Source organism: Triticum urartu, chromosome 3A (genome assembly GCF_056163025.1).
Source record: "Triticum urartu cultivar PI428250 chromosome 3A, HENAU_Tu73, whole genome shotgun sequence".
In the NCBI taxonomy this organism is placed as follows: domain Eukaryota; kingdom Viridiplantae; phylum Streptophyta; class Magnoliopsida; order Poales; family Poaceae; genus Triticum; species Triticum urartu.
The window spans coordinates 407,538,937-407,683,115 of NC_141875.1; positions in this window are offsets into that span (position 1 = coordinate 407,538,937).

A 144,179-nucleotide genomic window follows, 5' to 3' on the forward strand; every position below is an offset into this window, starting at 1 on the left:
GCTTGGCCATCTGGAGCAGATCAAGAGCTACGCCCCTGGCCATCAGGTCAGGTTCGGAAACGTAAACTACACTGCCGACATCCGCAGAGACTTGATCTTCGACGGATTTGAGCTCATGACAGGTGCGCCGCACAATCACGACGAGCATGACGTAACTCTGTCGTTGGACAATGTTCGGGAGATCGCATCTGCAACTAATCCGGCCCTCAATTCGGAGCAGATTGCGCCATCCAAGGACGGGGGAATAGACCCCGCCATGGAGGCAGCACTCTCAGTGGCGATAGAGCCGGATACTGACTTCACCCCCTACGAAAGCCGTGTTGCCGAACCGTTGGGTTCGTCCTCGGCCACAGGCTCCGAACCGCCTGCATCCGCGCCCATCGAATCCGATTGGGCACCGATCATGGAGTTTACCTCCGCGGATATCTTCCAGCACTCGCCTTTCGGTGATGTGCTAAATTCATTAAGATCTCTCTCCTTGTTAGGAGAACCTTGGCCGGATTATGTCCGGCTAGAACGGGATGCGGACGACGAAAAAATTCGCTCCCCACCCACCACCCACTTAGTAGCCACTGTCGACGATTTAACCGACATGCTCGACTTCGACTCCGAAGACATCGACGGTATGGACGACGATGCAGGAGACGAACAGGAACCAGTGCCCACAGGGCGCTGGACAGCCACTTCATCACATGACATATACATGGTGGATACACCTAAAGAAGGCAATGGCGACGAGACAGCAGAGGATGACCCCTCCAAGAAGCAAACCAAGCGCCGACGTCAGCGGCGCCGCTCTAAGTCCTGCCATAACAAAAACAGCGATAACATCGCAAGAGAAAATAACACTCCAGTCGACTCTAGAGGAAACGATGACCACATGGATCCGATGTCCGAACACGGCGACGCCACGGATAAACCTCACCAATCCCCCTCTGGGGAGAAAAATAGTCCGGACGAAGATGCACACATCATCCCGGAAAGGCACTTGGAAAAAGAGAACCTCCGCATAAGGCTTATTGCCACATCGAGGAGTCTGAAGAAGCAGAAGCAAAGGCTTAAGGCCGCACAAAATACGCTCAACAGCAGGTGGAACAAAGTGCTCGACAACGAAGAAAAGTATAGTGGAAGTTACCACACAAAGAGCTATCCAAAGCACAAGGTATTACCTGAATTCGACGATGAGGCCTTAGAGCCCACACAGCCGGAAAATAAAACGGCCAACCGGCCGGATCAACCACCTTGTGACCGCGATAGAGCGGCTAACAAGGCCACACATAAGTCCACACACGATCTACGTGAGGACTTGCGCCAAAAATCTAGTATGACCAGATCCATCTATGGATCTAAGAAGCACGCTCCGGAACAAAACCAAAACCAAATACTACAACCGTCTGAACGCCATGATACATCCAAATACAGGGGTGCCGCGCACCCCCTATGTTTCACCGATGAGGTGCTGGACCATGAATTCCCAGAAGGATTCAAACCAGTGAACATAGAGGCATACGACGGGACCACAGACCCTGGGGTCTGGATTGAGGACTTTATCCTCCATATCCATATGGCTCGCGGAGATGATCTCCACACCATCAAGTACTTGCCCCTCAAGCTCAAAGGACCAGCTCGGCACTGGCTGAAAAGCCTCCCTGAAAACTCAATTGGAAGTTGGGAGGAGCTCGAGGATGCTTTTCGGGCTAATTTTCAAGGGACCTATGTCCGACCTCCGGATGCAGACGATTTAAGTCATATAATTCAACAACCCGGAGAGTCAGCCCGAAAGCTTTGGAACAAGTTTCTCACTAAGAAGAACCAAATCGTCGACTGTCCGGACACCGAAGCCTTAGCAGCTTTCAAGGACAGCGTCCGAGACGAATGGCTCGCCAGACACCTCGGCCAAGAAAAACCGAGAACAATGGCAGCCCTGACAAGCCTCATGACCCGCTTTGGTGCGGGTGAAGATGGCTGGTTAGCCCGCAGTAGCACCAGCGACCCAAGCACATCCGAAGTCAGGGATGGCAATGGAAAACCACGACGCAGTAAAAGCAAGCGTCAAAATAAAGAAGATAGCCCAGATAATACGGCGGTAAACGCCGGATTCAGGGGCTCTCGACCAGGTCAGCGGAAAAAGCCTTTCAAAGGCAGCAGAGATGGACCATCCAGCCTAAACAAGATTCTAGACAAACTATGTCAGATTCATGGCACCCCTGATAAACCTGCAAATCACACCCACAGAGAGTGCTGGGTCTTTAAGCAGGACGGTAAGCTAAACGCCAAACACAAGGGAAGGGAGACACCAAGTGAAGACGAGGACGAACCTCGCCAGCAAAAGCACTGGAGGACAGAAAAAATTCCTACTAGAGGTTAAAACAGTAAACATGATCCATGTGACAAAGAGGAGAAGCAAACACGCACTCCGAGACATACGCGCCGTAGAGCCCGTCACTCCTAAGTTCAACCCCTGGTTGGCCTGCCCGATCACTTTTGATCGCAGGGATCACCTGACAAGCATCTGGCATGAAGGATTGGCCGCCTTGGTGTTAGACCCAATAATAAATGGATACCATCTCACACAAGTCCTTATGGACGGCGACAGTGGTCTAAATCTGATATATCAGGACACAGTCCGCAAAATGGGGATAGACCTGACAAAAATCAGCCACAACAATACTACCTTCAAGGGAGTAATACCAGGCCCAGAGGCCCGCTGCACGGGCTCTCTATTACTAGAGGTTGTATTCGGTTCTTCCGACATCTTCCGAAGCGAAAAGTTAACTTTCTACATCGCTCCATTCCGAAGTGGCTATCAAGCACTACTCGGAAGAACAACTTTCGCTCGTTTTAATGCGATACCACATTACGCTTCTCTTAAGCTTAAGATGCCCGGTCCACGTGGCACTATCACAGTTAGTGGAAATATTGAGCGTTCCCTATGCACGGAAGAATGCGCGGCGGCTTTAACAGCCGAGCACTAGACGGCCTCACCAACCAGAATAAATGACAGGTCGTCAAGACCACGGACACAGTTAGACGAGTCCGGCGCATCAGTAGATATACCTGAGATTGGTGTGATGGTTAAACCCTCACAGACGGTACCAGGGGCTTCCCGCGTGTAATCAGGGCTAGTTCGGCTCAACTTGACTTATCTTGAATTTTAATTGTTTATTGAGAATAACCAATTTTTTGGCACGACAACTTTCACCTAAGTTCTTCTCTTTTACAGATGAAAATTGTGCTACACCCATCCAGGACATGGCACAACGGAGACACAGGCACAGACGTGCAACAGGGACCCGCTCAAAGGTTTCTTTTCAGATTAAGACCCTGCGTAAACCTTTTTTTACTGTCTCTTGTTGCTCACATCCTCCGGATACTTAATACAACCGAGAAGGATGCTGACGTTATTGGCATGTGGCCACGTCAGGATATTTCACGTACCTGGACACTCGGGGTTTATTATTAAGGGCATTGTTCAGCCCGACATATGTTATAAAGACCGAATACCTTAGGGAGTGTTCAGCGTCGTGAGTTTGGCCTTATATGCATCAGCTCCGAATCATGTCTTTGGTCAAATGTTGGGTTTGCCCGGCTCCCGTGTTTTGCTACCTTACGTTCCGCTCTATCGGCTAAGGCGGCACCGGGAGAACTACTGCGATTGTGCCCTGGTTAATCCAGATGAGCACCTCAGTAGAGAAAGCCGAAAACTGACTGTCATGATAAAGCGGGAGACTGGTCAACCACTTGATGACTTAGCGGAATCTTCGGGATTGCTCCGCATTAACGAAGGGCCGTTTCCCGGTCATGTATGTATGCGCCCCGTATTCGGACGAGCGCGGAAGTACCAGGGGCTATATAGTAGTCCCACCGTCAAACTCCTATGGCTAAGTGAAAGTGTTAAAGCAATATAGTACGATTGCCTCGTTCGCTGCGCTACCACCTTCTTCATGGACCAAGATGTTGGATCAAGTGTGAATACGCGTTTTTTGCGAACACCCCCGCATTATATGCGTGGGGGCTGAAGCCGATGACTGCAAACTTTCAGCTTATATACATATATACATAAACGGCCGCACAGGAGGCATCATAATACTTTCAGGCAAAAGTATAAACACAGCCTTTATAATCCAATAAAACATTGTTTTTACAATGGAATACATGTCACTAGAACATAATATTCTTCGAGCACTGAGCCTCTATCGAACGAGCGCCTTCAAGGACTTCTTCAAAGTAGTGCTCGGCAGCAACTCGGCCCACGGCCGAACCCTGTGTTGCAATAGTGGTGGTCTCCATCTCTGCCCAGTATGTCTTGACACGGGCAAGTGCCATCCGGGCACCCTTTATGCACGCCGACCTCTTCATAGCGTTGATGTGCGGCACAGCACCAAGGAACTGTTGCACTAAACTAAAATAACTATTCGGCCTTGGCCCTTCCGGCCACAGATGATCCATAACAGACCTCATGGCAAGCCCGGACAACCTATGGAGCTCGGCCCATTCGGCCATTCGCTCATTCAACAGCAGCGGACGCACGGGAAGATGGAACTGTGACCAGAATAGCTTTTCCGCTTCACGATCTTTTTGATCCTTGAAGTACTCGGCCGCATCAGCAACACTTGCCGCCAAATCCACGTATGCGTCTGCAGAACTCCATAGTTGATCAAGAGGGGCATACATCGGATCTCCGAACTTCATCCGCAACAAAAAGGGCTTCCCAGCCACGATATCCCCAGCTTGACGCAGCTCCTCCTTCGCCGCTCTGATTTTGAAGCGGGCTTCCTTGGCTGCTACCATGGCCTTCTCCAAGTCCGCCGCCTTCATCCGGCTTTCTTTTTCAATAAGCTGGTAACGGTCGGTGGCATATTTCAACTCAACGGCCATTTCGGCTATTTTTTCCTTGCTTTGGCAATGCGCAACCTGTTCGGCCCTCTGCTCTTCGATCGCCTTTAGAGCGACCGCATCACTATTCCTGGCTTGTTCCTTGGTTCGGGCAAGTTCTGCCCAAAGGGTCTCCACAGCGGCAGCTCCATCTGCAGTCACAACATATTAAGATACTGGCATCATGCTCCTCTTACTATGTGTTGATCACCGGAGAAATCACATACCCTGTGCCTCATCGAGCCGCTTGTTGACAAGCACGATGTCGGCATCTACCGCATCAAATTGCCACTTCAGCTTGGCAAACTCATCAGTTTGGCTAGCCACCGAACCTTCAACCACCTGCACATGAAGGCGGCCTAATTATTTCCTGGGACTATGATCCTCTGTTCGCCACCGTTCTCGACGACAACCAGAGTCTCAGAGGTTACTATCTGCATAGGGCACACCTAACGTGTGCGGCACTGTCAAAAACATACACTATTTCACGTACCTCAAAGCCTTTTAGCAAACTCATAAAAGCTTCATGCAACCCGCTTTCGGCGGATGAAATCCTTTCAATCACCATACCCATTAGCGTATGATGCGCTTCTGAGATGGCCGCTCGCTCCAGAAGATCCTTCAGTGCGTCTGACCGCACACTGTATGGTTCCACGCTCTTTCTGTTGCTCTCTTTAGGAGCCGAATACTGAGGACTTTAGGTGGCCAAAGGATTACCCTCTGGCCTTGGCAGATCAGGAGAAACCCTCCGTGATGACACTTCAGGGTCGCCCGCCTCATGAGGCGGGGTGGCAGGGGGAGGTGTTTCGCTCTCCATCATCTCCGGAAGAAGATCCCCTGAAGACGAACTCTGTCGAGAAGGGCTACGACCCGAACTACAAGACATGCTTTGGTTATTGTCTTCAGAAGTAATGTAGGATATTTTTACTATTAAGTACTTTTTGTGTACTTACAGCTCGGTAGAGGGCTGATCCCCTTGCGGGCACTGTGCGACAAGAGTACCCTCCGAGGCAGGACCCTCTGGCGAAGATTTCTTCCCCCGTTTGGAAACCTTTGTTTCCGGGTCTTCAGAGGTGGTCCTCTTCCTTCCTTGGGGAGAGGGAATTTCAGATTCTTCTCCCTGGTTATCCTCCTTCGCGGAGGCGCTAATTCCCTTGGTTTTGATGAATAACGAGTGAGGCCTGCTTTCAACCTCTTTATTCCTCCCTTTATCTTCCCCTGAGGGCGCCTGATAAGGCGCCGGCTCGAGCATTCTGGCTAGTACTAGATTTGCCGAGCCTTCGGGAAGGGGGGCCGAACACCTGATCATCTTCGCCTTTGTTACCCAGTCCTAGTCAAGGAGCGAATTTTTAGAATAATGTTATGACAAATAAAAAGACAGCGTGTGCGGCCACGAGATTACTTACTTGGGTATCTGGGTGATTACAGCTTAGACCCGCATCCTCGGTGGTGTCCGGACACTTTATTTGTGGTCCAAAGAACAATTTGTACATCTCTTCAAGCGTCATGCCAAGGAAGTGCTAAATAGTTCACGGTCCTTCCGGGTTGAATTCCCACATACGGAGGGGTCGACATTTGCAAGGCGGGACTCGACGAACTAGCATGACTTGCATTACCGTGACCAGGCTTACATCTCTCTCGAGGAGATCTCGGATGCGACTCTACAATATCGGCACATCATTTACTGGCCCCCAGTTCAGCCCCTTGTTGATCCATGACGTCAGTTGTGGTGGGGGGCCCGAGCGAAAGGCAGGGCGGCTACCCACTTGGCACTTCAGGGAGCTGTGATATAAAACCACTCCCGTTGCCATAAACCGAACACCTCTGGGAAGGAACCCTCTGGCTATGGAACGTCAGCACTTTTGCTTATCACGGCACCTCCGCACTCTGCGTGTCGCCCCTTCATCATCTTCGGCTTCACATTGAAAGCCTTGATCCACAGGCCAAAGTGTGGGGTAATGCGGAGAAAGGCCTCAGACATGACGATGAACGATGAGATGTGAAGGACGAAATCCAGGGCCAGGTCATGGAAATCCAGCCCATAATAGAACATGAGCCCCCTAACAAAGGGATCCATAGCGAGGCCTAGCCCTCGGAGGAAGTGATAGATGAATACAATGCTCTCGCCGGGTTCGGGAGTGGGAATGACCTGCCCTCGAGCAGGCAGCCTGTGCGAGATTTCGAGGGTCAAATGCCTAGCCTCTCTCATCTTCTTGATGTCTTCCTCTATGACAGAGGAAGGCATCCACCGACCTTCAAGGTTGGATCCAGACATCGTTGAAGGTCCGAAGCGCCTGACCTGAGCCTTGGGTGTTGGAACTCGAGGCGGGGGAAGGATTCGATTGAGTATGACCTCTTTATAAAGAGGGTGAATATCAAGCGTCCTCCTCGTGGCCGTTTGGGACTTGCCTAAAATCGAGGAGTCATACCAATGGGCACGATTGGGTTACCCATGTCCGTATTGATGAGAATCCCGTAATAAGGGGGACACGATCTCTGCTTCGACAAGACGTGTCAAGAAAACCGCCTCGCAATATGTGCAGCGCTGATTGAGAAAAACGGTTCGAATAATGACCGGGCCATGACGTGATGTCATGTTGCTAAACGTGTCAGCAGATTAGATTTGTGGAAATATTATTATCTCCGCGGTGGTATGTGGAACTTGTTTTGCAGAGCCGGACACTATCCTTGTGTTCAAAATCTTCTATGGAGTATTCGGAGGAAGAACCCGCCTTGCAATGCCGAAGACAAATCTGCGCGACGGGCTCATCGTCATTAAAGCCTGGTTCAAGGGCTACTAAGGGAGTCCTGGATTAGGGGGTCTCCGGACAGCCGGACTATATCCTTTGGCTGGACTGTTGGACTATGAAAATACCAGATTGAACACTTCGTCCCGTGTCCGGATGGGACTTTCCTTGGCATGGAAGGCAAGCTTGGCAATACGGATATGTAGATCTCCTCCCTCGTAACCGACTATGTGTAACCCTAGCCCCCTCCGGTGTTGATACGTCTCCAACATATCTAATTTTTCAAACACTTTTGCCCTTGTTTTGGACTCTAACTTGCATGATTTGAATGGAACTAACTTGGACTAACGCTGTTTTTAGCAGAACTACCATGGTGTTATTTATGTGCAGGAGCAAACGTTCTCGGAATGACCTGAAACTTCACGGAGACACTTTTCAGAAAATAAGAAAAATACCTGCCAAAGATGAAGGCCAGGGGCCCATCGTCTCTCCACGAGGGTGGGGGGCGCGCCCCCAACCTCGTGGGCCCCCTGTTGCCTCTCCGACTCCAACTCCACCTCCATATATTGAGTTTCGGGGAGAAAAAAATCAGAGAGAAGAAATCATCGTGTTTTACGATACGAAGACGCCGCCAAGCCCTAAAACCTCTCGGGAGGGCTGATCTAGAGTCCGTTCGGGGCTCCGGAGAGGGGAATCCGTCTCCATCATCATCACCAACCATCCTCCATCACCAATTTCATGATGCTCACCGCCGTGCGTGAGTAATTCCATCATAGGCTTGCTGGACAGTGATGGGTTGGATGGGATCTATCATGTAATCGAGTTAGTTTTGTTAGGGTTTGATCCCTAGTGTCCACTATGTTCTGAGATTGATGTTGCTATGACTTTGCTATGCTTAATGCTTGTCACTAGGGCCCGAGTGCCATGATTCAGATCTGAACCTATTATGTTTTCATCAATATATGAGTGTTCTTGATCCTATCTTGCAAGTCTATAGTCACCTATTATGTGTTGTGATCCGTTAACCCCGAAGTGACAATAATCGGGATACTTACCGGTGATGACCATAGTTTGAGGAGTTCATGTATTCACCATGTGTTAATGCTTTGTTCTGGTTCTCTATTAAAAGGAGGCCTTAATATCCCTTAGTTTCCGTAAGGACCCCGCTGCCACGGGAGGGTAGGACAAAAGATGTCATGCAAGTTCTTTTCCATAAGCACGTATGACTATATTCGAAATACATGCCTACATTATATCAATGAACTGGAGCTAGTTCTGTGTCACCCTAGGTTATGACTGTTACATGATGAACCGCATCCGGCATAATTCTCCATCACCGATCCATTGCCTACGAGCTTTCCATATATTGTGCTTCGCTTATTTACTTTTTCGTTGCTATTGCTATCATCACTACAAAATACCAAAAACATTGGTTTTACTACTGTTACCTTTTGCTACCGTTATCACTACTATCATATTACTTTGCTACTGAACACTTTGCTGCAGATATTAAGTTTCCAGGTGTGGTTGAATTGACAACTCAGCTGCTAATACTTGATAATATTCTTTGGTTCCTCTTGTGTCGAATCAATAAATTTGGGTTGAATACTCTACCCTCGAAAACTGTTGCGATCCCCTATACTTGTGGGTTATCAAGACCATTTTCTGGCGCCGTTGCCGGGGAGCATTGCTCTATTCTTTGAGTCACTTGGGATATATATCTGCTTATCATTATGAAGAACTTGAGAGATCCAAAAACCAAGATCTATCCCTCAACTACGAGGGGAGGTAAGGAACTGCCATCTAGCTCTGCACTTGATTCACGTTCTATTATGAGTAAGTTTGCGACACCTACACCTGCTTCTGCTATTCGTTCTGATATGTCGCATGTCATTGATGATGCCACTTCTGCTATGCATGATACTTATGATGAAACTACCTCTATGCCTGATACTACTATGCCACTTAGTGATTTTCTTGATGAACAACTTGCTAGGGCTAGAGAAATTAAAAATATTGAATCTGATGATATTGATGAAAGTGATGATGAAGAACCACTTGCTATTCCTAAGGGTTATGTATTTGATCAAGATGCTTCTTTAGCCATTTTAGCTTGCAGAAATAGAACTGAACTTAAAAGATTATTAGCTAAATGGAGTAAGCAATCTCTAAATGATAGAATGAAACCTGACCCTGCTTTTGCTACTTCACCTATCTTTGTTACTGATAAGGATTATGAATTCTCTGTTGATCCTGATATAATTACTTTGGTTGAATCTGATCCTTTTCATGGTTATGAATCTGAAACTGTTGTGGCACATCTTACTAAATTGAATGATATAGCCACCCTATTCACTAAAGATGAGAGAACTCGCTACTTTTACATCCTTAAAATATTTCCGTTCTCATTAAAAGGTGATGCTAAGATATGGTTTAATTCTCTTGATCCTGGTTGTGTGCGTAGTCCCCAGGATATGATTTATTAGTTCTCTACTAAATATTTACCTGATCATAAGAAACAAGCTGCTTTTAAGGGATATATATATAATTTTGTGCAAATTGAAGAAGAGAGTCTCCCACAAGCTTGGGGGTGGCTTCTCCAATTACTTAATGCTTTGCCTGATCATCCTCTTAAGAAAAATGAAATACTTGATATCTTTTATAATGGACTAACCGATGCCTCCAGAGATTACCTGGATAGTTGTGCTGGTTCTGTTTTCAGGGAAAGAACACCAGATGAAGCTGAAATTCTATTGCATAATATGTTGACAAATGAAAATAATTGGACACCTCCGGAGCCAATTCCTGAGCATATTCCTAAACCATCTCCGAAGAAGAGGGGTATTCTATTTCTCAGTCCTAAAGATATGCAAGAGGCAAAGAAATCTATGAAAGAAAAGGGTATTAAAGCTGAAAATGTTAAGAATTTACCTCCTATTGAAGAAATACATGGTCTTAATTTACCTCCTGTTGAAGAAACATATAATCTTAATCCTTTACCTATTGAAGGAACTCATGGTCTTGATAACCCGACACAGGTAGTAAAGGTAAATTCTCTCTATAGATATGATAAAGCTGTAATCCCATTTACTAAAATTGCTAGCCCATGCTTAGATGAGTTTGATAAATTTATGGTTAAGCAAGAAGATTTTAATGCTTATTTTGGTAGAGAATTGAAATACAATTCAAATATGCTTGGACACTTGGGTAATTATAGGGCTAATGTCAAAGGTGAACTTAAACTTATTAGTAAACATGCTTCTATGGTTACCACTCAAGTAGAACAAGTACTTAAAGCTCAGAATGATTTGCTCAATGAATTGAACAGTAAGAATAATGATAATGCTGTTAGAGTTATGACTAGAGGTGGTAGAATGACTCAAGAACCTTTGTATCCTGAAGGCCATCCTAAAAGAATTGAGCAAGATTCTCAGAGAAATAATATAGATGCACCTAGCTCTTCTAAAAAGAAGAAAAAGAAAAATGATAGGACTTTGCATGCTTCTAGTGATACTATTGTTGAAACACCTGAGAATCCAAATGATATTTCTATTTCTGACGCTGAAACACAATATGGTAATGAACCTGAAACTAGTGATAATGTTAATAATAATGTTCATAATGATGCTCAACCTAGTAATGATAATGATATAGAAATTGAACCTGCTATTGATCTTGATAACCCACAATCAAAGAATCAACGTTATGATAAGAAAGATTTTTTTGCTAGGAAACACGGTAAAGAAAGAGAGCCATGGGTTCAGAAACCCATGCCATTTCCTCCTAAACCATCCAAGGAAAAGGATGACGAGGATTTTGAGTGCTTTGCTGAAATGATTAGACCTATCTTTTTACGTATGCGATTAACTGATATGCTCAAAACCAATCCTTATGCTAAGTATATGAAAGATATTATTACAAATAAGAGAAAGATACTGGAAGCTGAAATTTCCACCATGCTTGCTAATTATACTTTTAAGGGTGGAATACCAAAGAAACTTGGAGATCCAGGAGTACCCACTATACCATGCTCCATTAAAAGAAACTATGTTAAAACTGCTTTATGTGATCTTGGAGCCGGTGTTAGTGTTATGCCTCTCTCTTTATATCGTAGACTTGATTTGAATAAGTTGACACCTACTGAAATATCTTTGCAAATGGCCGATAAATCAACTGCTATACCTGTCGGTATTTGTGAGGATGTGCCTGTTGTAGTTGCAAACGTTACTATTTTAATGGACTTTGTTATTCTTGATATTCCTTAGGATGATAGTATGTCTATTATTCTTGGAAGACCCTTTTTGAATACTGTAGGGGCTGTTATTGATTGCACTAAAGGCAATGTCACTTTTCATGTTAATGGTAATGAGCATACGGTACACTTTTCGAGGAAACAACCTCAAGTTCATAGTATCAACTCTATTGGAAAAATTCCATCGATTATATTTGGAGGTTTTGAATTTCCTCTTCCTAATGTCAAGAAGAAATATCATATTCTTATTATTGGGGATGTGCATATCCCCGTTGACGTAACATAGTGTTATTCAAAATTTCTCCGGTTCCATGTTATTCGGAATGAGTTCGTTAACAAGACTTGATCAACCTTGTTAGTGAATTCCTTTTGATGATCATGCGATGGATGAAACTAGAAGGCACAACCTTCTGTATCCCACTTTTACTTTTTGTTATTTAGATTAAATAAAATAGAAATAAATATTTTTTGTCTGTTATCTGATTATCCGTGCAATATAAAAATACCTCGAAAATAAAATTTCTCCAAATGCCCTGAAAATTAAATATGATTTTTTCTAGAATATTTGAGGATTTATGGAACTGAGAACACACCAGGGGGGTCAACCACCTGCCCACGAGGGGGGAGGGCACGCATACCCCTCTAGGGCGCGCCCCCTGCCTCGTGAGCCCACGGTGGCCCTCCTTCACTTATCCTTTCACCCATACACTCCTTCCTCCCCCAAACACGAATAACCAGCTCAAACCCGAGTCCAAGCTTGTTTTGCTGCCATTTTCGATCTCCTTGCTCAAAGCACCTCTCACAAAACTGCTTGGGGAGATTGTTCCTTGGTATGTGACTCCTCCATTGGTCCAATTAGTTTTTGTTCTAGTGCTTTATTCATTGCAAATTTTTTCTGCTTAGGTGACCCTGTTCTTGAGCTTGCATGTCAAATTTATATGGTCAAAAGTAGTTTTGATGCATGATACAGGCCCTAGGCACTTGTAGGAGTAGTTACTATCAATATTATTGAGTTTGGTTTACTTTTATTTTGAAGTTACTAAAAATTCCAGAATTTTTCAAAAAATGATGAGGAGACTTTTGAGGGGCTCATCGAGCCAAAGCTCGAAGGAGAAGGCACCGAAGCCTAAGTATAATTTGCCTTGCACCGCGGAGGTTCGGGCATGTGAATGGCCTTCCGAGGAATTCTTTAGAGCAGCCGTGATTTATGAAGATTTTCATGAGTTGGCTCAGACTGCAGGCCTTACCGCTTTCCTCCACGACCAATGCGATCAGTATCTCTTGCTCACAAATACCTTTGTGCAAAACTTTCATTTTCATTCTAGGAACTCACCACCTACGGTGGAATTTCATTTATATGATGAGCATAAGGAGATGTCACTTTATGATTTCTGTCGGATTTTTTTAGTCCCTTTTGGGGGCAAGACACAAGAACCACATCATGATGATGTGGAGGGATTTATTGACACTGTCACTGTAGGGGAAACAAGGAAGGTTTCCGATGCACGAATCACTAGCATGCATTTCCCTGTTTTATGCTACTTTGCATTATTTGCTAGTCGTTGCTTAATTGGTCGCGAAAACTGTGGAAACCTGAGTATCCCTGATATTATTATTTTTCACCATGGTTTATACGGTGATAACTCTTTTAGTATGGGCAGCATTATTGCCAAACGGTTAAGTCTAAACCGTACCAAGGGCCCCATCTTTGGAGGCATCTATGCTACACGCCTAGCTGCACATTTTAACATACCTATTAGGCATGCTGAGAAGGAAGAAAAAGTGCTGCCCCGTGTTTATCTAGATTATAAAAGTATGGTGGCACATGATTTTATTGTTAAGAATAGGGAAGGAGAGCTTAAATATCAATTTTTCTTTAATAAACATCATCCTGAGACTATTACCTTGCCTGCTCCTTCTTTGTTTGATTTGACTGTAGGCACGTACCTTGTTCCGTTGACGGCTATCCATGCCTACCGGAACCCTGCACCAGCCGAGGAGCCAGAGCCGGAATCACAATTTGATCCTTCACGACAGTCTAATTACCAGTGGGATCCAGAGATGATTGTCAGCCAATGGCAATCTGAGCCTTCTTCTTCCTCATCACAGTATGACCCCAACAACTATTATTATGGATATCCGCCAGGCCAGCCGTGGCCATAGACCAACCTAGGCCAAAAGCCTAAGCTTGGGGGAGTACGTATTTCCCACCGACACTATATTCATGTTCACACACTCATTGCTAAATGTCGATGCTCATACTTTTTCTGTATCATCCATGCTAGTTTAATTTCCTTTTTATTCTTTCTTCTTGTGTGTTTAATAAACCTTAGGAAAAACCAAAAAAATTAGTTGTAACTTTTAATTAGTCTATTTTCCATGCTTGTAGTAATAATTAAAAAGAAAACCCAAAAAGATTTCATGTTCTTCTTTTGCTTGTTGGGAGCTTTCCCGTGTAAATAGTTTTATTTCTTTTCTTTTCTTTGGGGGTCAATAGGAGAAGACCATGATTAAATTGTTGAAGTGGCTCTTATATGCATTATTGTTGATCTGACAAAAGAGCCCATATTGCCTTGTCTTCTCCTGTTTATTGAATGCTTGCAGATTCCAGCTTAGTCCAATGCACATGCACTATTATTATTATTCACATCGTTCGGTCGTGCAAGTGAAGGGCAATTATGATGATATATGATGGACTGGCTGAGATGAGAAAAGCTGGTATGAACTCAACCTCTTTTGTTTTTGTAAATATGATTAGTTCATCGTTCTTGATTCGGCCTATTATGAATAAACATGTTTGCAATGACAACTAGAGATCATAGTTTCTTGTGCCATGCTTGATTAGCTATGAGTTATAATGGTTTACCTTGCATGCCAACATGCTATTGAGATGGTTATGATGTGGTATGATAGGGTGGTATGCTCCTCTGAATGATTTAAGTGACTTGACTTGGCACATGTTCACGCATGTAGTTGAAACAAAATCAACATAGCCTTCACGATATTTATGTTCATGGTGGATTATATCCTACTCATGCTTGCTTTCGATGTTGATTAATTTTAATGCATGTTCATGACTGTTGTCGCTCTCTAGCTGGTCGCTTCCCAGTCTTTTGCTAGCCTTCACCTGTACTAAGCGGGAATACTGCTTGTGCATCCAATCCCTTAAACCCCAAAGTTATTCCACATGAGTCCACTATACCTACCTATATACGGTATCTACCTGCCATTCCAAGTAAATTTGTATGTGCCAAACTCTAAACCTTCAAATAAATATCCTGTTTTGTATGCTCGAATAGCTCATGTATCAACTAGGGATGTCTGTATCTTCCATGTTAGGCGGGTTATTCTCAAGAGGAGTGGACTCCGCTCCTCACTCACGAGATAAATGGCTAGTCGCTGGGATGCCCAGTCCCATGCTTTATGCAAACTAAATCAAAATAATTGCAAACAAAACTCCCCCTGGGACTCTTGTTAGTTGGAGGCACTCGTTGTTTCGAGCAAGTCATGGATTGATGCTTGTGGTGGAAGAGGGAGCATAAACTTTACCATTCTGTTTGGGAACCGCCTATAATGTGTGTAGCATGGAAGATATCGCCATCTCTTGGTTGTTATGTTGACAATGAAAGTATACCACTCAAAATATTATTCACCTCTATTTCAAAACCGAGCTCTGGCACCTCTACAAATCCTTGCTCCCCTCTGCGAAGGCCCTATCTATTTACTTTTATGCCGAGTCATCATCCTCTTATTAAAAAGCACCAGTTGGAGAGCACTGCTGTCATTTACATTCATTATTGTTAGTTTACATTGAGTATGACTTGACTGGATCTCTTTTACCATGAATTACAATGTCTAGTCAGTCCTTGGTCTTTAAAGGTGCTCTGCATTTATGTTTTGCGGTCTCAAAAAGGGCTAGCGAGATACCACCTTGTTATATCATATTATGATTGTTTTGAGAAAGTGTTGTCATCCGAGTTTTATTATTATGGCTCGCTAGTTGATTATGCTATTGATATGAGTAACTTGAGACCTATGCGTTATTGCGAATGTGGTTAGTTATAATCCTTGGTGAAAACTTGAATGCTGGCTTTACATATTTACAACAACAAGAGCAAACAGAGTTTGTAAAAGTTTTTCTTTATCACTTTCAGTTTGTCAACTGAATTGCTTGAGGACAAGCAAAGGTTTAAGCTTGGGGGAGTTGATACGTCTCCAACTTATCTACTTTTCCAAACACTTTTGCCCTTGTTTTGGACTCTAACTTGCATGATTTGAATTGAACTAAGCCGGACTGACGCTGTTTTCAGCAGAACTACCATGGTGTTATTTATGTGCAGGAGCAAACGTTCTCGGAATGACCTGAAACTTCACGGAGACACTTTTCAGAAAATAAGAAAAATACCTGCTAAAGATGAAGGCCAGGGGGCCCACTGTCTCTCCACGAGGGTGGGGGCACGCCCCCTACCTCGTGGGCCCCCTGTTGCCTCTCTGACTCCAAATCCACCTCCATATATTGAGTTTCAGGGAGAAAAAAATCAGAGAGAAGAAATCATCGCGTTTTACGATATGGAGCCGCCGCCAAGCCCGAAAACCTCTTCGGAGGGCTGATCTGGAGTCCGTTCGGGGCTCCGGAGAGGGGAATCCATCGCCATCGTCATCACCAACCATCCTCCATCACCAATTTCATGATGCTCACCGCCGTGCGTGAGTAATTCCATCGTAGGCTTGCTGGACGGTGATGGGTTGGATGGGATCTATCATGTAATCGAGTTAGTTTTGTTAGGGTTTGATCCCTAGTGTCCACTATGTTCTGAGATTGATGTTGCTATGACTTTGCTATGCTTAATGCTTGTCACTAGGGCCCGACTTCCATGATTTCAGATCTGAACCTATTATGTTTTCATCAATATATGAGTGTTCTTGATCCTATCTTGCAAGTCTATAGTCACCTATTATGTGTTATGATCCGTTAACCCCGAAGTGACAATAACCGGGATACTTACCAGTGATGACTGTAGTTTGAGGAGTTCATGTATTCACCATGTGTTAATGCTTTGTTCCGGTTCTCTATTAAAAGGAGGCCTTAATATCCCTTAGTTTCCGTAAGGACCCCGCTGCCACGGGAGGGTAGGACAAAAGATGTCATGCAAGTTCTTTTCCATAAGCATGTATGACTATATTCCGAATACATGCCTACATTATATCAATGAACTGGAGCTAGTTCTGTGTCACCCTAGGTTATGACTGTTACATGATGAACCGCATCCAGCATAATTCTCCATCACCGATCCATTGCCTACGAGCTTTCCATATATTGTGCTTCGCTTATTTACTTTTCCGTTGCTATTGCTATCATCACTACAAAATACCAAAAACATTGGTTTTACTACTGTTACCTTTTGCTAACGTTATCACTACTACTTTGCTACTGAACACTTTGCTGCAGATATTAAGTTTCCAGGTGTGGTTGAATTGACAACTCAGCTGCTAATACTTGAGAATATTCGTTGGCTCCCCTTGTGTTGAATCAATAAATTTGGGTTGAATACTGTACCCTCGAAAACTATTGCGATCCCCTATACTTGTGGGTTGTCAGGTGTCTATATAAACTGGAGGGTTTAGTCTGTAGGACAACAACAATCATACCATAGGCTAGCTTCTAGGGTTTAGCCTCTATGATCTCGTGGTAGATCAACTCTTGTAATACTCATATCATCAAGATCAATCAAGCAGGACATAGGGTATTTCCTCCATCAAGAGGGCCCGAACCTGGGTAAAGATCGTGTCCCCTGCCTCCTGTTACCATCCGCCTTAGATGCACAGTTCGGGACCCCCTACCCGAGATCTGCCGGTTTTGACACCGACACCCAAGTTTTCAACTAACCATGCAAATGATAACACTTAGAGTTCACATTTACTCATATCAATGGCATAATCAACTAGCAGGCAATAATAACATATCTCATATGCCAACAATTTGTCAAAACAATCATGATATAATATGATAACATGGTATCTCGCTATCCCTTTCTGACACCGCAAAACATAAATGCAGAGCACCTATGAAGTTCAAGCATCAACTACTCAATGCATAAGAATAACAATAGCACTATTAGGATTGAGGCTTTAAATAAGAAGGTGATGATTCAACAATAAAAGTAAATAACATGAAAGTAAATAGATAAGTCCTTCACAGAGGAAAGCAGAGATTTGCATAGGTGCCAGAGCTTGAAGCTTAAATCAAAGATGAATACATTTTGAGTGTTGTTATTTTCCTGTCAGTGTACGACAAATCAATTTTCAATATATTCCATGCTAAACACATTATCGGTGGTTCCCAGGTGGAAACGTAAAGTTTATTCCCCCTCAACCATACAAACACAATCCATGGCTAGTTGAATCCTCGGGTGCCCCCCCAAACAATCAAATTTCTGGGGGAGTTTATTTATTATATTTTTTCTTTATTTTGATTATAGGACTAGGCATCCTAATTACCAGCCTCTCTCGTGCAATGCCAAGTGAATAAACACCCATTGTGAGAATAACCCGCTTACTATGGAAGATATTGACAGCCCCCCGTCGCTCCATGAGCGATACAGGCAGACAAAACAGATGATTATTTGAATGGTTAGAGATGGCACATGCGAATTTACTTGGAACGACAGAGTAATACCGCATATAGGTAGATACGGTGGACTCATCAGGAACAACTTTGAGTTTAAGGATTTGGATGCACAAGCAACATTCCCGCTTAGTACGGGCGAAGGCTAGCAAATAGATTGAGAAGCGCCCAACTAGTGACAATAGTCATAATCATGCATTGCAAATAATTAACATCAAGTACTAGCATGAGTTGGATATAAACACCCTAAACATAAATATCATGAAGGTTGTGTTGGTTTTCAATCAACTACATGTGTGAACATGTGCCAAGTCATGCCACTCGAATCATTCAGAGGAGGATACCATACTAACCTACTACATCATAACCACTTTAATGCATGTTGACATTCAAGATAAATCATTATCCACTCCTAGCTACTTAAGCATGGCATGATCAATTATAATCTCTAATTTTCATCACAAACATGTTTACTCATAATATGTTGAATCATCGATACCGAGTTAAACATATTTACAAAAACAAAAACAAGAAGAGTTCATACCAACTTTTCCTTGCCACAGTCACTTCATCAAATCATCATCATTATTGCCTTTCACTTGCACGACCGAATGACGATGTGAAAATAATAATAGTACAAGAGTGTCGTGGACTAAGCTGGGATCTGCAAACATTTCATTCGAAGGAGAAGACAAGGTAATATTGGCACTTCGTTAGATCGACAACAAAGCATATAAGAGCCATTCAACAATTTCATCGTGGTCTTCCCCTTACAACGACTCAACGGAAAGAAAAGAAATTCAAAGGAACACACTGAAATGTTTTTGGAGTTTTTAGTTTTTCTGAAGAAAGCAAACTAAAGAAGAAAAACAAAAAGTGAGAAAAACAATTTACACGGAGAACTCCCAACAAACAAAAGAAGAAATGAGAACTTTTTTGATTTTCTTTTACTACTATAAACTAATTAAACAAGAAAGAAAAACCAAAAAGAAGCGACAAATATTTTTGGATTTTCAAAGTTTTTCAAACACATAAAAGAAAAGTAAAATAAAACTACGCACAGATATACAATGAAAGCGATGAGCACCGACAGCTGGAAAGAATGTGTGATACATGAATGTAATGTCGGTGAGTAAACGTACTCCCCCAAGCTCAGGCTTTTGGCCTAGCTTGGTAATCACCACCGCTGGTCAGGATACTAGTCAAAATGATAGCTCATGAAGGCATTTTGTGCTGCCTCCTAAGCAGGACTAGCAACCTCAACTGTTGCATTATACTCTCATGCCTCATTCTCATGGCCAAAATATGTCTGTTTGCTCTAAAATTCAAAAAGAATGGGTGAAGGCAAAATAACAGAGACATCACGGTATTTATCAAATATCAGGTTGTAATCGTATATGTGAGTATCAGGCTTAATAAACTCATGGCGCGACATCACCTCAAAATCTAAGTATTTATTGGGTAATATGGGGTCATTGGGTCTAGGAGAGACCCCAAGCTTCGCCGCTAAGCAAGAGGCATAAATTCCTCCATATAAGTCACTGTTGCCCGAGTTTTGGTGCAACCAACGTGCAACAATTGCCCCAAGATTATAATGTCTACTACCATTTAATGCGGCATGAATGATGCTCAAATCAGGAGCACAAAGTGCACTACAATCATGCTTACCTACAATACACTTCCCATTAAAAAGTGCAAAGTATCGAATAGAGGAGAAATGAATGCTTTTATTTCTAGCTTGCGTAACACCCCGATCCTCGCCATTGCAAAGATTACAAAGAAACATCTCATAATCAGATTTCTGCGGTTCGACGAGCGAACCCCAATACGGAATTTTGCATGCATCACAGAATTGTTCTAGAGACATACCAAAGGATCTATCATAAAGGTGGAAAAAACTCTAGAATTGTTGGAATGACACTCAAACCTTTGAGTGAACTAATGGGTGAGGTTGTAGTGTTGCGTGCACTTATCTGCAATGAAGGCAGTGAGCTTGCTGTTCTGAATGTATTGGTAAAATTCTTCCTTAATTCCAGCACCTATCATGAACTCGTTGCAAGGCCATTGATATGATTTCGCTTGAGCAACGTGCACCGAACTCGCCCTTGGTTCAATATACGCTTGGCATGTCGAGCTTTCGCTCGACGATCCTTCTGAGGACATTCTCCTTGAAGAACTCTCCTAAAGAAGTTCATTTTCCTAAGAGCAAATTACTGAAATTTTTGGACCACAAAATGATGTCAACAAAACTTCATAAGATTGATAGCAACTACTCATATGAATGTCTAGAGGCTATATCAAGCATGCAAACTATTTAGAACCAACTAAATTTAACATGCAAGCTCATTTTCAGTGGCACCAATAGAAGCAAAATAAGAAAAATATACTCCACAAAAACAAAAACTAATTGGAGCATTGGAGGATTCACATACCAAGGAGCACTTCCCCAAAACAGTTTTGGAAACGGAGCCCCGAGCACAGAGATTGAAAATCTCAGGTTTGGGCGCAAGAACACGAGAGAGAGAGCTACCATGATTTGTTTCTGGAGGTAAGATATGAAATGGGATGAAGCACTAAGTGAGTAGGGTCTTGTGGGCCCCACAAGGCATCCAGGCGCGCCTAGGGGGTGGACACGCCCAGTTGCCTTATGAGCAACATGGGCACCCCCTGGAGTATATTCAGTGCCAAAAATTCATAAATATTCCAGAAAAAATCATGTTAAATTTTTACGACATTCCGAACACTTTTATTTTTGGGTTATTTTTCATTGCATGTGTAATTTAGAAAACAAGATAAACATGGCATTTTACTTTATTAAACTATAAATAACTGCTACTTGTGAATTGCGTTGGGATTTCCTCGAAGAGGAGAGGATGATGCAGTATAGTAGAGATAAGTATTTCCCTCAGTTAAGAACCAAGGTTATCAATCCAGTAGGAGAACCACACAACACCTCGTTAGCAGTACCTACACACAAAATAACAAATACTTGCACCCAACGCAAACAAGGGGTTGTCAATCCCTTGGCGATTAATTGCAAGATCAAATCTCATAGTGATAGATAGATAAACAAGAACGCAAAATAAAATAAAAGTAAATAAATTGCAGCAACATATTTTGAATTTTACTATATAATTAAAATAGACTCGGGGGCCATAGGTTTCACTAGAGGCTTCTCCCTTGAACATAGCGCGCGGTGGGTAAACAAATTACTGTTTGGCAATTGATAGAAAAGCAAATATTATGACGATATCCAAGGCAATGATCATGTATATAGGCATCACATCCGAGACAAGTAGATCGACTCCTACCTGCATCTACTACTATTACTCCACACATCGACAGCTATCCAGCATGCATCTAGAGTATTAAGTTCATAAAGAACAGAGTTACGCCTTAAGCAAGATGACATGTGATGACCCACAAGTATAGGGGATCTATCGTAGTCCTTTCGATAAGTAAGAGTGTCGAACCCAACGAGGAGCAGAAGGAAATGACAAGTGGTTTTCAGCAAGGTATTCTCTGCAAGCATTGAAATTATCGGTAACAGATAGTTTTGTGATAAAATAATTCATAACGGGTAACCAGTAAATAAAGTAACTAAGGTGCAGCAAGGTGGCCCAATCATTTTTGTAGCAAAGGACAAGCCTGGACGTACTCTTATATAAAGCAAAGCGCTCCCGAGGACACATGGGAATTGTTGTCAAGTTAGTTTTCATCATGCTCATATGATTCACGTTTGTTACTTTGATAATTTGATATGTGGGTGGACCGGTGCTTGGGTGCTGCCCTTCCTTGGACAAGCCTCCCACTTATGCTTAACCCCTCTCGCAAGCATCCGCAACTACGAAAGAAGAATTAAGGCAACCTAACCATAGCATGAAACATATGGATCCAAATCAGCCCCTTACAAAGCAACGCATAAACTAGGGTTTAAGCTTCTGTCACTCTAGCAACCCATCATCTACTTATTACTTCTCAATGTCTTCTCCTAGGCCCAAATAATGGTGAAGTGTCATGTAGTCGACGTTCACATAACACCACTACAGGAGAGACAACATACATCTCATCAAAATATCGAACGAATACCAAATTCACATGTTTACTTATAACAAGACTTCTCCCATGTCCTCAGGAACAAACGTAACTACTCACAAAACATATTTATGATCAAGATCAGAGGAGTATTAATTATCATTAAGGATCTTAAAATATAATCTTCCACTGGATAAACCAACTAGCATCAACTACAAGGAGTAATCAACACTACTAGCAACCCACAGGTACCAATCTGAGGTTTTGGGACCAAGATCGAATACAAGAGATGAACTAGGGTTTGAGAGGAGATGGTGTTGGTGAAGATGTTGATGGAGATTGGGACCCTCTCGATGAGAGGATCAATGGTGATGACGATGGCAACGATTTCCCCCTCTCAGAGGGATGTTTCCCCGGCAGAACAGCTCCCCGGAGCCCTAGATTGGTTCTGCCCAGGTTCCGCCTCGAGATGGCGGCGCTTCATCCCGAAAGCTTCTTCTTGATTTTTTCCAGGGTGAAAGACACCATATGGCCAAAGATGGGCACCGGAGGCCTGCCAGGGGGCCCACAAGGTCGAGGGCGCACCCTCCACCCTTGTGGCTGGCTGGTGGCCCCCTCTGGTACTTTCTTCACCCAATATTTTTTATATATTCCAAAAACATGCTCCGTGAAGTTTCAAGACTTTTGGAGTTGTGCAGAATAGGTCTCTAATATTTGCTCCTTTTCCAGTCTAGAATTCCAGCTGCTGGCATTCTCCCTCTTCATGTAAACCTTATAAAATAAGAGAGAATATGCATAAGTACTGTGATATAATGTGTAATAACAGCCCATAATGCAATAAATATCAATATAAAAGCATGATGTAAAATGGACGTATCAAAATGCTGTAAATAAAGTAAACCCAATTAATATGAATAAATCCCATCTTTTTATCCTTAATGGCAACATACAAATACGTGTCATGTCCCTTTCTGTCACTGGGATTGAGAAATGCAAGATCGAACCCATCACAAAGCACCTCTCCCATTGCAAGATAAATCAATCTAGTTGGCCAAACCAAACCAATAGATTTGAAAGAAATACAAAGCTACAATAATCATGCATAAAAGAGTTCAGAGAGGACTCAAATAATATTCATGGATAATTTGATCATAAACCCACAATTCATCGGATCCAAACAAACACATCACAAAAAGGATTACATCGAATAGATATCCAAGAACATCGAGGAGAACATTGTATTGAAGATCAAAGAGCGAGAAGGAGCCATCTAGCTACTAGCTAAGGACCATGGTAAACTACTCACACATCATCGGAGGGGCAACAAGGTTGATGTAGAGGCCCTCCATGAACGATTCACCCTCCGGCAAAGTGCCGAAAATGGTCTCCAGATGGGATCTCTGAAGAACAGAAACTTGCGGCAATGAAGAAAGTATTTGGGGGTGGCTCTCTGATGTACGGGGAATATTTTGGATTTTATAGAGCTGGAATTAGGTCAGGAGGTTCCACGAGGGGCCCACAAGCCTGGGGGGCGCCCCCTGGGGCGCGCCTACCAGGCTTGTCGCTGTCTTGTGGCACTTTAGGTCTTCTCCTAAAGCTTCTAGGGTCCCTTCTGGTCCAGAAAAATCATCAAAAAATTTCGTAGCGTTTGGACTCCGTTTGGTACTGATTGTCTGAAAAGCCAAAAACAAGCAAAAAACAACAACTAGCACTTGGGACTAGGATGATATATAATTGCATAATAAACATCCAAGATTGATACTATAATAGCATGGAACAATAAAAAATTATAGATACATTGGAGACGTATCAGGCATCCCCAAGCTTAATTCCTGCTCTTCCTCGAGTAGGTAGATGATAAAAATAGAATTTTTGATATGGAATGCTACCTATCATATTCATCATGTACTCTCTTTTGTGGCATGAATATTAAGATCCAAATGATTCAAAGCAATAGTCTATAATTTGATATAAAAACATCAATACTCGGGCATACCAACAAACAATCATGCCTTTCAAAATATCAATGCTAAAGAACATTATCCCTACAAAATCATATAGCCTTGTCATTCTCCATCTTCTTAATACAAAGTATTTATCATGCATAACCTCGATGACAAGCCGAGCAATTGGTTCATACTTTTTAATGCGCTTTAGCTTTTTCAACCCCCATGCAGTACATGAGCGCAAGCCATGGATATAGCACTATGGGTGGAATAGAGGTGATAGAGATAATATGGAGCAGACAAAAAAAGGAGAAAGTCTCACATTCATGAGGCTAATCAACGGGCTATGGAGATGCCCATCAATTGATGTCAATGCAAGGAGTAGGGATTGCCATGCAATGGATGCACTAGGAGCTATAAGTGTATGTAAGCTCAGAAAGAAAACTAAGTGGGCGTGCATCCAACTTGCCTGCTCATGAAGACCTCAGACATTTGAGGAAGCCCATCACTGGAATATACATGGCAAGTTATATAATGAAAAATTCCCACTAGCTATATGAAAATGAAAGAATAGGAGACTCTCTATATGAAAAACATAGTGCTACTTTGAAGCACAAGTGCGGAAATGATAGTAACATTGCCCCTTCTCTCTTTTTCTCTCATTTTTTATTTCTCTTTTTTTGTTGGGCTCTTTTGGCCTTCTTTTTATGGGCTCCTTTTGTCCTTTTTTAATTTCCTCACTTGGGACATTGATCTAATAATGAATAATGATGATCATCACACTTCTATTTACTTACAACTCAAAAATTACAACTCGATACTAGAACAAAATATGACTCTATATGAATCCCTCTGGTGGTGTACCAGGACGTGCATTGATCTAGCGTAACATGTATAAAAATGATGGATGGTGGCTGAGCCACAAATACTATGTGAGGTATATGATCATGCAAAGAAATATGACAATGATGATGTGTTTCATAAGAACGGAGCGGTGAAAGTTGCATGGCAATATTCTCGGAATGACTTTGGAAATGCCATAATAGGTAGGTATGTGCTACTTGTGAGCTGCGTTGGGATTTCCTCGAACATGAGAGTATGATGCAGTACAATAGAGATAAGTATTTCCCTCAGTTAAGAACCAAGGTTATCAATCCAGTAGGAGAACCACACAGCACCTCGACGCAGTACCTACACACAAGATAACAAATTCTTGCACCCGACGCGAATAAGGGGTTGCCAATCCCTCGGCGGTTACTTGCAAGATTAAATTGTATGGTGATAGATAGAGAGATCGAACAAAAATACAAAATAAAATAAAGAAAGAAAAGGTGCAGCAAGATATTTTTTGGTTTTAATATATGATAAAAAGTAGACTCGGGGGCCATAGTTTTCACTAGAGGCTTCTCTCCTGAAAAGAGAGAGCATATGGTGGGTAAACAAATTACTGTTTGGCAATTGATAGAAAAGCAAATAATTATGACCATATCCAAGGAAATGATCATGTATATAGGCATCACGTCCGAGACAAGTAGACCGACCCCTGCCTGCATCTACTACTATTACTCCACACATCGCCCGTAATCCAACATGCATCTAGACTATTAAGTTCATAATGAACTGAGTAACGCCTTAAGCAAGATGACATGATGTAGACAAAGTAAACTCATGCATGAATAAACCCCATCTTTTTACCCTTAATAGAAATGATACAATATGTGTCATGTCCCTTTCTATCACTAGGATTGAGCACCACAAGATCAAACCCATTATGAAGCACCTCTCCCACTACAAGATAAATCAATCTAGTTGGCCAAACCAAATCAATAGATTGGAGAGAAATACGAAGCTATAAGCATCATGCATAAAAGAGTTCAGAGAAAACTCAAATAATATTCATGTATAGATCTGATCATCAACTCACAATTCATCGGATCCCAACAAACACACCACAAAAAGTCATTACATCAAATAGATCTCCAAGAACATCAAGGAGAACATTGTATTGAAGATCAAAGAGAGAGAAGAAGCCATCTAGCTACTAGCTATGGACCCATAGGTCTATGGTAAACTACTCACGCATCATCGGAAGGGCAGCAAGGTAGATGTAGAGCCCCTCCATGATCGATTCCCCCTCCGGCAGAGTACGGGAGAAGGCCTCTGATTGCGGCTTGAAGCTACGTCGGTATTTCCCCAAAGAGGAAGGGATGATGCAGCACAGTGACGGTAGGCATTTCCCTCAGTGATGAAACCAAGGTTATCAAACCAGTAGGAGAACCAAGCAACAACATGTAAATGACACCTACACACAAATAACAAATACTCGCAACCCGACGTATTGAAGGGGTTGTCAATCCCTTTCGGGTAACGACGCCATAAATTGGCAAACGGACGTGAATAAATTGTAGTAGATTGATAGATCGAATGCCAAATAAAATAAATAAGAATAAATTGCAGCAAGGTATTTTTGGTTTAATAGATCTGAAAATAAAAGGCAAATAAAATAGATCACAAAGGAAAATAATATGAGAAAGAGACCAGGGGGCCGTAGGTTTCACTAGTGGCTTCTCTCGAGAAAAATAGCAAACAGTGGGTGAGAAAATTACTATTGGGAAATTCATAGAACTTCAAATAATCATGACGATATCCAGGAAATGATCATTAATAGGCATCACGTCCAAGATTAGTAGACCGACTCCTGCCTGCATCTACTACTATTACTCCACACATCGACCGCTATCCAGCATGCTTCTAGTGTATTAAGTTCATGGAGAAATGGAGTAATGCAATAAGAACGATGACATGATGTAGACAAGATCTATTTATGTAGAAATAGACCCCATCGTTTTATCCTTAGTAGCAATGATACATACGTGTCGGTTCCCCTTCTGTCACTGGGATCAAGCACCGTAAGATCGAACCCACTACAAAGCACCTCTTCCCATTGCAAGATAAATAGATCAAGTTGGCCAAAGAAAACCAAAACATCGGAGAAGAAATACAAGGCTAGAAGCAATCATGCATATAAGAGATCAAAGAAACTCAAATAACTTTCATGGATAAAAAGAGATAGATCTGATCATAAACTCAAAGTTCATCGGATCCCAACAAACACACCGCAAAAGAGTTACATCATATGGATCTCCAAGAGGCCATTGTATTGAGAATCAAACGAGAGAGAGGAAGCCATCTAGCTACTAACTATGGACCCGAAGATCTACAAAGAACTACTCACGCATCATCGGAGAGGCACCAATGGAAGTGGTGAACCCCTCCATGATGGTGTCTAGATTGGATCTGGTGGTTCTGGAGTCTGCAGCGTCTGGAATTGATTTTCGTCGACTCCCTAGGGTTTCTGGAATATTGGGGTATTTATAGAGCAAAGAGGCGTTGCGGGAGGTCACTGAGGTGGGCACAACCCACCTGGGCGCGCCTGGGGGCCCAGGCGCGCCCTGGTGGGCTGTGCCCCCCTCGGGGAACCCCCAGTTGCTTCTCTAGCCCATTGGATGTCTTCTGGTCCATCAAAATTCCACAAAAAGTTTCACTGCATTTGGACTCTATTTGGTCTTGATTATCCGCCATGTAAAAAACATGCAAAAAACAACAACTGGCACTATGTCAATAGGTTAGTACCAAAAAATGATATAAAATGATTATTAAACATCCAAGTTTGATAATATAAGAACATGGAACAATCAAAAATTATAGATACGTTGGAGATGTATCAGCCTCCTGATGGGATCTCGTGGTTCTGGAACTTGCGGTGGCGGAAAAAGTATTTCATGTGGCTCATTGATGTCAGGGGAATATTTGAGAATTTATAGAGGTGGAATTTGGGTTGGAGGTGCCACGTGGGGCCCACAAGCCTGCCCCCCTAGGGCGCGCCTTCCGAGCTTGTCGCTCCCTCGTGGCTCGCTAGCCTTCTCCCGAACCTTCTAGGGTCTCTTTGGTCCAGAAAGAATAATCAAGTTTTTTCTCTGTTTGGACTTCGTTTGATATTGATTTCCCGAAAAGCCAAAAACAGGCAAAAACAACAACTGGCACTGGGCACTAAGTTAATAGGTTAGTCCCAAAAAATGATATATATAATTGCATATAATGACATATAAAACATTCAAGATTGATACTATAATAGCATGGAACAATAAAAAATTATAGATAAGTTGGAGACGTATGAGTATGGTGGCTGTTTTTAGGAAGATATAAGGAGGCTTATGTGTGATAGAGTGTATCATATCACGGGGTTTGGATGCATTGGCGAAGTTTGCACCACATCTCGAGGTGAGAAAGGGCAATGCACAGTACCGAAGAGGCTAGCAAATTGCGGAAAGGTGGGAGTGCGTATAATCCATGGACTCACATTAGTCATAAAGAACTCACATACTTATTGCAAAAGTTTATTAGCCCTCGAAGCAAAGTACTACTATGCATGCCCCTAGGGGGATATATTGGTAGGAAAAGACCATCACTCGTCCTCGACCGCCACTCATAAAAAAGACAATCAATAATAAATCATGCTCCAACTTCATAGCATAATGAGAGACTATACGTGCATGCTTCGGGAATCACAAACCTTAACGCCAATATTCTTACTAAAAAACAATAATTCACTAGTACCTCCCACATATTACAATCTTTATATCGCAAAACTATTGCAAGGAATCAAACTTATCATATTTAATGATCTACATGAATTTTTTTATTATATCCCTCTTGAATACCTATCATATTAGGACCAAATTCATAACCCGTGCTAATTGCCATTACTATTTATCAAATTCTCAAAAATAATATAAGTGAAGCATGAGAGTACAAATATTTCTTTAGAATATAACCACCGATGTGTTCTAAAAGATATAAGTGAAGTACTAGAGCAACTGCCTAGCTCAAAAGATATAAGTGAAGCACATATAATATTCTAACAAATCACGAATAATGTGTGTCCCTCTCAAAAAGATGTGTCCAGCAAAGATGATTGTGGGAAACTAAAAAGAAAACAAAGCAAAGACCCATATAATACATGACACTCCAAGCAAAACTCATATCATGTGATGAATAAAAATATAGCTCCAAGTAATTTACCGGTAGTTGTAAGAAAGAGGGGATGCCTTCTGGGGCATCCCCAAGCTTAGAGTCTTGGGTGTCCTTGAATATTACGTTGGTGTGCCTCAGGCATCCCCAAGCTTAGGCTCTTGCCACTCCTTATTCCTTCATCCATCATGATCTCACTCAAAACTTGAAAACTTCATCACACAAAACTCAACAGAAAACTCGTGAGATCTGTTAGTATAACAAGCAAATTATAAACTTTAGGTACTTTTGTAAACCCATTCATATTTTATTATTGCATAATACCTACTGTATTCTAACTTCAACATGGCTTATACCCCCCAATACAATCCATAGATTCATCAAAACAAGCAAACAATGCAACAAAAACAGAATCTGTCAAAAACAGAACAATCTGTAATAATTTGAATAGTGACCATACTTATGTAACTCCAAAATTCTGAAAAATTAGGACAATGTGAGAAATTTTTATATCAACCATGTGTAAAAAAGTCAGAAATTTATCACGTTCCAGTGAATCTCAACAATTCTTCTACTGGGCGCAAAAGTTTCTGTTTTCTCACAGAATCAAAGCAACTATCATCCAAATCATCCCAAAGGCCTTACTTGGCACAAACACTAATTTAAACACAAAAACACAACCATAAAAGTAGCATAATTGTGTGCACACCAAAAACAGGAAATAAACAAGAAAAATAAAGATAGCTATTGGGTTGCCTCCCAACAAGCGTTATTGCTTTACGCCCTAGCTAGGCGTAATGCATAGTTTCAAGTGTTGTCATCCTTAGTTTCCAACTCCTCAATCACACATCCATAATTCCTAGGAGTTTCAACACACAATTTTTTAACGATCACACTCCTAGGGATAAACTTGAGGAATTTATTCTCGTAGATGGGTTCCTTTATTAAATTAGCGAAGTCAGGGTGAACACTTATCATTTTAAGATCTTCACTTCCATTACTAGATGTGGCACCCTTATTCTTAGGAATGTACATAAACTTACAACTCTTTCTAGGAGGAGTCTTTTCAATAGACTTGACGGAAGAAAAAGCGGAACCCAAATTATTAATAATTTCTTCCAACTTATCAATCCTAGCGGGTGTCGGTGGGAAACGACACCTATGGGGTCACTGGGATCCCTTCTACGGTTGGCGGGCGCGGGGTTGTGTGAAGAGCGGGTCTGGCGGTCAGCACACAAATCGTTTACCCAGGTTCTGGCCGCGGAGACGCATAAAACCCTAGTCCTTCTTGTATGTGTATTGAGGTGTTGTTGTATTCTTGAACTAGCCGCGGTGGCTTTCTAGTCCAAAAGATCCGAATCCCCCTCCAGTACGCCTCGGGCCTCCTTTTATAGACAAAAGGGGTTGCCACAGTGGCACACATGAGGTGGAAAGGTGTACAGGTGCTGAGTCTATCCCCTGGCACCGTCGGACAAACGCATTTAATGCACTACCAACGTTCCCCTCTCACTTTATTGGGGACGACAAGGAAGCTTGTCCCAGCTGTCGTTGCCTCACCTAGCTCTGACGCGCGTCCAAGCTGACGAGGCGTTGTAGCGCCACGTTGGCCGATTGCTGGGCTGGTGCGGTGGTGGAGCCTTCACGAAGATCTGCATGCCACCACTCAGGTGCTTGCTGAGTTGGTGTAGAGGCCGCGCGCTGCCACGCAGATGCCTATTCAGTTGGTCGAGATGTCAGCTGTATGGGAGCGACGGTGGAGTCTTTGGTAGACGTGGGCCTGGCTGCGGCCCCGTAGGCGTCCTCGGCAAGGGTCTTGCCGAGGGCCCGACAAGGGTCTCGCTGCGGCACCGCGGTCGTCCCCGACAAGGACCTTGCCGGGGGTCTCGTGGATTTCCATGGCAAGGATCTCGCCAAGGATCGTCATCTTCTGGTTTCCATCTGATCTTGTGTGTCTATGATATCTACAAAGATCTGCATGCCGCCACGGAGGCGCCTCCCGCGCCTTGGTTCCAATATGGTGTAGGAACCCCTTAGGCTCAAGGGTGGCGTGCTTTGCTGGTGTCAAGCAAGTTGCCTCGGCAAGGATCTTGCCGAGGCTGCGGAAGCCACCCCGGCAAGAGTCTTGCCAGGGGAGTCCACCTCGCCCTCTTGCTCTCTTTGCATTTCTGGTCTTGGCGTTGCTCCGGCATCCCTCCCCTGCCCTGCTTAGTGTGGCCGTGGGCGTGGCTCTGACTGCCCGTGCACAAGTTAAGGGGTGCAAAAGGAGAGCCCCTACTTTTGTACATCGATAGGACCCCCCGGGCTCGGGCCACACATAAGCGCGACGCATTGTTGAGCTAGGCCCAGAATGGTGCGCGGGCAGGTGGGGCGGATTTTTACCGCAGTAATTTCCCGTCCGCTGCGCTTCCCCACGATCCGCGTTGAACGCGCGACATGGAGGGTCATGCGCGATGTGGGGGTCGTGTGTGGGGCGGTTCCCGCACGGATGCGTCACATCGTGGTAAAGAGGCGTCTCGCGCCTTCGCCGTAAAAAGGAACGACCATGGGCGTGCTGCTCATTTACCCCCTATGTCTTCTCCAATCTCTGAACCACCGTCCCCTCCTTCTTCCTCCTAATGCCTCTGCTCTTGTTCGCCGCCGCCGCGTTTTCGCTGCCCTTCCTCCTCCACTTCTCGCAGCCGCCATGGCGGCCAAGACCAGCAAGAGCAAAGGAGTGGCCAGGGACGCCGGGGGTCCGGAGCCGCCGGAGAGTGAACCGGCGATGCGACGGACACAGCTCGCCTACTTCCCCTCAACGGTCGACGCGGTCCATCTCCGGGACAACTTCAGGCCCCTGTGGGGGTGCAAGACGGGGGGAGAGACGACGGGGCACCTGGCCACGCATGTCATCCCCGCCAATTGTGCCAAGGCCGCCCCGAATCGGTACCCATTCTTCATCGACTATTTCTCCTATGGCCTCTGCCCCCTTTCTCTGATTTCTTCAACGATATCATGCACATGTACGGCTTCCACCTTCTGGATTTCACTCCAAATGTCGTGGCGTGCACGGATCTTTTCGCCCATCTCTGCGAGGGCTTTGCCGGAGTGCTCCCTAGCACGATGCTCTTCCGCCACTACTTTTACCCTCGGATCCAGAAGGGAGGCGCCATCTCTAGTTGCGTCACTTGGATCCCAAGGGCCCTGGAGAGGGGGACGTATCCAGAGGGCACCCAGAAGGAGAGGTGGGAGGAATGGTGGAGCCGGTGGTGCTGGATCAAGGAGGAGGAGGACCCTCTGGAGTTTTGCCAAGTTCGCCAGACGCCGCCGGTCCGCAAAGATGACTGGGGCGACGTCGACACTCAGGATGGGAGGCTCACGGTCACCACCACCAGGATCCACCGCCTTGCCGCTGCCAGGCTCACCCTGGAGATGATTGGGGCGGATTTCATCCGCTGCTGCATCGCTCCTCTGCACAACAAGGGGAGGCCGGCCTGACTTTTCAGCAACGCGGCCGACATCATGCGGTCCGCCCTGGGTTGAACCACAACTTCACGGTGATGGTGCACACCCACTTCTGCCAGTGGCTTTTCCAGCTCGACGTGGGTCACGACGGCAGGGCTGAAAGGGCCGGCAAGGCCGCGAAGGCCGACAAGGTCGCCAAGGGGCCCTTGTTCGGGTTGTCGGCGGGGGTGGTCCCGCTGAACAACAACTCTCGCCGAAACGACATCATTGCCATGATGCCGGACTTCAACGCACACGACCTCGACACGAATTGGGCCGAGCCGGAGGAGGATCGGGTGCGGGAGTTCTTTGACACCTTGGTGGAGGGGTACGTTCGCGAGGAGCCGCGGCTCATCCAGGACACCACCCAGGAGGAGCTAGACTACATTGCCACCAGGGCGGTGGAGGCGGAGCTCACCAAGGAGGCCGGCAGCGCTGGTGGCGTGGAGGATGAGGCCGCGACGACAACAAAGGAGAAGGAGCTCGCCCAGTGGGCGGAATCCGCTGGGGAGGCTAGCGGTGCCAGCACCGGGGCCCCTCTCATTGAAGATAACGCCGACGAGTCTTCTGAGGAGGAGGCCGAGGCTGTCAAGCCCCCAGTCACGGGGAGAGGGCGTGTCCCGCGGCGGGCCGTCTCTGGTGAGCCGGTCCGGTCCGGCAGGGCCGCACAACCGCAACAATCCCCAGAGGCGCCCATGTGCCAGACGAGGGCCGCGGCGGCGGGGAAGGCAGTGAGGGTTGTGGTGGCGAAGAAGAAAGCAACTGACCCTTCTCCGTCCAAGCGCCCCCCAACTCCACCTACTTCCCCTCCTCCCGCAGGCGACGATTCAGAAGTCTTCTTCGACCTCGGGTCTCTTAGCCCGAGGAGGAAGAGGAAAGCCATGGAAGAAGAGGCGGAGGATATGTAAGTGTTTGGCCTTTCGTCATCTCCGTCCCTTCGGACCGCGCCACTTCTCCTGACTTGTCTTCATGCTTGAAGGGACAGGGAGATGCTAGCCTAGAGGGTGGCGAAGAGGGTTAAGGCGGGCGGCCAGCCCCCGGCGGGCACCTCGAGCATGCCCTGGTGGTGGTGAAGAGAAGCCCAAAGAGCAGCCCCCAGCGCAGCCCCCAGCGTGCGTTCATCACTCACTCCCCCTTGACGTGGGCTGGGGCATGGTTTCCCGGTGCTGACCTTGCCGTGGTTGCAGGAGGAGAACGGTAGCAGGAGGAGCCACTAAGGGCCACCCCCAATGCGCCGCCCCCATCGACCACGCCACCCCGAGGGGGTCCCCAGCAAGGGCGCCAAGCACCTAGCCCATGCACACGGAGGAGGAGGAGGTGAACTCGGGCCCCGGCGGCTCCGCCCCGGCACCGAATGCCGGTGGGGAGGGGGCCACTTCGTCCCAGCTTGGCGCAGGCAAGTTGTTTGCCTCCCGTTCCAGCTCATTTTCTTATTTCAAATTTTGATCTTGGCTTCGCCTCATTCTCCATCTTGGTATCTAGATCCTTCCTCGGCGGACCGGGAGGATGTGGACATCGTGATCGGTGATGTCGCCAGAGAGGCCGCGGCCGAGGCCGACAAGATCGCCGCTGAGGAGGCCGCCAAGGACGTTGCCGAGGACGCTGCTGAGGGGTCCGCCGGGGAGCCCAGTGCGGCCGCTGCCAAGGAGGCCGGCAAGAGGCCTGCCGGGGAGGCCAACAAGGCCTCTGCCGAGGAGGAGGTGGTCGACGACCAGCCTTCCTCCTCCGCCGCCCCCGGCTCGGGAAAGTATCTGAAGGTGGGCGACTTGTTCGTCCACCTCCCATGGACGGCGAGCACCAAGGCGCCCATCGCGGGGGAGATGTTCGACGACGAGGTGCTTGGCGCCGCTGGGCTCGAGGTCGTCGATGGACCAAGCATCGGCAGCGGTGGTTCTCAGGAAGAGCGGCTCCTCCAGAGCATGAGCGCCAGCTTCCACAAGCTCCAGGCACTTCACGGTGCCCGCCTGGACAAGGCCAAGTCCAGGATGGCAGCGATGGACAAGGCGGAGGCGAACCTTGAAGAGCGCGTCACCGAGGCGTAGGCTTGGTTCCACCAGGCTTGTGAGGAATTCAAGGTCGCCCAGGACCAGCTGGCCGAGCGCAAGCTGGAGCTCGTCATGAAGCAGGCCGACATCGAGAAGGCCCAGGAGACGGTGAGTCGACAGGCTGCCAAGGAGGAGGCCGCTCGGCTCCAGCACCAGGCCGAGCTGAACTCCCAGGAGGAGGACCTTGTCGCCCGCAAGGAGAAGCTCACCGCAACACTCCGCGGCAAGGATGAGGAGGTCCAGGAGCTCGTCATGCAGCGGACCCAGGAACTGGAACAGAGGCATGAGGAGGCCCTCAATGCTCAGGCCCAGGTCCACGCCGGCAAGGTGAACGAGCTGGAGGCAGAGCGTGACGGGCTGAAGCGGCAGGCCCAGGAGCCGATGGGGGAGAGGGACACGACCAAGGGCGGTTTGGCTGACGCGCAGGCCGGAATCCTCGAGAAGGCCGAGCTACTCTCCGTGGCCAACGAATCCATCAAGGACCTGAAACTGAAACTGAAGGGCCTCGAAGGGATGCTCTCGGAGGTCAGGGCCTGGGAGGGGGCCCTGACCAAGAGTCTGGAGGAGGAGAAGCAGCTGTGGAAGAACGACGCCGCCAGCCATGCAGAGTTCGTGGCGGGCGAGAAGCTCTAGATCAGCCGCCTCGCTGATGTCGCCGGCAGGATCACCACACAACTGGCTACCATGGGGATGCCAACCATGAGGTACGTCCCAGAGCCAAACGTGAGCCCTAACGCCAGGCTGAATCTGTTCTTCGAGGGTGTTCTCGGGGCCCTGGAGCGGTTCCACTCCAACAGGGCGGCCTCTCTGGCCGAAGAGGCCTGGAGGCTTTGCTGGGGGGCCATGGCCAAGGTCCTCACCAAGATGGCGTACTAGAACCCTGACCTCGACTTTGAAGCTTCGCTGGATAGCTTGTCGGATGACGTGGACCCTGCATCGCTGGAGGAGCGCATCGAGCCCATCATCGGCCGCATCGACGGAGTTCGGAGGGTACAAGGCCAGCGCCGGGACTAGGCACCCCGTTTCTTATCACTGCTGCAGGTTCAAGACCAATACAATTTTTATGTTTAGTTAGAACCGCAGCGACAAATGATGTAATATAACTCTGCAGTACTTTTGAAATGATGGATGTTATTATCCTGTTTGATTTCCCTTTGTATGTCCGCCCTACGGTATTCGTGTAGGTTTGCTGGCGCGGAAGCCTAGGTGGCGTCTTGAGGATAGATCCTCAATGGCCTGCCTGGCATGCTTGATGCCGGGTAAACCGCCTCGCTTCTCTTGACGCGGCAGCTCGAGCTGTCGAGCGGACTCGAGACAGAATGAGAGCGTTGCCAATCGCAGAAGGTCGCCCTGTCGTTCTTGACGCAGTCGCTTGAACTATTGAGCGGACTCGAAACAGAACGAGGGTGTTGCAGTGGTAGGGCCCCATTTCGTGCAGGTTTTCCACACACAAGGTAAGATCGTCGAGGATGATAACATATATATATATAAATGAATTACTCAAGGTTTTGTATGACTTAGCTTTTCCACTGCTGCATGAGCGTTTGCCGCGTCCACTGAGGACGCCATTTGTTCGGTCATCTCCTTGCTTGAAGTGACGACCGCGACGAAGCCATTGCTTCGTCCAGGCCGGATTCTCACAACTACGCATCCCCCTACCTGGCGTGCTAGAGATGTCGGTGGGAAACGACACCTATGGGGTCACTGGGATCCCTTCTATAGTTGGCGGGCGCGGGGTTGTGCGAAGAGCGGGTCTGGCGGTCAACACACAAATCGTTTACCCAGGTTCGGGCCGCGGAGATGCGTAAAACCCTAGTCCTGCTTGTATGTGTATTGAGGTGTTCTTGTGTTCTTGAACTAGCTGCGGTGGCTTTCTAGTCCAAAAGATCCGAATCCCCCCAGTACGCCTCGGGCCTCCTTTTATAGAAAAAAAGGGGTTGCCACAGTGGCACACAGGAGGTGTGTACAGGGGCTGAGTCTATCCCCTGGCACCGTTGAACAAACGCATTTAATGCGCTGCCGACGTGCCCCTCTCGCTTTATTGGGGACGACAAGGAAGCTCGTCCCAGCTGTCGTTGCCTCGCCTGGCTCTGACGCGCGTCCAAGCTGACGAGGCATTGTAGCGCCACGTTGGCCGATTGCTGGGCTGGTGCGGTGGTGGAGCCTTCACGAAGATCTGCATGCCACCACGCAGGTGCTTGTTGAGTTGGTGTAGAGGCCGCGCGCTGCCACGCAGATGACTGTTCAGTTGGTCGAGCTGGCAGCTGTATGGGAGCGGCGATGGAGTCTTTGGTAGACGCGTGCCTAGCTGCGGCCCCGTAGGCGTCCTCGGCAAGGGTCTTGTTGAGGGCCTGACAAAGGTCTTGCTGAGGGCCCTACAAGGGTCTCGCTGCGGCACCACGGTCGTCCCCGGCAAGGACCTTGCCGGGGGTCTCGTGGATTTCCATGGCAAGGATCTCGCCAAGGATCGTCGTCTTCTTGTTTCCATCTGATCTTGTCTGTCTATGATCTCTACAAAGATCTGCATGCCACCACGGAGGCGCCTCCCGAGCCTTGGTTCCAATATGGGGTAGGAACCCCTTAGGCTCAAGGGTGGCATGCTCTGCTGGCGTCAGGCAAGTTGCCTCGGCAAGGATCTTGCCGAGGCTGCAGAAGCCACCCCGGCAAGAGTCTTGCCGGGGGAGTCCACCTGGCCCTCTTGCTCTCTTTGCGTCTCTGGTCTTGGCGTTGCTCCTGCATCCCTCCCCTTCCCTGCTTAGTGTGGCCATGGGCGCGGCTTTAACTGCCCGTGCACAAGTTAAGGGGTGCAAAAGGAGATCCCCTACTTTTGTACACCGACAGCGGGACTTCCCTCTACACTCTCATTAATTATTGGTTCTTTTTATTTTATCATCTTAAAATTATTTCCTACCTTTGAACCAAATTGAGTAATGTGATTATGAACCTTCTTTATCCAAATTTTCAATATGCTTTACGGTAGCCTTTTTTATTTCCAATAGCGTCTAACTTTTGCATAACATGTTCCAAAGTGAATATGTTGTTTCATTAATAATAATAGGTGGTGATCCCACTAAATTTCCCATAGCATTTAAAGCATCCATAGGGTGACTACTCAAGAAATTCCCTCCGGTAATAGTGTCTAGCACAAATGAAAGGATCGATATGGTTGACTAGGGGGGGGGGTGAACAGACAACTACCAAAATTTAACCTTTCTTAACAAATTAGGGTTAGCAACAAAATAGGTTTTCTAGATGTGCAACTAGGTGAGCAACCTAGATGATGCTAGCAATGACCACAACAAGAGCAAGCAAAGGATACAACACAACAATAGCTTGCACAAAGTAAAGGTAAGAGATAACCACAAGTGGAGCCGGTGGAGACAAGCATGTGTTACCGAAGTTCCTTCCCTTTGAGGGGAAGTACGTCTCCGTTGGAGCAGTGTGGAGGCACAATGCTCCCCAAGAAGCCACTTGGGCCACCGTATTCTCCTCACGCCCTCACACAATGCGAGATGCCATGATTCCACTAGTGGTGCCCTTGAAGGCGGCGACCGAACCTTTACAAACAAGGTTGGGGCAATCTCCACAACTTGATTGGAGGCTCCCAACAACACCATAGAGCTTCACCACAATGGAATGTGGCTCCAAGGTGACCTCAACTGTCTAGGGTGCTCAAACACCCAAGAGTAACAAGATCTGCAATGGATTAGTGGGGGAAATCAAATTTCTCTTGGTGGAAGTGTAAATCTGGGCCTTCCCAACCAATCCCTAGAAAATCAAAAAGTTTGATTGGCTAGGGAGAGAGATTGGGCAAAAATGAGCTTTGGAGCAACAATGGAGTTAGGGTAGGAAGGGGTGAGTCTTCTTGGGGAAGAAGACCCCCTTTTAGAGTGGTGGGGGGGGGGACAAATCCAACCGTTCTGCATCTCACAGCCCGCAAACGAGCGGTACTACCGCTCCTACGAGCGGTAATACCACTCCTTACAGGCTACACACGAGAAGGAAGAACAGGGAAAAAAGCAGAGGAACGGGCGGTGGTAGCCACGGTAGTAGGAGCGGAACTACCGCCTATAGGCGGTACTACTGCCCCAACTACCGCTGATACAACCGCCCATTTTTTAGGGACAAACGAGTAGCACGGCAGTAACCCGACGGCACCACCGTAGAACCCAACACGAAAAATCGAGGTCCCAGCCACGAGCGGTAGTGCGAACAGTGGTTACAACGGTACTACCTCCTATAAGCGGTACTACCACTTGTGGCTTTTCTCCCTGTCGGTGTCAAAACCAGTAGATCTCAGGTAGGGGGTCCCGAACTGTGCGTCTAAGGCGGATGGTAACAGGAGGCAGGGGACACGATGTGTACCTAGGTTCGGGCCCTCTTGATGGAGGTAATACCCTACATCCTGCTTGATTGTTCTTGATGATATGTGTATTACAGGAGTTGGTCTACCACGAGATCGTAGAGGCTAAACCTTAGAAGCTAGCCTATGGTATGATTGTCTGTTGTCCTACGGACCAAACCCTCCAGTTTATATAGACACCGGAGGGGGCTAGGGTTACACAGAGTCAGTTACAAGGGAGGAGATCTACATATCCGTATTGCCAAGCTTGCCTTCTATGTTAAGGAAAGTACCATCCGTCCACGGGACGAAGTCTTCAATCTTGTATCTTTATAGTCCAACAGTCCGGCCAAAGGATATAGTCCGGCTGTCCGGAGACCCCCTAATCCAGGACTCCCTCAGTAGCCCCTGAACCAAGCTTCAATGACGATGAGTCTGGCGCGCAGTTTTGTCTTCGACATTGCAAGGCGGGTTCCTCCTCCGAATACTCCATAGAATATTTTGAACACAAGGATAGTGTCCGGCTCTGCAAAACAAGTTCCACATACCACCGTAGAGAGAGTAATATTTCCACAAATCTAATCTGCTGACATGTTTGACAGCACGACATCACGCCATGGCCCGGTCATTATTCGAACCATTTTTCTCAACCAGCTACTGCACACATCGCGAGGTGGTTTCCTTGGCACGTCTTGTCGAAGCAGAGATCGTGTCCCCTTATCATGGGATTCTCATCAATACGGATGCGGGTAACCCAACCGTGCCATCAATTATGTCGCTTGGGGAATAAGAGGTTTTACCAGACGAGTGGGGAGGCGCATCGCCTCTTCCGCCCTTATAAAGGGATTAGGATTCACTCTTTTCACCCACGCCCTCTTCCCGATTCATTCCATTCTGCTCAGGCTCCAGTGCCCAAGCGTTCACCTTCTCTACCCACAAAAGGTCTTCAAAAGATGCCCGGATCCGGAGCAGGAGGCAAATGGATGGCCTCTACTGTCCGAGAGAAGGATATCAAAAAGCTTCGGGAGGCTGGGTATCTGGTCAAGAAAATCATCCACCGTCTCCCGACGGCGGGACAGATCATCGCTACTCTGGAACCCCATGAGAGGGTTGTATTCCTCCCTCACTTTGTCCGCGGGCTAGGGTTTCCCCTCCACCCGTTCGTCTATGGCATCATGTATTATCATGGGATCGATCTTCACGATCTGTCCCCTAATTCCTTCCCCAACATATCGACATTCATTGTCGTGTGCGAGGCTTTTCTCCGTATTTTGCCGCACTTCGGTTTATGGCTGAAGGTTTTTAATGTGAAGCCCAAGGTGGTGGGCGGCGAGCACGCCGAGTGCGGGGGCGCTATGGTAGCAAGATGCCCAACGACGTATGCCAACGGGAACCTTTAATGATTCTATCAAGGAGTGGCAACAGCAGTGGTTTTACATCACTGAGCCGTGCGGCAAGGAATGGGCCGCCTCTCCCGAGTTGCGATCTGGTGCCCCTCTGCGGCTTACATCCTGGATCAAGAAAGGCCTGGACTGGTCCTCGTCCGACGAACTATCGGTGCTTCAGACGCGCGTTAAAGATATGGGAGATAAGAACATTGAACTTGTCAATGTAGTCCAGGTGATATTAGTCCGCCAGATACTACCTTGTCAACAACGGACTTGCAATCTATGGGATTTCGATCCGGCCAGGCACCAAACTTTGTGAAGGTTCTTCGGCTCCTCGCACGAGGACATTTGGAAGGTGCTTTTCAAGTCCAGCAAATCTTGGCCGGACTCCGCTGAAGACCGCGGGTACCAACTGTCCTGCCCTGCAAGTTCAGTGAGTTTATCAGACTTTTCTATCCGCATGACCCAAAGGAAGCGCTTAACGCATATTTATTCAACTCCCCCAGAGCTGGACGAAGAAGGCGGAGCGGATTCATTGTCCGGCCCCGTTGCCCGAAGACCCGGCCATCCCACTTCTAACAAAGATGCTGGTCCTGGCGCCCTACAAGGTGCCGAAGAAGACGGCCGAAAAGGAGGCCAAAAATACCCGGGGCGGCCTTCATCGTCGCGGCACTTTGGACACAATACCCGAAGGCTCTGATGCCCGTCCCGCCTCCGAAGAGGATAAAAAGGAGGAGGAAGATGAATCCCCTGCGGGGGGAAGGAGGAAGAGGATGGGCTCCACACCCTTGGAGGCCGAACTGCCCAAAAGGGGAATGGCTTCTCTTCCGGAGGAGTCCACTGCCGCCGCCGACAGCGGCCTGGCATGGGATCCCAGGGCCCAGCCCCTGGTCAACTCGTAAGTATATAAAATCTGGGTACGTTTAAGCGTCCGGACTCATCGTGGCTTAGTATTTTAACCTTAAGCCATATTTTTTGGAAGTCCGATGAGGTCCCGTACCAAACAATCCTCATCACAGGACCTGCTGAGCTCGAATGCTATGGAGAGTGGGACGCCCCAAAAGGCCCCTTCATCCAAACAAGTGCATGATACATCTCCAACGTATCTATAATTTTTGAATGCTCCGTGCTATATTATCTACTGTTTTGGACATTATTGGGCTTTATTATCCACTTTTATATTATTTTTGGACTAACCTATTAACCGGAGGCCTAGCCCAGAATTGCTGTTTTTTTCCTGTTTTAGGGTTTCGAAGAAAAGGAATATCAAACGGAGTCCAAACGGAATGAAACCATCGGGAACGTGATTTTGTCAACGAACAAGACCCAGGAGACTTGGACCCTACGTCAAGACACAAAAGAGGAGGCCACGAGGTAGGGGGCGCTTACCCCCCCAGGCACGCCCTCCACCCTCGTGGGCCCCCTATTGCTCCACCGACGTACTCCTTCCTCCTATATATACCTACGTACCCCCAAACGATCAGATACGGAGCCAAAACCCTAATTCCACCGCCGTAACTTTCTCTATCCACGAGATCCCATCTTGGGGCATGTTCCGGAGCTCCGCCGGAGGGGGCATCGATCACGGAGGGCTTCTACATCATCACCATAGCCCCTCCGATGAAGTGTGAGTAGTTTACCTCAGACCTACGGGTCCATAGATAGTAGCTAGATGGCTTCTTCTCTCTTTTTGGATCTCAATACAATGTTCTCCCCCTCTCTTGTGGAGAACTATTCGATGTAATCTTCTTTTTGCAGTGTGTTTGTTGAGAACGATGAATTGTGGGTTTATGATCAAGTCTATCTATGAACAATATTTGAATCTTCTCTGAATTCTTTTATGTATGATTGGTTATCTTTGCAAGTCTCTTCGAATTATCAGTTTGGTTTGGACTACTAGATTGATCTTTCTTGCAATGGGAGAAGTGCTTAGCTTTGGGTTCAATCTTGCGTTGTCCTTTCCCAGTGATAGTAGGGGCAGCAAGGCACGTATTGTATTGTTGCCATCCAGGATAACAAGATGGGGTTTTCATCATATTGCATGAGTTTATCCCTCTACATCATGTCATCTTGCTTAAGGCGTTACTCTGTTTTCATTAACTTAATACTCTAGATGCATGCTGGATAGCGGTCGATGAGTGGAGTAATAGTAGTAGATGCAGGCAGGAGTCGGTCTACTTGTCTCAGACGTGATGCCTATATACATGATCATACCTAGATATTCTCATAACTATGCTCAATTCTGTCAATTGCTCAACAGTAATTTGTTCACCCACCGTAGAATACTTATGCTCTCGAGAGAAGCCACTACTGAAACCTATGGCCCCCGGGACTATCTTCATCATATTAATCTCCCAATACTTATTTATTTCCTTTACTTTTACTTTGCTTTTATTTTACTTTGCATCTTTATCATAAAAATACCAAAAATATTATCTTATCATATCTATCAGATCTCACTCTCGTAATTGGCCGTGTAGGGATTGACAACCCCTTATCGCGTTGGTTGCGAGGATTTATTTGTTTTGTGCAGGTACGAGGGACTGGCGCGTAGCCTCCTACTGGATTGATACCTTGGTTCTAAAAAACCGAGGGAAATACTTACGCTACTTTGCTGCATCATCCCTTCCTCTTCGGGAAAACCAACGCAGTGCTCAAGAGGTAGCAAGAAGGATTTCTGGCGCCGTTGTCGGGGAGGTCTACGCAAAAGTCAATATACCAAGTACCCATCACATACCCTTATCTCCCGCATTACATTATTTGCCATTTGCCTCTCGTTTTCCTCTCCCCCACTTCACCCTTGCCGTTTTATTCGCCCTCTCTCTCTATCCTCCCTCTCTTTCTCTATTTGCCTCTTTTTGCCCTCCTGCTTTTTGTTTGCTTGTGTGTTAGTTTGCTTGCTTGTCACGATGGCTCAAGATAACACTAAATTGTGTGACTTCACCAATACCAACAATAATGATTTTATTAGCACTCCGATTGCTCCTCTTACCGATGCTGAATCTTTTGAAATTAATACTGTTTTGCTGAATCTTGTCATGAAAGATCCGTTTTTCGGCCTTCCTAGTGAAGATGCCGCTACCCATCTAAATAGCTTCGTTGATTTGTGTGATATTCAAAAGAAGAAAGATGTGGATAATGATATTGTTAAATTGAAGCTATTCCCTTTTTCGCTTAGAGATCGTGCTAAAGATTGGTTTTCGTCTTTGCCTAAAAATAGTATTGATTCATGGAACAAGTGCAAAGATGCTTTTATCTCTAAGTATTTTCCTCTCGCTAATATCATCTCTCTTAGAAACGATATTATGAATTTTAAACAACTTGATCATGAACATGTTGCACAAGCTTGGGAGAGAATGAAACTAATGATACGTAATTGCCCTACTCATGGTTTAAATTTGTGGATGATTAAACAAAATTTTTATGCCATATTGAATTTTGCTTCTAGAAATCTTTTAGATTCGGCCGCGGGAGGCACTTTTATGGAAATCACTTTAGGAGAAGCTATTAAACTCCTAGATAATATTACGGTTAATTATTCTCAATGGCATACTAAAAGATCTACTAATAAAAAGGTGCATGCGATAGAAGAAATTAATGTTTTGAGTGGAAAGATGGATGAACTTATGAAATTATTTACTAGCGAGAGTGTTTCTTCTGATCCTAATGATATGCCCTTGTCTACTTTGATTGAGAATAATAATGAATCTATGGATGTGAATTTTGTTGGTAGGAACAATTTTGGTAACAACGCGTATAGAGGAAATTTTAATCCTAGGCCTTATCCTAGTAATCCCTCTAATAATTATGGTAATTCCTACAACAATTCTTACGGAAATTATAATAAGATGCCCTCTGATTTTGAATCTAATATTAAAGAATTTATTACTTCGCAAAAGAATTTCAATGCTTTGATTGAAGAAAAATTACTTAAGATTGATGAGTTGGCTAGCAACGTTGATAGAATTTCTCTTGATGTTGATTCTTTGAAACTTAGATCTATTCCACCTAAGCATGATATCAATGAGTCTCTCAAAGCCATGAGAATTTCCATTGATGAGTGCAAAGAAAGAACCGCTAGGATGCGTGCTAAGAAAAATGCCTTTATAAGAGTGTGTTCTTCTAGTTCCTATCAAAATAAAGATGAAGATCTAAAAGTTATTGATGTGTCCCTTATTAAATCTTTGTTTTGCAATATGAATCTTGATAATGATGGGACTGAATATGATCCACCTTTACCTAGAAGGCGTTCCAAGAATTCAGAATTTTTTGATCTTGATGCTAAAATTGATAAAAGTTGGATTGAAGAAATTGAAACCCTAGATGTTGCTAAACCCACTATTATGGATTTCAAGGAATTTAACTATGAAAATTTCTCTTTGATTGATTGTATTTCCTTATTGCAATCTGTGCTAAATTCTCCTCACGCTTATAGTCAAAATAAAGCGTTTACTAAACATATCGTTGATGCCTTAATGCAATATTATGAGGAAAAACTTGAATTGGAAGTTTATATCCCTAGAAAACTCTATGATGAGTGGGAACCAACTATTAAAATAAAAATTAAAGATCATGAATTCTATGCTTTATGTGATTTGGGTACCAGTGTTTCCACGATTCCAAAGACTTTGTGTGATTTGTTAGGTTTCCGTGATTTTGATGATTGCTCTCTAAACTTGCACCTTGCGGATTCCACTATTAAGAAACCTATGGGAAGAATTAATGATGTTCTTATTGTTGCAAATAGGAATTATGTGCCCGTAGATTTTATTGTTCTTGACATAGATTGCAATCCTTCATGTCCCATTATTCTTGGTAGACCTTTCCTTAGAACGATTGGTGCAATTATTGATATGAAGGAAGGAAATATTAGATTCCAATTTCCATTAAGGAAATGCATGGAACACTTTCCTAGAAATTAAATTAAATTACCTTATGAATCTATTATGAGAGCCACTTATGGATTGCATACCAAAGATGGCAATACCTAGATCTATCCTTGTTTGTTATGCCTAGCTAGGGACGTTAAACGATAGCGCTTGTTGGGAGGCAACCCAATTTTATTTTTATTCCTTGATTTTTTATCCTGTTTAGTAATAAATAATTTATCTAGCCTCTGTTTTGGTTGTGTTTTTTTGTGTTTAATTAGTGTTTGTGCCAAGTAGAACCGTTGGGAAGACTTGGGGAAAGTCTTGTTAATCTTGCTGTAAAAAACAGAAACTTTAGGGCTCACGAGAACTGCTGCCATTTTTATTTGGAAACTTCTATTTAGTTAATTCTTTTTGAATATGATTAATATATAAATTCCTCACGTCCAGCAATTTATTTTAGAATTATTGTGGTTTCATATCTTGCGCTAGCTACATATTACTACAGACTGTTCTGTTTTTGACAGATTATGTTTTTCGTGTGTTGTTTGCTTATTTTGATGAATCTAAGGCTAGTAAAATAGTTTATAAAACATAGAGATGTTGGAATACATTAGGTTTAACACCAATATAAATAAAGAATGAGTTCATTACAGTACCTTGAAGTGGCCTTTTGTTTTCTTTCGCTAACGGAGCTCACAAGATTTTCTACTTTGAGTTTTGTGTTGTGAAGTTTTCAAGTTTTGGGTAAAGATTTGATGGATTATGGAACAAGGAGTGGCAAGAACCTAACCTTGGGGATGCCCATGGCACCCCCAAGATAATCTAAGGACACCTAAAAGCCAAAGCTTGGGTATACCCCGGAAGGCATCCCCTCTTTCGTCTACTTCTATCGGTAACTTTACTTGGAGCTATATTTTTATTCGCCACATGATATGTGTTTTGCTTGGAGCGTCTAGTATGATTTGAGTCTTTATTTTTTAGTTTACCACAATCATCCTTGATGTACACAACTTTTGAGAGAGCCATACATGATTTGGAATTTGTTAGAATACTCTATGTGCTTCACTTATATCATTTGAGTTATATAGTTTTGCTCTAGTACTTCACTTATATCTTTTAGAGCACGGTGGTGGATTTGTTTTATAGAAACTATTGGTCTCTCATGCTTCACTTAGATTATTTTGAGAGTCTTAAATAGCATGGTAATTTGCTTAAATAATCCTAATATTCTTGGAATTCAAGAATAGTAAAAGAACTTCCTTATGAGTGTGTTGAATGCTATGAGAAGTTTGATGCTTGATAATTGTTTTGAGATATGAAGATGGTGATATTAGAGTTATGCTAGTTGAGTAGTTGTGAAATTGAGAAATACTTATGTTAAAGTTTGTGATTCCCATAGCATGCACGTATGGTGAACCATTATGTGATGAAGTCGGAGCATGATTTATTTTTTGATTGTCTTCTTATGAGTGGCGGTCGGGGATGAGAGATGGTCTTTTCCTACCAATCTATCCCCCTAGGAGCATGCACGTAATACTTTACTTTGATAACTTGTAGATTTTTGCAATAAGTATATGATTTTTTTATGACTAATGTTGAGTCCATGGATTATATGCACTTTTCTCACCCTTCCACCTCTGCTAGCCTCTCTAATACCGCGCACCTTTTGCCGGTATCATACACCCACCATATACCTTCCTCAAAACAGCCACCATACCTACCTATTATGGCATTTCCATAGCCATTCCGAGATATATTTCCATGCAACTTTCCACTGTTCTGTTTATTATGACACACTCCATCATTGTCATATTACTTAGCATGATCATGTAGTTGACATCGTATTTGTGGCAAAGCCACCATTCATAATTCTTTCATACGTGTCACTCCTGATTCATTGCACATCCCGGTACACTGCCGGCGGCATTCATATAGAGTTATATTTTGTTCTAAGTATCGAGTTGTAATTGTTGAGTTGTAAGAAAAATAAAAGTGTGATGATCATCATTATTAGAGCATTGTCCCAGTGAGGAAAGGATGATGGAGACTACGATTCCCCCACAAGCCGGGATGAGACTCCGGACGAAAAAAAAGAGAAAGAAAAGAGGCCATAAAAAAGAGGAGAAAAGGCCCAAATAAAAAAAAGAGAAAAAAAAGAATTTGAGAGAAGAAGAGAGAAGGGACAATGTTAGTATCCTTTTACCACACTTGTGCTTCAAAGTAGCACCATGATATTCATGATATAGAGTCTCCTATGTTATCACTTTCATATACTAGTGGGAATTTTTCATTATAGAACTTGGCTTGTATATTCCAATGATGGGCTTCCTCAAAATGCCCTAGGTCTTCATGAGCAAGCAAGTTGGATGCACAACCACTTACTTTCTTTTGTTGAGCTTTCATATACCTATAGCTCTAGTGCATCCATTGCATGGCAATACCTACTCACTCACATTGATATCTATTGATGGGCATCTCCATAGCCTGTTGATGCGCCTAGTTGATGTGAGACTATCTTCTCCCTTTTTGTCTTCTCCACAACCACCATTCTATTCCACTTATAGTGCTATATCCATGGCTCACGCTCATGTATTGCGTGAAGATTGAAAAAGTTTTGAGAACACCAAAAGTATGAAACAATTTCTTGGCTTGTCATCGGGGTTGTGCATGATTTAAATATTTTGTGTGGTGAAGATGGAGCATAGCCAGACTATATGATTTTGTACGGATAACTTTCTTTGGCCATGTTATTTTGAGAAGACATGATTGCTTTGTTAGTATGCTTGAAGTATTATTATTTTTATGTCAATATTAAACTTTTATCTTGAATCTTTCGGATCTGAATATTCATACCACAATTCAGAAGAATTACACTTAAAATTATGCCAAGTAGCACTCCGCATCAAAAATTCTGTTTTTATCATTTACCTACTCGAGGACGAGCAGGAATTAAGCTTGGAGATGCTTGATACGTCTCCAACGTATCTATAATTTTCGATTTCTCCATGCTATATTATCTACTGTTTTGGACATTATTGGGATTTATTATCCACTTTTATATTATTTTTGGGACTAACCTATTAACCGGAGGCCCAGCCCAGAATTGCTATTTTTTGCCTGTTTTAGGGTTTCGAAGAAAAGGAATATCAAACGGAGTCCAAACGGAATGAAACCTTCGGGAACGTGATTTTCTCAACGAACAAGACCAAGGAGACTTGGACCCTATGTCAAGACACAAAAGAGGAGGCCATGAGGTAGGGGGCGCGCCTACCCCCCAGGCGCGCCCTCCACCCTCATGGGCCCTCTGTTGCTCCACTGACGTACTTCTTCCTCCTATATTTACCTACGTACCCCCAAACGACCAGATACGGAGCCAAAACTCTAATTCCACTGCCGTAACTTTCTGTATCCACGAGATCCCATCTTGGGGCCTATTCCGAAGCTCCGCCGGAGGGGGCATCGATCACGGAGGGCTTCTACATCATCACCATAGCCCCTCCGATGAAGTGTGAGTAGTTTACCTCAGACCTATGGGTCCATAGTTAGTAGCTAGATGGCTTCTTCTCTCTTTTTGGATCTCAATACAATGTTCTCCCCCTGTCTTGTGGAGAACTATTCGATGTAATCTTCTTTTTGCGGTGTGTTTGTTGAGACCGATGAATTGTGGGTTTATGATCAAGTCTATCTATGAACAATATTTGAATCATCTCTGAATTCTTTTATGTATGATTGGTTATCTTTGCAAGTCTCTTCGAATTATCAGTTTGGTTTGGCCTACTAGATTGATCTTTCTTGCAATGGGAGAAGTGCTTAGCTTTGGGTTCAATCTTGCGGTGTCCTTTCCCAGTGATAGTAGGGGCAGCAAGGCACGTATTGTATTGTTGCCATCGAGGATAACAAGATGGGGTTTTCATCATATTTCATGAGTTTATCCCTCTACATCATTTCATCTTGCTTAAGGCGTTACTCTGTTTTCATTAACTTAATACTCTAGATGCATGCTGGATAGCGGTCGATGAGTGGAGTAATAGTAGTAGATGCAGGTAGGAGTCGGTCTACTTGTCTCGGACGTGATGCCTATATACATGATCATACTTACATATTCTCATAACTATGCTCAATTCTGTCAATTGCTCAATAGTAATTTGTTCACCCACCGTAGAATACTTATGCTCTCGAGAGAAGCCACTAGTGAAACCTATGGCCCCCGGGTCTATCTTCATCATATTAATCTCCCAATACTTAGTTATTTCCTTTGCTTTTACTTTGCTTTTATTTTACTTTGCATCTTTATCATAAAAATACCAAAAATATTATCTTATCATATCTATCAGATCTCACTCTCGTAAGTGGCCGTGTAGGGATTGACAACCCCTTATCGCGTTGGTTGTGAGGATTTATTTGTTTTGTGCAGGTACGAGGGACTGGCACGTAGCCTCCTAATGGATTGATACCTTGGTTCTCAAAAACTGAGGGAAATACTTACGCTACTTTGCTGCATCATCCCTTCCTCTTCGGGGAAAACCAACATAGTGCTCAAGAGGTAGCAGTGCATAACACCGAGGCTTCGTCCCAGAAGGACCACGGCCAAGGAGGAATGGGAGAAACCATGAAGGCGGCGCCTGGAGGTCAAACCGCAGGGGCCGGACACGTGGGGGAAAAGATTCCCATAGGGTCTGACATCGGGGGCGACCCTGAGCTCGGCTCCTCACCGGATGTGATTCCAGAGGTTTATACGGCTCCAGAATCAAGAAGGCAACCTCCTTCGGCTGGAGGGGGCATGCCTGTTCCGCCGGCGACCTCTGTCCATCCAGAGGTGTCAGATGCTTTGTTGGTGGTGTTACGAGACGCCTCCATTGTTGACGAACACCGTGCCCTTATGGGTGCGGTGATTGAGAAGATTCAGTCAACCGAGAGTGGACTGAACGAAGCCTGTATCAGCCTTATAAGAGGCTTTGAGGTATGTTTTATAAGTTGCCGAAGAGTTTCATAGTATAGATAGTAGCCCCTTATACCCTGTTTGGTGAAAGAAGGAACCGGACAGGGGATCGCATTGATGATCACAGGAAGACTCATTGAGTGATATTGATTTCTCTTCTGTTCCAAGCAGATACCTATAGTGGCTGCTGCCTCTCATACTGCGGAGATCTCCGGACTGAATCAAAGTCTGGAGCGGGCCATAGGGGAAATTGGCCAATTAAAAATGCAGTTGAGGGATAAACAAGGTATGCACAAGCATTGCCCACATTTATTGTGAAATAAATGTTTAGTATGAAATAATCCGCATAACTTGTGCTAGGGGTTATGACCAAAGTTGAGGCCCTCAAAAGGGCCGTTGCCGAGGCCGAAAAAAGGCGGCCATGGAGCGGACTCTTCGTGAGAAACACGAAGCCAGAGTTATTAAAGCTGAGAAGGAGCTGCAAGAGGCCGTAAGTAAATGCGAGGCCTTGGAGCAGAATGTAACGGAGAAAGAGTCCGAACTCACCAAGGCGCATCAAGCCACGAGCAACGCCCGGGGGGAAACCCAAAGCGCCCTGCAGGGGATCCAAGAGGCGAGGAAGATCACGGTAGGTAAGGCTTTTCCCATGTAAAGCAAGTATTTGAAGGGAAAACTATGTTTCTGATTGTGAATCCGGACTTCTCAGGTGTATTTGCCGAGCTACCTCATAGTACATCAGATGCCGCTCACTTCTACCGAGCCGAAGGAAGGAACACCGCCGATAAGCTCTTTTTGTCGCAGTATGTGGCACCGAATTATCTGATGCCTTTTGCCGATCAACTGAAACAGTTGATCGAACTGCATAAGGCGGCAGAACTAGCCATGAAAGATATGGTTATCTGGCTATGGCCTGCCGAGCCGATTCCAAGCAGCTACTTCGGGCTCGTGAGGCGGCTTGTAAGCGCTTGCCCTCGGCTTGACGTCATCAAGCGGTCGGTCTGTATAGAAGGAGCGCGAATGGCCTTCGCCCTCGCAAAGGTGCATTGGGGGAAGATCGATGCCGAAAAGCTAGTGACCGAGGGATGATAACCCACAAGTATAGGGGATCGCAACAGTTTTCGAGGGTAGAGTATTCAACCCAAATTTATTGATTCGACACAAGGGGAGCCAAAGAACATTCTCAAGTGTTAGCAGCTGAGTTGTCAATTCAACGTCACCTGGGAACTTAATATCTGCAGCAAAGTGTTTAGTAGCAAAGTAATATGATATTAGTGGTAATGATAGTAAAAGGTAACGATAGCAAAAGTAATGTTTTTGGTATTTTGTAGTGATGATAGCAATAGCAACGGAAAAGTAAATAAGCGAAGAACAATATATGGAAAGCTCGTAGGCAATGGATCGGTGATGGAGAATTATGCCGGATGCGGTTCATCATGTAACAATCATAACCTAGGGTGACACAGAACTAGCTCCAGTTCATCAATGTAATGTAGGCATGTATTCCGAATATAGTCATACATGCTTATGGAAAAGAACTTGCATGCCATCTTTTGTCCTACCCTCCCGTGGCAACGGGGTCCTAACAGAAACTAAGGGATATTAAGGCCTCCTTTTAATAGAGAACGGAACAAAGCATTAACACATAGTGAATACATGAACTCCTCAAACTACGGTCATCACCGGTAAGTATCCCGATTATTGTCACTTCGGGGTTAACGGATCATAACACATAATAGGTGACTATAGACTTGCAAGATAGGATTAAGAACTCTCATATATTGATGAAAACATAATAGGTTCAGATATGAAATCATGGCACTCGGGCCCTAGTGACAAGCATTAAGCATAAAAAAGTCATAGCAACATCAATCTCAGAACATAGTGGATACTAGGGATCAAACCCTAACAAAACTAACTCGATTACAAGATAGATCCCATCCAACCCATCACTGTCCAGCAAGCATACGATGGAATTACTCACGCACGGCGGTGAGCATCATGAAATTGGTGATGGAGGATGGTTGATGATGACGATGGCGACGGATTCCCCTCTCCGAAGCCCCGAACGGACTCCAGATCAGCCCTCCCGAGAGGTTTTAGGGCTTGGCGGCAGCTCCGTATCGTAAAACACGATGAATTCTTCTCTCTGATTTTTTTCTCCCCGAAACCAAATATATAGAGTTGGAGTTGAGGTCGGAGGAGCTCTAGGGGGCCCACGAGGTAGGGGGCGCGCCCTAGCGGGGCAGGCGCGCGCCCCACCCTCGTGGACAGGTGGTCGCCCCCCTGGCCTTCATCTTTTGCAAGGATTTTTTATTATTTCCGAAAAGTTGTTCCGTGAAGTTTCAGGTCATTCCGAGAACTTTTGTTTCTGCACATAAATAACACCATGGTAATTCTGCTGAAAACAGCGTGAGTCCGGGTTAGTTCCATTCAAATCATGCAAGTTAGAGTCCAAAACAAGGGCAAAGTGTTTGGAAAAGTAGATACGACAGAGATGTATCACCTCCCCCAAGCTTAAACCCTTGCTTGTCCTCAAGCAATTCAGTTGATAAACTGAAAGTGACAAAGAAAAACTTTTACAAACTCTGTTTGCTCTTGTTGTTGTAAATATGTAAAGCCAGCATTCAAGTTTTCAGCAAATATTATGACTAACTACATTCACAATAACACTTAGGTCTCAAGTTTACTCATATCAGTGGCATAATCAACTAGCGAGCAATAATAATAAATCTCGGATGACAACACTTTCTCAAAACAACCATAATATGATATGACAAGATGGTATCTCGCTAGCCCTTTCTGAGACTGCAAAACATAAATGCAGAGCACCTTTAAAGATCAAGGACTGACTAGACATTGTAATTCATGGTAAAAGAGATCCAGTCAAGTCATACTCAATGTAAACTAACAGTAATGAATGCAAATGACAACGATGCTCTCCAACTGGTGCTTTTTAATAAGAGGATGATGACTCAGCATGAAAATAAATAGATAGGCCCTTCGCAGAGGGAAGCAGGGATTTGTAGAGGTGCCAGAGCTCGGTTTTGAAATAGAGGTGAATAGTATTTTGAGCGGTATACTTTCATGGTCAACATAACAACCAAGAGATGGCGATATCTTCCATGCTACACACATTATAGGCGGTTCCCAAACATAATGGTAAAGTTTATACTCCCCCTTCCACCAACAAGCATCAATTCGTGGCTTGCTAGAAACAACGAGTGCCTCCAACTAACAAGAGTCCCAGGGGAGTTTTGTTTGCAATTATTTTGATTTGATTTGCATAAAGCATGGGACTGGGCATCCCGGTGACCAGCCACTTTCTCGTGACTGAGGAGCGGAGTCCACTCCTCTTGAGAATAACCCGCCTAACATGGAAGATACGGACACCCCTAGTTGATACATGAGCTATTTGAGCATACAAAATAGGATATTAATTTGAAGGTTTAGAGTTTGGCACATACAAATTTACTTGGAACGGCAGGTAGGTACCTTATATAGGTAGGTATGGTGAACTCATATGGAATAACTTTGGGGTTTATGGAGTTGGATGCACAAGCAGTATTCCCGCTTAGTACAGGTGAAGGCTAGCAAAAGATTGGGAAGCGACCAGCTAGAGAACGACAACAGTCATGAACATGCATTAAAATTAATCAACACCGAATGCAAGCATGAGTAGGATATAATCCACCATGAACATAAATATCGTGAAGGCTATGTTGATTTTGTTTCAACTACATGCGTGAACATGCGCCAAGTCAAATCACTTAAATCATTCAGAGGAGGATACCACCCTATCATACCACATCATAACCATTTTAATAGCATGTTGGCACGCAAGGTAAACCATTATAAGCTCCTAGCTAATCAAGCATGGCACAAGAACTATGATCTCTAGTTGTCATTGCAAACATGTTTATTCATAATAGGCTGAATCAGGAACGATGAACTAATCATATTTACGAAAACAAGAGAGGTCGAGTTCATACCAGCTTTTCTCATCTCAATAAGTTCATCATATAATCATCATTATTGCCTTTCACATGCACGACCGAATGCTATCTCTTTTAGCACTGCGTTGGTTTTCCCCAAAGAGGAAGGGATGGTGCAGCAAAGTAGCGTAAGTATTTCCCTCAGTTTTTGAGAACCAAGGTATCAATCCAGTAGGAGGCTACGCGTGAGTCCCTCGCACCTGCACAAAACAAATAAATCCTCGCAACCAACGCAAATAGGGGTTGTCAATCCCTATAGGGACACTTACGAGAGTGAGATCTGATAGATATGATAAGATAATATTTTTGGTATTTTTATGATAAAGATGCAAAGTAAAATAAAGGCAAAGTAAATAGCAAATTAAATAACTAAGTAGTAGGAGATTGATATGATAAAGATAGACCCGGGGGCCATAGGTTTCACTAGTGGCTTCTCTCGAGAGCATAAGTATTCTATGGTGGGTAAACAAATTACTGTTGAGCAATTGACAGAATTGAGCATAGTTATGAGAATATCTAGTTATGATCATGTATATAGGCATCATGTCCGAGACAAGTAGACCGACTCCTGCCTGCATCTACTACTATTACTCCACTCATCGACCACTATCCAGCATGCATCTAGAGTATTAAGTTAAAAACAGAGTAACGCCTTAAGCAAAATGACATGATGTAGAGGGATAGACTCATGCAATATGAAGAAAACCCCATCTTGTTATCCTCGATGGCAACAATACAATACGTGCCTTGCTGCCCTTACTATCACCGGGAAAGGACACCGCAAGATTGAACCCAAAGCTAAGCACTTCTCCCATTGCAAGAAAGATCAATCTAGTAGGCCAAACCAAACTAATAATTCGAAGAGACTTGCAAAGATAACCAATCATACATAAAAGAATTCAGAGAAGATTCAAATATTATTCATAGATAGACTTGATCATAAACCCACAATTCATCGGTCTCAACAAACACACCACAAAAAGAAGATTACATCGAATAGATCTCCACAAGAGAGGGGGAGAACATTGTATTGAGATCCAAAAAGAGAGAAGAAGCCATCTAGCTACTAACTATGGATCCGTAGGTCTGAGGTAAACTACTCACACTTCATTGGAGGGGCTATGGTGTTGATGTAGAAGCCCTCCGTGATCGATGCCCCCTCCGGCGGAGCTCCGGAACAGGCCCCAAGATGGGATCTCGTGGATACAAAAAGTTACGGCGGTGGAATTAGGGTTTTGTCTCCATTTCTGATCGTTTGGGGGTACGTGGGTATATATAGGAGGAAGAACTACATCGGTGGAGCAACAGGGGGCCCACGAGGGTGGAGGGCGCACCTGGGGGGGGGGGGGTAGGCGCGCCCCCTACCTTGTGGCCTCCTGTTACGTGTCTTGACGTAGGTTCCAAGTCTCCTGAGTTGTATTCGATGAGAAAATCACGTTCCCGAAGGTTTGATTCCGTTTGGACTCCGTTTGATATTCCTTTTCTTCGAAACCCTAAAACAGGCAAAAAACAACAATTCTGGGCTGGGCCTCCGGTTAATAGGTTAGTCCCAAAAATAATATAAAAGTGGATAATAAAGCCCAATAATGTCCAAAACAGTAGATAATATAGCATGGAGCAATCAAAAATTATAGATACGTTGGAGACGTATCAAGCATCCCCAAGCTTAATTCCTGCTCGTCCTCGAGTAGGTAAATGATAAAAACAGAATTTTTGATGCGGAGTGCTACTTGGCATAATTTTAATGTAATTCTTCTTAATTGTGGTATGAATATTCAGATCCGAAAGATTCAAGACAAATGTTCATATTGACATAAGAATGATAATACTTTAAGCATACTAACTAAGCAATTATGTCTTCTCAAAAACATGGCCAAAGAAATTTCATCCCTACAAAATCATATGGTTTAGTCATGTTTCATTTTCGTCACACAAGAATGCTATCATCATGCACAACCCCGATGACAAGCCAAGCAATTGTTTCATACTTTAGTAATCTCAAACCTATAAACTTTCACGCAATATATGAGCGCGAGCCATGGACATAGCACTATAGGTGGAATAGAATATAATGAGGGGGGTTATGTGGAGAAGACAAAAAAAGTGGAAGTCTCACATCAACGAGGCTAATCAATGTGCTATGGGGATGTCCACCGATTGATGTTAATGTAAGGAGTAGGGATTGCCATGCAACAGATGCACTAGAGCTATAAATGTATGAAAGCTCAACAAAAGAAACTAGTGGGTGTGCATCCAACTTGCTTGCTCATGAACACCTAGGGCACTTGAGGAGGCCCATTGTTGGAATATACAAGCCAAGTTCTATAATGAAAAATTCCCACTAGTATATGAAAGTGATAACATGAGAGACTCTCTACTATGAAGATCATGGTGCTACTTTGAAGCACAAGTGTGGCAAAGGATAGCAACATTGTCCCTTCTCTCTTTTTCTCTCATTTTTTTCTTTTCTCCTTTTTTGGGCCTTTTCTCTATTTTTTATGGCCTTTCTCTTTTTTTATATTCCTCACTTGGGACGATGCTCTAGAAAATGATGATCATCACACTTCTATTTATTTACAACTCAATGATTACAACTTGATACTAGAACAAAGATGAATCTATATGAATGCCTCCGGTGGTGTACCGGGATATGCAATGGACCAAGAGTGACATGTATGAAAGAATTATGAACGGTGGCTTTGACACAAATACTATGTCAACTACATGACCATGCTCAGCAATATGACAATGATGAATGTGTCATGATGAACGGAATGATGGAAAGTTGCATGGCAATATATCTCAGAATGGCTATGGAAATGCCATAATAGGTAGGTATGGTGGCTGTTTTGAGGAAGATATAAGGAGGTTTATGTGTGAAAGAGCGTATCATATCACGGGGTTTGGATGCACCGACGAAGTTTGCGCCAACTCTCAATGTGAGAAAGGGCAATGCACGGTACCGAAGAGGCTAGCAAGGATGGAAGGGTGAGAGTGCGTATAATCCATGGACTCAACATTAGTCATAAAGAACTCACATACTTATTGCAAAAATCTACAAGTCATCAAAAACCTCGGTACTACACGCATGCTCCTAGGGGGATAGATTGGTAGGAAAAGACCATCGCTCGTCCCCGACCGCCACTCATAAGGAAGACAATCAAATAACACCTCATGTTTCAAATTTGTTGCATAACATTTACCATACGTGCATGCTACGGGACTTGCAAACCTCAACACAAGTATTTCTCAATTTCACAACTACTCAACTAGCACGACTTTGATATTATTACCTCCATGTCTCAAAACAATCATCAAGCATCAAACTTCTCTTAGTATTCAACACACTCATAAGAAATTTTTATTATTAATCTTGCATACCAAGCATATTAGGATTTTAAGCAAATTACCATGCTCTCAAGACTCTCAAAATAATCTAAGTGAAGCATGAGAGATCAACAGTTTCTATAAAACAAATCCACCACCGTGCTCTAAAAGATATAGGTGAAGCACTAAAGCAAAATTATATAACTCAAAAGATATAAGCGAAGCACATAGAGTATTCTAACAAATTCCAAATCATGTATGGCTATCTCAAAAGGTGTGTACAGCAAGGATGATTGTGGTAAACTAACAAGCAAAGACTCAAATAATACAAGACGCTCCAAGCAAAACACATATCATGTGGCGAATAAAAATATAGCTCCAAGTAAAGTTACCAATAGAAGTAGACGAAAGAGGGGATGCCTTCCGGGGCATCCCCAAGATTTGGCTTTTAGGTGTCCTTAGATTATCTTGGGGGTTCCATGGGCATCCGCAAGCTTAGGCTCTTGCCACTCCGTGTTCCATAATCCATCAAATCTTTACCCAAAACTTGAAAACTTCACAACACAAAACTTAAAGTAGAAAATCTCGTGAGCTCCGTTAGCGAAAGAAAACAAAAGACCACTTCAAGGTACTATAATGAACTCATTCTTTATTTATATGGGTGTTATACCTACTGTATTCCAACTTCTCTATGGTTTATAAACTATTTTACTTGCCATAGATTCATCAAAATAAGCAAACAACACACGAAAAACAGAATCTGTCAAAAACAGAACAGTCTGTAGTAATCTGTAGCTAGCGCAAGATCTGGAACCCAAAAATTCTAAAATAAATTTATGGACGTGAGTAATTTATCTATTAATCATCTGCAAAAAGAATTAACTAAATAACACTTTCCAAATAAAAATTACAGCAGTTCTCGTGAGCGCTAAAGTTTCTGTTTTTTACAGCAAGTTCAACAAGACTTTCCCCAAGTCTTCCCAACTGTTCTACTTGGCACAAACACTAATTAAACACAAAAAGCACAACCAAAACATAGGCTAGATAATTTATTTATTACTAAACAGGAGAAAAAAGCAAGAAATAAAAATAAAATTGGGTTGCCTCCCAACAAGCGTTATCGTTTAACGCCCCTAGCTATGCATAACAAGCAAGAATATATCTAGGTATTGCCATCTTTGGTAGGAAATTCTTCAATGAGGCATCTACCATCTTTAGGAATTTATTTCTTTTTATTAATTATCAACTTTTTAGGCACAAGATCGAAAAATTCATTTGTAACAAATGGTTCCTTAATGATAACAAAAAGATTGGGATGAACACTTATAGATTTGAGATCCGCATTTTCCTTACTAGATGATTCACCCTTATTTTTAGGAATGTACATAAGTTTGGCAACTTTAGTGGAGGGACTCGGAGTATTCTTTGTGGAAGAAAAAGCGGTTCCCAAGTTGATAATAATATTCTCAAGTTTATCGATCCTAACGGAATCGTGATTTATTTTCTCGTTAACTATGGGTTCCTTTTGTTTAATATCTTTCAAAGTAACTCCTACTTTAGATCCATATTGAGAGATTAGGCTGTGGATCTTTTTATCCAAATTTTCAATTAACTCTACGGTAGAAACCTTATTTTCAATAATCTCAAGCCTTTGCATTACATGCTCCAAAGTTAATATAGTTCCATTAACCAAGAGAGGGGGTGAGCCAAATAAATCTAACATAGCATTATAAGAATCAAAAGTATGGCTACCCAAAAAGTTCCCTCCACTAATAGTATCAAGAACATAACGGTGCCAAGGAGTAATGCCTACATAAAAATTGTGAAGGAGAATGGTAGTAGATTGCTTCCTAGTAGATTTATTTTGAGCATTGCAAATTCTATACCAAGCATCTTTTAGATTTTCACCCTCCCTTTGCTTAAAATTTAGAATTTCATTCTCGGGAGACAACGGAGAAGATAAGGGACTAGCCATAACAACAAGTAAGCAAACTAACACACAATCAAACAAAAAACAAGCGGGCAAAAAGAGGCAAATAGAGAAAGAGAGGGAGGATAGAGAGAGAGAGAGAGGGCAAATAAAACGGCAAGGGTGAAGTGGGGGAGAGGAAAACGAGAGGCAAATGGCAAATAATGTAATGCGGGAGATAAGGGTATGTGATGGGTACTTGGTATGTTGACTTTTGCGTAGACCTCCCCGGCAACGGCGCCAGAAATCCTTCTTGCTACCTCTTTTAGCACTGCGTTGGTTTTCCCCGAAGAGGAAGGGATGATGCAGCAAAGTTGCGTAAGTATTTCCCTCAGTTTTTGAGAACCAAGGTATCAATCCAGTAGGAGGCTACGCGCGAGTCTCTCGCACCCGCACAAAACAAATAAATCCTCGCAACCAACGCAAATAGGGGTTGTCAATCCCTATAGGGCCACTTACGAGAGTGAGATCTTATAGATATGATAAGATAATATTTTTGGTATTTTTATGATAAATATGCAAAGTAAAATAAAGGCAAAGTAAATAACTAATTAGTACGAGATTCATATGATAAAGATAGACCCAGGGGCCATATATTTCACTAGTGGCTTCTCTCGAGAGCATAAGTATTCTACGGTGGGTAAACAAATTACTATTGAGCAATTGACAGAATTGAGCATAATTATGAGAATATCTAGTTATGATCATGTATATAGGCATCACGTCCTAGACAAGTAGACCGACTCCTGCCTGCATCTACTACTATTACTCGACTCATCGACCGCTATCCAGCATGCATCTAGAGTATTAAGTTAAAAACAGAGTAACACCTTAAGCAAGATGACATGATGTAGAGGGATAGACTCATGCAATATGAAGAAAACCCCATCTTGTTATCCTCGATGGCAACAATACAATACGTGCCTTGCTGCCCTTACTATCACCGGGAAAGGACACCGCAAGATTGAACCCAAAGCTAAGCACTTCTCCCATTGCAAGAAAGATCAATCTAGTAGGCCAAACCAAACTGATAATTCGAAGAGACTTGCAAAGATAACCAATCATACATAAAAGAATTCAGAGAAGATTCAAATATTATTCATAGATAGACTTGATCATAAACCCACAATTCATCGATATCAACAAACACACCGCAAAAATAAGATTACATCGAATAGATCTCCACAAGAGAGGGGGAGAACATTGTATTGAGATCCAAAAAGAGAGAAGAAGCCATCTAGCTACTAACTATGGACCCATAGGTCTGAGGTAAACTACTCACACTTCATCGGAGGGGCTATGGTGTTGATGTAGAAGCCCTCCGTGATCGATGCCCCCTCCGGCGGAGCTCCGCAACAGGCCCCAAGATGGGATCTCATGGTTACAGAAAGTTACGGCGGTGGAATTAGGGTTTTGGCTCCGTTTCTGATCGTTTGGGGGTACGTGGGTACATATAGGAGGAAGAAGTACGTCGGTGGAGCAACAGGGGCCCCACGAGGGTGGAGGGCGCGCCTGGGGGGGGGGGGGGGGTAGGCGCGCCCCCTACCTCGTGGCCTCCTGTTACGTGTCTTGACGTAGGGTCCAAGTCTCCTGAGTTGTATTCGATAAGAAAATCACGTTCCCGAATGTTTCATTCCGTTTGATATTCCTTTTCTTCGAAACCCTAAAACAGGCAAAAAACAGCAATTCTGGGCGAGGCCTTCGGTTAATAGGTTAGTCCCAAAAATAATATAAAAGTGGATAATAAATCCCAATAATGTCCAAAATAGTAGATAATATAGCATGGAGCAATCAAAAATTATAGATACGTTGGAGACGTATCACCAAACGATGTGGATAATAATAATAGTGCACGTGCATTGGACTAAGCTGGAATCTGCAAGCATTCAATAAACAGGAGAAGACAAGGCAATATGGGCTCTTTTGTTAGATCAACAATAATACATATAAGAGCCACTTCAACAATTTAATTATGGTCTTCTCCTATCGACCCCCAAAGAAAATAAAAGAAATAAAACTATTTACACGGGAGAGCTCCCAACAAGTAAAAGAAGAACATGAAATCTTTTTGGGTTTTCTTTTTAATTACTACTACAAGCATGGAAAGTAAACTAATTAAAAGCTACAACTAATTTTTTTGGTTTTTCTTAAGGTTTACCAAACACACAAGAAGAAAGCATAAAAAGGGAAATAAACTAGCATGGATGATACAATGAAAAAGTATGAGCACCGACATCTAGCAATGAGTGTGTGAATATAAATGTAATGTCGGTGAGAAATACGTATTCCCCCAAGCTTGGGATTTTGGGCCTAAGTTGGTCTATGGGCACGATTGGCCTGGCGGATACCCATAGTAAAAGTTGGGGTCGTACTGAGATGCAGCGGCTATCCCTCCTGAGCTGCAGTGTGGCAACGAGTGGCCTCCGCCCTCCTCTCGTACTCATCTGCCTCCTCTCTGGTAATAACATATCTTCCTGTTGCCTCCTCACAAAGGAACTAGTGAGATAGTGATACTGGCTGCACTTTTCTTCCTCGAAGCTCACAAGATCAGCGTTACGCAAATATGCGTTAAATTCTTCCTTAATTCCCGCTCGATCCATAAAGTTTCCAGAAGGCCACTCACAAGGACGCACTGGAGCGTCTCTTGGTGGCTCTTCATCAGCATCACGCATTGCAAGCCTGGGACCTTGCTTCCTTGAAGAACCACCTTGGAACATTTTCCTAAGCATATTTCTTCCTCCGAAAAATTTCTGAAATTTTTAGTAACTTCAAAATAAAAGTAAACCACACTCAATAATATTGATAGCAACTACTCCTACAAGTGCCTAGGGCCTACATCATGCATCAAAACTACTTTTGACCATATAAATTTGACATGCAAGCTCAAGAACAGGGTCACCTAAGCATAAAAAATTTGCAATGAATAAAGCACTAGAACAAAAACTAATTGAACCAATGGAGGAGTCACATACCAAGGAACAATCTCCCCAAGTAGTTTTGTGAGAGGTGCTTTGAGCAAGGAGATCGAAAATGGCAGCAAAATGAGCTTGGACTCGGGTTTGAGCTGGATATTCGTGTTTGGGGAGGAAGGAGTGTGTGGGCGAAAGGATAAGTGGAGGAGGGCCATCGTGGGCCCACAGGGCAGGGGGCGCGCCCAGGGGGTAGGGCGCGCCCCTGAATCTCGTGGCCAAGTGCCAGCTCCTCCTGCTGTGTTCTCAGTGCCAAATATTCTCAAATATTCTAGAAAAAATCATATTTAAATTTCAGGGCATTTGGAGAACTTCTATTTTCAGGGTATTTTTATATTGCACGGATAATCAGATAACAGATAGAAAACACTATTTTTATTCTATTTAATATAAATAACAGAAAGTAAAAGGAGGGTACAGAAGGTTGTGCCTTCTAGTTTCATCCATCTCATGCTCATCAAAAGGAATCCACTAACAAGGTTGATCAAGTCTTGTTAATGAACTCATTCCGAATAACATGGAACCGGAGAAATTTCGAATAACACTATGTTACCTCAACGGGGATATGCATATCCCCAATAATAAGAATATCATATTTCTTCTTGACAGTAGGAAGAGGAAATTCAAAACCTCCAAATATAATCGATGGAATTTTTCCAATAGAGTTGATACTATGAACTTGAGGTTGTTTCCTTGGAAAGTGTATCGTATGCTCATTACCATTAACATGAAAAGTGACATTGCCTTTAGTGCAATCAATAACAGCCCCTGCACTATTCAAAAAGGGTCTTCTAAGAATAATAGACATACTATCGTCCTCGGGAATATCAAGAATAACAAAGCCTGTTAAAATAGTAACGTTTGCAACTACAACAGGCACATCCTCACAAATACCGACAGGTATAGCAGTTGATTTATCAGCCATTTGCAAAGATATTTCAGTAGGTGTCAACTTATTCAAATCAAGTCTACGATATAAAGAGAGTGGCATAACACTAACACCGGCTCCAAGATCACACAAAGCAGTTTTAACATAGTCTCTTTTAATGGAGCATGGTATAGTTGGTACACCGGGATCTCCAAGTTTCTTTGGTATTCCACCCTTAAAAGTATAATTAGCAAGCATGGTGGAAATTTCAGCTTCCTGTATCTTTCTTTTATTAGTAACAATTTCTTTCATATACTTAGCATAAGGATTCATTTTGAGCATATAAGTTAATCGCATACTCAAAAAGATAGGTCTAATCATTTTAGCAAAGCGCTCAAAATCCTCATCATCCTTTTTCTTGGATGGTTTGGGAGGAAAAGGCATGGGTTTCCGAACCCATGGTTCTCTTTCTTTACCATGTTTCCTAGCAACAAAGTCTTTCTTATCATAACGTTGATTCTTTGATTGTGGGTTATCAAGATCAACATCAGGTTCAATTTCTATATCATTATCATTACTAGGTTGAGCATCATCATGAACATTATTATTAACATTATCACTAGTTTCAGGTTCATTACCAGATTGTGTTTCAGCATCAGAGATAGAAATATCATTTGGATTCTCAGGTGTTTCAATAACATGTTCACTAGAAGCATGCAAAGTCCTATCATTTTTCTTTTTCTTCCTTTTAGAAGGACTAGGTGCATCTATATTATTTCTCTGAGAATCTTGCTCATTTCTCTTAGGATGGCCCTCAGGATACAAAGGTTCCTGAGTCAATCTACCACCACTAGTCATAACTCTAACAACATTATCATTATCCTTACTATTCAATTCATTGAGCAAATCATTTTGAGCTTGAAGTACTTGTTCTACTTGAGTGGTAACCATAGAAGCATGTTTACTAATAAGTTTAAGTTCACCTTTGACATTAGCCATATAATCACCCAAGTGTTCAAGCATATTTGAATTGTATTTCAATTGTCTACCAAAATAAGCATTAAAAATCTTCTTGCTTAACCATAAATTTATCAAACTCATCTAAGCATGGGCTAGCAAACTTAGTAAATGGGATTTCAGCTTTATCATATCTATAGAGAGAATTTACCTTCACTACCTGTGTCGGGTTATCAAGACCATGAGTTTCTTCAATAGGAGGTAAATTCTTAACATGTTCAGCTTTAATACCTTTTTCTTTCATAGATTTATTTGCCTCTTGCATATCTTCAGGACTGAGAAATAGATTACCCCTCTTCTTCGGAGTTGGTTTAGGAATAGGCTCAGGAATTGGCTCCGGAGCTGGCTCAGGAAGTGTCCAATTATTTTCATTTTTCAACATATTATTCAATAGAATTTCAGCTTCATCCAATGTTCTTTCCCTGAAAACAGAACCAGCACAACTATCCAGGTAATCTCTGGAGGCATCGGTTAGTCCATTATAAAAGATATCAAGTATTTCATTTTTCTTAAGAGGATGATCAGGCAAAGCATTAAGTAACTTGAGAAGCCTCCCCCAAGCTTGTGGGAGACTCTCTTCTTCAATTTGCACAAAATTATATATATCCCATAAAACAGCTTGTTTCTTATGAGCAGAGAAATATTTAGCAGAGAAGTAATAAATCATATCCTGGGGACTACGCACACAACCAGGATCAAGAGAATTAAATCATATCTTAGCATCACCCTTTAATGAGAACGGAAATATTTTAAGGATATGAAAGTAACGAGTTCTCTCATGAGTAGTGAACAGGGTGGTTATATCATTTAATTTAGTAAGATGTGCCACAACAGTTTCAGATTCATAGCCATGAAAGGGATCAGATTCAACCAAAGTAATTATATCAGGATCAATAGAGAATGCATAATCCTTATCAGTAACAAAGATAGGTGAAGTAGCAAAAGCAGGGTCAGGTTTCATTCTAGCATTAAGAGATTGCTGCTTCCATTTAGCTAATAACCTCTTGAGCTCGTATCTATCTTTGCAAGCTAAAATAGCTAAAGAAGCTTCTTTATCAAAAACATAACCCTCAGGAATAACACGTGAGTCTTCATCATCACTTTCATCAATATTATCAGATTCAATGTTTTCATTCTCTCTAGCCCTAGCAAGTTGTTCATCAAGAAATTCGCCAAGTGGCACAGTAGTATCAAGAATAGAAGTAGTTTCATCATAAGTATCATGTATAGCATAAGTGGCATCATCAATAACATGCGACATATCAGAACGAATAGCAGAAGCAGGTTTAGGTGTCGCAAGCTTACTCAAAACAGAAGGTGAATCAAGTGCAGATCTAGATGGCAGTTCCTTACCTCCCCTCGTAGTTGAGGGATAAATCTTGGTTTTTGGATCTTTCAAGTTCTTCATAATGATAAGCAGATATAAATCCCAAGTGACTCAAAGAATAGAGCTATGCTCCCTGGCAACGGCGCCAGAAAACAATATTTATAACCCACAAGTATAGGGGATCGCAACAGTTTTCGAGGGTAGAGTATTCAACCCAAATTTATTGATTCGACACAAGGGGAGCCAAAGAATATTCTCAAGTGTTAGCAGCTGAGTCGTCAATTCAACCGCACCTAGGAACTTAATATCTGCAGCAAAGTGTTTAGTAGCAAAGTAATATGATAGTAGTGGTAACGATAGTAAAAGGTAACGATAGGAAAAGTAATGTTTTTGGTATTTTGTAGTGACGATAGCAATAGCAACGGAAAAGTAAATAAGCGAAGAACAATATATGGAAAGCTCGTAGGCAATGGATCGGTGATGGAGAATTATGCCGGATGTGGTTCATCATGTAACAATCATAACCTAGGGTGACACAGAACTAGCTCCAGTTCATCAATGTAATGTAGGCATGTATTCCAAATATAGTCATACGTGCTTATGGAAAATAATTTGCATGACATATTTTGTCCTACCCTCTCGTGGCAGCGGGGTCCTAATGGAAACTAAGGGATATTAAGGTCTCCTTTAATAGAGTACCGAAACAAAGCATTAACACATAGTGAATACATGAACTCCTCAAACTACGGTCATCACCGGTAAGTATCCCGATTATTGTCACTTCGGGGTTAACAGATCATAACACATAATAGGTGACTATAGACTTGCAAGATAGGATCAAGAACTCTCATATATTGATGAAAACATAATAGGTTCAGATCTGAAATCATGGCACTCGGGCCCTAGTGACAAGCATTAAGCATAGCAAAGTCATAGCAACATCAATCTCAGAACATAGTGGATACTAGGGATCAAACCCAAACAAAACTCACTCGATTACATGATAGATCCCATCCAACCCATCACCATCCAGCAAGCCTACGATGGAATTACTCACGCACGGCGGTGAGCATCATGAAATTGGTGATGGAGGATGGTTGATGATGGCGATGGCGACGGATTCCTCTCTCCGGAGCCCCGAACGGACTCCAGATCAGCCCTCCCGAGGGGTTTTAGGGCTTGGCGGCGGCTCCGTATCGTAAAACGCGATGAATTCTTCTCTATGATTATTTTCTCCCCAAAACCAAATATATAGAGTTGGAGTTGAGGTCGGAGGAGCTCCAGGGGGCCCACGAGGTAGGGGGCGCGCCCTAGGGGGCCAGGCGCGCCCCCACCCTCGTGGACAGGTGGTGGGCCCCCTGGCCTTCATCTTTTGCAAGGATTTTTTATTATTTCCGAAAAGTTGTTCTGTGAAGTTTTAGGTCATTCCGAGAACTTTTGTTTCTACACATAAATAACACCATGGTAATTCTGCTGAAAACAACATCAGCCCGGGTTAGTTCCATTCAAATCATGCAAGTTAGAGTCCAAAACAAGGGCAAAAGTGTTTGGAAAAGTAGATACGATGGAGACGTATCAAGGGACCGCCAGAGGGGAAGGAGCACCGCAAGCCCGAATTGTATTATAAGAGTGTCCTGAAAGGATCCTACCTTGCAGCGGAGCTATGTACCAAGGACATTATATTTCCATGAATGCTAATCATGTTGTCCTTTGTAATGTTTGAACAAGGTCGTTTCTATGTCGCCTGTTATATAAAAGTTTACCCTCCTATGCGGCCGTTTGTATGTTAAGGCTGAGAGTTGGACAGTCGTCGGCTTCTGCCCACATGTAAGAAGTACGGGGGTGTTTGGGATAAACCTGAGCACTCTTTATCCCAGTTTTGGGTCCTCCGAAGGAGGTGCTCAGCACAATGAACCAGGCAATCGGACTATAGGGCTTTATCACTCTCACTTAGCCATAGGAGCTTTAGTATGGTCGGCGCAGCCCCTTGTGTTTGGAAGACCGTACTAGGGGCTCTATAAGCGCCTGATCGGAGAAAAAGCCGATCCATCGCACGCTGCATTGGTTATGGCATTATGCGGGAGAAATCCTTAAAGATTTTGTGACCGCTCGAACAGCTGACCAGCTCTCGCCGTATCATGACAGTCAGTTTTCGGCTTTCTCTACTGAGGTGCTCATCCGGAAGAACCGGGACATAATTGCAGTAGTTCTCCCAGTGCTACCTTAGCCGATATAGTGGAACGTAAGGTACCAAAACATGGGAGCCAGGCAAACCCAACTATTGACCCAAGACATGATTCGGAGCTGATGCATATAATGCTATAAGTTCGGGGTGCCGAACTTCCATGAAGGTGTTCGGACTTTTATTGCCGTGTTACGGGGAAAACGAATCCCCTGGCATATTTAAGGCATATCGCTGTATACGGATGCCATTTGACGAAATGATTTCGATAAGAAATAATCAGCAGGTAAACGTCATATAAATCGACATGTTGTATTTGAATAATATGTCTATGCGTATGGGTACAACTAATGTGATAAAAAGGAGTTGTGATAGCAGAACCTGCTGTGACCAGAGGGAAGAGGTTGAGTGTGGATCCGTATTGTAGCTGGACGTTCGCTGCGGGGAATGTCTAAGGATCCCCTGACGCGTTCGAGCTGCCTCTGTGGAGTCCGTCCTGGTCGGTGCAAAAGTGAACCTGCGAAGGAAATATAAGAAATGTTTGCGTGCCGGAGGGCGGTTGAACCGCTGAGTTTGGCCTGTCATGGCCTTCGCCGGAGTGTTTAGTTGAGCTCTGGACGAGCCGGGGTATCCTTCCACGAAGTAGTTCGGAGCCCCTTGACGGTGTCCGGGAGCCTGGGCGTCGACTCGAGGTTCGGCTGCAAGGTGCTGCTCGTTGTTCCTGCTGCTAAGGCAGTGATGTATTTGTTGGTGCCGAAGGAAGGTTCGGCCCTTCCATGAACCGTGACAACGCCGCGTGGGCCGGGCATTTTGAGCTTACGGTAGGCATAATGTGGCACTGCGTTGAATCGAGCGACGCGGTTCTCCCGGGCAGTGCTTGATAGTCACTGCGGAAAGGGGCGATTTCGAAGATTAACTCTTCGATACGGTAATTTTCTGATGATCCGAAGATTACCTCGAGGCAATGGAGCCTGTACAGCTAACCTCCATACCTAGTATGATGCCTGTAAAAGTGGCTTTAGTGGGCTTTTAGAGGCATCATACCAGGTATCCTGGTAAAGCCACCGTCCATAAGGACTCGAGTGAGGTATCTGGTATCCTGGTAAAGCCACCACGCTGAATGATCGATGCCCATCTTGCGCACTGTATCCTGGTAAAGCAGATTTAAACTGCTACCTCCGTCCATAAGGACTCGAGTGAGGTGGAACCCGTCTACTATTGGGTCGAGGATTAGTGTGGGTGGATTGCCCCGATTGGCGTTAACCGGATGATACATGCGGTTGAAGGTGACCGGCCCTAGCTTATATTGTGGGACGACGAGTTCCATTGAGCCGCCGTCCCTAAGGTGCATATCTGGTCCGAGTGGGCAATTTGGGTGGTATTTACCACATTCACTGAATGAATATGGGGGGGGGGGGTTTCTTTTGCCCTCCTGTGTTCGGTGATCTGGGCTCTTCGTCGCTATCATCTCTTTGAGACCCCTCTTCGTTTTTGGCGCCTGCCTTGCCGGCTTGTTTGAAGACCCATCATTCTCTGTTGGTATGGGTAGCTGGCGTTTCTAGGGTGCCATGAATTTGGCATTGGCGAGCGAGTATGCGGTCTAGACTGGATCGACCCGGATTTGTATTTTTGGGCGGCCCTTTCCGCTGACCGGACTTTGAGCCCCTGAACCCGGCATTAACTGCCGTATTTTTGGGGTTTTCACCATATTTGCGGCGCTTGTGTTTGTTGCGTCGTGGTTTGCCGTTGCTATCCCTGGCCTGTGATATGCAAGGTTTGCTTGCTGTATTGGTACTATGAGCCAACCAGCTATCTTCGCCCGCACAAAAGTGGGTCATAAGTGTCGTGAGGGCTGCCATGGATTTTGGCTTCTCTTGGCCGAGGTGCTGAGCGAGCCATTCATCACGGATATTATGCTTAAATGCCGCTAAGGCCTCTGCATCTGGACAGTCGACAATTTGGGTCTTCTTGGTTAGGAACCGGGTCCAGAATTTCCTGGCTGATTCCCCTGGCTGCTGAGTTATATGACTTAAATCGCCAGCGTCCGGCGGTCGCACGTAAGTGCCCTGGAAATTGTCCAGGAATGCCTCTGCCAGGTTCTCCCAACTTCCTATGGAGTTTGCCGTCAAGCTATTGAGCCAATGCCGAGCCGACCCTTTGAGTTTGAGCGGGAGATACTCGATGGCATGTAGGTCATCCCCGCGGGACATATGAATGTGGAGGAAGAAGTCTTCTATCCATACCGCGGGGTCTGTAGTACCATCGTATGATTCGATGTTTACAGGTTTAAACCTTTCTGGGAATTTGTGATCCATTACTTCATCAGTGAAGCATAAGGGGTGTGCGGCGCCTCTGTGCCGGGCTATATCGCGATGCGGTTCATACGAGTCTTGTCTGCCGTGTCTGGCTCGGCACGATTTGCTTTTAGTGTATCCGGCGTGACGATCCTCGTCGCGTATTGGTGCGCGCCCCTGTGATCCGTAGATCGATCTTGCATGTTTTGCCTTATTTTCCAATACGTCTCGCAGGTCCCGTGTGTTGCCCCGGGCCTTGGTATTTTTGTTTGAGTGGCGGCGGGGTGCAGGCTGAACTTCAGGCTGAAACGCCTCTCTAGCTCAGCCACGAGGTGGCCGGTCAGCCGCATCGTACACTGGTGATGTAGGTTTCAATGCTTCCTCCTCGAAGTGGGGTAGCAACCTGCGCTTTGGGTAATTCTTGGAGGTGCGCTCGAGTTCGTATTCCTCGGCCGCAAGGACTTCGGTCCATCTGTCTGCTAGCAGATCTTGGTCAGCTTGAAGCTGTTGTTGCTTTTTCTTCAGGCTATTTGCTGTGGTCATAAGCCGGCGCTTGAAGCGCTCCTGCTCGACAGGATTCTCAGGCACGATAAATTCTTCGTCGCCGAGGCTCGCCTCGTCTTCGGAGAGAGGCATGTAATTGTCCTCCTCCGATTCTCCATCTCCTGCCCGCTCTGGAGGGCTAGCTTGTCCACCCTCCTGCTCTAAATCGTGCTGGAGGGGATTATTATCGTCTTGTGCCGGTATCACTACTTTTGCTATGGCAGGACTTAGAGCAGCGCCGCTGACGTCGTTGCTTGGGTGGCTTCTTGGAGGGGTCTTCCTCCGCTGTCTCGTCGCCATTGCCTTCTTTGGGGGTGTCCACCATGTATATATCATACGATGAGGTGGCGGTCCAGCGCCCTGTGGGTGGTGGTTCCTGTTCGTCTCCTACATCGTCGTCCATACCGTCGATGTCTTCGGAGTCGAAGTAGAGCATGTTGGTTAAATCGTCGACAGTGGCTACTAAGTGGGTGGTGGGTGGGCAGCGAATTTCTTCGTCGTCCGCATCCCATTCTAGCTGGACATAGTTCGGCCAAGGTTCTCCTGACAAGAAGAGATACCTTAATGACTTTAGCACATCGCTGAAAGGCGAATGCTGAAAGATATCCGCGGAGGCGAACTCCATGATCGGCGCCCAGTCGGATTCTATAGGCACGTATGCAGGCGGCTCGGAGTCCATGGCCAGAGGCGAATCCCGCGGTTTGGCGACACGGCTCTCGTAAGGGGTGAAGTCAGTATCCAGATCCATCGCCACTGAGAGTGCGGCCTCCATGACGGGGTCTATCCCTCCGTCCTCGGATGGCGCAATTTGCTCCGGATTGAAGGCCGGAGTAGTTGCAGATGCGATTTCCCGAACACTGTCCGATGGCAGAGTTACGTCATGCTCGTTGTGATTGTGCGGCGCACCTGACATGGGCTCGAATCTGTCGAAGGTCAAGTCTTCACGGATGTCGGAAGTGTAGTTTAAGTTTCCGAACCTGACCTGATGGCCAGGGGCATAGCTCTCGATCTACTCCAGATGGCCAAGCGAATTGGCCCGCAGTGCGAAGCCGCTGAATACGAAGATCTATCCGGGGAGGAAAACCTCACCTTGGACACATCGTTACCGATGATCGAAGGGGCCATCGAGCCTTATAGTGACGGCACAGTGGAACTATCAATGAAAGCACCAATGTCGGTGTCAAAACCGGAAGATCTCGGGTAGGGGGTCCCGAACTGTGCGTCTAAGGCGGACGGTAACAGGAGGCAGGGGACACGATGTTTACCCAGGTTCAGGCCCTCTTGATGGAGGTAATACCCTACGTCCTGCTTGATTGTTCTTGATGATATGAGTATTAAAAGAGTTGGTCTACCACGAGATCGTAGAGGCTAAACCCTAGAAGCTAGCCTATGGAATGATTGTCTATTGTCCTACGGACCAAACCCTCTGGTTTATATAGACACCGGAGGGGGCTAGGGTTACATAGAGTTGGTTACAAGGGAGGAGATCTACATATCCGTATTGCCAAGCTTGCCTTCTACGCTAAGGAAAGTCCCATCCGGCCACGGGACGAAGTCTTCAATCTTGTATGTTCATAGTCCAATAGTATGGTTTTCCCTACGACTCAAGTCCACCAGAAAAGAAACATGGGAAAGAAAACTGTCTTCTCTTGAAACTCCGAGGGGCACGAACCGTCTTGTGCCATATGCTTGATAGTCTTAAAAGTTCAATGCACACAATTAGTCCGCAAAAATGTTGTCATCAATCACCAAAACCACATAGGAAGAAATATGCTCTAACAATCTCCCTCTTTTTGGTGGATTGATGACAACGTGGGATTTGCATAAAGGATATAGCAAAAAGAGGTGTGCAGACAATCTACAAAATATAGACAGGCTCTCCCTAGATGTATGCACTATTTTGGATATGCTTTTGGAATGCAAAATGCACACATATAGGATCCACACCCCCCCTATATTTTATAGACCAAACCATAATTGCATAGATAGTAAGATGAAAGCATGCAAGTGATACTATGTGAGCATAAGAATGAGAGCATAGACAATATATATCTCACAAACAATTACTAACATAAAGTACTTGACATAGATAGAGATGGATAGGATAGCTCATATGTCTCACACCATATGGCCTCGAACACACAGGACAAACACAAACCAAAACAAATGAGTTCGAGCAAGGAAAGCAACTACAAATAGAGAAACACACTCAACTCACAACACACTGTAAATCCCTACACTCTCTCCCCCTTTGGCATCGAGAGACCAAAAGAGTAGAGAGGACACCTAAACACGACGGTGGTAGCGATACTCCAAGACATCACCAATCATGCTCCTCCTCCTCATCAAACTCCGCGGCAGCAGCTGAAGGGCCTCCAATGCCATCATCTGAATCAGTGCACAGGCAGTGCACACGGACCAAGCTTCCTCGTTAGTGATCCTCTCCTCAGAGCCATCAGACATGGTGAAGCCAACCTACCTCATAATGGCCTTGCCACGACAATGGGCCTTCTTTGCAGAAAGCCTTGTATTGTCCCTTGGCCTGGAGACAAAATAGCTTCTACATCTTCTGCTTGAGCTTCTTAGCCCAAGAAGGTTCCTCTGACGGCTCGTAGTCAGGCTCATTATCATCCTCATCCTCAGACTACACTTATGGGGCAGGAGTAGCCATGCCCCACTTCTCCTTCTGCCTCAACTAAACAACATCGTGAGATATAAAGTCTCCAGTAAGAAGCTCCTCATCAGGGAACATAGATGCCCATGTCTCCTCAATGAGTTGCATTAGGTAAGGGCCATAAATGATGCACTTGCGCTCCAAGATCACACACCGAAGTTCTGACCACATGACATGAGAAACATCCAACACTTCCTGAGAGCCCTTCTCCTTCTGGCAGAAGAGAAGAAGGTCCACCAGATAGGAATGCACCATATCCTGATTGGCAACACGAGGGAACAAGGTGTTCCTGAAGATCCTATGGAAGATATCCAGAAAGGGGCAAAGCTCGTAGGAGACATGCCCAGTATCAGACACCTTCCTGGTGGAAAACAGCCATAGAGCCTTCTTGTGAGTGCCATTGGCCTCCCAGTGAGGGCGAAACCCAACTGGGATTTGGGCGCCCTTCTCCTCATATGACAACAACTCCATAAAGTTCTTCCAAGAAGCAGACAAACACCGACCATTGGTCATCCAAGAGAGTGTCATCTCCTCATCATGCGCAAAGTGAATTGTGGCATATAATTGGGCCACAAGCTCCACATCAAAATCCTTGTTGAATGATATGATCCTCTTGATATCCAACTCCCCGCACCTCTGAAGAGCCTCACCAAAGTAAGGCAAATCCCTCTCCATGTGAGAGAGATCAACTGACTTCACTTCCACATACAAATTCTTCTTGGTCTTCAACACATCATGGAAGATAGATTGCTGAAACTTGTTCCAGAACATGCAATGAAGAAGTGAAGGATCCTGAGGCTCCCGATATGGATTGCGCTTCCGTGCCGTACCAAAGTCCAAAGCAGCCATCTGATGAGCGCCCTTGGTCCCCATGTTCTTGGTTGAAATCACTTTGACTCTCTATCTTGGCTGCTCACCTGAGGCACGAGCAGGCACAGAGCCACCCTCTGGAACAGTGCTACCCACTGACACATCGGTAGAATAGTAGCACTTGGAGCCACCAGTACGGGCAGGGTTCTTGTGATGAGCCCGATGCTCGGAGCTACTACCACCTGGAACACACACACACACACAAGAACACGAGAGAGACAAATTTCATAGGCCAAGAGAGAAAAACAACTCAAGTGTGAACATGAAACGGAGAAAATCTAAAGTTGGAAGCTCAGAGCGGTAGTACCGCAGCTCACTGCAGTAGTACCGCCTACAAGCGGTAGTACCGCTTCGAGGAGCAGTAGTACCGCTCGAGGCGGATGTCAAAAGGCTGGTGACTTCCGCGGTGAGATCCGGTGGTACCGAAGATGCCAAATTCAAATATTCACAGTTAAATATTCAATCTACCTACTCTAGCAGTCTTCAATGTCCTGCTCAAGCCCCGATTTGACCAAAAATCAAAGAATGCAACAGATATTGCCCTAAAGCCTAGATCCAAGAACTATAACCAATGAGAAGAAGAACAAGGGCAACACCAACATCAATGGCAAGAGGAAGGGGTGCAGATCGATCCCACCAGACGAAAACGTGGAAGACGGCCTAGAGACGGTGGCCCGGCGGCAGCCTTCCGCTGCCTGTTCATCGCCTGAGAGAGAGAGTGAGAGAGAGAGAGAGGCGAGTGAATGGGTATGGGGAGAGAAACATCCCCTGCCCGATTCATAACCCCCACTCCAACTCCCCGCGTGGTAGTACCACGGGCCCGGGTGGTAGTACCGCGCTAGCTCAGCGGTAGTACCGCTCAGTCGAAACCAGGCTGGAGCAGAAAAACAAAAGAGGCTTATGCAAAATGGGATGACCAAGGAAAACACAAGAGGGACGAGACGAATAACCACAACAACAAGAGAGACACCTCAAGCACAAAAGCAAGGAAAAAGAACCACACAAGTGATACGTCTCCATCGTATCTACTTTTCCAAACAATTTTGACCTTGTTTTGGACTCTAACTTGCATGGTTTGAATGGAACTAACCTGGACTGACGCTGTTTTTAGCAGAATTGCCATGGTGTTATTTTTGTGCAGAAATAGAAGTTCTCAAAATGACCTGAAACTTCACGGAGAATATTTTTGGAATTTATAAAAAATACTGGCGAAATAATCAACACCAGGGGGTCCACACCCTGTCCACGAGGGTGTAGGGCGCCCCCTACCTCGTGGGCCCCCTGACGCTCCACCGACCTCAACTCCAACTCTATATATTCATGTTCCGGGAGAAAAAAATTAGAGAGAAGGATTCATCGCGTTTTATAATATGGAGCTGCCGCCAAGCCCTAATCTCTCTCAGGAGGGCTGATCTGGAGTCCGTTCGGGGCTCCGGAGAGGGGAATCCGTCGCCATTGTTATCATCAACCTTCCTCCATCACCAATTTCATGATGCTCACCGTCGTGCGTGAGTAATTCGATCGTAGGCTTGCTATACGGTGATGGGTTGGATGAGATTTATCATGTAATCGAGTTAGTTTTCTTAGGGTTTGATCCATAGTATCCATTATGTTATAAGATTGATGTTGCTATGACTTTGCTATGCTTAATGCTTGTCACTAGGGCCCGAGTGCCATGATTTCAGATCTGAACCTATTATGTTTTCATGAATATATGTGAGTTCTTGATCCTATTTTGCAAGTCAATAGTCACCTACTATGTGTTATGATCCGGTAACCCCGAAGTGACAATAATCGGGACCACTCCCGATGATGACTATAGTTTGAGGAGTTCATGTATTCACTAAGTGTTAATGCTTTGTTCCGGTACTCTATTAAAAGGAGGCCTTAATATCCCTTAGTTTCCAATAGGACCCCGCTACCACGGGAGGGTAGGACAAAAGATGTCATGCAAGTTCTTTTCCATAAGCACGTATGACTATATTCAGAATACATAACTACATTACATTGATGAACTGGAGCTAGTTCTGTGTTACCCTATGTTATAACTGTTACATGAGGAATCACATCCGACATAATTATCCATCACCGATCCAATGCTTACGAGCTTTCACATATTGATCTTTGCTTAGTTACTTTTCCGTTGCCACTGTTACAATCACTACAAAAGCAATATTGTTAATTTTGCCACCGTTACCGCTACTTCCATATTACTTTGTTACTAAATACTTTGCTGCAGATATTAAGTCTTTCAGGTGCGGTTGAATTGACAGCTCAATTGTTAATACTTGATAATATTCTTTGGCTCCCCTTGTGTTGAATCAATAAATTTGGGTTGAATACTCTACCCTTGAAAACTGTTGCGATCCCCTATACTTGTGGGTTATCAACAAGAAGTGTCTCAAACACACACAAAGACCTCAAGACCAACAACAACCGTTGATCACGAGGGGAGGGCGCTGGCCGAAGCCACCTACGTTTGAGTTAAAAGTTATGGCGCCGCGAAGATTTTATCCTTGGGCCCATGACCAAAACTCATCTTTGAAGCACAAGTACCATAAAAATGGCTAATGTGAAAGACTTGATCGATTTATGCATAATGGTGGGAGGGAGAGTTCATTGAGAGAACAACACTCCCCCTATGTCCATGCCTACATCTAGAACAAGATATAATGATGAGTGCAGTGGGGTGTGCCTAGACTCAAGCCACATTGCTCGAATCAATGATATTTAGCTCATGCCAGAACTCGCGAAATCCTGCTTCATCTAGAGGCTTGGTGAATATATCCGCTAGTTGCTCTTGAGTGTTGATGTAGATGATATCAATATCTTCCCGCTTGATATGATCCTGGATGAAGTGATGACGAATCTCAATATGCTTAGTCTTGCTATGTTGCACCAGATTGAGTGAGATCTTGATAGCACTTTCATTGTCACACAGAAGAGGCACTTTGTCACAAGTGACACCGTAATCCTTCATACTTTGCCTCATCCATAGATACTATGCACAACAAATCGCAGCGGCTACATACTCGGCCTGGGTGGAAGATAGAGACACACAATTTTGCTTCTTTGAAGACCAACTCACCAAAGAGCGACCAAGGAATTGGCACCCTCCGGAAATGGACTTCCTCTTCACACAATCTCCCACCTAATCCGAGTCCGAATATCCCATGAGATCAAAGCTTGCTTCTTTGGGGTACCATAAGCCAAAGTTTGGGGTATGAGAAAAAATATCAAAAGATTCGCTTGACAGGCACATAGTGTCTTTCCTTAGGTGTGGCTTGAAACCATGCACAAATTCCCACACTCAACATGATATCCGGTCTAGATGCACAAAGGTAAAGCAAAGATCCAATCATGGAGCAATATATCCTTTTGATCCACCGCTTTACCATTGGGATCACCGTCAAGCTTGAATCTGGTGGGCATGGGCAACTTGACGGGCCTGACATCTTCTAGTTTGAATCTCTTGAGCATGTCTTGGGTATACTTGGCTTGGTTGATGAATGTTCTATCTCTTCTTTGCTTGACTTTGAAACCAAGAAAGAACTTCAACACGCCCATCATAGACATCTCAAACTTCTCGGTCATTAGTGTAGCAAACTCATCATTGAAAGATTTGTTAGGAGAGCCAAAGATAAAATCATCAACATATAATTGGCATATGAACAGATGCCCTTTGACCCTCCTAGTAAAAAGAGTGGGATCATTTTTTCCAATTTCAAACCCACGATCTTGTAACAACTCGGTAAGGTGCTCATACCACACACGTGGGGCTTGTTTAAGGCCATAGAGCGCCTTCTTGAGTTTGTATACATGAGTGGGGAGCTTGGGATCCTCGAATCCCGGAGGTTGTTTGACATATACCAACTCATTTAGAGGACCATTAAGGAAATCACTTTTCACATCCATTTGTTGCAACTTAAAATCATGATGAGATGCATATTCAAGCAACATGCGAATATATTCAAGACGAGCAACGGGGGCAAAGGTTTCACCGTAGTCGATACCCTCGACTTGGGAGTAGCCTTGTGCCACCAATCTTGAATTGTTTCAAACAACTACACTGTTCGCATCTGACTTGTTCTTGAAGATCCATTTGGTTCTAATGACATTGTGTTCCTCCATTGGCCTTGGCACTAATTCCCAAACTTGGTTGTGCTCGAAGGTGTTGAGTTCTTCATGCATAGCTTGAAGCCAATCCTCATCCTTGAGTGCCTCATGTACCTTTTGGGGTTCAACACACGAAACAAACGCATGATACTCACAAAAGTTTGACAATTTTTTATGAGTAGTTACCCCTTTTCTCAAGCTTCCAAGCACATTCTCCACGACATGTTGTTGACGCTCGAGCTTGGAAGCCACCTTGGCGGCACGGTGCTCCAAAAGTTCCTCGATGGGCATTTGAGGATCATCTTGATTATCTTGAGCACCATCTTGAGTTTTCTCTTGATCTTGCACGATCTCGGAGGCATGAACTTGATCTTGGGCATCAATTGGTGCATCACCATCTCCATGGGGTTGATCTTACCCTTGATCTTGATCATTGGGTTGAGGGCCTTCACTTTGTTCTTCGGAAGCATGTGGGTCTAGCATTGGTGATGGCTCCACTTGAGTAGAGCATTGTCCTCCTCCTTCAGCCACAAGGTGTTCCTCAGTGGGGAGTATTTGACCAATCCCCATTCTTCTTATCTCTTGGGGAGGAATTTCATCACCTACATCACAGAGACCACTTTGCTCCACTTGGGAGCCATTATTTTCATCAAACTCCATGTTACACATCTCCTCAATGAGTCTAGTGGACTTGTTGATGACACGATAAGCATGAGAGTTTGTAGCATAACCAACAAATTTGCCCTCTTGAGCTCTAGGTTCGAATTTAGACAAACGAACACCTTTCTTAAGAATGAAACACTTACAACCAAACAATCGGAAGTACTTGAGGTTGGGCTTGTTGCCGGTTAGTATCTCATATGGAGTCTTGTTCAAGCCTTTGTGGAGGTAGAGCCTATTTGATGCATGACATGCAGTGTTGATGGCTTCAGCCCAAAAGTTGTACGGAGATTTGAACTCCACTATCATGGTCCTTGCCGTGTCCATCAATGTTCGGTTCTTCCTCTCCGCCACACCATTTTGTTGAGGGGTATAGGGTGCGGCATATTGGTGCTTGATCCCCTTGTCACTAAGAAACTCATCTAACGTGTAGTTCTTGAACTCGGTGCCATTGTCACTTGTAATCATCAAAATATTTGCTTCATGTTGACGTTGAGCTTCATTTGCAAAGTTGATGACGGTTTGTCGAGTCTCACTCTTCCTCTTGAAGAAGTATACGCATGTATATCTTCAATGGTCATCCACAATCACCAAGCAATACTTTCTTCCACCAAGACTGTCAAAGGATGGAGGACCAAATAGATCCATGTGAAGGAGCTCGAAGCACTACAAAAAAAGTACACTTCTGTGATGATACGTGTTTGTCACAGTAGGTCACATTTTCTATCATGCATGTACATCCATGACAATTTTATGATAGAATCAAGATAGTCATACCTGTGCTATAATAGAAGTGTTCCATGACATTACCAAAATTATCATCATAGAAGTGTCCACTTCCACGATGATAAATCGCGCATCATAAAAGTGCTTTCGTCAAGGGTAACCGACATGTGGCATCCACCATAATGGATCGTCAGTAAGCTATCGGGTTCTGGTTTGGATCCGATAACCCGTTAACAGCGTGAACCAATGGCGATTTTCCACATGTAAAATTCTCATTTGACGACGATCCACGTGTCGGCTCAGCGTTGGGATAGATGTCGACCGTCCATTGGACAAGAATCGCCAATGAAACATTGACACGTGGGATGGCCCAATAGAGGCCCATATAGGTTTAAAAGCCGGCCCAGGAACATGCCCATAAGATTTCGTCAGATCTAATGGGCCGGCCTGTTAACAGCCTAACATTTTGTGGACCAAATAATGGCCCACATCAGACACGGGCCATTAAAAGATTGCAATATTCTGGGCCAGTTTACGGCCCATATCAGATTCGGCCCATTAACAGCCTGCAATAGTTTGGGCCAAATTACGGTCCATACCTGATCCGGCCCGTTAACTGACTTTCATTTCTTGGGCCAAATTATGGCCCATAACAGATACGACCCTTTAACAGCTACTGGCAATCGGGCCCATTGGGGCCTGATTTGCTCTTCGGTCTCTTAATGGCTCGTTTAACAGTTTGGCCCGATATTAGTTTCGGCCTGTTAGCGGCCCTGGTACATATGGGCGTCTTTCGGACTGGTTTCACTTCGGCCATTTAAAGGCCCGAGTTGCACATGGGCCTAATTCTGGTTCGTAGTTTCTATCGGCCTCTTAACAGCCTATAGTCTTCGTGGATACATTCTAGCCCAAACTGCCTATTGGCCCGTTAAAGGCACTTGAGAGTGTTGGGCCTAATTTTGGCCCGTTATACATTCGGCCTGCTTCCCGCCCGTCGTGTAATTGGGTCAGCCAAGGCCCAAAAACATTTCAGCCTGTTAATGGCCCGTCACATGAATGGGCTAATAATGGGCCGATGTATATTACAACACGCTCTTGGCCCGTGATTTGTTCGCCACAATTAAGGCTCAATCTAGTTTTCAACCTGTTAAAAGCCTATATAATTTTCCGGCCCAATTAAGGCAAGCAGTTTACTCAGCCTTTTAAAGGCCCGAAACTAATAGTGGTTGTGACGCCCCCGATTTGATCGTACACTAATCATACACACAAACATGTACGATCAAGATCAGGGACTCACGGGAAGATATCACAACACAACTCTACAATTAAAATAAGTCATACAAGCATCATATTACAAGCCAGGGGCCTCGAAGGCTCGAATACAAGAGCTCGATCAAAGACGAGTTAGCGGAAGCAACAATATCTGAGTACAGACCTAAGTTAAACAAGTTTGCCTTAAGAAGGCTAGCACAAACTGGGATACAGATCGAAAGAGGCGTAGGCGTCCTGCTTGGGATCCTCCTAACTACTCCTGGTCGTCGTCAGCGGGCATCACGTAGTAGTAGGCACCTCCGATGTAGTAGGAGTCGTCGTCGACGGTGGCGTCTGGCTCCTGGACTCCAGCATCTAGTTGTGACAACCAGAATGAAAGGAAAAGGGGGAAAAGGGGGAGAAAGCAACCGTGAGTACTCATCCAAAGTACTCGCAAGCAAGGAGCTACACTACATATGCATGGGTATCAAATGGAGTAAGGGTATCATATGTGGACTGAACTGCAGAATGCCAGAATAAGAGAGGGATAACTAATCCTTTTGAAGACTACGCTTCTGGCAGCCTCCGTCTTGCAACATGTAGAAGAGAGTAGACTGAAGTCCTCCAAGTAGCATCGCATAACATAATCCTAACCGATGATCCTCCCCTTGTCGCCCTGTGAGAGAGCGATCACCGGTTGTATCTGGAACTTGGAAGGGTGTGTTTTATTAAGTATCCGGTTCTAGTTGTCATAAGGTCAAGGTACAACTCCAAGTCATCCTGTTACCGAAGATCACGGCTATTCGAATAGATTAACTTCCCTGCAGGGGTGCACCACATACCCCAACACGCTCGATCCCATTTGGCCGGACACACTTTCCTGGGTCATGCCCGGCCTCGGAAGATCAACACGTCGCAGCCCCACCTAGGCACAATAGAGAGGTCAGCACGCCGGTCTAAACCTATGCGCACAGGGGTCTGGGCCCATCGCCCTTAGCACACCTGCACGTTGCGTACGCGGCCGAAAGCAGACCTAGCCTAGTGGCGTTCCAGTCCAATCCGGCACGCGCCACTCAGTCGCTGACGTCACGAAGGCTTCGGCTGATACCACGACGCCGGGATACCCATAACTACTCTCGCGTAGATGGTTAGTGCGTATAGACCAAATGGCCAAACTCAGATCAAATACCCAGATCTCGTTAAGCGTGTTAAGTATCCGCGAACGCCGACCAGGGCTAGGCCCACCTCTCTCCTAGGTGGTCGGAACCTGCCCTGTCGCTCCGCCTCAAAGATCCACTCGCGGGTGCTCCTACGAGCCGACCCGTCTTTAATCACCACATGTATCAGGTATAAAGTACATAGTATAAACCCGCGATCACCTCCCGAGTGATCACGGCCCGATAGTATAGCACAGCAGACGGACAAGAATGTAGGGCCATAGATGGAAATACTAGCATCCTATACTAAGCAAGTAGGATTGCAGGTAAAGGTATCAACAGTAGTAGCAAGGACAGGTTATGCATCAGGATAGGAATAACGAAAGCAGTAACATGTTACACTACTCTAATGCAAGCAGTATAGAGGAGAGTAGGCGATATCTGGTGATCAAGGGGGGGGCTTGCCTGGTTGCTCTGGCAAGAGAGAGGGGTCGTCAACTCCGTAGTCGTACTGGGTAGCAGCGGCGTCGGTCTCGATGTCTAGCGAGAGAAGAGGGGGAAGAAACAGTAAATATTTAAGCAAACAGATGCATAGCGATGCATGACAAGACAAGTAACGACGTTAGAGGTGCCCTAACGCGGTATTAGGTGATACCGGTGAAGGGGGATAACATCCGGGAAAGTATGCCCGGTGTTTCGCGTTTTCGGACAGATGAACCGGAGGTGAAATGTTGCAGGTTCACTATGCTAGGGACGCGTGGCGGGCGAACGGGCTGCGTATCCGAATTCGTCTCGTTGTTCTGAGCAACTTTCATGTACAAAATTTTTCCATCCGAGCTACGGTTTATTTTATATTAATTTTAAAAGATTTAAATCATTTTTAGGATTTATTTAATTAATTTAATCAACATTATCCAGAATAGTGTCTGCTGACGTCATCATGACGTCAGCATGACGTCAGTAGTTGACTTGGTCAACCTGACAGGTGGGTCCCGTTCATCATACTCTATTTTAATTAACTAACAGTTAATTAGGTTAATTAGTGATTAGGTTAATCTAATTATAATTAATTAACTTAATTAATTCCTTAATTAATTTTATTATTATTATTTAATTCTTTTCTTCTTTTCTTTTAATTAAAACGTTCTGGGGCGGTGGGGGCCCTTGTCAATGGCCCATAGGCCTATCGGGTCGGGCGTGCAGGTGACGGGCGCCACCCGAATGGGCACACGCCCATGGGCGGGCAGATCCGGCGCAGCGCCGGAGCAGGGGGAGGCCGGTGGCCACGGCGCTCCATCGGCACCCTGCGGTGGCAGCAGGCGAGCAGGGGCCGCGGCGCTGAGCAGCAGTAGCATTAGGCAGCAGCAGTGAAGCGGCGACGAGCATCGACGGCGGCTCGTAAGCCGAGCGGGGAGAGGCGGCAGCAACAGCGCAGCGCAGTGGGGCGAGCAGGGCGGGCACCAATAGGCACGGGGCACGCCGGGCGCGGCGAGGCCACGGCGGCGTCAGCAGAGCCGCGGGGAGGAGGCCATGGCGTGAGCGCGAGGAAGAGAGGAGGGGGAAGCTCACAGGGGCGGCGTAGGGTTCGTGGCAGTGGGCTCGGGAAGGAGGACGACGAAGGGGCGGTGTCCGGGTCGTCGGGGACGAGTGCGGCGAGGCGACGGGGTCGATGGCGCGTCGGCGGAGTCCTGAAGCAGCGGTGGTCGGCGACGGTGGTCGCTGCGTCGTGGGCGTCGCTGTCGATGGGTGACGAGCGGCGCTGGCGATGGGGCGGCGTTGAGGCGCGATGGCGTAGGGGCGGGAGGGCGTCACAGTGAGGGGGGTCTCCGGCGCTGTGGGATGATGGCGACGATAGCGGGGTGGCGTCGGGCGATCGGGGCGATGGCGTCGTTGAGGCCGTTCGGAGAGGAGGTCGAGGACGGCCGAGCGACGGGGAGACGAGCGGCTGCGGCGAGGGACAGCACCGGCGTCGGCGTTGAGCGGCGGGGGCGCGTCGGGCTCGTCGCGGCTGTGGGTGCGTTCCCCCGATCCCGATCTGGATCGGGGAGGAGGAGAAGCGAGAGGCGTGGGGGGATCGTGGGAGGAGTGGGTGAGTGGGGGGGGTTCGATCTAGGTTTTCCACCGACAGGGGGGAATATGGGGGAGGGTGTGGGGTGCGGCTGGGCCGGCCTGGCGGCCCGATGGCCTGCTGGGCCGTGGCCCTTCGTGGGGGGGGGGTCCTTCTTTTTCTTTTTCTTTTTTTGTTTTTGTTTTCTGTTTTTTTTGTTGCACTATATTTTTGGTTTAGAAAAATATGAAAATAGCTCCAAAAATAGTGTGACAAATTAATTCACTGTTCTAAGAAGTTTTACCTCAGAATAAAAATATTTAGCATTTGGTAAAATATATTAGGAGTATAACTAATTTTTTTGATGTTGTTTTAATCACTTTAGCGTATTTAAATATTTTATAAAGATGTGGTTACTCCACCAATAATAACCTATGCAATATTTGGTTCACTCCGAACATTTTAGTTTTAATATTTGAAAACTTTTATTCTTTGGTTGATTTTGAATTTGAATCAGTTTCGAACTAACACGAGATTAGGAACCGTAATCGAGGTGACGTGGCATCATTAGCAGAGGTTCACTGTAGCTTAAATATCCGGGCGTTACAGTGGTCCAGATTAAGACTAGACCTAATTAATGGCCCAAGATGATTGTAGGCCCATGGTTCGGCCCGTACTAGCAATTGGCGACCAGACAATTTTAGTACAGAAATTATTATTTTATGAACTATTGGCTCATTGCACACTGATCGAAGATTACGACCTTTTCTCAGAGCGACGACAACATAAACAGCAAATAAATTACAACATCGTGACGAAGAATAAACCTAGATTATACAACAAAGAAATTATAGCATATTACATCCCCTAGGCATCAAAGTTCGCCGCCAATGATAATAAAGGGCAACCGGACAGCAGATTCCATAAACTAGGCAGGTCGCCACTAGTGGAAGTAAACAAGCTGACAAAATAATAGACAGAACCAACAACACTTCAACATAGTTCAAGAAAGGTTAGCCCGACCGAGGAGCTGCAGCACAAGCAGCTTAGCAACTTGATGAGACTATGCTTATTTGATGCTTATATCCACCAACTTAAGCTACATAGCATCAATAGACGTCATGTACTTATGGTTAATCTTGCATAGAGATTGGAGTTCCTGTCGAATTTGAGCGGAAGCATGTCTTTCTGCATGAATTTTAGACTGAAGAAGTCGAACAGATTCGGGTGATGACTTCATCGAGCTTGTGTCACTGAATAAGTTTGACACTACATCAAGACATGACTCTGTGGTTGTATACCCCTACCCTCAAGATGTGTTGCCTTCTTCTCTGGAATATATGTTAGAGGGACAAACAATGGGTTCATCTCACTATCATTGTGGTAGTTCTTCCTAGCATTAGTGATGTCACCCTGAAAGACAAACAAGTAGGTAGATAACAGGTTTTGCACGTATAAGCATCATCATTGTCAATTCATCTCAGTTATTTGTCAGAAATAAAGAGACATGGTTTAAAATAGCATTAACATGATAGGCATTGTTCATAGTTAAGACAGCAGGAAATGGCATTGTGCAGGAGCGGCCAGCTTCACCAGACCACTGGATTACAGATCAAGAACACAAGCATACATGTAGTTCTAAACAACGTACATGCATGAATGGTGAGTTTACTGTCAATTTATACCATTCCAGGTTGGTAAATAAAGAGATACGATTTAAATAACATTAATATAATATGGCATTGTTCATAGCTGAGACATAGCAGGATATGACATTGTGCTGGAGTTGGTAGTTTCACCACACACTGGATTACAGATCAAGAACACAAGCATACACATAGTGCTAAAGAAGATAACTTGCTATGTTTAGTTTAGTTTACATGGTATGAATAAGGAACTAGGTTGTACAACTAAAGACTGAAATTGAGAAGGACAGACTTATATTTATGTACTTCTTCGTTATAAACTTTGAACAAAAAATTTGATGTAGACAACAAAAATAAACAACATTTGCACTCATAGCTATTCAAATATACACAACAAAGTTTGAAGGCTCGAGGAGGACAAACATACATTAGTAGTGAGGACTGGCTCTATAAAGCCCTTGTCCATATTGATGGGGGGCAATTCAAGAAGTTTACCTCACACTCTTCTTCAAGAGCATTGCCTTTATTCTACATTTTGTTAAGAGTAAATATTGATGTGAAAATATAGGAACAAATGGCATAGTACAAATGTAAGTACAACATACAGGCAAAAGGCACTGACAAGAGCAATGCGGAGCTAAACTTCTTCAGTAACATTGGTTTTATTCAATATTTTAGCAAGAGTAAATGTAGATATGATGTTTAGAAAATGGAGGGCAAGGGAAAATAAGCTACAAAGTGTACATGAAGAACTAGCTGACAATATAAGTATAGTGATGAAGGACATCAGATACTTACAAGAACAATGCAGAACTAAATTTCTTCATAAGCATTTGGTTTATTCTACATTAATGTAAGCATTAATATAGATCTGATAATTTGGAGCGAACAGTGGACAAGCAAGCTATAATGTGCAATGATGTCACATAATCCACCATGTATGAATGTAAGGACAGCGATAGGACAATAGGTACTCACAAGAGCAAAGCAGCGACTAGCATAGTTGCGATATCCTAGGTTTTGCGGAGCTGATTCTATCGCCAATATACGTCAGGTGCTATGTGATTTCTCTGGTAGCACCACCTTTTTCAAGGACTTCACTTGTACTCCTTCAGGTTCTGCAATCACCCTCTTCCTTTTGGATGTCTGAAATGCAAGAACAACATTTGAATTGAAAAACATGGTATGACAACAAATGGAATAGGTGTTGATAATGGATGGGCATGGCATCTTCACATATATCATGAGTAAACTAAGCAGATGGTGGTGCAACGAAGCAAAATAAATGCAAGACACCTTATGCAAGATATGTGGAACCAATAAAACCTTGAAAAATAGAACATGCACCTTATTGGGTGAACGGGATAGGACATCTGCCTTTGACTCCTTGAGCTTAGAATAGTCATTAGGATCATACTCTGAATACAAATATATAGGTCGGGAGCATGTGGGTTGCATTGCATCCACAATGGACCTCAATCCCTTGATGCCAAGTTTGTTACCCATTGAACTATTTCACAATATTCTTCTGATGTGCGCATTCTTATATTCATTATGATTACGTACAATATCTGAAAAGCATGAAAACATAAATAGTAGTGAGATTATCTTTGTAATGCAGAGGATATTGTAATATAATAGGGGCTCCCTGTAAACCCTTGTGTGCTATCACTCGATTCTGATGAGAGAGCCCATGTGTGCTGTAATATGGTGAGTAGATTAATATAATCTGGCACAACTACAAAAATAGGCTCCCTGTTGGGAGCTCCAGATGTAAGGATAGTTGGCAGATGATAGGTTCATAATATACCATATAGAAAGCTTATTGCCAAACCATGATAACGAGAGCGCACAACCACTAGGCAGATCATAGTGTAGATAATAGGGGTACACCATAACCACCATAAATAAATCGGGAAAGCAGAATGGGCTGGAAAATACAGGGTTTTGCCACTACTAATATGCAGCCTATTGATCACCTACAGGCCATCTCTATTCATCTGAAGGCGCACAACTGTTACTATCAGTCTAGTCTATCAAAGACCGCGTGGCTCCCACCATTTCCGAGATATTATGGCAGACCAACTTGAAGTGCGAAATCATGTAGCAGAACCGGCCCAATAGAGCTATCAGCTGTAGATGTCCCTACTCCCCTTCCTTACAAGGAACATACTGTACTTACTAAAGAAGAACAGAAGAGGAACATGTTAAATAATAGAAGGGGAAGCATATTATTGTGATTCCCCTTCTTTCTATACAATGTTGGTTGCCCACCCATGATGAATCAGAGCGCCCAAAGAAATGCCATTCCATGATGTCTCTCTATATGTGGCCACATGCATTTGGAAACTCAAGTGGGAGCATTAGCTAACCAATTAAATGTGTATCTGTTAGCAAATGTTAGTATCATATCACATTCGTATTTGAAGAACCTTAGGACATATGATTGGTGTGTTATGTAGCTTCAAAGGGTGGACAGCTGCTAGTAGGACACAAAGCACCTACGCAGATTGTATTGTAGATATAATGGGAAAACCCTAAGCATCAGGAGGAAAATCAAGAAAGTGGAACTTGCTGGAATATATGTGCTAGTATTGCCAGTACGGCTAGAAAGGCTTCGGATACCAGCTCTCTACAACTGAAGGCGCAGTTGTTGACATTCTGGGAATGGGGGTACCCAGACTTGCCTGCCTGCTGCCCACGGCGTGGCTCCATCGACGGCTTGGCATGGCCCAGCTTCGGCATCAATGACTCAAGACCCTCGCGAGGGGCCAAGCCTTGCGAGGCGGATGACACCAAGACCTCCACGAGGGGCGGCCTCCCCAGGCTGGCTCTCGAGGAGCAGAAATATCTATGCAAGGTGCACCTCGCGAGGTTCAGATGACGTGAGCCATGATGACCAAGGCCAGGCGAGCGCCAGCGAGCGTAGTGTACCAGTTTCCTCTTTGGTGCTAAGGAGGCAAGAGCAGGCGCGGAGTCCCGAGGAATCAAGCAAAGGTTTCCATTCTGGTGCAACAAGACCAAGACCGCCAGGACGGAGGTCATCGCTGAGCCCACCGCGGCGTCACCACAGACTTTTGCAGGCGAAGACCACTTTTGGCAGGATAACATGTACTAGTTGTCTCCCTTCAAATTCCGTTGTGGGATCCCTTCCCGCCTTCATTTGGGAAGAGGACCAAGGCGACTAAATAGGACCTAGCCACCACCATACAGGGGGATCCGAACCAGAGAGATCATCCTCACACCCACCAGCTCATCGAGCACAAGAACACCTCTCCTCCTGAGGTTGTTCTCCACTGTACTAGTTCATCGTCAGCCCCTCGAGGCCAATCCACCACAAAGCAGGAGTAGGGTTTTACACCGCAAGGTGGCCCGAACCTGGGTAAACTGCTGTGTCTCTTGTCCATTTGGTTCGTCGAACTAGGCCGTGAGATTAGCGAGCAGGCAGGCTGGGGAGGACGAGTTCTTCACACGCACCCTAGAGTTCGAACCTCTCAAGGGTCCGCGGAACCAAAAATCCGACATTTGGCGTGCCAGGTAGGGGTGCGTCGGAGCCCCTCTTCCGCTAGTCGACTCGTCACCGCTCCACCGCTTCCATGGCTGACGCTCGTTGAGCCCGTGCTGAGCGTCGGGCCGCCCTCGCCGCTCGCGTTACCCAGACGGCGCCTGCCGACGGGCCTCATCGTCGTTCTCCATCGCCTGCCGCCAACGCCGCCACCGGCCCGGCGGGGCACGAGCAGCAAGCTTCGTCGATGCACCCCTCCGTGCGGTGTGATGGGTGCACCGCCACCCTGTCACTGACTTCGGCGTCCCATGCTCGTCGCGGCCCGGCAGACGCGCAGGCTGCGCTGCTCATGGCGCTCGAGCTCCTATGCTACAGCCCCATCGACGACCTCTATGAAGACTAGCTGGACCGCATCACCGAGCTCGTCAGCGCCACCAGGGGCTCTCCCATATCGTCTCTCTCGTTGCCTCGCCCGCCGCCTACTGCGGGCGATGTGGCCTACGAAGCACCTCCTCCACCTCCCCATCAAGACGCCATCGTCGAGCCAAGGCGCGAAGTTCGGTGGCGCGACCCGCCGCGCAGGGCGCCGGCGCATGAAGAAGAAAGCTGCGAGGTGGTCCAGCGGCCGCATGAAGATGCTTGAACACTCCCAGCACCGCCATGTCAAGGCCGCGCGCCACTTGTGGCAGTGGGGCGCGAGCGCCAAGATCAGGCTCCACCTCCACGACGGGCCCCCCCGTGACCACATCGGGCTGCCGTGCCCTCATCCCAGAGCTGCGTAGCGTCATCTGGCTGAGGAAGTTCAAGACCGACCTGCCTCCATGCTATGACAGCACCCCCGACCCTGCTGAGTTCCTGCAGCTCTACGAACTGAGCATAGAGGCGGCCAACAGCGATGAGACGGTTATGGCGAACTGGTTTCCCATGGCCCTCAAGGATGGTGCGCGCTCGTGGCTCCTGAACCTGCCCGTGGGGTCGATCTCCTCATGGGGTGAGATGCACGAGCATTTCATCGCCAACTTCCAGGGCACTCGCGACCGCCCGCCGGCTGCGGGTGACCTAAGGCGCATCAAGCAACAGCTAGGGGAGACCCTGCAAAAGTACATCCATCTCTTCAACAACGTTCGTCTCAAGATCCCCAAGGTGTCGGACGAGGCCATCATCTCCGCGTTCACTGATGGCGTCCGCGACGTCAAGATGAAGGAGGAGCTCGCCATACACGAGGACATGTGCACTGCCCTAGAGATGTTCAACATGGCGACCAAGTGCGCAAGAGCTAAGGAGGGGCGCCTCTCCCTCCTCGAGCTCCCTGAAGCTGATCCAGAGGACAAGAAAGCCAAGGCCAAGGATGTGAAGCGCAAGGGGGCAGCCGTGCTCGCGGCCGAACCAGAGATGAAGCGCGACTGTGATCACCCGGAGTCATCCAAGGGCCGCCGCCCATTCTGTGTCTTCCACAACGTGCACAACCACAACAACAATGACTATCAGGTGCTCAGGGCCATCGGCAACGGGCGCCTCGGTCGTCGCCTCGAGTGCAATGATCGAGGCTACGGCCGCGGAGGAGGCCGAAGTGGAGGACGCTAGGACGATCGCGGCCCCCGCCAGGAGTGGCGCGACCAGCCTCATGAGGACCGTTGGTAGGGCTAGCCTCATGAGGGCCCTTGGAGGGACCAGCCTTGGGACGATCGTCCTCAGGGCAACGCTAGCCTCCCTCCGCTGCCACCACCACCAAGAAGGAACGACGACTACCACCAGGACGAGGGGGCTGGGGGCTTCCAGGAGCCTCGTGCCATTGCCTGCATACTGGGCGGCACTCAGGCGCCTGCCTCTCATCGCATATTCAAGCAGTTTGCCCATGAGGTGAATGTGACCCTCCCCAAGCTCGAGGCCACGCGCCTGATGTCGCTTGAAGCTACGTCGGTATTTCCCCAAAGAGGAAGGGATGATGCGGCACAACAGCGGTAGGTATTTCCCTCAGATATGAAACCAAGGTTATCGAACCAGTAGGAGAACCATGCAACACAACGTAAATAGCCCCTGCACAGAGATAACAAATCCTCGCAACCCGATGTGTTAAAGGGGTTGTCAATCCCTTTCGGGGTACGGCGCCTCAAGATAGGGAAAACAGACGTGAGATAAATTTGTAGTAGATTGATAGATCAAACGCCAAATAAAATAAATAAGGGGAAATTACAGAAAAGTGTTTTTGGGTTTTTGGTTTAGTAGATCTGAAAATAAAAGCAAATAAAAAGTAGATCACAAAGGCAAATATATGAGAAAGAAGACACGGGAGCCGTAGGTTTCACTAGTGTCTTCTCTCGAGAAAAATAGCAAATGATGGGTAAACAAATTACTGTTGGGCCGTTGATAGAACCTCAAATAATTATGACAATATCCAGGCAATGATCATTATATAGGCATCACATCCAAGATTAGTTGACCGACTCCTGCCTGGATCTACTACTATTACTCCACACATCGACCGCTATCCAGCATGCATCTAGTGTATTAAGTTCATGGAGAAACGGAGTAATGCAATAAGAACGACGACATGATGTAGACAAGATCTATCTATGTAGAGATATACCCCATCGTTTTATCCTTAGTAGCAACGATACATACGTCCCGTTTCCCTTTCTGTCACTGGGATCAAGCACCGTAAGATCGAACCCACTACAAAGCACCTCTTCCCATTGCAAGATAAATAGATCAAGTTGGCCAAACAAAACCCAAATATCAAAGGGGAAATACGAGGCTATAAGCAATCATGCATATAAGAGATCAATGAAACTCAAATAAATTTCATGGATATAAAAGATAGATCTGATCATAAACTCAAAGTTCATCGGATCCCAACAAACACACCGCAAAAGAGTTACATCATATGGATCTTCAAGAGACCATTGTATTGAGAAGCAAGAGAGAGATATGAAGCCATCTAGCTATGAACTACGGACCCGAAGGTCTTCAAAGAACTACTCACACATCATCGGAGAGGCACCAATGGAGGTGGTGAACCCCATCCGGGATGGTGTATAGATTGGATCTGGTGGTTCTGGACTCTGTGGCAGCTGGATGAATATTTCATTGACTCCCCTAGGGTTCTGGGATTTTTGGGGTATTTATAGAGCAAAGAGGCGGTCTGGGGGGCACCGAGGTGGGCACAACCCACCAGGGCGCGCCTGGGCCTCCTGGCGCGCCCTGGTGGGTTGTGCCTCCCTCGGGGCACCCCCCAAGTGTAGCCAGGGCCCGTTGTGTTCCTTTTGGACAATAAAAATTCTCCGTAAAGCTTCGTGGCATTTGGACTCCGTCTGATATTGATTTTCTGCGATGTGAAAAACACGAAAAAAACAGGAACTGGCACTTGGCACTATGTCAATAGGTTAGTACCAAAAAATGATATAAAATGACTATAAAATGATTATAAAACATCCAAGATTGATAATATAACAACATGGAACAATAAATAATTATAGATATGTTGGAGACGTATCAGCATCCCCAAGCTTTAGTCCTACTCATCCTCGAGTAGGTAAGTGATAAAAACAGAATTTAGATACTCAAAGCAATAATCTAGTTTTGACATGATAATTTAGATACTCAAGCATATCAATAAGCAACCATGTCTTTCAAAATATCAACGCTAAAATAAGTTATCCCTAGCCCATCATGCTCAAACATTGATCCATTCATGAGACACATTCGAATATTAGCTACACCCAATACTTAACTACGATCATATTGCCTCCTAGTTTGTGCTTTTATAAGAGAATATGGAGACTCAAAATAAAAATTGCATAAAGTAAAAGAAAGGCCCTTCGCAGAGGGAAGTAGGGATTTGTAGAGGTGCTAGAGCTCAAAGCAAAAAACATAGAGATAAAATTTTTTTGAGAGGTGTATCCATACCACCAACGAAAACGATTTAGAGTTCCCAATACTTTCCATGCATAGATATATCATAGGCGGTTCCCAAACAGAAAATAAAGTTTATTCCTTTTTCCACCATACTTTCACTTTCCATGGCTAGCCATATCCACGGTTGCCCTCCATATCAAAACTTTCCAAGGAATTTATTATTTGACAACATAAAGTAAATTCAATTTTTTTGCATTTCTGGACCGGGCATCCCTAATACCTTTGCCTTACTCTCGTGCAATGAAAAGTGAATAAACACTCATCTTGAGAATAACACATCTAGCATGGAAAATATTAGCCACCCCTCACCGCTCCGCGAGCGAAACAACACACACAAAAGAGAAGTTTTTTTTTGCAAATTAGAGATGGCACATGAAAATTTGCTTAGAACGGCAAAATAATACCACATATAGGTAGATATAGTGGACTCATGTGGCAAAACTGGGTTAAAGGTTTTTGGATGCACAAGTAGTGATCATACTTAGAGCAGAATGAAGGCTAGCAAAATATTGGGAAGCGACCAACTAAGAAACAGATAATCTCATAAGCAAGCATTAAGCATAAATAACACCGAATAATGCACCATAAGTAGGAGATAATTTCATTGCATAACTATTGACTTTCGTACTTGCATAGGGATTCACAAACCTTAACACCCATATTCTTACTAAAGCATAATTACTCACCAACATAACTCACATATCTCATCATCATATCTCAAAACTATTACTAAGAATCAAGTTTATTTTGTCCAATGATCTTCATGAAAGTTTTTATTAAATCCTTCTTGGATATCTATCACTTTGGGACTAATTTTCTTGTATTTCTTTTGACAAGCTCCAACAAATATAAGTGAAGATCATGAGCATAATAAATTTTTCTTTCTCTCAAATTAATTTAAGTGAAGCAAGAGAGAATTTCTTGAAAATTTTACTAACTCTCAAATAAATCTAAGTGAACCAAGAGAGAATTTCTTCAAAAATACTAAAGCACATCGTGCTCAAAAAGATATAAGTGAAGCACCAGAGCAAGTCCATTGCTCATAAAAATTTAAGTGAAGCATAGAGAGCAATTCTAACGAGTCATGACATAATTTTGGCTCTCTCAAATAGGTGTGTACAGAAAGGATTGATAACTTGAAAGAAAAAATAAAACAAGCAAATACTCATATCATACAAGACACTCCAAGCAAAACACATATCATGTGACAAATAAAAATATAGTTTCAAGTAAAATACCGATGATCGTTGGAAGAAAGCGGGGATGCCACTCGGGGGCATCCCGAAGATTAGTTGGTTGCTCATTTTTAGATAATAGCTTGGGATGCCGGGGCATCCCCAAGCTTATGCTCTTCCATCCTTCCTTCATCCATCCTAAGATAACCCAAAACTCGAAAACTTCAATCACACAAAACTCAACAAAACCTTCATGAGATCCATTAGTATAAGAATAATAAATCACTACTATAAGTATTGTATAAAACCAATTCATATTTTGTTTTTGTATTATATATACTGTATTCCAACTTTTCTATGGCAAAAACTCATCAAAGAAAACCATAGAGCCATCAAAATAAGCACAGAAAACAAAGAAAACAGAATCTGTCAAAACAGGACAGTCTGTAGAAATCTGACTATTTTGTATACTTATGTAACTCCAAAAATTCTAAGAAATTAGGACGACCTGAGAAATTTGTATACTGATCTACTTAAAGTTGAATGGGCATTTTATCTCTCTCTGGTAAAAAATGAAAATTAATTTCGTGAGCATAAAAGTTTCTGTTTTTTAGCAAGATCAAACAACTATCACCCAAGAAGATCCTAAAGGCTTTACTTGGCACAAACACTAATTAAAACATAATAAACACAATAATAATAGTAAATAATTGTGATAATACACAAAAACAGGAAGCAAAAAGCAAAAAGAAAATTTAATCATTGGGTTGCCTCCCAACAAGCGTTATAGTTTTATGCCCTTAGCTAGGCATAAAGCAAGGATCTAAGTTTTGTCATCTTTAGTTCAAGATCCATAAGATGCCCTCATGATTGATTCATAAGGTGGATTAATTCTAGTTCTAGGAAAGTGTTCCATACCCTTCCTCAAAGGAAGTTGGAACTTAATATTGCCTTCTTTCATATCAATCACGACACCGATAGTGCGTAAAAACGGTCTACCGAGAATAATTGGACAAGACGGATTGCAATCAATATCTAAAACAATAAAAATCTATGGGAACATAATTCCTATTTGAAAGAATAAGAACATCATTAATTCTTCCCATAGGCTTTTTAATAGTAGAATCCGCCAAGTGCAAATTCAAAGAACATTCTTCAAGATTAGTAAGACCAAGCACATCACATAAAGATTTTGGAATTGTAGAAACACCAGCACCCAAGTCACACAAAGCAAAACACTCATAATTTTAATCTTAACTTTGATAGTAGGTTCCCATTCATCATGCAATTTTCTAAGAATTGAAACTTCTAATTCCAATTTTTCTTCAAGAGCTTTCATCATAGCATCAACAATATGTTTAGTAAAAGCTTTATTTTGTTCATAAGCATGGGGTAAATTTATCATGGATTGCAACAGAGAAATACAATCAATCAAAGAGAAACTATAATTATTAAAGTCTTTGTAATCCAAAAGAGTGGGTACATCACTAGCTAAAGTTTTGACCTCTCCAAACCCACTTTCATCAATTTTCTCAACAAGATTTTTACCCTCTGAAATATTGGGACGCCTTCTACCTAAAGTTGACTCTTCTCCAGTCCGTTTTCATCAATATTAAATTTACTAAAAAAGGAATCAATAGAAGAAACACCAATCATTTTAAGATCTTCATCACTTTTGCGAAAGAAATCACTAGAAAACGCTTTTTCTAAAAATTCTCTTTTAGCTCTAAGCATAGCGGTTCTTTTCTTACTTTCATCCATAGAAACATAAAGAGCTTTAATTGATTCATCAACCTTAGGCACAAAATTTTTCATCTTGAGATTTTCCACATCATGAGCAATTCTATCAACACTTCTAGACAAATCATCAATCTTACTCAACTTTGGAAGTGTTGAAAAGTTTTTGTGTATTGATAAATTCTTTAATATTATTCTCAAGATCAGAGGTGTTCCTATTATTATTATTATAAGATTGATTTCCATAGGAATTACCATAATTATTAGAGGAATTAATAGGAAAAGGCCTAGGATTAAAATTACCTCTATAAGCATTGTTGTTGAAATTATTTCGAGAGATAAAATTCACATCTATGGCATCACTATTTTGCTCAATCAAAGTAGACAAAGGCATATCATTAAGATCAATAGGAGAACTTCTACTAGCAACCAATTTCACAAGATCATCAACTTTTTCACTTAAAGAAGAAATTTCTTCAACCGTATTAACTTTTTTACTAGTAGGAGCTCTTGTATGCCATTGCGAGTAATTTGCCATAATATTATCAAGCAATTTGGTGGCTTCACACAAAGTAATTTCCATAAAAGTACCACCAGCGGCGGAATCTAAAAGGTTTCAAGAAACAAAATTCAACCCCGCATAAATTTTTCGTATGATCATCCAAAGATTTAACCCATGAGTTGGGCAATTCCTTAGCATCATCTTCATCCTTTCCCAAGATTGCGCAACATGATCATGTTCAATTTGCTTGAAATTCATGATCTGGATTCTAAGGGAAATAATTTTTGCGGGAGGAAAATACTTAATGATAAAAGCATCTTTGCACTTATTCCAAGAATTGATACTATTGCGAGGCAAAGAAGAGAACCAATTTTTTGCGAAATCACGCAAACAAAACGGAAATAATTTCATCTTGACAACATCATTGTCCACATCTTTTTTCTTTTTCATATTGCATAATTCCACGAAGGTATTAAGATGGGACGCGACATCCTCATTAGGAGTACCGGAAAAATGGTCTTTCATAACAAGATTGAACAAAGCAGTATTAATATCACAAGACTCCGCACTAGTGGCGGGAGGAGCAATCGGAGTGCCAATAAAATCATTGTTGTTGGTATCTGGGAAATCACATAACTTGGTGTTCTCTTGAGTCATGAGGACTGGACAACAAGATCGCACTAAAAAACAGATCTGGGAATAAAACGGCAAATTTTTGTGAAGTGGGGGAGAGGAAAACGAGAGGCAAATGGAAAATAATGTAAATTACAAAGAGATGAGATTAGTGATTAGGAACCTGATATATGTTGAAGATCCTCCCCGGCAACAGCACCAGCAATTCCTTTTGTTGTTGCTTGAAGCTACGTCGGTATTTCCCCAAAGAGGAAGGGATGCTGCAGCACAGCGGCGGTAGGTACTTCCCTCAGATATGAAACCAAGGTTATCAAACTAGTAGGAGAACCATGCAACACAACATAAATAGCCCCTGCACACAGATAACAAATCCTCGCAACCAGACGTGTTAAAGGGTTTGTCAATCCCTTTCGGGGTACGACGCCTCAAGATAGGTAAAACGAACGTGAGATAAATTTTTAGTAGATTGATAGATCGAACGCCAACTAAAATAAATTGCAGCAAAGTATTTTTGGGTTTTTGGTTTAGTAGATCTAAAAATAAAACCAAATAAAAAGTAGATCGCAAAGGAAAATATATGAGAAAGAAGACCTGGGGGCCGTAGGTTTCACTAGAGGCTTCTCTCGAGAAAAATAGCAAACGGTGGGTAAATAAATTACTGTTGGGAAATTGATAGAACCTCAAATAATTATGACAATATCGAGGCAATGATCATTATATAGGCATCATGTCCAAGATTAGTAGACCGATTCCTGCCTGCATCTACTACTATTACTCCAGACATCGACCGCTATCCAGCATGCATCTAGTGTATTAAGTTCATGGAGAAACGGAGTAATGCAATAAGAACGATGACATGATGTAGACAAGATCTATCTATGTCGAGATAGGCCCCATTGTTCTATCCTTAGTAGCAACGATGCATACGTGTCGTTTCCCTTTCTGTCACTGGGATCAAGCACCGTAAGATCGAACCCACTACAAAGGACCTCTTCCCATTGCAAGATAAATAGATCAAGTTGGCCAAACAAAACCCAAATATCGGAGAAGAAACACGAGGCTATAAGCAATCATGCATATAAGAGATCAAAGAAACTCAAATAACTTTCATGGATATAAAAAGATAGATCTGATCATAAACTCAAAGTTCATAGGATCTCAACAAACACACCGCAAAAGACTTACATCATATGGATCTCCAAGAGACCATTGTGTTGAGAATCAAGAGAGAGAGAGATGAAGCCTTCTAGCTACTAACTACGGACCCGAAGGTCTACAAAGAACTACTCACGCATCATCGGAGAGGCAGCAATGGAGGTGGTGAACCCCATCCGAGATGGTGTCTAGATTGGAGCTGGTGGTTCTGGACTCTGCGGCATCTGGATGAATATTTCGTCAACTCCCCTAGGGTTCTGGGATTTCTGGGGTATTTATAGAGAAAACAGGCGGTCTGGGGGCACCCAAGGTGGGCACAACCCACCAGGGCACGCCTGGGCCTCCTGGCGCGCCCTGGTGGGTTGTGCCCCCCTCGGGGCACCCCCCAAGCGCAGCCAGGGCCCGTTGTGTTCCTTTTGGCCCATAAAAATTCTCCGTTAAGTTTTGTGGCATTTGGACTCCGTCTGATATTGATTTTCTGTGATGTAAAAAACATGAAAAATAGGAACTGGCACTTGGCACTATGTCAACAGGTTAGTACCAAAAAATGATATAAAATTACTATAAAATGATTATAAAACATCCAAGATTCATAATATAACAACATGGAACAATAGAAAATTATTGATACGTTGGAGACGTATTAGCGCCCGCTCAGGTGGTCCAAGTGCACTATCACCTTCAGCTCGTCCGACCAGCTCAAGTGCGCGGCAACTGCTGGCGCCCTCCCGATGCATTGCTCGCCCGTCATCAGCAACGTCCTCGTCACCAAGACCCTCATCGATGGTGGTGCGGTGCTCAATGTTTTGTCCATTGAAACCTTTGACCGACTCCAGGTGTCATATGACCAGCTGCAGCCCACCAAGCCCTTCTCAGGAGTGACTGACGGCTCCACCACCCTGATAGGGCAGATCCGCTTCCCTGTCACCTTCGGCACCCGTGACAACTACCACACAGAGCTCATCAACTTCGACGTCGCCCACATCCGTCTTCCTTACAACTCCACCCTTGGGTATCTGGCCCTGGCCAAGTTCATGGCAGTGACTCATCATGGTTACAATGTCCTCAAGATGCCAGGAAGCCGCGACGTCATCATGGTTGCCTGCGAGGAGAAGGATGCGGTGTGCTCTCTTGAGCGCACATACTAGGTTGCCGCAGTCGAGAACCCAGACAACGAAGGGGCCATCTACCCTCCTGAGGCTATCCCCAAGAAGAAGAAGAAGTTGCTCCGCCAAGAGCCTCAGGGGCTAGCAGCACCACCTCAGGATCTGGGCCCACGGATGGGGCGCCTCCCTCTCTCGCATAGGAAGGCGCGCCCGGCGCCCTTCTCAGGCTGGGCTCGGGGGCTCTCCTCTGGAGGGCCTCTGACCTAGCCAACGTCACGAGGGAGGAGCTCGGGCACTATGTCGAGGCATGCTTCACCGCGCATTTCTGCCAGGAGGGCATAAGGCACGGGGCGCCAGGTGCTCAGGAATTCGTCACCAAGGCGACCGAGGAGCTTCAAGAGGCAAGAGCCATGCGCGGCGAGCGCCGCCCACCACCCGGCATGGCTCATTGTCTTGGCGAGGATAGCGAGCTGCACGCCTACGTTAACGTCCCTGGGCTCAACAGAGCCGCATCTCACGAGCGCTTCTGGCCATCGCGCGCTGGCCAGTGTGAGGGTCCCCCTCACAGCTACATTCGCATGCCTTTTGGCTTTCCGAACGCGACTGTTACATTCCAGCGCCACATGCGAAGTGTCCTGGCGGCTCAGGAGGCTAGGCACCAGGCGGTCTTCAGGGAGATGGCGATGGTTCTTCGTGAGCCTCCCGGGCCTCCAGAGCCTCCTGAGGTTCAGGGCCTAGGTGGCTCATAAGGAATGACTTCTTCAGCACGCGTCTTCAGCTACTTCAACATCTCTTCAGCAACGGTGCCAGGTGACATTTTCTGGTTTATTCAGTTGGGGGCACCCCTCGGGCTGCATTATCCCAAGATCGTGTGGGTTTGTCCCTGTGACATGTATCTTTCTTGCATCTTCTAGTCGTTCAGTTGGGGCCGCCCCTCGGGCTGTATCATCCCCAGGCCTCATGGGTCTGTCCCTGAGGCATGTATCATTTTTCTACATCTATTAGAGCTGGCTTACCTCCTTCTATGAGTTACTTTATTATTATCATCTCCTGTCCAGCACTTCGTTGCCACGAATGTCGTACGCCCTTGCAAACCCACCCACGACCGCCTGATTGATTAAGGGCAGGCATGACGTCTATGCTTGGGTCCGTCCCTGCAGCGTCGCTAAACCAAAGAGGCTGAGATCTGGCTCGCGGGCCAGCTCCCGTGCACGTCACCTCCCATGGTCCTTTGTTCCTTGCTCTCGCATGAGCTAATCGCAGGCAGACAAGCCAGGGCGCGCTACCTGGTGCCTCGTCACCACGGGAGCCGCGCACTGGTTGTCTTTCCTCAGGACTTTCACATGATAAGACTGGGCATAACGTCTATGCTTGGGTCTGTCCCTACAGCGTCGATAAACCCAATGACTGAGCTCTGTCTGGTGGGCCGACCCCGTTCATGTCACCTCCTGGGGTCGTTGGTGTTTGGCCTCCTCATGTGATAACCTCAAGAGATTCATTCGGCACAGGTTGCCTAACCATCTCGTAGGGCCATCACAAGTGTTCCAAATCAAATCTCGCCTTGAGGTAGGGCCTCACGAGTCCCGTGCTGGCTCGCGAGTGCCCATACACACCTCCTCTAGCCCTCCCGTGCAACCCACGTGTCAGGGCGAGGTTGTACATGCCCCAGGGGCTCCACTCAGAGGGAGCCCCCACCCATGCACCAGTGGAAGCACCATGCTCCGTGCTGGCAGTTGACACAGTCGAGGAGCGGCTATGCCCGTGCAAGTGCAGAAGCGCCATGCTCCGCGATAGTGATAAACAACTAAGGGCGGCCCCATGGCTGCAATAACCTCAAGGAGCCACCAGGCTCGGTGTTCGGCCTCACCGCAACACTTTCCCATTGGGAGAGTCGCACGAGGGGGCTAGGCATGGGGGCTACGCTTAGGTCACGCCTATCATACGCCACCCTGTCAGGTCCCTCGGACCTAGTCTTCGCGCGCCCCTCCCGAGCGGGACCTCGGCGAGGAAAGGTACGGGGGTCTGTTCGTACGTCAAGGGGACTCCTGAGCATTGCGACTCAGGAGCCTAATTGGTCACGTAGCCCCTCACCCCTTGGTCTCGTCCTGGTGATCTGGACGACCCAACTGCGGTTGAGGTATGCGTGGGGCCAGGCCCTACCGACACAGAATGCCAAGGCCTACTCTTGCATCTCCTTCCTGAGGGTTGTTTGCATGCCAAGGGGGACTCCTGAGCATCGTGACTCATGAGCCTAACTGTTCACGTAGCCCCTCACCCCTTGGTCTCGTCCTGGTGATCCGGACGACCCAATGGTGGCTGAGGTATGCGCGGGGCCGGGCCCTGCCGACGCAGAACATTAAAGAAAACGGGAAGGAAATCACAGAATCCTAGCAAATTATTACCAAACACACTGTCTCTTAAAAGTACCAAGCATATATTTTTACGCCTCCATGAGGCACGATACATGTTGCAGGGGTTAAACGGAGGGGAGCGCCACCATCGAGCCTCTTCTTCAGCCTTGGGTACCGCCATCGCCCGCGAGGGGAGCCCTGTCGTCGACAACGTCGTCGTCGCCCGTGCCATTAGTCATGGTCATGGGGTTGGCGGTGCCATCAGCCGTGGTCACGGGGTCGATGGCGAGGAACTTCTGCAGCAGGGTCTCCACCTGATCCTTCACAGCTTCGGCGGTGGTGGTGCAGCGCTCCGGGTCCATGGGCTCAAGCAAGGCACCAAAGTCGAAGCTGGGGTCGCGAAAATGGAGGTGGCTGAAGACGCGCGTCACAGCCGAGGTGGAGAGCCCGCGGGCTTCTCCTTCCACCATGGGGCCAACCCCAACGACAACACCCTCGAGCACCGTGACGAGTTGGGGGAGCAGCTCGGCAGGGCCTTCCTCCGAAGTCACCAACGGCTCCTTCAACCCCCTCCCGTAGAGATCCCGTAGTGCTTTGCGGGACCTCTGCTCGAGGGAGTCGAAGGTGGCATGCCCCTCGGCAAGAAGTTTTGCCTTGGCCTCTAGCCGGGCCTTCTCCGCCTCCACCTCCTCCTTCAGCTTCTTGATACGTCTCCAACGTATCTATAATTTTTGATTGTTCCATGCTATTATATTATCAACCTTGGATGTATGCATTACTATGCTATTTTATATGGTTTTTGGGACTAACCTATTAACCTAGAGCCAAGTGCTAGTTTCTATTTTTTTCCTTGTTTTTAAGTATCGCAGAAAAGGAAAATCAAACGGATTCCAATTGACCTAAAACTTCATGAAGATCATTTTGGACCAGAAGAAGCCCACGGAGTACCGGAGGTGGGCCAGAAGAGCCTCGAGGCCACCACGAGGGTGGGGGGCACGCCCCCTGCCTCGTGGGCTCCTCGTGGCTCCCCTGACCGACTTCTTTCGCCTATATATATCAATATACCCTAGAAACATCGAGGAACACAGTAAATCGGGAGTTCCACCGCCAGAAGCCTCCGTAGCCAGCGAAAACCAATCTAGACCCGTTCTGGCACCCTGCCGGAGGGGGGGATCCCTCTCCGGTGGCCATCTTCATCATCCCGGTTCTCTCCATGACGAGGAGGGAGTAGTTCACCCTCAGGGCTGAGGGTATGTACCAGTAGCTATGTGTTTGATCTCTCTCTCTCTCGTGTTCTTGAGGTGGTATGATCTTGATGTATCACGAGCTTTCCTATTATATTTGGATCTTATGATGTTTCTCCCCCTCTACTCTCTTGTGATGAATTGAGTTTTCCCTTTGAAGTTATCTTATCGAATTGAGTCTTTAAGGATTTGAGAACACTTGATGTATGTCTTGCACGTGCTTATCTGTGGTGACAATGGGATATCATGTGATCCACTTGATGTATGTTTTGGTGATCAACTTGTGAGTTCCGTGACCTCGTGAACTTATGCATAGGGGTTGGCACACGTTTTCGTCTTAACTCTCCGGTAGAAACTTTGGGGCACTCTTTGAAGTTCTTTGTGTTGGTTGAATAGATGAATCTGAGATTGTGTGATGCATATCGTATAATCATACCCACGGATACTTGAGGTGACATTAGAGTATCTAGGTGACATTAGGGTTTTGGTTGATTTGTATATTAAGGTGTTATTCTAGTACGAATTCTATGATAGACCGAACGGAAAGAATAGCTTCATGTTATTTTACTACGGACTCTTGAATAGATCGATCAGAAAGGATAACTTTGAGGTGGTTTCGTACCCTACCATAATCTCTTCGTTTGTTCTCCGCTATTAGTGACTTTGGAGTGACACTTTGTTGCATGTTGAGGGATAGTTATATGATCCAATTATGTTATTATTGTTTAGTGAACTTGCACTAGTGAAAGTATGAACCCTAGGCCTTGTTTCAACACATTGCAATACCGTTTACGCTCACTTTTATCATTAGTTACCTTGCTGTTTTTATATTTTCAGATTACAAAAACCTTTATCTATCATCCAATTGCACTTGTATCACCATCTCTTCGCCGAACAAGTGCACCTATACAATTTACCGTTGTATAGGATGTGTTGGGGACACAAGATACTCTTTGCTATTTCGTTGCAGGGTTGCTTGAGAGAGACCATCTTCATCCTACGCCTCCCACAGATTGATAAACCTTTGGTCATCCACTTGAGGGAAATTTGCTACTGTCCTACAAACCTCTGCACTTGGAGGCCCAACAACGTCTACAAGAAGAAGGTTGTGTAGTAGACATCAAGCTCTTTTCTGGCGCCGTTGCCGGGGAGGTTAGCACTTGAAGGTATATATTTAGATCTTGCAATCGAATCTTTTAGTTTCTTGTTTTATCACTAGTTTATTTTATAAAAGAAAACTACCGAAAAAATGGAATTGAGTTTGCCTCATAAGCTTCATCTTTTTAATATCTTTCGTGAGAACGATGGAAAGGAAAATTGTGCTCAAATGCTAGAAGGAGAAGTCTATAAAATGTTTGGCACTAAATCTTTGAATGATGAGCATGATTGGAATGTTGTTAGTATGAACTCTTTGAATATCCATAGTACTAATGATGATTGCACTAGTCATAGTGAAAATGTCTCTTATAAGCATGTCAATTTTTGTGGAGTGCATAGAGTTTGCAAGTACACACCAATTAGGGAAAATAGATTTTGCAAGGGGCATAAGTATTTGGAAACTAAATGGTTGCAAGAAAGTCTAGATGTTTGTGCTGAAAATTTAAACTTTCTTAGCCGTACTTGTGAGCTTTGCAATGAACGTGATCATTTCAGTACCCAATGCAAATTGTTTCATGATCGTATCGTGTCCAAAAATTGTGATGACTTGATTTCCCTTGCACATCATAATGAACTTAGTTTGCTCTTGGGTTATGAAGAAATGAAACGTATATCTAAGGTTATTCCAGAATTTGCCCTTGATAGAGTTCTTAATTTTGATCTAGAGGAAATTTATATGTATTTGCAGTGAATTTCATTGAAAATCCTTATATTGCCAATTATATAAATAAAAGCAAATGGAAGATGAAGAGAATACTAATGAAAGGGAAGAGTCTTCCCAATATCCTCCTATTATTTCTTATGATGAAACAGGTAATGAGGAGGAGCCTTCTATTCAACCAATGTCATTAATAAGGAGCTCAAAAAAGAGGGTTAAACCCACACATGATGTGAAGAAGAAAAAGAAAAGACGGAGAAGCAAATGTAGAAAGGTATCCCTCCCAAATGATGTTGCTCCTACTACTCATTGTGATGATGATAATTGCTATACTATTGGTGCTATCCATACTATTAATAATGAGAGTGATTATGCTTATGATATGAAAAGGCCCAAGCTTGGGGATGCTATGTTTGATGAGAATGACAAGTTTGAGAATATATTTGATGCAATTAATGTCTGTCCCAACATGGGGATGCTACGTTTGATGAACATGATATTTTTAGCCTCCCAATTTTTGATATGCAAATTTGTTATGATGATAGCATGCCTTCTACTTATGATGATTATCTTAATGAAAGTGGGTTTGGAAGAGTGTCAACTTTAGGAAGTATTAATCACACTATTTTGGAGGATGTTGAATCTTATTGTGATAATTATGAAAGTGGATTTGGAGAGGTCATGACTTTATTTAGTAATGATTCCACTATCTTGGAAGAGGTTTCAATCGATTATGATGAGAACAAAGTTGCTACTTATGATGATTACTGTGATGACACTTATGCTATAAAAAGTAGAGATGATTATATTTATAAAACTTGTCATGATTATGATTACCCTTTTTCTGAACATTACTCTTTTAATGTGGAAAAAATCTATAGTATTTGAGTTTTTTTATGATACTCCCACTATTCCGAACGAGAAGAATTTTGCTTATGTGGAGAGTAGGAAATTTTTTATGCTTGCAGATCATGGTAAGAATGATCTATGTGATAGTTATATTGTTGAATTCATTCATGATGCTACTGAAAATTATTATGAGGGAGGAATATATGCTTGTAGAAATTGCAATAATATCAAGTTTCCTCTCTATGTGCATAAAGTTTTGAAGTTATGCTTGTTTTGCCTTCCTATGTTAATTGATTATTGTTCCCATAAGTTGTTTGCTCATAGAATCCCTATGCATAGGAAGTGGGTTAGACTTAAATGTGATAGTCATATTCTTCATGATGCTCTCTTTATGTTTCAATTCTTATCTTTTATGTGAGCATCGTTGAAATCATCATGCCTAGCTAGGGGCGTTAAACGATAGCGCTTGTTGGGAGGCAACCCAACTTTATTTTTGTTCCTTGCTTTTTGTTACTGTTTAGTAATAAATAATTTATCTAGCCTCTGTTTAGATGTCATTTTCTGCTTTTAATTAGTGTTTGTGCCAAGTAGAACCTTTGGGAAGACTTGGGTGAAGTCTTTGTGATCTTGCTGTAAAAAAAAAGAAACTTTAGCGCTCAGAATATTAGCTGCCATTTTTTACTGGAGAGTGAGTTGATTCTTTTTTTAGATGATTAATAGACAAATTCCTCAGGTCCAGCAATTTATTTTAGAATTTTTGGGGTTCCAAAAGTATACGTTTGATCCATATTACTACAGATTGTTCTGTTTTTGACAGATTCTGTTTTCTATGTGTTATTTGCTTATTTTGATGAATCTATGAGTAGTATCGGAGGGTATGAACCATAGATGAGTTGGAATAAAGTATATATTACACCAATATTAATTTAGAATGAGTTCACAATAGTACCTAAGTGGTGATTTATTTTCTTATACTAACGGAGCTTACGAGTTTTCTGTTAAGTTTTGTGTTGTGAAGTTTTCAAGTTTTGGGTAAAGATTCGATGGACTATGGAATAAGGAGTGGCAAGAGCCTAAGCTTAGGGATTCCCAAGGCACCCCAAGGTAATATTCAACTAAATCTAAGAGCCTAAGCTTGGGGATGCCCCGGATGGCATCCCCTCTTTCGTCTTCGTTCATCGGTAACTTTACTTGGAGCTATATTTTTATTCGCCACATGATATGTGTTTTGCTTGGACCGTCATTTTATTTTCTTTTGTTTTGCTTTCTGTTTGGATAAAATACCAATATCTGAAATTATTAAATGTTAGAGAGTCTTCACATAGTTACATAATTATTCAACTACTCATTGATCTTCACTTATATCTTTCGGAGTAGTTTGTCATTTGCTCTAGTGCTTCACTTGTATACTTTTAGAGCACCGCGGTAGTTTTATTTTGAAGAAATAGATGAACTCTCGTGCTTCACTTAAATTATTTTGAGAGTCTTTGGAACAACATGGTAATTTGCTTTGGTTATGAATCTAGTCCTAATATGATAGGCATCCAAGAGGGATATAATAAAAACTTTCATATAAGTGCATTGAATATTAAGAGAAGTTTGATACTTGATTATTGTTTTGAGATATGAAGATGGTGATATTAGAGTTATGCTAGTTGAGTAGTTGTGAATTTGAGAAATACTTGTGTTAAAGTTTGTGATTCCCGTAGCATGCACATATGGTGAACCGTTATGTGATGAAGTCGGAGCATGATTCATTTATTGATTGTCTTCCTTATGAGTGGCGGTCGGGGACGAGCGATGGTCTTTTCCTACCAATCTATCCCCTAGGTGTATACGCTTAGTAATTTGTTTTGATAACTAATAGATTTTTGCAATAAGTATGTGAGTTCTATATGACTAATGTTGAGTCCATGGATTGTACGCACTCTCACCCTTCCACCATTGCTAGCCTCTCTAATACCGCGCAACTTTCGCCGGTACCATAAACCCACCATATATCTTCCTCAAAACATCCACCATACCTACCTATTATGTCATTTCCATAGCCATTCTGAGATATATTGCCATGCAACTTTCCACCGTTCCGTTTATTATGACATGCTTCACCATTGTCATATTTCTTTGCATGATCATGTAGTTGACATCATATTTGTGGCAAAGCCACCGATCATAATTCTTTCATACATGTCACTCATGAGTCATTGCACATCCCGGTACACCGCCGGAGGCATTCACATAGAGTCATATTTTGTTCTAGTATCGAGTTGTAATCTTTGAGTTGTTAGTAAATAAAAGTGTGATGATCATCATTATTAGAGCATTGTCCCAGTGAGGAAAGGATGATGGAGACTATGATCCCCCCACAAGTCGGGATGAGACTCCGGACGAAAAAGAAAAAAGAGGCCATAAAAAAGATAAGGCCAAAAAAAAGAAAAAAAGAAAAAATGAGAGAAAAAGAGAGAAGGGGCAATGCTACTATCCTTTTACCACACTTGTGCTTCAAAGTAGCACCATGATCTTCATGATAGAGAGTCTCCTATGTTGTCACTTTCATATACTAGTGGGAATCTTTCATTATAGAACTTGGCATGTTTATTCCAATGATGGGCTTCCTCAAAATGCCCTAGGTCTTCATGAGCAAGCGAGTTGGATGCACACCCACTTAGTTTCTTTTTGAGCTTTCATACACTTATAGCTCTAGTGCATCCGTTGCATGGCAATCCCTACTCACTCACATTGATATCTATTGATGGGCATCTCCATAGCCCGTTGATACGCCTAGTTGATGTGAGACTATCTTCTCCTTTTTTTCTTCTCCACAACCACCATTCTATTCCACCTATAGTGCTATGTCCATGGCTCACGCTCATGTATTGCGTGAAGGTTGTAAAAGTTTGAGAACATCAAAAGTATGAAACAATTGCTTGGCTTGTCATCGGGGTTGTGCATGATTTAAATATTTTGTGTGATGAAGATAGAGCATAGCCGGACTATATGATTTTGTAGGGATAGCTTTCTTTGGCCATGTTATTTTGAGAAGACATGATTACTTCGTTTGTGTGCTTGAAGTATTATTATTTTCATGTGAAAATTAAACTTTTGTCTTGAATCTTACGGATCTGAATATTCATGCCACAATAAAGAAGATTACATGGATAAATATGTTAGGTAGCATTCCACATCAAAAATTCTGTTTTTACCATTTACCTACTCGAGGATGAGCAGGAATTAAGCTTGGCGATGCTTGATACGTCTCCAACGTATCTATAATTTTTTTATTGTTCCATGCTATTATATTATCAACCTTGGATGTTTTATATGCATTACTATGCTATTTTATATGATTTTTGGGACTAAACTATTAACCTAGAGCCCAGTGCCAGTGCCAGTTTCTGTTTTTTCCTTGTGTGGCACTCCAAAATTTTCTTTTGGTTTTTAGCAAAAACTTTGTTGGTTTTTGAAGAGAGGCCATTAATTTTTTTTTCAGAAAACCTCTCTCTTAAAAACTTTCACCTTTGGCAAGGATTTTCATTTACATCCTTTCCAAATTGGGTGTTTGAATTATGGAAACTTTTCTTCTGAATTCTTCTCCTCTCAAATGTATTTTTTTGAATTTGATTATTTTCATTTAAAAGGAAAACCCTAGGAGTTTTTGGGGCTTCTGTCATTTTGGAACCACCCATGATTTTATTTTGCCTCATGTGGAAAGACCTCCCAAAACCCCTCCCTCCACTTTGGAACAATCTAAATTCTCTGTCCCATCAAGTCCAAACCATTTTTGAATTTTATTTCATTTATTTTATCTCCCAAAACAATTCTGTCTTTCATTATGAGCCTAAGTAATTTTCAAAGCAAGTACCTCATTGCCTTTGAGTTTTTATCTCAAACCAACTCCTCTGGATTGTCCTTAGCATCCACAACCCAGAACCATCTTGATCCACTCTCCATCTTTTCAAATTTTTCAAATTTTAGTCTCTGCAAGTTTGGACCAGATTTGCCAAATTTGGTGAAATTCATATCTCCTCTTCTCCAAAAATTCTACCAAAATTTAGGCAGCCTCCTGGTGCAATGAGAGGCCACCCCACCAAGTTTCAGCTCAACTAGAAGCCCCTACATACCAAAATCATTCTGTCGAACACCTGGCCAGCACTGTTTCCCTGCATTTTCAGAAAAATTCACAGTTTCAGAGTTCAGTGTCGTTTCTCTTCGTCAGGGTTCAGTCACGCATCGACAGTGCGCTGTGGCGCGATGCGCGCAGCCCCTCCTCGCTGTCCAGAGTGCCGCACGCGCACTTGGCTGGTTCCTGGCGTCAGAGGCGGCGAGCATCGCCGGAGCTGGCGGCTTCTGCGGTGGCCACGCCACCCGTAGCGGCCAACAGTGGCAGCACCAGCATTGCAACGCCGTTCCGTGCCGCCCTTTGCTCCCTAGCCCTACGCATGGCTGTTGCATGCCAGCGCAGCCCCGCTGCACCGTCGCCGTGGCCCGACAAGCACTGGGCGCGCTCTCTGCCACCGACGGACCCGCGCCGTCCCATTCCAACAAAACTTGCCCTAAGCTTCTAATCCTAGTCCGTTGAGCGTCGGAGTGGAGCCAGTGGACCTCCACATTGATGGCCAACCCCCTAAACTTCCCGACCAAGCACTGCACCGTCGTAATCCATCGCCGAAGAACTCCGTTCATGGCCACCGCCTCGGATCGCCTATAAAAGGGGACCCCGAGCTCACGCTCGAGCACGCACCACCACTGCACCTCACCAACACCCCGCCAGGCCAATAGGAGGACCTCGAGGAGGTCTCCTCCCCCAACTCCGGCCGCTCCGTTCCGCCTCGGCCTCCACCCCGTTTCACTTCGGTGAGGCCGTCCCCGGCGCCCAAACTCCGTCAGTAACCTCCTCTAGCTACCAGAGGTCTAACCCCCTCCTCAATTTGCCCTCCGCAGCACTCTCCGGCGAGCTCCATCCACACCCGAACCACCGTCCGCCGGAGCAAGGGCCGCCGCCGACGTGGTGTTCGCCAGCGACCACCACCACCACCAACCGACGCGGAATGACGCCCTGAACACGGAGGTACCCTCCGATCCTCCTGCCTCGCCGTGGATCGCCGCCGGCGATCGCCGCGGCCCTCTGGCGCCAACTCTCTGTTTTCATTTTCAAACCCGACGGGTGGGTCCGCCCCGTCAGCTTTTTATTCTTTTTGAATCATTTTCTGGAAACGCCTTTGGGCAAAGTACGTCTTCCCCACTGGACTGACGTATTCGGGACTGAAGCGTTTTCTGTTTTTATAAAGAAAACCCTGGAAAGTTTCTGTTTCATTACAGATAGGTCCCTGGACAAAAACACTAATAACTTTTAAACAGAAGAGTATTTTTGATTGATTCTTTTTCTGTCCACTTTGAAATTTTGTCTAGTTTTTTATTAGATTTATTTGATAAATATTTTGAGAAATTTTTGTGCACCTCACGGTATTCACGATAGCGCGTATATTTTCTTTATAACGTAGGTACCGAAGGAGGTGACAGGACCGCAAACTTCATCGAGCTAGGCTCCGACTACTCTGAACCAGGCAAGCATGTTTGAACTTTTGATATGATGATCGTTTTGGCATGTTTGCATTAAGTAGTTTCATGGCATGTTGATGAGCATACCGACGAATGTCATGTTACATGCAACGATGAGGCAAGTGAGTTTCGAAAATCCATAAGTGGATGGATGTGAGTATGCATGGCCATGTGTTGGCATGAGGATGGGTAAGATGGCAGTGTTGTAGCATGCCAGTCTTATGCTAGACTATATGACTTCAGTGTCAACCCGTATCGGTCCAGTTCCTTCCATTTTTCCTTCCCTGTACTACCACATGTTTTCCGCAAGGAATATGGCTTAGTAAGTTGCAAACCGCTTTCTTGGTACACACCAAAAGGAGAGGCCGTGATGATGGTTCCATGGCCCTGGATTAAAGCCAGTCATCCGGTCAGGGGGCATGGGTGTTTCCGGTTGGGACCGAGAGGGGGGCACCCCTTAGAGCGCGCGTATATAAATTTGATCCCATGCTATTCGAGATTGTGATCTCTCCGTCTCAAAAGTTTTTCTTGGACGATGTCTAGGGTGATTCCTGGCATCGAGAGGTAGGATGGGTGTGTACTAGTTAGCTGTGTTTTCTTCCGAAATACCGTAAACGGAACTAGTCCTTCGTGACTACGGAAATCCGTTGGCTGTGGGAAAAAATTTCGTACAAACTCTGCAGAGTCATATATTCCTTTGAATCATCTATTCCATGTCCAAGTTCGGTATTATCTTATCCTGACAAATGTCAGTTTTGATGACAGAGACTCCGGTGAATCACATGAGTGCTAAGTCCGGTTAAATGTTTATTCCTGTGGATGGACTAACCCGTTTATTATCATGAATTGAATATTTATTATGAGTATTATTTACTTGTGAATAAAAGCCCTTTCTGCGATGTCGCTCAGACGTCCGACTGTGGCATTGTTATTATTTACTTTCAATAAAAGCCCTTTCTGCGATGTCGCTCAGACGTCCGACTGTGGCATTTTTATTATTTACTTTCAATAAAAGCCCTTTCTGCGATGTTGCTCAGACGTCCGACTGCGGCAGTACTGTTATTTACTTTCAATATAAGCCCTTTCTATGATGTCGCCCCGACGTCCGACCGTGGCACGCATGTCTTATATTTTCAGTTTAAGCCCTTTACATGGTGTCGCTTAGACGCCCGACTGCGGCATGATCTTTATTTATTTGTTCACCCTTCGAGGCGTCGCTTCAGACACCCGATCGGTTTCCTATTATTTCTTTTTGTTGGGTTTTCAGGCGGACTACCGCCGATTCCCTTTTTACTTACCTCGCTTGCTAAATTTTGAATGTGCATTGGTAAATTAATCATGACGCATCCATGCATGCATTTGTTATATCTTACGTCCGAACTGTCTTGCGAGTACTTTCAAAGTACTCACCTGGCTTGTTGATTTGGCCAGATGCCGACGAAGGCGATCTCATGGATGAAGAATTTGATAGCGAGTCCGACACCTAGAGGAATCCCAGTCAGTCTCGTGCGACCCTGGATTTGGTCACTGTATTATATCCGCTTCCGCTACCAAATAAATTCATCGAGCCTCACCTCGACGCTCGATGAGATGCCAGTTTTAGAGTCATGTATCTCACTCCCCACTGTGATTTTCCACCACCACCCTATCCTCGAGTCAGTAGTATGCCTCCACACCACTGTGTCATATCCGCCATTATGTATAATTATTGGCGTGCTTGTAATAATTTGGTTGAGCAACCGTAGCTCGACCCTGTAATATATTTTATGCTACTGGCTTATTGTATCAAGATTTTGTCTACCAGTAAGGAGGATTTTCCTCATACTGGACTCAAAAGGTCGGTTTCTCAATAAACATTTTTATTGGAAAACCGGTCGTGACAAGCTTGGTACCAGAGCCAGGCTGACTGTAGGAAGCCACTAGGTGCGATCGCTAATTGGTTATTAGCATGCTAGACCTAAATCATATTTTTGCAATTGTAGTCATTTTCTGGCAGTCAGCATAAATTTATGATCTGATCATTCAGAATTTTTGCCTACTTTTGTAGATGGCCGACAACAGCTACGAGTCTCAGACCTTCGCCAACATGCCCGATGGGTTCGTCAAGCTTCTCTCCTTCATCGTTCAGGTCGCGATGGGGCCATCTATGCGCCCAGTCTTCACACTCTACCAGCACAAGGTCAACGTCAGTCTGACCATGCACCAGGCCGTGGTGCAAATTCAAGAGAGGGCATGTTGAGTTACGCCACTTCCGGTACTTGGGAAGAGCCATGCCTACGGAGAGGCACGCTATGCAGATGGCAGCCCGCGAGGCGATAGCCCGTCTCAGGGATGTCCTTCCCTCGATGAAGACTCGTCGTTACCGCTACCTTCCATGCCATGTGCCATACACCTGTCACTACGCATTCTCCTGCCCCAGAGGAGAATGAGACGAGGCTTTTGAGATGCTTATTGAGTATCTCCGGGCCCTCGAGGCAGCCTTCGATACCTGGTGGATGACTTCGTGGCTGCCCGCATGGACTCAGTCCATGGCTGTGCCGCCAACAGGAGGGAGCTCCTGCACACCGCACCGCCACTGACATTCGTCTCGTCCTTAGCATCTTATGCATCTACCACACTCGCCTCTGCTCGTCGCCTGCCTACCACCGAAGAGTTCAACCAAGTCATCGCACCCACTCCAGCTCGCACTGCACCACCCTTCGCGCCCACTCCTGTTCGTGTTGTTCTGCCACTGGCACCCGCTCCATCTACTCGGCGCAACACTACACGTATGGAGCCTATTAGCGTGGAGGAAGTCGAGTCCCCAGCCTCGCTACGCCTCATCCTCGGCAGGGCAAAGGAGATTGTCAACATCTCCGACTGAGTACGCTTAGCCGTCATGCGATGTACCGCTTTGTAAGATATGTTTATATGTACATAGGTTGTGAGAAGTAGCTTGTGTGCGCATCATTTAGGAACTGGAGAAGTGCACTAGCCTAAATAACATGTCAGGATTATGTGTGCATATCCTGAGTGATTGTATAATTACCCCCCGCGTGTAAGATATTTAATGAGCAGTCCTTCTCCGTGCGCAAATCGATTTGTTTTTCTTAAGTAAGCTTGGTTATTTAATTTATTTGCCAGCTTTGTGCATTTATGGAATTGTTTTTGCGACCCTTTTCGCTTTTCTTATGGGTTTTACAAAATATATCCCCAGAGTGAAAAATGTCTCGTCCTTGGACGCGCTCTATGCCAACTCCGCCAGAGGAATATTATGACACTCAACCGGGCAACAATTTCACTCAAGGACAGTCGAGTCAACAGGACAGTGAAACAGCATTTTCCCAAATGTGTCGCCTTTATGAGCAGAGTCAGCAACAACATCAGGAAATGATGAACCAAGTCATCAATATGGGAAATCACCGTGGACAGTACCAGCAGCAATCAAAGTTATCTGAGCTACAGAAGACACGTCCCCAAACATTTTCTCATACTGACAAACCTCTTGAGGCCGAGGACTGGCTTCGAGACTTGGAAAGGAAATTAATTATTGCACAGTGTTTAGACCATGAGAAAGTGCTATATGCACCACACTATCTCACTGGAGCAGCTGCATCATGGTGGGAAAATTTCCTACACATGCACCCTAACGAGAATAATATAACCTGGGAGGATTTCAAAGAAGGATGGAACACTGAGATTGTGTATAGACTACCGAGCACTTAACATGGTCACAATCAAGAACAAATACCCGATGCCCTGGATAAATGATTTATTTGATCAACTCGCTCAGGCCAAGGTGTTCTCAAAGATTGACTTATGGTCGGGATACCATCAGTTAAAAGTACGAACAGAGGATATCCCCAAGACAGCCTTCACCTCCAGATACGGACTGTATGAGTTCACAGTAATGCCATTTGGACTAACGAACGCCCCCGCATATTTTGTTCACCTCATGAACAAAGTATTTATGAAGTTTATGGAAAAGTTTGTTGTGGTATTCATCGACGATATTCTGATATACTCCAAGACACCAGAAGAGCACGCGGAACATCTCAGAATTGTGCTAGGAGAACTCAGGAAACATCAATTGTATGCCAAGTTCAGCAAGTGCGAATTTTGGCTAAGACAAGTAGGTTTTCTAGGCCACGTACTGACCCAAGACGGTATCGCAGTGGACCCAGAGAAAGTCAGGGCCGTACTTGGCTGGAAGTCACCAGCCAGCGTAACGGACATACGAAGCTTCTTGGGAACGGCAGGATATTACCGCAGATTTATTGAAGGATTCTCCACCATAGCCAAGCCAATGACGCAGTTACTCAAGAAGGACAAGAAGTTTGAATGGACAGAAGCCTGCGAGAAAAGTTTCCAAGAGCTAAAACGGAAATTAACGACAGCACCGGTATTAATTGTGCCAGACATACACAAGAATTTTGAAGTGTATTGTGACGCATCCCGAAAGGGCCTCGGGTGCGTGTTGATGCAAGAAGGCAAGGTTGTCGCATACGCTTCAAGGCAACTTCGCAAGCATGAGGAAAATTATCCCACTCATGACTTAGAAATGGCAGCAGTCATTCATGCACTCAAGGAATGGAGGCATTTCTTACTTGGAAATCGATGTGAAATATACACGGACCATAAAAGTCTCAAATATATTTTCACACAGCCAGAACTAAACTTACGGCAACGACGCTGGTTGGAATTGGTAAAGGATTATGATGTTGGTATCCACTATCATCCAGGAAAAGCAAATGTAGTGGCCGACGCTCTTAGTTGGAACCCCAGCTCCGACGAAAACAGTCTGCAAAGCTTGAGACCTGAATTCCAACAAGAATTTGCCAAACTCAACTTGTTAATGATCGCGGAAGGCACCATATCAAACTTGGAAATACAGCCCGACCTTGTGGAAAGAATTAAAGAAGCTCAGCCTGGTCACCCCAGCATCGAAGGAATTAGAAGAAAGGTGAGTATGGGCAAGGCCTCGGAGTTCGTCATAGATGATGGAGGAATATTATGGTACAGAGACAGACTCTGCGTGCCAAATATAGAGGACCTCAAACAGCAAATTCTAGCTGAAGCCCACACCGCCCCATATTCGATCCACCCTGGAGGAACCAAAATGTATAAGGATATTCAGGAAAGATTTTGGTGGCACGGTATGAAGAGGGACATAGCCACATTCGTTGCATGTTGCGATTCTTGTCAACGCATAAAAGTTGAGCATCAAAGACCAGCCGGACTACTGCAACCAAACAAAATACCTGAGTGGAAATGGGATGAAATAGGGATGGATTTCATTGTCGGACTACCTCGGTCACGACACGGGAATGATGCCATATGGGTCATCACCGATAGATTAACCAAGGTGGCACATTTCATTCCAGTGAAGACAACTTACAACACTCAGAGGTTTGCCAGGATTTATCTCTCCCGTATAGTTTGTTTGCATGGAGTCCCGAAGACTATAATATCCAACAGGGGCACTCAGTTCGTCTTGAGATTCTGGGATCATTTACAACAGGCTCTGGGAACTCAACTGGCCTTCAGTACAGCCTACCATCCCCAGACTGATGGACAGGCTGAACGCGTAAACCAAATTCTAGAAGACATGCTGAGAGCATGTGTCCTCACCTATGGGACCAGTTGGGAAGAAAGCCTGCCATATGCTGAGTTCGCATACAACAACAGTTACCAAGCCAGCCTGCAAATGGCACCTTTTGAAGCCCTATACGGACGGAGATGTCGTACCCCGCTAAATTGGTTAGAAACCGGAGACAGCCGTATCTTCGGCCTAGACATGCTCAAAGAAGCCGAGGAAAAGGTCAAGCTAATCAGGGACCGACTCAAGACCGCTCAAAGCCAACAGAAGAGTTATTACGATCAGAAACATCGTGAGGTCAGATTCGAACCCGGTGAGTTTGTATACCTACGAGTATCACCTATGAGGGGCCTGCAACAATTCAAGATTAAGGGAAAGCTAGCACCAAGATTCATCGGACCATTCTGTATAGTGGCACGAAGGGGCACTGTAGCCTACCAGCTAGACTTACCCGAAGAATTATCCGATGTCCACGACGTGTTCCACGTCTCGCAATTGAGGAAGTGCGTAAGCAACCCAGAGAAACAAGTATCCCATGAGAACATTGACGTGCAGCCAGACCTCACCTATCGGGAACGTCCAGTAAAATTATTAGAGGAGTCTGAAAGGAGGACCCGACAGAAAACCATCAAGTTTTTCAAAGTTCAGTGGAGCAATCACACCGAAAGTGAAGCAACTTGGGAAAGAGAGGATTTTCTTCGGGCAGAGCATCCACACTTATTTAAGGATCAGCTGAAATCTCGAGGACGAGATTTTTCCTAAGGGGGTAGGTGTTGTGACACTCCAAAATTTTCTTTTGGTTTTTAGCAAAAACTTTGTTGGTTTTTGAAGAGAGGCCATTTAATTTTTTTTTCAGAAAACCTCTCTCTTAAAAACTTTCACCTTTGGCAAGGATTTTCATTTACATCCTTTCCAAATTGGGTGTTTGAATTATGGAAACTTTTCTTCTGAATGCTTCTCCTCTCAAATGTATTTTTTTGAATTTGATTATTTTCATTTAAAAGGAAAACCCTAGGAGTTTTTGGGGCTTCTCTCATTTTGGAACCACCCATGATTTTATTTTGCCTCATGTGGAAAGACCTCCCAAAACCCCTCCCTCCACTTTGGAACAATCTAAATTCTCTGTCCCATCAAGTCCAAACCATTTTTCAATTTTATTTCATTTATTTTATCTCCCAAAACAATTCTGTCTTTCATTATGAGCCTAAGTAATTTTCAAAGCAAGTACCTCATTGCCTTTGAGTTTTTATCTCAAACCAACTCCTCTGGATTGTCCTTAGCATCCACAACCCAGAACCATCTTGATCCACTCTCCCTCTTTTCAAAATTTTCAAATTTCAGTCTCTGCAAGTTTGGACCAGATTTGCCAAATTTGGTGAAATTCATATCTCCTCTTCTCCAAAAATTCTACCAAAATTCAGGCAGCCTCCTGGTGCAATGAGAGGCCACCCCACCAAGTTTCAGCTCAAGGAGAAACCCCTACATACCAAAATCATTCTGTCGAACACCTGGCCGGCACTGTTTCCCTTCATTTTCAGAAAAAATCAGAGTTTCAGAGTTCAGTGTCGTTTCTCTTCGTCAGGGTTCAGTCACGCGTCGACAGTGCGCTGTGGCGCGATGCGCGCAGCCCCTCCTCGTTGTCCAGAGCGCCGCACACGCACTTGGCTGGTTCCTGGCGTCAGAGGCGGCGAGCATCGCCGGAGCTGGCGGCTTCTGCGGTGGCCACGCCACCCGTAGCGGCCAACAGTGGCAGCACCAGCATTGCAACGCCGTTCCGCGCCGCCCTTTGCTCCCTAGCCCTACGCGTGCCTCTTGCATGCCAGCGCAGCCCCGCTCCACCGTCGCCATGGCCCGACAAGCACTGTGCGCGCTCTCTGCCGCCGACGGACCCGCGCCGTCCCGTTCCGACAAAACTTGCCCTAAGCTTCTAATCCTAGTCCGTTGAGCGTCGGAGTGGAGCCAGTGGACCTCCACGTTGATGGCCAACCCCCTAAACTTCCTGACCAAGCACTGCACCGCTGTAATCCATCGCCGGAGAACTCCGTTCACGGCCACCGCCTCGGATCGCCTATAAAAGGGGACCCCGAGCTCACCCTCGAGCACGCACCACCACTACACCTCACCAACGCCCCGCCAGGCCAATAGGAGGATCTCGAGGAGGTCTCCTCCCCCAACTCCGGCCGCTCCATTCCGCCTCGGCCTCCACCCCGTTTCACTCCGGTGAGGCCGTCCCCGGTGCCCAAACTCCATCAGTAACCTCCTCTAGCTACCAGAGGTCTAACCCCCTCCTCAATTTGCCCTCTGCAGCACTCTCCGGCGAGCTCCATCCACGCCCGAACCACCGTCCGCCGAAGCAAGGGCCGCCGCCAATGTGGTGTTCGCCAGCGACCACCACCACCACCAACCGACGCGGAATGACGCCCTGAACACGGAGGTACCCTCCGATCCTCCTGCCTCGCCATGGATCGCCGCCGGAGATCGCCGCGGCCCTCTAGCGCCAACTCTCTGTTTTCATTTTCAAACCCGACGGGTGGGTCCGCCCCGTCAGCTTTTTATTCTTTTTGAATCGTTTTCTGGAAATGCCTTTGGGCAAAGTATGTCTTCCCCACTGGACTGACGTATTCGGAACTGAAGCTTTTCTGTTTTTATAAAGAAAACCCTGGAAAGTTTCTGTTTCATTACAGATAGGTCCCTAGACAAAAACACTAATAACTTTTAAACAGAAGAGTATTTTTGATTGATTCTTTTTCTGTCCTCTTTGAAATTTTGTCTAGTTTTTTATCAGATTTATTTGAAAAATATTTGGAGAAATTTTTGTGCACCTCACGGTATTCACGATAGCGCGTATATTTTCTTTATACCGTAGATACCGAAGGAGGTGACGGGACCGCAAACTTCACCGAGCTAGGCTCCGACTACTCTGAACCAGGCAAGCATGTTTGAACTTTTGATACGATGATTGTTTTGGCATGTTTGCATTAAGTAGTTTCATGGCATGTTGATGAGCATACCGACGAATGTCATGTTACATGCAACGATGAGGCAAGTGAGTTTCGAAAATCCATAAGTGGATGGATGTGAGTATGCATGGCCATGTGTTGGCATGAGGATGGTAAGATGGCAGTGTCGTAGCATGCCAGTCTTATGCCAGACTATATGACTTCAGTGTCAACCCGTATCGGTCCAGTTCCTTCCATTTTTCCTTCCCTGTACTACCACATGTTTTCCGCAAGGAATATTGCTTAGTAAGTTGCAAACCGCTTTCTTGGTACACACCAAAAGGAGAGGCCGTGATGATGGTTCCATGGCCCTGGATTAAAGCCAGTCATCCGGTCAGGGGGCATGGGTGTTTCCGGTTGGGACCGAGAGGGGGGCACCCCTTAGAGCGCGCGTATATAAATTTGATCCCATGCTATTCGAGATTGTGATCTCCCCGTCTCAAAAGTTTTTCTTGGGCGATGTCTAGGGTGATTCCTGGCATCGAGAGGTAGGATGGGTGTGTACTGGTTAGCTGTGTTTTCTTCCGAAATACCGTAAACGGAACTAGTCCTTCGTGACTACAGAAATCCGTTGGCTGTGGGAAAAATTTTCGTACAAACTCTGCAGAGTCATATATTCCTTTGAATCATCTATTCCATGTCCAAGTTCGGTATTATCTTATCCTGACAAATGTCAGTTTTGATGACAGAGACTCCGGTGAATCACATGACTGCTAAGTCCGGTTAAATGTTTATTCCTGTGGATGGACTAACCCGTTTATTATCATGAATTGAATATTTATTATGAGTATTATTTACTTGTGAATAAAAGCCCTTTCTGCGATGTCGCTCAGACGTCCGACTGTGGCATTGTTATTATTTACTTTCAATAAAAGCCCTTTCTACGATGTCGCTCAGACGTCCGACTATGGCATTTTTATTATTTACTTTCAATAAAAGCCCTTTCTGCGATGTCGCTCAGACGTCCGACTGTGGCAGTACTGTTATTTACTTTCAATATAAGCCCTTTCTGTGATGTCGCCCCGATGTCCGAGTGTGGCACACATGTCTTATATTTTCAGTTTAAGCCCTTTACGTGGTGTCGCTTAGACGCCCGACTGCGGCATGATCTTTATTTATTTGTTCACCCTTCGAGGCGTCGCTTCAGACACCCGATCGGTTTCCTATTATTTCTTTTTGTTGGGTTTTCAGGCGGACTACCGCCGATTCCCTTTTTACTTACCCTGCTTGCTAAATTTTGAATGTGCATTGGTAAATTAATCATGACGCATCCATGCATGCATTTGTTATATCTTACGTCCGAACTGTCTTGCGAGTACTTTCAAAGTACTCACCTGGCTTGTTGATTTGGCCAGATGCTGACGAAGGCGTTCTCATGGATGAAGAATTTGATAGCGAGTCCGACTCCTAGAGGAATCCCAGTCAGTCTCGTCCGACCCTGGATTTGGTCACTGTATTATATCCGCTTCCGCTACCAAATAAATTCATCGAGCCTCACCTCGATGCTCGATGAGATGCCAGTTTTAGAGTCATGTATCTCACTCCCCGCTGTGATTTTCCACCACCACCCTATCCTCGAGTCAGTAGTATGCCTCCACACCACTGTGTCATATCCGCCATTATGTATAATTATTGGCGTGCTTGTAATAATTTGGTTGAGCAACCATAGCTCGACCCTGTAATATATTTTATGCTACTGGCTTATTGTATCAAGATTTTGTCTACCAGTAAGGAGGATGTTCCTCATACTGGACTCAAAAGGTCGGTTTCTCAATAAACATTTTTATTGGAAAACCGGTCGTGACACCATGTTTTTAAGTATCGCAGAAAAGGAAAATCAAACGGAGTCCAATTGACCTGAAACTTCACAGAGATCATTTTTGGACCAGAAGAAGCCCACGGAGTACCGGAGGTGGGCCAGAAGAGCCTCGAGGCCACCACAAGGGTGGGGGGCACGCCCCCTGCCTCGTGGGCTCCTCGTGGCTCCCCTGACCGACTTCTTTCGCCTATATATGTCAATATACCATAGAAACATCGAGGAACACAATAGATCGGGAGTTCCGCCGCCAGAAGCCTCCGTAGCCACCGAAAACCAATCTAGACCCGTTCTGGCACCCTGCCGGAGGGGGGGATCCCTCTCCGGTGGCCATCTTCATCATCCCGGTTATCTCCATGACGAGGAGGGAGTAGTTCACCCTCGGGGCTGAGGGTATGCACCAATAGCTATGTGTTTGATCTCTCTCTCTCTCTCTCTCTCGTGTTCTTGAGGTGGTATGATCTTGATGTATCGCGAGCTTTACTATTATATTTGGATCTTATGATGTTTCTCCCCCTCTACTCTCTTGTGATGAATAGAGTTTTCCCTTTGAAGTTATCTTATCGGATTGAGTCTTTAAGGATTTGAGAACACTTGTTGTATGTCTTGCACGTGCTTATCTGTGGTGACAATGGGATATCATGTGATCCACTTGATATATGTTTTGGTGATCAACTTGCGAGTTCTGTGACCTCGTGAACTTATGCATAGGTGTTGGCACACATTTTTGTCTTGACTCTCTGGTAGAAACTTTGGGGCACTTTTTGAAGTTCTTTGTGTTGGTTGAATAGATGAATCTGAGATTGTGTGATGCATATCGTATAATCATACCCACAGATACTTGAGGTGGAATTGGAGTATCTAGGTGACATTAGGGTTTTGGTTGATTTGTATCTTAAGGTGTTATTCTAGTACGAATTCTATGATAGATCAAACGGAAAGAATAGCTTCATGTTATTTTACTACGGACTCTTGAATAGATCGATCAGAAAGGATAACTTTGAGGTGGTTTCGTACCCTACCATAATCTCTTCGTTTGTTCTCCGATATTAGTGACTTTGGAGTGACTCTTTGTTTCATGTTGAGGGATAGTTATATGATCCAATTATGTTATTATTGTTGAGAGAACTTGCACTAGTGAAAGTATGAACCCTAGGCCTTGTTTCAACACATTGCAATAACGTTACGCTCACTTTTATCATTAGTTATCTTGCTGTTTTTATATTTTCAGATTACAAAAACCTTTATCTACCATCCATATTGCACTTGTATCACCATCTCTTCGCCGAACTAGTGCACCTATACAATTTACCATTGTATTGGGTGTGTTGGGGACACAAGAGACTCTTTGATATTTGGTTGCAGGGTTGCTTGAGAGAGACCATCTTCATCCTATGCCTCCCACGGATTGATAAACCTTAGGTCATCCACTTGAGGGAAATTTGCTACTGTCCTACAAACCTCTGCACTTGGAGGCCCAACAACGTCTACAAGAAGAAGGTTGTGTAGTAGACATCACTTCTCCAGGCGGCCGCGCTCCACGGCCTGCTTCCGGGCCACTTGCTCCAGCTCGGTGTCTCGATCAGCAACCGCAACTTCTCGAGCCTTCAGCTACTCCTCTTGCACCTCAAGCTAGCGGGCCTGGGCGGCCACCTTGTCACAAAGGATCTTCAGTTCGGCCTCCACCGCGCGATAGCGCTCCTCGGCTGCCTTGGCGTCCTTCTCCGCCACATCGCGGGCGGCCGCGGCTAAGCCGGCTACCTGCTGGCCCTCCTCCAAGCACCACGGCTTGGCGCCAGGCCGCCCTGACGGACGCGTCGGCCCAGAGCCATCCTAAGATCAGATCCAAGTGCCCCGACGCCATGCGCCAGTCGGGGCCTTGAAGATCACCCTAAAGCTGATCCAGCGCGGAGAGGGCCGCCTCCAAAACACCGGGCGCGGCGGAGGAATCACGGCCTAATGGCGTGACAGACGGGGGAGGAGACGACGCCAGTGCCAGGACCGGCGAAGAGGAAGTGGCAGAGAGGGTCGGGGCCTCCGAAGCCTTCGGGGCCTCAGCAGGCGAGCTAAGAGCAGGCGCCTTCGGAGCCGGCCTGGCCGCAGGGATCACCTCCTCTTGAGGCTGGGCCTTCGAGCCTCGGGAGGATGACCTAGCCGTAGGAGCGCGCGGGTCGGCCCCGTCCTTCCTCTTCCACAGCCGCGGCAAGCTGCTTGGCCTCGGCGGCTCTGGCCCCCTCCTTCTTCTTCTTCGCCACCGGCGTTGGCCTGGCCACGCAGAAGACAAACGTCTAGACACTACGACAAAAGCAGGAGGCAAAGACAAGATGGCGTGCCTACTTGTCGGTGGCGACGTAATCCCTCGTCCTCTTGAGGAGCGCGAGGCCGGCATGCTTCGTGGGCATGGGAACCGTCATACCCTCAGGGGTATATGGGCGCACGGCCAGCTCTGGAATGGTAGCGGCTGGCAACGAGGCAGAGGCATCGCCTTGGGAAAGCAGCGCCGACCTGCCCTTCTTCGGGACCCCCATCTTCAGCTTCTTCGGCGGGGTGCCCCTAGATCTCGTGGTGACCCAGCAGAGCGCGGAGACTCCCTGACCGGTTGCTCGACGGTGTTGTTGTCATCGGAAAGGACGCAGAGGAGATCGGTCTGGTGTGGGGGAGAGGTCTCTCCTGCACCTTCCCGGGTCACCTCTGAGTCCGCCCCCTCCTCCCTGTCGGACTCGCCGAAGGACACCGTCACCAGGGAGCCCGGGGGCCGGGAAGGCTCCAGAGGCACAAACCCGCGCTCGTCGAAGACAGGCATGGCATCGGCAATCTGGGCGGTGGTACAACGGAAGATGGGTGTCCGAGGGGAAACCCTGGTCCTTCCCGAGCAAGGTGCACACAACTTTGTTCAACTCATCGTCGGACAAGTTGTCCGGGCGCAGCCGGAGGTCGCCTTCCATGCCCTTGAGCCTCCAAAGGGGGCGCAATTGCGCCTGCAGCGGAGCTAGGCACTGCGTCATGAACTCCTTGACGATCATCGCCCCCGTCAGCTTCTCCGCCTTCGGGTCATCCGACTTCAGGTTGCCCCCCATCTTCTCCATCAACTGCTCTGCCCGAGGATCGGCTGAGCTTCTCGTGAGACCATCATTCCTAGGGCGTCGGCAGCTCCAGCCGAGGGTAGGAGCGCTTGGTGTCCATGAAGATCCACTTGTTCCGGAAGTCCTCCACCTTCTTCCCAGCCCGCGAGATCACATTGCTACCATTGGCCGTGATGAAGTTGGCGCAACCCGAGAACTGACTGCCATTGACCCAGAGGTAGAAGAAGTGGTAGAACAGTGCCACGGAGGGCATCACCCCCACAAATGCCTCGCGGTAAAAGGCGAAGATTGACAGGAGGAGGACGGAGTTGGGGTGAAGATAGAGGGCATGGAGCTTGTAGTGGCGTAGAATGGCGTAGAAGAAGCTGGAGAAAGGGGGAACCAGCCCCACCAAGACGATGTGCAAGAAGAAGGGGTAGAAGGTGCCACCCAAGGTTTCCGGCTTGGCGGAACCGACCCGGAGCGCCGTCTCCCCCCCCCTCGTTGCTGCTGCCTGCCGTCAGCTGAAGCGCGACAGCGATGTGCTTCTCCTCGACAATGGTGGTCGCGCTTAGGGCAGGCTCGAACCAAGAGGGTGAGTGTGCGGCCGTGGCCGAGGAATTCGCCTTGTCGGTGGCCATCGGTCGCAGGCTTGGGGTAGAGATTCGGTGGATCTGGAGTTTTTCCGGGCAGAAGGAGAAGGGGATCTAGAGTAAGACGAAGGAAGGGCAATGAAGGCTCTGCAGCGGGAGCTAGCCTTTTTGTCAGCCAAGAGCAGTTTCTGAGGCAGCGTGGGGAAGCGGCCAAATTGGAAGAGAAAAGGTTCTGTAACCTACATATACCATATGGGAACACATTACACCACAAGGAAAATGCCACTTGAGGTGCATGTATGCGTCCACTTCATCGGATGATCCAACACAAAAAGTATGATGACGCCCATGTCCCATCAATCGCCACGCGTCGACCAAGGCTGCAGGCGGTTAGGGCCCGCGGCGCCCCACACTTGCCCTTTATCTTCGCCTCGAAGCCAAGTTCGAGCGCGCCTTGGGCCCGGGGGCTACTGTCGGCGTTCTCGGAACGGGGGTACCCAGACTTGCCTGCCTGAGGCCCACGGTGTGGCTCCATCGACGGCCTGGTACAGCCCATGTAACGACCCGAGACCGACGCTCCAGAGGACTTCCATATATTTCATGTTCGCCGTCTGTTTTATTTTGTTTGTTGCATTTCATCATGTCATCATGTGCATTGCATCTGCATGTTCTCATAAAACTCGTAGTCAGTCGTGGTTGCCGCTTCTCCCTTTGTCTCCGTTGACCTTTTGCAAGGCCTCTTTGTCTTTGTCGACCTCTCTCAGACCCCTCGCGCGTGTCCGAAACTTACCCGAACCCGACCCGCTCAGTCATCACAGTTGGATTCGGATCATCCCCAAATATTCCTAAATATCTTCGCTTTCTTCTTTGACTCTCCCAGCCTAATTATTCTCAACCACCCGATTTCGATCGGAGGGACTCCTACCTCTTGAGCACTGCGTTGGTTTTCCCTTGAAGAGGAAAGGGTGATGCAGCAAAGTAGCGTAAGTATTTCCCTTTGTTTTTGAGAACCAAGGTATCAGTCTAGTAGGAGGCCACATGCAAGTCCCTCGTACCTACACAAACAAATAAGAACCTCGCAACCAACGTGATAAAGGGGTTGTCAATCCCTTCACGGTCACTTACGAGAGTGAGATCTGATAGAGATAATAATGATAAGATAAATATTTTGGTATTTTTATGATATAGATTGAAAGTAAAGATTGCAAAGTAAAAATAGATTGGAAACTTATATGATGGAAAATAGACCTGGGGGCCATAGGTTTCACTAGTGGCTTCTCTCAAGATAGCACAAGTATTACGGTGGGTGAACAAATTACTGTCGAGCAATTGATAGAAAAGGGAATAATTATGAGAATATCTAGGAATGATCATGTCTATAGGCATCACATTCGTGACAAGTAGACCGACTCCTGCCTGCATCTACTACTATTACTCCACACATCGACCACTATCCAGCATGCATCTAGAGTATTAAGTTCATAAGAATAGAGTAATGCCTTAGGTAAGATGACATGATGTAGAGGGATAAACTCAAGCAATATGATATAAATCCCATATTTTTATCCTCGATGGCAACAATACAATACGTGTCGTTTCCCTTTCTGTCACTGGGATCGAGCACCGCAAGATTGAACCCAAAGCTAAGCACTTCTCCCATTGCAAGAAAGACCAATCTAGTAGGCCAAACCAAAATGATAATTCGAAGAGACTTGCAAAGATAACCAATCATGCATAAAAGATTTCAGAGAAGTATCAAATATTTTTCATAGATAGACTTGATCATAAACCCACAATTCATCGGATCTCGACAAACACACCGCAAAAAGAGTTACATCGAATAGATCTCCAAGAAGATCGAGGAGAACTTTGTATTGAGATTCAAAGAGAGAGAAGAAGCCATCTAGCTAGTAACTATGGACCCGAAGGTCTAAAGTAAACTACTCACACATCATCGGAGGGGCCATGGAGTTGATGTAGAGGCCCTCCGTGATCAATGCCCGCTCCGGCGGAGCTCCGGAAAAGGCCCCAAGATGGGATCTCTTGGGTACAGAAGGTTGCGGCGGTGGAAATAGGGTTTCGTGGTGCTCCTGGATGTTTTCAGGGTATGTGAACATATATAGGAAGAAGAAGTAGGTCGGTTGAGCCACGAGGGGCCCACGAGGGGGGAGGGCGCATGTCAGTGTCAAAACCGGCAGATCTCGGGTAGGGGGTCCCGAACTGTGCGTCTAAGGCGGATGGTAACAGGAGGCAGGGGACACGATGTTTACCCAGGTTCGGGCCCTCTTGATGGAGGTAATACCCTACGTCCTACTCGATTGTTCTTGATGATATGAGTATTACAAGAGTTGATCTACCACGAGATCGTAGAGGCTAAACCCTAGAAGCTAGCCAATGGTATGATTGTATGTTGTCCTACGGACTAAACCCTCTGGTTTATATAGACACCGGAGGGGGCTTGGGTTACACAGAGTCGATTACAAGGGAGGAGATCTACACATCCGTATTGCCTAGCTTGCCTTCCATGCCAAGGAAAGTCCCATCCGGACATGGGACGAAGTCTTCAATCTTGTATCTTCATAGCCCAACAGTTCGGCCAAAGGATATAGTCCGGCTGTTCGGAGACCCCCTAATCCAGGACTCCCTCAGTAGCCCCTGAACCAGGCTTCAATGACGATGAGTCCGGCGCGCAGTTTTGTCTTCTGCATTGCAAGGCGGGTTCCTCCTCCGAATACTCCATGGAAGATTTTGAACACAAGGATAGTGTCCGGCCCTGCAAAATAATTTCCACATACCACCGTAGAGAGGATAATATTTCCACAAATCTAATTTGCTGACGTGTTTTGACAGCACGACGTTACGTCATGGCCCGGTCATTATTCGAACCGTTTTCTCAACCAGCACCGCACATATCGCGAGGTAGTTTTCCTGACACGTCTTGTCGAAGCAGAGATCGTGTCCCCTTATTACGGGATTCTCATCAATACGGACATGGGTAACCCACTCATGCCCGTTGGTATGACTCCTCGATTTTAGGCGAGTCCAAAATGGCCACGAGGAGGACACTTGACATTCACTCTCTTTATAAAGAGGCCAAGACCTGTCCCTTTTTCCTCTCGCAGTCAATCGAATCCTTCCCCCACCTCGAGTTCTAACACCCTAGGCTCAGGTCAGACGCTTCGGACCTTCAACCATGTCCGGATGCAACCTCCAAAGTCGGTGGATGCCTTCCTCCATCACAGAGGAGGACATCAAGAAGCTGAGAGAGGCCAGATATCTGACCGCCGAAATTTCGCACAGGCTGCCCGCCCGAGGGCAGGTCATCCCCACTCCCGAACCCAACGAGAGTGTTGTGTTCGTCTCTCACTTCCTCCGAGGACTAGGCCTCGCTCTGGATCCCTTTGTTAGGGGACTCATGTTCTATTATGGGCTGGATTTCCACGATCTGGCCCCGGATTCCCTCCTTCACATCTAGTCATTCATCGTCGTGTGTGAGGCCTTCCTCCGCATTAGCCCTCACTTCGGCTTGTGGCTCAAGACCTTCAATGTGAAGCCGAAGATGATCGAGGGGCGGCACGCAGAGTGCGGAGGTGCCGTAATAAACTAAAGCGCTAATGCTCCATGGCCAGAGGGTTCTTCCTAGAGGTGTCCAGTTTGTGGCAGCGGGAGTGGTTTTATATCACAGCTCCCCGAAGTGCCAAGTGGGCAGCCATCCCTGTCTTTTGCTTGGGCCCCCCACCACAACTGACGTCATGGATCAGCGAGGGGCTAAACTGGGGTCCAGTAAAGGATGTGCCGATATTGCACAGCCGCATCCGAGATCTCATTGAGAGAGACGTCAACCTGGTCACGGTGATGCAGGTCATGCTAGTTCGCCAGGTCCCGCCTTGCAAATGTAGACCTCCCGTTTGTGGGAGTTCAACCCGGAGGGACCGTGAATCATTCAACACTTCCTCGGCATGACTCTCGAGGAGATGTACAAGTTGTTCTTCGGACCACAAATAAAGTGTCCGGACACCACCGAGGATGCGCGTCTGAGCTGTAATCACCCGGATACCCAAGTAAGTAATTCCATGGCCAAACACGTTGTTTCCCTTATTTATCATAACATCATTCTGAAAAGTCGCTCTTTGACCAGGACTGGATAACAAAGGCGAAGATGATCAGGTGTCCGGCCCCCCTTCCTGAGGGCTTGGCCAATCTAGTACTAGACAGAATGCTGGAGCCAGGGCCTTATCAGGTGCCCTCGAAGGAAGATAGAGGGGGGAATAAAGAGGCCGAAAGCGAGCCTCACTCACTACTCGTCCCAACCGGGGGAATGAGCGCCTCCACGAAGGAGGATAACTAGGGAGAAGAATCTGACATTCCCTCTCCCCGAGGAAGGAAGAGGACCACCTCTGAAGATCCAGAAACAGAGGTTTCCAAACGAGGGAAGAAATCTTCGCCAGAGGGTCCTGCCCCGGGGGATACCCTTGCCGCACAGTGTCCGCAAGGGAATCAGCCCTCTACCGAGCTGTAAGTAATCAAAAAGTACTTAGTATTGAAAATATCCTACCTTACTTCTGAAGACAATAACCAAAGCTTATATCTTGTAGTTCGGATCGTAGCCCTTCTCGACAGAGTTTGTCTTCGGGGGATCTTCTTCCGAAGATGATGGAGAGGGAAACACCTCCCCCTGCCACCCCGCCTCATGAGGCGGGCGACCCTGAAGTGTCGTCGCGGAGGGTTTCTCCTGATCCGCCAAGGCCAGGGGGTAATCCCTTGGCCACCCGGAGTCCTCAGTATTCGGCTCCTAAAGAGAGCAACAGAAAGAGTCCGAAACCGTATAGTGTGCGGTCGGACGTACTGAAGGATCTTCTGGAGCAAGCGGCCATCTCAGAAGCGCATCGTACGCTAATGAGTATGGTAGTTGAAAGGACTTCATCCGCTGAAAGCGGATTGCATGAAGCTTTTATGAGTCTGCTGAAAGGCTTTGAGGTACGTGAAATAGTGTATGTTTTTGACGGTTTCGCACACGTTAGGTGTTCCCTATGCAGATAGTAGCCCCTGAGACTCTGGTTGTCGTCGAAAACGGCGGCAAACAGAGGATCATAGTCCCAAGTAATAACCAGACCGCCTTTATGTGCAGGTGGCTAAAGCTCCGATGGCTAGCCGGACTGATGGGTTTGCCGAGCTAAAGCGGCAACTTGATGCGGCAGATGCCGACATTGTGCTTGTCAACAAGCGGCTTGACGAGGCACAGGGTAAGTGATTTCTCCGGTGATCAACACATAGTAAGAGGAGCATGATGCCAGTATCTTTAATATGTTGTGACCGCAGATGGAGCTGCCACCGTGGAGACCCTTCAGGCGGAACTTGCCCGAGCCAAGGAGCAAGCCAGCAATAGCGATGCGGCCGCTCTAAAGGCGGTCGAAGAGCTGACGGCCGAACAGGCCACACATTGCCAGAGCAAGGAAAGAATGGCCAAGATGGCCGTTGAGTTGAAAGATGCCATCGACCATTACCAGCTTCTTGAAGAAGAAAACTGTGTGAAGGCGACGGACCTGGAGAAGGCCATGGTAGCATCCAAGGAAGCCCATTCCAAAATACGAGCGGCGAAGGAGGAGCTGCATCAAGCTGGAGATATCGCAGCTGGGAAGCCCTTTTTGTTGAGGACTAAGTTCGGAGATCCGAAGTATGCATCTCTTGATCAACTATGGAGTTCTGCAGACGCCTACGTGGATTTGGCCGAGTACTTCAAGGATCAAAAAGATTACGAAGTGGAAAAGCTGTTCTGGTCATAGTTCCATGCTCCAGTGCATCTGCTGCTGTTGAATGAGCAAATGGCCAAGTGGGCCGAGCTCCATAGGTTGTCCGGACTTGCCATGAGGTCTGTTGTGGATCATCTGTGGCCGGGAGGGCCAAGGCCGAATAGTTTCTTTAGTTCAGTGCAACCATTCCTTGGTGCCATGCAGTACATCGATGCTATGAAGAGGTCGGCGTGCATAGAGGGTGCGCGAATGGCCTTTGCCCGTGTCAAGACATACTGGGCGGAGATGGAGGCCACCACTGTTGCAACACAGGGTTCGGCCGTGGGCCGAGTGGCTGCCAAGCACTACTTTGAAGAAGTTCTTGAAGGCGCTCGTTCGATAGAGGCTTGGTGCTTGAAGAATATTATGTTCTAGTGACATGTACTCCCATTGTAAAAACAATGTTTTATTGAGCTATCAAGTCTATATTTATACTTTTGCCTGAAAGTATTATGATGCCTCCTATGCGGCCGTTTATGTAGATATGTATATAATCTGAAAGTTTGCAGTCGTTGGCTTCCGCCCCCACGCATATAATGCGGGGGTGTTCGCAAAGAACGCATATTCACACTTGATCCAATGTCTTGGTCCATTAAGGAGGTGGTAGCGCAGCGAACGAGGCAATCGAACTATATTTCTTTAACACTTTCACTTAGCCATAGGAGTTTGACTATGGGGCTACTATATAGCCCCTGGTACTTCTGCGCTCGTCCGAATACAGGGTGCGTACGTACATGACCGGGAAACAGCCCTTCGTTAATGCGGAGGAATCCAGAAGATTCCGTTGAGTCATCGAGTGGCTGACCAGTCTCGTGCTCTATCATGACAGTTAGTTTTCGGCTTTCTCTACTGAGGTGCTCATCCGGATGAACCAGGGCACAATCGCAGTAGTTCTCCCAGTGCTACCTTACCCGATATAGCAGAACATAAGGTATGAAAACGTGTGAGCCGGGCAAACCCAACATTTGACCAAAGACATGATTCGGAGCTGATGCATATAAGGCCAAACTCGCGACGCCGAACACTCCCTAAGGTATTCGGTCTTTATAACATATGTCGGGCTGAATGAGGCCCTTAATAATAAACCCCGGATGTCCAGGTATGTGCAATATCCTGACGTGGCCACATGCCAATACGTCGGCATCCTTCTCGATTGTGTTGAGTATCCGGAGGATGTGAACAACAAGAGACAGTAAAAAAGGTTTACGCAGGGTCTTAACCTAAAAAGAAACCTTTGAGAGGGTCCCTGCGGCACGTCTGCGCCTGTGTCTCTGTTGTGCCATGTCCTGGACGGGTGTAACACTATTGTCATCTGTAAAAGAGAAGAACTTAGGTGAAAGTTGACGTGCCAGAAAATTGGTTATTATCAATAAACCATTAAAATTCAAGATAAGTCAAGTTGAGCCGGACTAGCCCTGATTACACGTGGGAAGCCCCTAGTACCGTCTAGGGGGGCTTGATCATCAAACCAATCTCATGTATATGTAGTGGTGCACCGGACTCGTCTAACCGTGTCCGTGGTCTTGATGACCTGTCATTTTTTCTGGTTGGTGAGGCCGTCTAGTGCTCGGCAGCTAAAGCCGCCGCACATTCTTCCGCGCGTAGAGCATGCTCAGTATTTCCGATAACTGTGATGGTGCCACGTGGACCGGGCATCTTAAGCTTGAGAGAAGAGTAATGCGGGATTGCGTTAAAACGAGCGAAAGCCGCTCTTCCGAGTAGTGCCCGATAGCCACTTCAGAATCGAGTGATGTAGAAAGTTAACCTTTCTCTTCAGAAGTTGTCGGAAGAACCAAATACAACCTCTAGTAATAGAGAGCCCGTGCAGCGGGCCTCTAGGCCTGGTATTACTCCCTTGAAGGTTGTGGTACGGTGGCTTATTTTTGTCGGGTCTATCCCCATTTTGCGGACTGTGTCCTGATATATCAGATTTAGACCACTGCCGCCGTCCATGAGGACTCGTGTGAGATGGTATCCATTTATTATTGGGTCTAACACCAAGGCAGCCAATCCTTTGTGTCGGATGCTTGTCGCGTGATCCCCACGATCAAAAGTGATCGGGCAGGCCAACCAGGGGTTGAACCTAGGGGTGACGGGCTCTATGGCGCGTGTGTCTCGGAGTGCATGTTTGCTTCTCCTCTTTGTCACATGGATCATGTTGACTATTTTAACCTCTGGTGGGAATTGTTTCTATCCTCCAGTGCTTTGCTGGAGAGGTTCGTCCTCGTCTTCGCTTGGTGTCTCCCCCCTTGTGTTCGACGTTTAGCTTACCTGCCTGCTTGAAGACCCAGCATTCTCTCTGGGTGTGATTTGCAAGTTTATTGGGGGTGCCATGAATCTGACATAGTTTGTCAAGAATCTTGTTTAGGCCAGACGGTCCGTCTCTGCTGCCTTTGAAAGGCTTTTTTCCGTTGGCCTGGACGAGAGCCCCTGAATCCTGCATTTACCACCGTATTATCTGGGCTATCTTCTTTATTTCGATGCTTGTTTTTATTGCGTCGTGGTTTTCCATTGCCATCCCTGACTTCGGATGTTCTTGGGTCACTGGTGCTACTGCGGGCTAACCAGCTGTCTTCGCCCGCACAAAAGTGGGTCATGAGACTTGTTAGAGCTGCCATTGTTCTCAGTTTTCTTGCCCGAGGTGTCTGGCGAGCCATTCATCTCAGATGCTGTGTTTGAAAGCTGCTAAGGCTTCGGCGTCCGAACAGTCGACGATTTGGTTCTTCTTGGTGAGAAACCTGTTCCAAAGATTTCGGGCGGACTCTCCGGACTGTTGAATTGTTTGACTTAAATCGTCTGCATCCGGAGGTCGGACGTAGGTCCCTTGAAAATTAGCCCGAAAAGCATCCTCGAGCTCCTCCCAACTTCCAATTGAGTTTTCGGGGAGGCTTTTCAGCCAGTGCCGAGCTGGTCCTTTAAGCTTGAGGGGCAAGTATTTAATGGCATGGAGATCGTCTCCGCGAGCCATATGGATATGGAGGATAAAGTCATCAATCCAGACCCCAGGGTCTGTGGTCCCGTCGTACGCCTCTATGTTCACTGGTTTGAATCCTTCTGGGAATTCGTGGTCCAACACCTCATCGGTGAAACATAGGGGGTGTGCGGCACCCCTGTACTTGGATGTACCAAGGTGTTCGGACGGTTGTGGTATTTGATTTTGATTTTGTGCCAGAGCGTGCTTCCTAGATCCATAGATGGATCTGGTCATACCAGATTTTTGGCGCAAGTCCTCATGTACATCGTGTGTTGACTTATGTGCGTATTTGTTATCCGCTCTATCGCGGTCACAAGGTGGTGGATCCGGCCGGTTGGCCATTTCATTTTTTGGCTGTGTGAGCTCTAAGGCCTCGTCGTTGAATTCAGGTAACAGCTTGCGCTTTGGATAGCTCTTTGTGTGGTAACTTCGACCATACTTTGCTTCGTTGTCGAGCACTTTGTTCCACCTACTGTTGAGTGTATTTTGTGCGGCCCTAAGCCTTTGCTTCTGCTTCTTCAAACTCCGCGTTGTGGCAATAAGCCTTCTGTGGAGGTTCTCTTGCTATAAGTGTGTTTCCGGGATGATGTGTGCATCTTCATCCGGACTGTTTTCCTCCCCAGAGGGGGTTTGATGAGGCCGTGTTCGGACGTCGGATCCGCACTATGTTCGCCGCTTGCAGCCTCATCGTGCTCTGCCGCCGGGGTAATGTGATCGTCGTTTCCTCTAGAGTCGACTGGAGTGTTATTTTCTCTTGCGCTGTTATCGCTGTTTTTGCTATGGCTGGACTTAGAGCGGCGCCGCTGACGTTGGCGCTTGGGTTGCTTTTTGGAGGGGCCATCCTCCGCTGTCTCTTCGCCATTGCCTTCTTTGGGTGTATCCACCATGTAAATGTCATGTGATGAAGTGGCTGTCCCGCGCCCTGTGGGCGCTGGTTCCTGTTCGTCTCTTGCATCTTCGTCCATGCCGTCGATGTCTTCGGAGTCGAAGTTGAGCATGTCGGTTAAGTCGTCGACATTGGCTACTAAGTGGGTGGTGGGCGGGCAACGGATTTCTTCGTCGTCTGTATCTCATTCGAGCCGAACATAGTTCGGCCAAGGTTCTCCTTACAAGGAGAGAGACATTAATGAATTTAGCACATCGCCGAAAGGCGAGTGCTGAAAGATATCCGCGGAGGTGAACTCCATGATCGCCGCCCAGTCGGATTCGGTGGGCACGGATGTAGGCTGTTCAGAGTCCGTGGCCGGAGACGAATCCAGTGGTTTGGCGACACGGCTCTCGTAAGGGGTGAAGTCAGTATCCGGCTCCATCGCCATTGAGAGTGCAGCCTCCATGGCGGGGTCTATCCCTCCGTCCATGGATGGCGCAATTTGCTCCGGATTGAAGGCCGGAGTAGTTGCAGATGTGATCTCCCGAACACTGTCCAACGGCAGAGTTACATCATGGTCATCGTGACTATGCGGCGCACCTGACATGGGCTCAAATCCGTCGAAGATCAAGTCTCCACAGATGTCGGCAGTGTAGTTTAAGTTTCCGAATCTGACCTGATGGCCAGGGGCGCAGCTCTCGATCTGCTCCAGATGGCCAAGTGAATTGGCCCGCAGTGCGAAGCCGCCGAATACAAAGATCTGTCCGGGGAGGTAAACCTCACCCTGGACGGCATCGCTACCGATGATCGAAGGAGCCATCAAGCCTTATGGTGACGACACAGTGGAACTCTCAATGAAAGCACATATGTCAGTGTCAAAACCGGCGGATCTTGGGTAGGGGATCCCGAACTGTGCGTCTAAGGCGGATGGTAACAGGAGGCAGGGGACACGATGTTTACCCAGGATCGGGCCCTCTTGATGGAGGTAATACCCTACATCCTGCTCGATTGTTCTTGATGATATGAGTATTACAAGAGTTGATCTACCACGAGATCGTAGAGGCTAAACCCTAGAAGCTAGCCTATGTATGATTGTATGTTGTCCTACGGACTAAACCCTCCGGTTTATATAGACACCGGACGGGGCTAGGGTTACACAGAGTCGGTTACAAGGGAGGAGATCTACACATCCGTATGCCTAGCTTGCCTTCCATGCTAAGAAAAGTCCCATCCGAACATGGGACGAAGTGTTCAATCTTGTATCTTCATAGCCCAACAGTCCGGCCAAAGGATATAGTCCGGCTGTCCGGAGACCCCCTAATCTAGGACTCCCTCAGCGCGCCCAGGGGGGTAGGCGCACCCCCCTGCCTCGTGGACTCCTCATCCGTTTCTTGACGTCCACTCCAAGTCCTTTGGATCACGTGTTTTTCAAAAAATCACGCTCCCAAAGGTTTCATTCCGTTTGGTCTCCGTTTGATATTTCTTTTTTGTGAAACACTGAAATAGGCAAAAAACAACAACTTGCACTGGGCCTTGGGTTAATAGGTTAGTCCCAAAAATAATATAAAAGTGTAAAATAAATCCCATTAACATCCAAAACAGATAATATAATAGCATGGAACAATCAAAATTATAGATATGTTGGAGACGTATCAAGCATCCCCAATCTTAATTCCTGCTCATCCTTGAGTAGGTAAATGATAAAAACAGAATTTTTGATGTGGAATGATTTTTAGCATGTTCTTCAATGTATTTTTCTCTATTGTGGCATGAATGTTCAGATCCGAAAGATTCAAGATAAAAGTTTGTTGTTGACATAAAAATAGTAATATCCAAGTATGCTAATCAAGCAATTATGTCTTATCAAAATACCATAGCCAAAGAAAACTTATCCCTACAAAGTCATATAGTTTGGCCATGCTTCATTTTCATCACACAAAATTCTCCCCTCATGCACAACCCCGATGACAAGCCAAGCAGTTGTTTCATACTTAGCCTTTTCAAACTCTTTCAACTTTTATGCAGTATATGAGTACGAGCTATGGACATATCACTATGGGTGGAATAGAATATGATGATTGAGGTTGTGTGAGAAGACAAAAAGGGAGAAACTGTCATATTGACGCGGCTAATCAATGGGCTATGGATATGCCCACCGATTGATGTCAATGCAAGGAGTAGGGATTGCCATGCAACGGATGCACTAGAGCTATAAATATATGAAAGCTCATCAAAGAAACTAAGTGGGTGTGCATCCATCTTGCTTGCTCACGAAGACCTAGGGCATTTGAGGAAGCCAATCATTGGAATATACAAGCCAAGTTCTATAATGAAAAATTCCCACTAGTATATGAAAGTGACATAACAAGATACTCTCTATCATGAAGATCATGGTGCTACTTTGAAGCACAGGTGTGGAAAAAGGATAGTAACATTGTCCCTTCTCTCTTGTTCTCTCATTTTTTTTGTTTGGGCCTTGTTTTTTTATGGCCTCTTTATTTATTTATTTATTTTTCGTCCGGAGTCTCATCCCGACTTGTGGGGGAATCATAGTCTCCATCATCCTTTACTCACATGGGACAATGCTCTAATGATGATCATCACACTTTTATTTACTTACAACTCAAGAATTACAACTCGATACTTAGAACAAAATATGACTCTGTGTGAATGCCTCTGGCGGTGTACCGGGATTGCGATGAATCAAGAGTGACATGTATGAAAAATTGAGCATGGTGGCTTTGCCACAAATACGATGTCAACTACGTGATCATGCAAAGCAATATGACAATGATGATCCGTGTCATAATAAATGGAACGGTGGAAAGTTGCATGGAAATATATCTTGGAATGGCTATGGAAATGCCATAATAGGTAGGTATGGTGGCTGTTTTTAGGAATATATAAGGAGGCTTATGTGTGATAGAGCGTATCATATCACGGGGTTTGGATGCACCGGCGAAGTTTGCACCAACTCTCAAGGTGAGAAAGGGCAATGCACGGTATCGAAGAGACTAGCAATGATGGAAGGGTGAGAGTGTGTATAATCCATGGACTCAATATTAGTCATAAAGAACTCAAATACTTATTGCAAAAATCTACAACTCATCAAAACCAAGCACTACGCGCATGCTCCTAGGGGGATAGATTGGTAGGAAAAGACCATCGCTCGTCCCCGACTGCCACTCATAAGGAAAGCAATCAAAGAACACCCCTTGCTTCAAATTTGTCACACAACGTTTACCATACGTGCATGCTACGGGACTTGCCAACTTCAACACAAGTATTCATCAATTTCACAATTACTCAACTAGCACACCTGTAATATTACCACCTTTATATCTCAAAACCATCTATCAAGCATCCAACTTCTCTTAGCATTTAAAATTTATAACCAAAGTGAATTACCATGCTGTTCTAAAGGACTCTCAAAATGATATAAGTGAAGCATGAGAGATCAATTATTTCTATAAAATAGAACGACCGCCGTGCTCTAAAAGATATAAGCCAAGCACTAGAGCAAAAATTATCCAACTCAGAAGATATAAGTGAAACACATAGAGTATTCTAATAAATTCCAGTTCATGTGTGTCTCTCCCAAAAGGTGTGTACATCAAGGATGATTGTGGTAAACTAAAAATCAAAGACTCAAATCATACAAGATGCTCCAAGCAAAACACATATCATGTGGCGAATAAATATATAGCTCCAAGTAAAGTTACCGATGGACGAAGAGGAAAGAGTGGATGCCTTCCAGGGCATCCCCAAGCTTAGGCTTTTGGTTGTCCTTGGATTTTACCTTGGGGTTCATTGGTTATCCCCAAGCTTAGGCTCTTGCCACTCCTTGTTCCATAATCCATCAAATCTTTACCCAAAACTTGAAAACTTCACAACACAAAACTTAAAAGAAATCTTGTGAGCTTCGTTAGTAAAAGAAAACAAACCACCACTTCAAGGTAGTATAATGAACTAATTATTTATTTATATTGGTGTTAAACCCACTGTATTCCAACTTTTCTATGTTTTATAAACTCTATTACTAGCCATAGATTCATCAAAATAAGCAAACAACACACGAAAAACAGAATCTGTCAAAAACAGAACAGTCTATAGTAATCTGTAGGTTTCGAATACTTCTGGAACCCCAAAAATTCTAAAATAAATTTCTGGACGTGAGGAATTTATCTATTAATCATCTGCAAAAATAATTAACTAAATAACACCCTCCAGTAAAAAATGGCAGCAAATCTCGTGAGCGCTAAAGTTTCTGTTTTTTACAGCAAGATCGCAAAGACTTTCCCCATGTCTTCCCAAAGGTTCTACTTGGCACAAACACTAATTAAAAGCATACAACCACATCTAAACGGAGTCTAGATGAATTATTTATTACTAAACAGAATCAAAAATCAATAAACAAAAATAAAATTGGGTTGCCTCCCAACAAGCGCTATCGTTTAACGCCCCTAGCTAGGCATAAAAGCAAGGATAGATCTAGGTATTATCATCTTTGGTATGCAATCCATAAGTGTCTCTCATAATAGATTCATAAGGTAATTTAATTTTATTTCTAGTAAAGTGTTCCATGCCCTTCCTTAACAGAAATTGGAATCTAATATTCCCTTCCTTCATATCAATAATTGCACCAATCGTTCTAAGGAAAGGTCTACCAAGAATAATAGGACATGTAGGATTGCAATCTATATCAAGGACAATGAAATCTACGGGCACATGATTCGTATTTGCAACAGTAATAATATCATTAATTCTTCCCATAGGTTTCTTAATGGTGGAATCCGCAAGATGCAAGTTTAAAGAACAATCATCAAATTCACGGAAACCTAGCAAATCACACAAAGTTTTAGGAATCGTGGAAACACTAGCACCCAAACCACATAAAGAAAAGAATTCATGATCTTTAATCTTAATTTTAATAGTAGGTTCCCACTCATCATGAAGTTTCTAGGGATAGAAATTTCCAATTCAAGCTTTTCTTCATAAGATTGCATTAAAGCATCAACAATATGTTTAGTAAAAGCTTTATTTTGACTATAAGCATGCGGAGAATTTAGCACGGATTGCAACAAGGAAATACAATCTATTAAATACCAATTATCATAATTAAATTCCTTGAAATCCAAGATAGTGGGTTCATTGCTATTTAAAGTTTTGACCTCTCCAATCCCACTTTTATCAAGTTTTGCATCAAGATCTAAAAACTTCGAATCATTGGGGCGCCTTCTAACTAAAGTTGACTCATCTCGAGTCCCATCATTATCAAGATTCATATTGCAAAACAAAGATTTGATAGGGGACACATCAATAACCTTTAGATCTTCATCCCTATTATCATGGAAACTAGAAGAACACGCTTTCACAAAGCAATCTTTTTCAGCACGCATCCTAGCGGTTCTTTCTTTGCACTCATCAATGGAAATTCTCATAGCTTTGAGAGACTCATTGATATCATGCTTAGGTGGAATAGATCTAAGTTTCAAAGAATCAACATCAAGAGAAATTCTATCCACGTTCCTAGCCAACTCATCAATCTTAAACAATTTTTCTTCAATCAAAGCATTGAAACTCTTTTGCGAACTAATAAATTATTTAATATTAGATTCAAAATCAGAGGGCATCTTATTAAAATTTCCATAATAATAGTTGTAGGAATTGCCATAATTATTAGAGGAATTACTAGGAAACGGCCTAGGATTAAAATTACCTCTATATGCGTTATTACCAAAATTGTTCCTACCAACAAACTTCACATCCATAGATTCATTATTATTCTCAATCAAAGTAGAAAAAGGCATATCATTAGGATCAGAAGAAACACTTTTATTAGCAAACAATTTCATAAGTTCATCCATCTTTCCACTCAAAACATTGATTTCTTCTATAGCATGCACCTTTTTATTAGTAGATCTTTCAGTATGCCATTGAGAATAATTAACCATAATATTATCTAGGAGTTTAGTGGCTTCTCCTAAAGCGATTTCCATAAATGTGCCTCCCCGACCGAATCTAAAAGATTTCTAGAAGCAAAGTTCAATCCGGCATATTTTTTTGTATAATCATGCAAAGATTCAAACCATGTGTAGGGCAATTACGTATCATTAATTTCATCCTCTCCCAAGCTTGTGCAACATGTTCATGACAAAGTTGCTTAAAATTCTTAATATCGTTTCTAAGAGTGATGATCTTAGCGGGAGGAAAATACTTAGAGATAAAAGCATCTTTGCACTTATTCCATGAATAATTACTATTTTTAGGCAAAGACGAAAACCAAGTTTTAGCACGATCTCTAAGAGAAAACAGGAATAGCTTCAGTTTAACAATATCATTATCCACGTCTTTCTTCTTTTGCATATCACACAAATCAACAAAGTTGTTTAGATGGGTAGTGGCATCTTCACTAGGAAGGCCGAAAAACGGATCTTTCATGACAAGATTCAGCAAGGCAGCATTAATTTCACAAGATTCAACATCAGTAAGAGGAGCAATCGGAGTGCTAATAAAATCATTATTGTTGGTATTGGAAAAGTCACTCAATTTAGTATTATCTTGAGCCATCGCGACGAGCAAGCAATCCAACACACAAGAAAACAAGAAACAAGAAAAAAGAGATGAACTAGAAAAAAGAAGGGGAACAGAAAAAGAGGGCGAGTAAAACGGCAAGGGTGAAGTGGGGGAGAGGAAAATGAGAGGCGAATGGAAAATAATGTAATGCGAGGGATAAGAGTTTGTGATGGTACTTGGTATGTCTCGATTTGTGCGTAGACTCCCCGGCAATGGTGCCAGAAATCCTTCTTGCTACCTCTGGAGCACTGCGTTGGTTTTCCCTTGAAGAGGAAACACTACTAGGAAAAGGCCTACTAATAGCGCACCAGTTTTGCCTACTAATGGCGCATCACTGGTGTTCCATTAGTAGCACGCCACTAGTATTTTTTACTAATGGCGCACCACTGGTGCGCCATTAGTATCTGGTATACTAATGGCGCACCATCCAGTGCGCCATTAGTATATAACACCATGCGCCATTAGTGTGCCTCCCAGGGGCCATATTTAACCATGTGCTTTGGCACACTAATGGCGCACTGCGGATGGATGCGCCATTAGTATACTTGGCATACTAATGGCGCACTCTGTAGTGATGCGCCATTAGTATGAATATTAGGTTTTATTTTTTTTACTTTTCTGATTTTTGCACATGTTACAAAATATATTATTTGACAGAGTATAGACAGTAGCATGCAGCAACAGCAGATTCATCGAATACAATAGAAGATTAGTCTCCGAATACAATTCATCATATTAGTCTCCGAATTCAAAAGACCAAACAAAGATAAAACATTACAAGTCTCGAGACCGCGAGTATCGAGTTTGTCGGAAGTAATACTAATCCTAACAAGTCCTACTAATCATCATCATACAACTTCTACTCGTTATTCATAACAAGTCATACGATCATCATCTTGATAGTCATCGAACCAACCCTACTTAATTGTTCTTAGCACATGATCATCAGTATTAGGCAGGACCTAAATACCCTATTTAAGCTAAAATAGCATAAAACAATATAGACCCTGACTCTCCATTATGGAGAATGGAGAACATCCTGTCTCCAATTCTTGTGCTTCACTTCCTTTTGCTTCCAAGAAGCTCCTTACGACTGTCCATACATTTTTTCCATCCTTTGATTTTCATGTCTCCACTTCTTTTAGAAATCTCGTATGGACAGTTGAGATTCGTAGGACGACCTGGCTGTATGTTCAAAACATTAACACTACCTTTCTGATACATCATATGAGGCACACAATTCTCTGGGATTATTTGTTGAAAAACATAGTAATAACTTCATAGTTAGCAATGATGTACTAGTTTTAGAAGTATGCAAAAGATGCACGGATGTCGTAATAGTAAAAATCTTACCAGGGTATCTCCATGGTAGTTACCGTAGTTGAACACATGCACTAGTGGCATGTATTTACCATAATGTTGAGGAGTTTGTTTGTGGATAATGTAATTCTCAATGTCAGTACAAAATCCGACCAGATGATTTTTCTCCTTGTAAGTTGTTAATTCGGAGCCATCAGTGTAGTGGGTTTTGTCTACCATCTCCCGCACATTCTTTCAATAATAAAAATAAGCTGTCAATGGAAATAAGCTGTCAAATATTTTGAAATAAACAATATAAATTAGCTAATAACTATGTTTGAGAAACTCACATAGTGGTAGAACTGGAGGCGTATCAACAAGGACCCAAATGTCCATATTGTCTTGGTTGATGTCAGGATTACCAAGATCCATGGTGATAAGCATACCCTCACCAAAACCATACATCTTGCAAAATGCTTCCCAATTTTTGCAACCAAAATGTGTTACGCTCTCAGAATTATATAGATTTACTTCAAAGTCCACATCATGATGAGTCCTTAGGTGAATTTTCTTTGTTTCAGAAATTTCATGGTCTTCAAAATCCATCCTCTCCAAGACATAGTGTCTTGCATGGCATGGGATAAGCTATACTCGAATTGTAAAAGATGAAAACTACACGTTGAAATAGTTGAAGTCATGCTTAATTATGAAAATAACACTTGTCGTCGTTGTGTACCGTTTCAACTTCGAAGGTCTCCTCGAGCTTAATGCTGAAGCGCCGATCATCGTCCAGGTGAGGCATGTCGCACAGACCTCGATCGTCGTGGCACCAGTCTCACTCCGCCGGGAGACTTTCGTCGTCCCTTT